Source organism: Cygnus atratus, chromosome 20 (assembly GCF_013377495.2).
Source record: "Cygnus atratus isolate AKBS03 ecotype Queensland, Australia chromosome 20, CAtr_DNAZoo_HiC_assembly, whole genome shotgun sequence".
NCBI classification, from domain to species: domain Eukaryota; kingdom Metazoa; phylum Chordata; class Aves; order Anseriformes; family Anatidae; genus Cygnus; species Cygnus atratus.
Window position 1 is genome coordinate 11577412 of NC_066381.1, and position 144179 is coordinate 11721590.

The following is a 144179-nucleotide window of genomic DNA, read 5'->3' on the forward strand; positions in this document are numbered from 1 at the left end:
AGAATCTTCAATTCAAATTTAATTAAAAACTGATGAACCGAAAGCCTTGCAGTGGCTCTGTGAATTCCTGTTCTTACAGCATAAGAACGTGGCACTGATAAGCAGCAAAGAGGAAAATAAACACGAAATTAAAAACTAAAACCCAAACAAAAATGGGCTGAACCAATCTGCACTGCAATCCAGTGGCAGCAGCCTGGCACCAGAGCAGTCTGCCCCACCACTTACACAGGAGTGGTGGAGGAATAGGAGGGAACCTCCCAGCATTGTAAAGGGCTGAAGCCCCACACAGACACCGCAACCCTGGGAAAACACAGCTCAAAACTTTGGCTCCTGGTCAATCGCTGTGGCAGTGGCTGCACTTACTATGAGTCAGTAGCACTCACACTCTGGCCCGTCTCTTCTATGTAAATGTACTGAAATAATACTTACAGGCTTCTACACTGTGTGCATAAGCAGACTTTTCTTCCCTCATTTTAACTTGTACTATGTTACTTCAAGCCAGGTGCTTCAGTTTTGCTCGTTCAGCTGAGATGTGCAACATCTAAAACACAGCAAAGTTTGCACTATGTTTGCTCTAGGTGACCCTGCTTGGCAGGGGGTGGAACAGGTGATCTCCAGAGGTCCCTTCTGACCTCAACCATTCTGTGATTCTGTTTATCGGGCATCAGTTTTGACAAAGGAACCTATTTTGCCTTCCTGCCTTTTACTTTGTCTTGCCTTACACAGGCACAAAGCACCAGTGCCCGTCCTGGCCATGCCTGGGCTGTGCTCAGCTGACACACTCAGAAGTCCATTTGAACCTGACTACAGATAGCGCAGCCCTGGCGCACTTGTACATGCACACTCACAAAGCAAGCCAAGCCTGTGTATTTATGCACAACTAGAGCGATTCTTGTCACCTACAGTATTAGAGAATGCTTATAAATAGCTAATAAAGCCACAAATGAATAACTACTGTGTCTAATGCTTCTTTGTAAGAGATGATTTGCCAAGTCTCCAGTGGTAACAACATACAGTGGGTACCTAAAACAACAAGCCAGGGCTGCTCTGTATTTCCAAATAAGAAATGGATATCTAATATCTTCATTTTCTGAAATTAATCAATTTCTGGAAACAAGTGTTAAAATCAAGAGCTAATTTATGTTTAAAGAATGAGCTGCCTCATGTTTGAAGAGGCCTATAAGATCCACCACAAATATGATAAGCTAATGCAAAAAAGCAATTCATTACACTGATAGGTTTCCCCTGGCAGGGCTTTTTTGTTTGTTTCTTCAGGAAATGACACCTTTCCACTCCTGCTTGAGTAGCTTCTTCACAGTATTTGGACTTGGAAATAAATTGCCCTTGGTTCTCTATTACTTTGTTGCTGACAGCTGTGAAGGTTCATGCAATGAAGAGCCTGGGTATCGAACACCATCATCTGCTCTCTCTGCGCTCCCCCCATGCCAAGGATGCACACGGATGTGCCCGATCTTCAAAGACTCTTCCCAGTCCACTCTCACTGCCTCTCGCACCCCTCTTTTACAAGTGGTGGCACAGAGCAAACCCATTTCCCCCAGCTACTGCATTTTTCTTTCCATGATTATCTCCTTTAAAAAGGCACAAGTTGAAAATGAGATGCAGAGCCAGCGGCCTCTTTTGAGCTATGGTTATTAGCTATGTCTAGGATGAAAGTGGTATGACTCCCTAGATAAATACATAGTTCATTAAAAGTGTCCTGGATCACTATATTCTACTGATCAAAAGCCTAAATCACGCAGTTAGTGACATTAAGGAACTGTATTATGATTTGAGCTATATCAGAACAAAACCCCGTGCGACAACAAGAAAGGAAGCGCAGGCGTTACTGCTGGGAAGCAGTTACTGGAACCAGGCACTGGCATGGGCTCTGACCACCGGCACACACCTCTGAAGGTTCAATTTGATTCTCAGTTTTTAACAGCCGAAGCAATTTACACTGCTTCAGAATGGCAGTCTGCGTGTAAGACTGCGTGTGAGACTGCGTGGCAGTACGTGGAGAGAGCTCACAGTTCCTTTGCAGCAATGCATTTTGTTAGGCTGTTCTCATTTGGGTTTTAAATAGGCATGAAACTTAACTAGCACCACGCGACTTCAAAAGCTTTGTAAAAACCACAGCTAGTACACATTTCAAGCAGTAGCTTTGTCCAATGCTGTGAATTGGGAAATACGCACAACTTTGTGTCATGAACCTTAAATGCTTCAAGTGCATTTGTGCTAAGAAACACGCAGGTTGGGAGGGGACAGCAGAGGAAACGGGAGCGAGGCAGCTGAGCAGCAGCCGCCACCGCTCGGCACAGGGCTGGTCCTGACCCACAGCGCGGCTCCGCACCGCAGCCTGCCTGCTCGCACCGGCCCGGAGCCGGCACCTCTGGCGGGGCAGCAGCCAGGAGCCTCTCCCTGCGCCCACCACCCTGCCCCGCTCTGCGCTGGCACCTGGCACCGCAGCCGCCCCTCGCTCCGTGCCCGGGCTCTGGCCCTCGCGGCAGCCCTGCGGGAGGCTCCGTCCGTCCCGTGGCGTGGCCAGACGCTGCTCCGCTGCCTTCCGCGGAGCTGCTCCCAGCTGGGTGCGCTGAGGCTGCGCTTCGGAGGGGTGCACTCTCAAGAAATAATTTCTCATAAAAGAAGTGCTTGATTTTATGGAACCGCTGATTGCCTGCTCTTGCTATTGAGTGCCCCACAGTCATATTTATTGCTGTAAAATGATGCCTCTCCTATTCACAGGATAACACAGCCTTTAAGTGCAACGGCTCTAGGGTTAAATCAATCAGCAGTATTTAAATTGTGCATGGTGAAATATTAATTCTGGAGAACAACTGCATGCTGATTTACTCAGAGCAACGAACATTGACTGAAGATGATTTTCCATCCTATCTTGTACCACATTTCCTTACAGTACACATGTTGTGGTTTAACCCAATCGGCAGCTAAACACCACAAAGCCGTTTGCTCACCCTCCCCCCTCCCTCTCTGGGATGGGGGAGAGAAACGGGAAAGTGAAGCCTGTGAGTTGAGATACAGACAGCTGATTAAGACAGGATAATAATAATAATAATGATAATGATAATGGTAATACTACTACTACTAATAATGTGTACAAAGAAGTGATGCACAATGCAACTGCTCACCACCCGCTGACCGATGCCCAGCCTATCCCCGAGCAGCCGCCCCCCCACCCCGGCTAGCCACCCCTATATATTGTTCAGCATGACGCCAGATGGTATGGAATACCCCTTTGGCCAGTTTGGGTCAGCTGTCCTGGGTCTGTCCCCTCCCAGCTCCTGCTGCACCCCCAGCCTGCCCGCTGGCAGGACAGAGCGAGAAGCTGAAAAGTCCTTGGCTTGGTGTAAGCATTGCTCTACAACAATTAAAACATCAGCATGTTATCAGCGCTCTTCTCATCCTAATCCAAAACATAGCACCCTGCCAGCTGCTAGGAGGAAAATTAACTCTGTCCTACCTGAAACCAGGACAACACAGCTTAATAGGGACCCAGAAATCAGACAACCATGGAACCTCCCATATGTCTGGAATGACTACTTAGGTTATCTTCAGTTGATCTCTGCAAAATCCCAGCCTGACCTCAGAAGTCTCTTCTAGAAATCTGCCATTTCCCATTTCCGATCATTTCAAATCTGGCTCAATAAAAGCCATCTAAGAACAAAGGACATGAATACTGATGACAAGTTTTGCATCTAAATTATGTCTTAATCAGTCACTTTTTAAAAGAGCACAAGTCTCTTATCCAGCTTCAGGCTCTTTGTAGGACAAGGTAAAGGTTCAGGCAACCGCCCCTCTGCAGCTCCCACCTCCCTGGAGTCTCAGAAGGGAGCGGGGAAGGTGCCAGTCCCGCCGCACCTCCCGGAGCTACCGCTCAGCATCTTGCCTCCTTGCGTGGCAGCACCCACCATGCTCAAGCAAGGGCTTGCTCGTCTCCTGCCTGGCCCCACATCGCTGCCCAGCAGCCGAGCCCAAGGGCTGGGGCAGGCAGGCAGCACGACCCTGCACCGCTGGGCACCGCTGGGCACCGCTGGGCACCGCAGCTCCCGCTGCCCGCTCAGCCCCTGCGCCAGGTGCTGCTCCTGTCCTGCGGGCTGCTGCCATGTCCAGAGGCGCCCACGGCAGCAAGGCCTTTCTGGAACGCACAGGAGCCACCAGGGGTGTGCAGCCTTGCTGTACAAGCACCGTGTAACCCCTGCTCCCCTCTACACCCAACCTCAGCAGATTGCACGTGGCAAGAAACTTGCAGCATCTGCCGGGAAGTGCTGGGAAGCACAGCTCCAGAGCGCCAAGCATCCTGTGCACCAACACCAACCGGAGCAGAATCAATCTGATGATACTGACTTATTTTTGAAAGGTCAAAGTAATCTTAAACACAATGTTATGGCACATGGCTCAGTTAATCTGGGACACTGCGGCTGACTTGTCACAGGGAGAAAGCGATGAAGATCAGCGCTTCCTCACAGCAGCACCGCGTCTCACTGGGGACGTACGTGTCCGACCTACGGCACTTGCATTGCATTAACACTGCAATTTGTTCTAGGACTTTCCGTGCTCATAGTTTTCTTGGGGATTGCATGATTGCATACTGAGAGGATCTGGAGGGATAAATGAGTGAAGTTTTCAGTAAGATTAATACAAAACAGTCCTGTTTGACTTTGAGCTGATTAGAACTTATGCATGCTACAGCCCTGCGATGAAGGCAAATGCTCTGTAACTACAGTGTTAGCAAAACTCTATAGTGTTAGGCACTGCTGACGCTGAAACTGGTTAAGTTTCCTGCACAAAAGGCAGCTGTGTTTCATACAGTTTTGCTAGCAAGGAGTGTACAGGCATTACCTGTGGGTGAAGTCTCACCTTCGTTGTCCAAGTCAGGGAACCAAGGCACAGAGAGGAGATCAGCTGAAATGCTAAATGAACACCCAGCACACCACCAGCAGACTGTCTGCCTCTAAGACCACTGGTTCCCTTCCAAGTACTTCATGGAGAAGGCAGAATGCTCAGCTGGCGCTCATGGCAAGTAACTCAGGGAGCGCACGGAGCCGGGCTGGGCACTGCAGCCGCGGGGCAAACACGGTGCATGGAGGGAAGCCCTGGGCAGTCTGCCGGCTGTACTGATGTGCCCCGGCTCCAGCCATCTCGGGGAGGAGGGACTGACCTTTTACTCCATGCTGCCTCCCTAGCCTTATCTCAGCATATCATCACCTGCTACCATTTACAAATGCGGCTCCACATGTGTCTGTGCTGGGGACCTGTCTGCGATGGAAGTGGAAGCCTGGAGCTGGCCCGGGGCAGCATGGCACCACTGCAGCTCCCGGCCTGGGGCAGGCGTGGAAGAGGCCCTGGCGCTGGCCTCCCCGCGAGGCTATGCGTGCCCGCTGACCCCAGCTCTTCCCCATGCCTACATGGGACAGCCCACAGCTGTAGGCACTGCTGCATTGAGGTGTGCTGCAATTAGCCAGCAGCTTTGCTAACCAGAAACAGGAGAGCGCTACTTGTAGGCTGTTTCTCCCTCCCCCCTTTCCTCTCCGGGAGTTCTTGTCTAGGCATTGATAAATTAAACTAGGCATCTCCTTTGACTAAGATGGATGGCAAGCTTAAATGATATCCACTGAACAAATGGCTGATTTGTGTATTCTTCCATTCAGGATTAGGCTAATAAGATGTTCATTTATGGATCTATTACTCAGTCATTTAACTGCTTGAAATAAGAGGAGCAGGCAAATTCCACCATCGAGGCATTGATTTCCATCTTTTTAGGCTATGTTTTAGTGGAGGCTTTGCTAAGGTAATTTAGTGAGATGTATCAAAATGTTCATTAAGCTGACACAGTACTTTAAAACACATTAGAAAAGCCAGAGGTGTTTGAAGGCTTATGGCAGCTGCATTCCTCCCCCCCCCTTTTTTTTTTCTTTTCAGTTGCTGAGTTGCTGCAAGCAAGCACAACTGCATTGTTTCAGACGGTGAAGGGAAAAATAAAACCAAAGCCAAAGTCATTGCCTGAGCACAAAGCAGTGGGACCGCTGCTGCGGGAGCCAATCAATGGAGACAGCAGAGCCCAGGACCCATCCTAAAAGCCAGCCCAGCGATGTGGGGTGCCAGCGGCCGCAACGTGCAAGACGTTGGCAAGAGGTGGGCACCTCTGGGTGCACTGGTTCCTGCATGGGGCTGGGTCCCTGGGGCGTCTGGAGAACAAGGAGGCAAAGCAGCCCAGGTTTCTGTGCACTGGCACCCTCTGATTCTCTCTGGGACTGCCAGCACCTCCGCCCCCCACCCAGACCCCGCTGCACTCACAAACCCTGCCACAGAGCCCCACCGTAAGCTGCCACGGCTGCCTGTGAGTGCCTAGGGGACACAGGGACTTACAGCAGCTGCTAAGGCACAACCAAAGGCAACAAGCCTTTTGCTTCAATGTTTGTGCCAAGCTTATCTTGTAGAGCCTTGGGCCATTTGTCTCCATTCTTCCCTTACTGTTTCCAACACGGAAATTTTTCACCCGGTTCCAAAGAGCCTGCAGCCAGGCAGCCAGAAGCACCCCAGCTATGGAGGTGACGTGCTGGGCACACCGTGCACAAGCACTGGCAGCAGTGGTGCGCAAAGGCAAGGGCTGCCAGGAACATTTCAATTGAAACCTTTTTCAATCAGGGTAATGGGTTTTCATCCACGACGTGCACTGGCAAGGTTTTCTGGACTCTGCCACAAGTGGAGTTCCCGGGGTCCCTCTGTGCTTGCACACTGCAGCCCTGCCTGGTGGTACTGGGGACAACGCCTTGCTCGTGTAGGAGTCAGAAGCTTCCCCTCAGACTGAAACTGTTCCGACAAGACCAGCATTTTCCATGAGGACCCGGGCTGTGCATAACACACAGACTGCACCCAATGGCAGCCGCTCCACAGTCCCTGAGCTGGGACCAGGTTTGACCCGGCAACCCCAAAATCCCATGTTGTCCCCTGGCAGCAGCCGGGACAGCCCCTCCTGGCTGCGGGGAACTGTGGGCACAGGGATCCCACAGCACGTGGAGTCGGAGGGCTGGAAGGATGCTCCTGTAACAGTGAAGGACACCCCTTCCACCTCCAACCCCCACCTCCACCACAAAACCGGTATTTCTCCTCACTGCGCTCCGGGCATTTTCCCTGGCGCTGTAGCAGGACGCACACGAATTGGGACCGCAGGTTACCCACAGTGTCCTCCCCAGCCTGGGCGCTGTGCTGAGGCACCCCTGAGCGCAGGGCGGCAGGTTCCTGCCCTGTCAGCCCCTGCGCCCGCTGCTCCCCGCTGCTCTGCCAGCCGAGCGAGCAGCCAGACGCGCCGCGCACCGCTCTCCTCCGTGCAAGTCTGGCTTTCTGCAAGCAGACACCTTCAGAGCCCTGTTTCATGTACCCCCAATTCATGTTCTCTTGTGTGTGCAACTTGTGCCGTTACCAGCATTTCTTCCCCGAACTGTGCTTTTCACATTTTAAGCACAAGCCTAGAGCACTTGTTTGCATGCAGCTGAAGTCTGGTCTGGCCTCCTTCTTACTGCTTTCCCTCCTCAGCACTCTGCATTTTTTTTTTGTCTTTATGTCTCGTTCGGGGCCCCCTACTATACTGACAACATTTAAAATTGGCACAGCATCCTCACACCAGACACTTTTCTTCTATCTAGCCATTGTAGACAGAGCTATATAGAAAATACACACACAGGTGTTATGGGGAGAGGGTGTCCCTGGGCAGGGTCGGTAACTGCCAAGGTGCTTTGTGATTGCTGTAAGGCTGCAATGCATAATCTTAATAACGTTTTAGGGGCAAGTCTGCATCTATTCCAGAGATGGAGAATACAAGGTCATTCGCATTTGATTTTTACTGAGGCATTAGCCTTCTTTACGCCTCTCTCATCAACAGAAGGGAAATTGTTTGTACATCCCATGTTCACAGCTGCTCATCTCAGTTATCCATCTGAATGAGTGCCACGGGTAAGCGGGCAGGGGCACGAGGCAGGTTTACTGACGTGGGGTGCTGGCACCCGGCACTAGCTCCCCACGGCTCTCTGAGTCAGAGGCACTCTTGGGGACAACAGGAAATTGCACAGCAGATCTCTTCTTAGAGTGAAGATTTGCAGTCGCTAATTACCCATAGATAGTATATGGAGGCTTTGTGTCCTGATAAACAAACAGGCACTCCAGCATCTGTGAGGACAGCCTGCTGTGCTAGCAGTTAATTCAGGGATGGGGGCAGGCTTTCTGCTTGAAGAAAAATAAAAAGCATCAGCTGTCTGGTTCTGCTAAATTAAACTAGGAAATAACTAAAGACACTGATATTGAAGTTGCTGTCATTAGGTTGCAGCATTAACAAGCAATTCTGCATGAGCTAGCTTTTTGCACCTCTCTTTCCTGCAGGACTTGCTCGCTGCGCACACCACAAGTGCTGCTCACGCTTTCACACCACTTGCGGCAGCACGACTCAGAGTCTCGCTGCTGCTTGGGCAGCAGCCCCTACACAGCAGGACCGTGTCTCAATGCACAGAGCCACGCTCAGGGAGCAATGGGTTTGTTCACAAGCGGGAGGGCAGGGATGACCTGAACTCATGGCCCTCCCAGCGTGGGGGTTCATGGCTTTATCCCGTAGCTGCCAAAAGTCAACAGAGACCTCCTCTTGGCCTTCAAGGCGCTAAGGACCAACCTTTCGCACGCTCCACACCGGTCACTCAGGGAATAGCTGGTTACCCAAGATTTTGATAACATGGCTGAGCACTAGAGGCAGGAATGAGATTAGCCTCCAACAGGTATTTCCCCAGCACTTTTGTCCTCTTGCCTGACTTTGAAGCGTAACAAGCTCTGAAAGCACTTTCCTGTTTAAGATCATTGTTACCTTCTGCAGACAGAGAACAGGAGGGTGTAGAAGAGGTCTTAATTTATACTTCATCTGCTGGGTCTTAGTTAATTTAACAGGTTCCTGTGTTCACAAAACAAATTATCCCTTGAGAAAACTGAGCTGGTGCCAGGACATAACTGTTTCATTTAATATACCCACTGCGTAATGAAAGCATCTCTCTTTATATATGCTGTCTTGGGCTTTACATTAACAGAGATTCTTATGCATATTGGTACTCTATTTCCTCTAAGTAATGTGTCATTTCAAGTAGACAGTTAAAACGTAAATACAAATGTAGCCTCGAGAAGTCTGCTTTTATCTAGGGAAATGCTTCCTCTCCTGCCTGCTCAGGGTAACGGGAGCAGACAGATTTGGCAAGGGGTCAGCTGTGCACGCCTCCCAGCGCTGAGCAGGGCCCTGCCAGCCCCGCAGCCGCTGGCAGCACGTTGTGCAAGCACCTGCAGCCCTGCCCAACCCTGCTCCCAGCTCCTTTGCAGCTTCCTGCAGCGGGGGCCAAAGCACCTGCGGCTGCGCGAGGCTGCACCGCGCGCGGCAGCAGGAGAGGCTGCGAGTGGGACATGCCACGGGATGCCCAAGTATGCCCAGGCTGCCCTGTACCAGGGGCACGGGTGGCAGGAAGGGGCGCAGGGATGTGCCCAAGCACTGCGAGCAGCTCCATGCTCCCGGGAGCTCAGATGTCTGTCCGTCCGTACGTCCGTATGCCTTCCTGCCCACCATCCCTGGCTCCTCACCTTGTCCCCGGGGCTTCTGGGCTAGCAGCTACACTGCCCAGAGCGATGGCCTTGCTGGAAAACCACTTCCATGGCGGTTTTGATCACTTCCATTCCATCCGCTTTCACAAATCAGTGCAGACCACTGAACTGTGACCAAGTAAAAAGCTCAGCCCTACATTAATTTTTCTCTTTTGCATAATGCATTTAGGAGTGTATCTATTTTTTATTGCGGAATAATATTCCTGTTTTATATACTGGCATCTTTTTGATGTACCGAGATTCTGTGCAAATTCACTATTCATCACAGGGAAAGCAAAATAAATAAATACCATTGTGGCTCTGCTTCACAGCCACAATTATAATCTTTTCCAGGTAGTTTTTGCTTCATTATCTGAGTGAACAGTTTTATCTTACCCACAAGGCAGACACTCCAAATTCACAGTTGGGCAGATATAACCTTGGTTATTTAACTCAGCCTAAATGATACTCTAATATTCCTCTTAACTGCTGCTCTTAAACAGTTTCCCCCTATAGTTGTTAATCACATTAAAAGGTATTGGATATATAATTTCCTTTAATTATATGAAAATATCGGTTGCTTCCTTTCTTTGGAGCGTTAAGCACTGAGCATTAGTGATTAATACCATCAGTTTCCAAAGGCAGTCAGAGAAAGCTCATAATTGTTGATTTATGCCTTAATTGGAAGACACCTGCTTTTTTTCTTTTGATTTTTACTTTGAGTCCAAAATTATTCTGCATGTGTCATCATTACATTAATCAATACATATTTTGTCTTCCACAAATCTGCCTAATTGCTTTTCTCATTTAGACAACCCTGGAGTCATTTGCTAATGAACATCGTCACACTAATATGGCATGGAGGATTTACATGTGGCACTCTAAGCAGATTTAGAAGGAGAAGGGGAAAGATACCGTGCTTGTCATCACAGGTGCTGGAGCCTTCCTGAGCCATTAGCATACAATTACTGCATAGCAGCCTGGAAATTAAAGACCGACTCCACTTCCCACCAACCCCGTGCTAATCACACCACGCAGAAGCTGCTGTTGCCTCCAAAGCAAGAGCACTGCTGTATCGAGGCAGCTTCTCAAGCCCAGCAGAGTGTCAGCAGTCCACTTGCAAGCTCAGCCGCAGGTCTGAGGTTCTGCAGATGCGGGCTGTGGCCAGGCAGCTGGATCCTTGCGACTGTTTAGGTGTGGGAAGAAGTTCTCCTTTTGGCTCAGGGCTGCGCACACACCTGTGGCCGTCCATGGGGGTGGGATGGGCTGGGAACACACGGGTCAAGAACCGGCATTCCTATGCGATGGGATGGCTTAGGCACAGGTCACCCCAATCCTTCCCTGCAAACAGTGATGCCACCTCCCCCCGACACCCGTGCCCAGCCTCCTCTCAAAGCAAGGTTCAGACACCCAGCAACATCCCCAGACCTCATCTGGGCACTGAGCCGCTCACCCAGGGCACACACCCTTCATCTCCTGCTTGTCTGCAACCTCCTTGTTCGGAGACAAATGCTTTCAGCTGGGGCTTTACAGCTATTTATCTCAGCAAGCAGTTCTCCCACAGCAGGGCTGAGTGCTGGTGGCATGCAGAGCTGGAGCACCAGATGTCCTGGCAATAGCTGCCAGCCACCAAGGCGAAGCTGGTGCTGCTCAAGTGGGGTCTGCTTCCCCCCGCTCAGCCGACGGCAGGAGGAAGCGTGTGTATTTGTCGGGCTCTGACCTGCCCTCGCAGGGAGCAGAGCTGCTGCTTCCCAGGGCTTCAGCAGCTTAAAGCCGCGGGGCACCAAGGCCTGCAGCCGCCCGGTCACCCAGCCCTGCGGGGCCCCGCACCAGGTCCAGCGCCTCCCAGGACGTAGGGCTGGGAGCAGGAGCAGCTCGAGCAGGGAAATCTCTCCCATGACAGGCTGAAGTGCTTGAGAGTGGCTCAGCGAAGACCAGGAAGGCTTCTGTACGTCCCCGTACCCACCCCTCATCCTGGTAGCAGCACTGAGCACCGGCGACCTTCTCCTTGCTGAAACCCCTGCAAGGAGATATGCTTTAATCAAAGCCTCACGGGGACAGAGAAATCGGTGACTGCTGAGACACGGACCTAACATCCCTTGGAAGCACACAGGGAGAGTGAGTAACCCCAGTGAGCCCACCAGGAAGGCAGCTCGGTGCCACACCGCCTCCACCAGAAGCAGCAAGACTGCCCAGGAGGAGACACAACACGCACCGGCATGCATCTTATCACCCGGCTATTTTTTAAAAGAAGGCAAGTCCAGATAAAAAAAACATCCACCTTAATTAAGAGAACCTCGCTGCAAGTGTTTCCTGCCAGCTGCAGCCTGGGGCTTTCATCTCGTAAGAAGCCCCTGCTCCTGGGAGAGCAGTGAGTTATCCTCCAGCCACACACCCACCAGAGCAGGGGTCAAGAGGGACAAGGGAAAGCTCTACTCCCTCTAAATCAGGCTTTCCGAGGGAAGATGAAAGCTGAGAATATTTAATCTCTTTCTGACTCTGGGCTTCTGTTCTCATATTGTCATAATACATCTAAAACTCTGCCAATCCTCTAGAATTTGTGAATATTCCACATCTTTCCTTCATGTCAGCAGGTCCCTTGGAGATCATTGCAACACATGTCAACCTTTACTAATATTTAGTATGATATACACAGTATAAAAGATTTCCCAAAAAATACAACTTCTGCGGGAAACTGAAATGCTTCCAGACTCCAAGCAGAGCACTCATTCTGCCCAAGTTCACGTCTCTAGCTTATAGGCTAAATTCAGGAGATGGCTGCCTTATTTGTCAATGAAAATCCCAGAGGCTCCAAGACAAGGTCTCATTCAAACTCATGTGCAAGGAGGGTGACATAAACTGGAGAGATGCAACAACAGCAAGTGCTGATAGAGGCTGCAGAACTTGCTGGCTCGGAGAAGGGCACTCACTCCTCCCACACAGTACATACACAGTTTATAGAGCTGCACAAGGGGCAAGTACATTCGGACACAGAAGAGCAGAAAAAACAATGCACAAGGTTCCACAGATACAAAGGACACCAATCACACCCATAAGTAAGCATGATTTAGGGCAAGCATTTTGGTTCCCCATCGGAGGGAGTTCAGGGCAAAATTAAAGGAAGCCCTCCTGCCCCCATGCAAAGGTCAGTGCTAAACAGAGTTCGGCGTGACCGTAGGCTCTGCCTCCATCCCTCTCTGAGCATGATACAATGAGCTGCAGACACGAAACCCACCTGCACCGGTCAGGAGCAGTGCCGCCCGGCTCCGCAGCGCCCAACCCAGCGCCGTGTCACTCGTGGTGCCCGTGCTGTGCTGCCCCGTGCCCGCCCCGGCTGCAGGACGGCCCCGCTGGGTGGGACGGAGCACAGCCGGCAGGGACACGGAGCGGCACCGCGCTTGCATAGCGGGGGGAAAAAAGAAAGCACAGCCATTCAAAAACAAATACTCTTAAATACAGCACTGAGATTTTCCATACCACATACATAAATGTGTGCTTGGGTCCAGAGACCTTACTTTTTTTGGAGGCCACAAATGATACCAAGCCCTACATGATACTGTAATAGGAAGTGCCTGAAACGATAAATTAATGGAAAGAGCATTTGTGACAGTGATAAAAGGAAAGTTTAAAGCTTGTATTTAGATAAATTGGCCGGAAAATTTGATCCACACAGTCTTTCAAATACGATTATACAAACATAATTTGCATAAATATTATAATTAAAATTCTTCCTATGGCATAAAAAAGGGAAAATAGTATTAAATGATCAAGGCAGCTGAATGTTTGAAATATCACTGTGTGATGTTTCATGCTATCCATTAAATAAGTAATTTATTGCAAAATCTATCAAAGCAAAAGGATATTAAGTCAGATAAGGCTGGCTTTTCATTTTGCAGTTTTATTTTGCAGAGGATATCATTACTTTCAGTGCACATTTGATTTTTTCCAAGGTACTAGCTCAGAGTAATTATACTATTGGATCTGGTTTAGCACTGTGACACTCCAGGTGCAATAACTGCAGCACATGCTAATTAGCAGCTCACGGTAATAATTGCCAATAATCGTCGTTCTCAGCTGCGAGCCGTGTCATCTCTGACCCCAAAACCAGGGGGACCTGGGGCCAGAGGCTCTGGGAAGGAGGGTCCCCTGCTGCCCCCTGCCAGGCTGGTGCCTGCCAAGCCCAGGCTGGAGGCAGAGCGATGCCCAGCGCATGAGGCGGTCGGAGGCAGGGGGGTGGAGCACAGAGGGGTTTAGCGCAGGTACTGAAATGCCTTGCACGATGCTTGGCTCAGCTCCTCAAACAGCCCCGCTCCGGGAGCGAACGGAGCACAGCACTAGCACTTCCCTCCAAAATCTGTTGAGCTTGCTATGGATGATTGTCTTTGGACGAAAGGGTTGATATCACCCCCAAAACACTCCCTCAAGACCAAAGTCGGTGAAACTGTACCAGCAGACACCATTCCTGGGTATAATCCATTTTATATCTCCACCAGCACCGCTTCCTACACTTGTAAAGTCCACGAGAAGGGCTCGGGCCTTGGAGCGAGGCCTGGCTCTACTTCGCAACTCCAAAGCAGTTCAGTCATCCCTGACACTCAGAGAGCAACTTGTCACACCCCTTTCTCCACTGCCTTTTTATTTATGCTAGCCATACCCGGCCCTTTGCTTTCCAGGTGACAACCTTCATTGAGCTGCACAGCCCACGAGGCCCCAGCTGGGCTGCGAGCAACGCTACCCCAGCTCGGGTGAGCTGCACCCAGCCCCGGGGGCGCGGGGCTTCTCACCGGCACAGCGCGGCCCAGCGCCCACGCACAGCGGACTGAGGCAGGCGGCTCTCTGGAGGGGGCTGCGGGTCCTGGGCCAGTGCAGGGATTTGGCTGCTGGACGCACTCGCTCCTGCGTCCCACCGCCTTCTGAAGCAAAGCTTCCAGCAGCGACAGCGTTTAGCCAGCAACTGCTGTACCTAAGTAACAACCCTCAGCATCACACGGAAGAGCTTCTGTATTGCTCCCGAGTTCTCCCAGGATCCTGCAGCCATATAAGAAAACAGGCAGAAACCTGTGGTATTTTAGCAAGCTGCTTCTAAATCCAGTCAGCGAACTGATCCATGGTAATCAGTTTGCAATTTAAAATCAAATACCTGAAATAGTGTACGTGATTAGAATGGATAAAAGCAAAAAGTGAAGGTGTATTGAGAGCTGTAGAGCCAAGTTCCTTGCCAGCAGGATCAGACTGAAATCAATAGGAGATGAGTTAAATTAATAGTTATAAATGTGGACAGAGATGACACTGCTCTACCCCGTTCAACCTGAGCTCCTCTTGATTACTGCTTTGTCTGGGGAAAATGACAGGCTACACAACAGCAGCAACTTCTCCATCACCGACAGCATGAGAAGATGCGCAGGTAAGCGGTAATTACACGCTTCTCTGAGGGTTTTCTGAGAACCTGAAGAATCTCTTGGTTGGGGAAAAGATGAAATGCAGTATCCATGCGAACATCAGATTTGGAAGAATAGCAAAGTAACTGATACACTGGATCTCCGGGATGATGTCTCAGTCTTATAACAGAGGTCACCAACAATAAGCAGGAAAGCGGCTTTCAGAGATGTCTCTCTTGACAGAGACAGGCAGGCTCTGGATGCTCGGCATCAGGAGGCCTACACCACGTGCGGTGTGGGCAGATGCCTCACAGGCCTTGTGACCAGCAGGACTGGGTGAGCTTCAGGAGGTCAGGGGGAAAGGCCCGTTTCCATCAAAACAAGGTGGCCCGAGCCACTGGGAGTCTGTCTTTTGGAGCAACCTATTCTTGTCTTCCTTGTACTTGGCTAAAAAACCAAGAAGATAGAAAATCTCAGAGGAGGGGGCCCAGGAGGGGCCCCACCCGGCCACCGTGCTGCGTGCAGAGCCGGAGGGCTGCTCGTGCGAGGCGTCAGCGCCCTGTCCCTGCAGATGTTTCTCCATGATGGAGCACGGTTATTTTTCAAGTGCCTTTTTTAGGCAGGTGCTCCTTGCCTTACTCTAACACATTTTTGTACAAACAACAGATTGTGTTGCTGTTAAGCTTTTCATTTGGAAGAAACAGCGATGGGATGCTGCTTCTCTCTCTTCAGCCCCATTTTCCTCTGTGCACGTTGACTCCCACTGCCTCTGGCCACCTGCAGGGCTCTCACCTCCCTGCCACAGCCCTTCCTCTGCAGAGTGCGGTAGCAGTGTCCTCGTGCTGCCATGCGGCACGTGCAGACTCTGGCTATGAGGGGTTAGCAAGTGACCGCTCCTGCATGTGATGCACAGGTACGATGTGGTCTGCGCGCCCATCCGGTCAGGCACAGAGGCGTTAAAAACGGTTTCAAGCTTCAGATCATACTGGTGAATAACTTAAGTGGCTGAACAAGCATGGATTTCTTCTTTATTCCCCATTTGTTGATGTCGGTCCATTACAAAAGCAATTCCTCCTGCATACATAATTAAAGCCACCACTCTGCCACCCTGGGCAGGGGCCACCCCGGCACAAACATCGGCAAACGCCCCCGTGCCTGGGCCAGGACCGAAGGGCAACGCTGCAGCTGCCTCAGCGCTCCTGCCAGCAGAGAGCAGACGCTTGCCCACGGCACAGACTGAGTTCAGAGAGCGCAAATCACACTGTTTGTCTATTCAGTCTTTTTCAACCTCACAGAGACCTCGGGATGAAAGGGTGACTAGAAAATGCACTTGGCAATGCATTGGGAAACAACCCTGCTCAACACCCACTGCTTCATCCCTGCCTCTGTAACGATCTCTTTAAGTAAACTAAAAAGAAAAATAAGATAATAAAGCAGAGAAAGCTTAAGAACGGTTTACCAAAGCATTTAAACTAAACTGCTGGGAGGTATGTTGACCCTTTGACAAAGCAGCCCCTATAAATCCCCTGCCTTTTCCACCTCCAGGCCTACAAACAATGCAGTCTCACTCCTAATGTCGTTTCCACTGCTGAAAATTTGTGACATCAATAAAATCCTGGTTTGTCAGTACAAATGGAATTTTAAATTGAATTCTTATCAAATTAGCCTTTCATCAAGGTCATGCAATATTGTGTGAATAACCTTTTCAGAAGCTGTGTACAGGGCTGCTGCCGGAGGTGAAAACGAGACAAATTCTAATGAGATTACTCAGCTGGAGCACTCAATAACATGTGGTGGAGTAGACGGGGTGACATTAGCTTTAGCGATAATTTAAGTAAATGGATATACCGATGCTTGAAGCACAATGCTCCCCCCCGCTCGACTGTAACCACATGCACTCCCAGCACCTGTCTCATGGTTATTCAGCAGCCAAGGAGAACTGTCACGTCTGCAGCTTGCTGGATCCAAACAGCATTTTCTGGAGGGAACTGAGATGAACTGTAAATGTATCCCCTCTGCTGGCTCCCTGGTGCAATAAAATTTCTCCTAATTTCAGACAAATAGTGTTTTGCAACATTAGCAGCTGGAGGGATTTTCCATCAACCTTGGGCCTAATCACCAAACCTGTGGGAAAAAAAGTAAATGCATTTCAGCATTATCAGCTCATCCCTGCCAGGAGCTGAGCATTAGCCCAAACGTGTAAAAGATGCAAACATACGCTTTGATGCAAGGGAGCAGCTTCTCCCACTGATCACGGGCTCAGCTCTCAGCAGAGCCCCGTGGGATGCTCGAGCCTGCCCTCCACCTGTCCCCTGGCAGCCGGCGCTCTGCGTGGCGACGCCTGCACGCCCCGGGGCTGTGCCGGGAGTGCTGCTCCACAGACACCGCTGGAGGAACCAAGGTACCTGCTCTTGCAAATGCAGCACTCCTGCACCACTGTGAGCCACCGCAGCTATCCTTCCAGCTAATGTCTTCTCGCAATCAAGTACGTAGATCAAATTGCATGATTGAGAAACAAAGTATACAGCTGTCTAAAAGAACCCTTCCCAAATAACAAAATAGACGTGTATTTGACAACTCCAAAAAATATTTCAGCAAACATAATAGAGAAGATAATGATAATTAGGCTAGCGTTTTATGCCATAATGCTCTTGAATGCTTACAAAAATACAATATTTTCAGCAAAAGATAATTGAAAAGATTATTTGGCTTATCTAAAATAAGTTTTTCCAAGCTTCAGCACATCTGTTACAAGAATTCATGCAGACATATGGTGTAATGTTGCAGACTCATCGAACTGTTTATCACTTTGAGAAAGAGGTGGATAAAAGCACAGATTAGTTTGTTTATGAGGGGGTCCCTTTGGCAGGAAATGGACATAACGGGTTTTTACAAGACCCACAGAAGAGCAGAATGGATTGGACAGGCCCAGGAAACCAGCAGTTACAGGAACTGGCCGCTAAAGGGGGCGCAGAAGACGGCCAACCCTGCCACACGTGCAGGAGGGCTCGGTGCTGGCAAGGCAGGGTATTTGCTCATGCAAGTATGAGCTGGTCTAAAGATCACAGTGACATTTCACTGCAAACACTTACAATTTGGTCTTTGTTGCTAAGTTACATGTTTATCTGGTTCCTAACTGGATGCCTTCAACACAGCATGCAAGGGTATTTTCTGCAGTCAGATACAGACTTCTTATATTCACTTTCAGTGACTACTCAAGCTGAGCATTTGTTTTTACTGCGTGTTCTTGCCATTAAGATCTGCTGATTGAGCCTTTGCAGGAACAACAGGTCTAATTGAAAGCCACTTTCTGTCTGCAGTGGGTGTTTTTAGAGAAAATCCAGGCTCAGACACAGGGGCACAGCTGATCCTGACTGCATCTGCAGGCAGAGCTAAGGGAAGGGCAGCATTGCTGCTGAGAATATTTAGAGATTTCAAAGTTCCGCATTTCAATTCAGAACAAAATCTGAAGGTCCCCAGACTCCCTGCCTTTATCCTTCCCTGCTTGTCTCCCTCCCCAGATGCTTCAGCTGCAGGAGAAGACCAAGAGGCACCTTTCCTTTCGGCCAGGTCCATCCTGCACTTACACTGACTGTCCCTCCAGCTGGCCAGGAAGGGGAGAAAGGTCCTTGCCTCTTGTTTTGGGGTCCCCTGCTTCGCTCTTGCTCATGGGTGCACCCTGCCACCCAAGGGCACCCCTGCTCTCCTGGGGCCACAGTCTCCCCCTGGTGAACATCCTCGGCTTTCAGGGATCTGGCATGCTCCATTTAAAGCTGCTTGGTGATACAGGGTGTTCCTTACATCTTGGCATTTCTAAAAATATTTTCCCCCATTAAACCAGTAATCGAGGCTGACAGAGCAGAATCTTGAAAAGAAAAGGGTTTTATGTTGGCCCTCAGTAGGTTTCATTGTCAGTGTTACTGTATGGTGCAGCTGCTTACAAACCAGAAGGGCTGTTAATATTGGCTTTATAAGACAGCTGAGCATGTACCTGAAGAAAAGTCAAAATTCCAGTCTTGCAGGCCTTCCTGACACGCAAAGTGAAATCTTATTATTCAAATGCAGGAGCCTAGAGCTGGTCCTCAGCAGGTGTTCACCCAGACGTTGCTCTCCTGGTAGTAACTGGACTTCTGGCATGGATCAGGCTTATCCAGGGTGCTAAAGGGCCAATCATTTGTGTTCAATATTCAAAATACACTAAGCACATTTGTGAAAATTGTCAAATGCAATAATATATTCTTGTGTTTAACTCCAGGCTACCCCTACACCAACCATGTTGAAAAGTGTAGGAACTGGACAAGATTTCCCAGGAGTAAAAGAAATCCATGTGTGTATGCTTATAAAGGCTGACGGGTGAACAAACTCTTCCACAGGGCAACTGCAGATGCTCTAAGTGACATTTTAAATTTTTAACATTTTTCCATTTGCAAATAAAAGTTGCCTTCCAAAATGACAAACAAGCGAAGCAGACTTCCCAGAAAATGGCAATTTCTGTCATCTTTTAATTCCTTTATTTTCTATAAGAAAATAGAATGATCAGTGGTCAGAGAGAAAAAAAAAAAAAGCCCTCTCAGAAATAGATTTTTGCATCTATCCCTTTTTAATCATTTATGGGAGATGAGTAATAGGCCAGATATGGCACTAATTTTTACTGTAAACTACTCTAGGAACATATTTTGCTCAACGACATTAACAGAGAAAGCAGATTAACTGGAAAAGCTAACGCTATAGTGCAGTATAAATATTTACATAAATGTTTGACTAAATCCTTTATTTACAGGTCAAATTTTCTCCACATTTTCCACCTCTTGTTATGAGACTTTTAATGGATTTATACCTTTCCAGGCTTTTAAACTTCTTTAAGGGAGGAGGAGACAGCCTCCCAGGGACCCTGACCCTTGATGCTGTGCTGCTGCCGTCGTGCTGGCACTTACAGGACAGGCGCGTGCTTCAGTTCCCAGGCTGCTGGGTGGGAAGCAAAGCCTTAGAGAGGAAAGGGAGAGGCAAAGGGGACTCCGCGTGGCTCCCTTGGCCTTCCCAGCCGTTGTCCCCAGTGTGTGCAGCACCGCTACCTCTGTAGCGGGTCCAGTCCCGGGGGCCCCTCGGCCACCACTGCCACTCGACCTGAGGCTGGATCGGGGCAGGGGCTGCCCCTTACCTGCACTCAGTTCTCCCCTCTAGCAGCACAATTTCTGCCTCCTTCTCCCTCCTCCCTTTTACTTCCTGTTTTTTCCCTACACAATGCTAAAGTTAATAATGATCATTAAACATGCCAAAGATCAATATCTTCCGAAAATCGTTGAAAATGTGTGTTTTAGGTCAAGAAACTGGAGGTTGCCCTGGGGTCCTGTTATAGTTTTACAGACTTGAATTTATTGGAGAGGATTTCAAATCAAACTGTACTCAGGCATTAGAGAATGCAGGTCTGGGCAAACTCTACACGTGAGCTGTATTGTGAGGTGAATACAGCATTCTGTCCAGATGCAGGCTTGAAAATGTGGTTTAGATGCATCAATTTCATCCATCTAGTAAAAGAAAGGTTACAGGAAATTGTAACCTAGGGTCATTCATGAATTTCCATTTAACAGGGCTTAGTTTAACATCCCCAACTGTCCCGGCATCCTGACTAGCGCAGCCAAATCTGCCAGCCACCCTGTACACAACCCTGAGAGCACGAGGACTGCGTGTGTGTGCACCAATTTTCTGGTTCCCTCCGATGCTGGAGCAGCGAGTGCTGCTGCCAGGGCGGGCAGCAGACACACAGCAGGGACCAGAACCAAACCCACATGAAGAAACAGCACGGTGAAAGGAGGTGGAAGCACCGAGAGTGCTCCAGCACCGACCACCTGCAAGGCGAGAGCAGCGACCAACGCACGGCCGCCCGCCCGCGCGGGAGGGAGCGCAAGGGCCGAGTTCCCCAGGTCTCTGCTGTGCTCCTGCAAGCATTTGCTGCTTCAACCAATTAAAAAGGAAATCATAAAACTATTATAACAAACTATAATAAATTCTCTACTTCTAATCTTTGTTGTACAAATTAGCCATCCTTACATTCTGTGAAGACAGAAATTCCTTACATTGCTCCCTTGCTGAATAATCATTAATTCTGCCTGATGCTAAAAGATGTCTTTGATATTTCATCCACGTTGGGATGATAATAGGTTAGGGCTCCAAACTCATTTGAAGGTCAGCAAGAAGATCACTAGTGCCTGAGATCTGTTTTATCTCCATCAGGGAATTTTTCCCCTCCATAATACCAATTTAAAAAGCTAATACAATGAAGTCTATCTTTCTGATTAACTGAATTACAGTTGGTCTTAATGCATACATTTTCGATGGGAACTTTAATGTCTAAAAGTCCATCAAACACATATACTAGGCTAGTAAGTCACATAGGTTTAGTTCCCCAGAAGATAGGCAAGTAAGGTAAACCCCTAAAAACTGATTCTGTAAAAAGAAAAGAAAAAAGAAAAAAAAAAAAGGTTGAGTATACCAGACAGCAAAAGTGTGAAGTATGGCGAAGTATATCTGCAAAAAAGACAGGCAGCTGCTTTCTGTCTTGAACAATGGGAGCAGGGTGAACAGTGCAGCCTGGAAAGGGAGAGATCTGTTGGAAAATGTCCTTATCAGCATCATTAGCGATGTTTAACCGTGGCAGCTCTGAGCTAAAGAAGATGCACAATAGCTTCTACCCTCTTCTGCACTAATCTGTCTTCAGATAGTAGACAGTGCTAGTTTTCAATGGACAGCAGAGGAACTCTGCTGATTTACCCAGCTACAGCTCTTACCCTGCAAATGCTGGAAGAGCCAATCTCATGGTTCTTCAGTCATGCAGATAATTTTGCTCTTAATTAAACAAATGCCACAATGACATCTGTGAATCGGCAGCTGCAGTTTGACGAAATACGTATGACACCTCCTTTAATTAAAAGAAAAACCCTCAAAATTTCCCTAATGAAATTTCTACTCTTATAACATGGAACAGCTATGAGTTTGCAAAACAAGAAATAACTAAGAAGTACAGCAATTCAGTCAATGCACTTTTCTTGCAGGAAAATACTTAAGCTAACAAGAAAAGATAAAGCTGTAGAAGTTGCAAAAAATCAACTTTCAAATTGATTTTCGTCTTGATTTTGTAGACTGTCACTCCTAAGTAATGAGTAGGAAAATGTAGAGCATCCAAATTACATACAGGAGCATGACACTAGAGGTATTGAACCTGCGTATGAAGTATGTTACAAAATATGTTTTATTTCACAAGGAGGAAGAGACTCTCAAAAGAGGATATTAAACAATCAGAGACTTAAATCTCTGGCTTTTTTTAATATCTTTTTTGCCAGCCTCAGCGGTACCCAACACGTCGAAGTTAAGTACATATTCTTACACACCAGATTTTCTCTCTTGATAGATAAAATATTTCACTCTATTTATAAAGACAAAGAAACTTTCTCTGGATACATTTCTAAATAACGTCATATATGTAAAGAGACTCCCACTGGAATAAAATTTCCTCTTACTCATTCGACTCAATGTTACCCCTCTTGACCCAGCCATTAAAATGCTTTCAATGTTGGGCAAGGGAGCATTGAGGGCTCTGCACCCACCTCTGCTAAGGCAGGATCTGCCCTCTGGGGCCACGGGACAGAGACAGAACGCAAACATCACGTACCTGCCATGGCACACCACCGCGACCATACATCCATTGTACACAAGCAGGAGTGTACCCCATTTTTCCCTTGCAAAATAATAATGTGATCAGACATGCCGTGACTACAAGCAAGTGGTTCAGAAAAACTATAGAAGCAGAAACCATTAGGAGCTCATGTAAAGAGCAGCCAGACAAAGCAATTATTTCAGTGTGGAGGGTGCTGCCATCTGAAACAGGGATTTTTCTCAACCATTCGTAGTCTTTGTGGAAATTATGACTTGCCTCCAGACAATCATTTCAAGATAAATTTGGAAGAGAATATGCACCATCTTTGATGACTTATGGACTCAGAGCCTTGCCATAGGAAGTAAATATACAAAAAGTGGAAACTAGGTCAGATTACTTAGCTATAAAACATAATACGAGTATACACGGACAAAATCCCAAACGCCGAGGCATCAGGGGAAATAAAAGCAACAGAAGAAATCAAGGCTCACCACAATCTTTCCAGCTGACCATTACAAAGAGAGAGCCTGGGTGGCTGAATTCATACCCATAAAAAGGGGACAACAGCTCTATCTCAAAAAGAGGCATTAGAGATAGGGTCGTATGGGATTATACTATAGACATTTGAGATTATCTGGGTATGCTGAACTTCTCCCCATGCTACTAAGAAACTTGCCCGAGACCATCGTGGAGCCACGTGCATGGCTGCTGGGGCGAGGAGCCAAGGGAAGGAAGCGTCAGCCTGGCCATGGGTGTCCTCTGGGGGCTGCCTCCAAACAGGTGTGAGGAGTGGGAAAATGATGTATTTTCCTAGCTTAGCTTGGGCACGTCGTTCTTTTTGAAAATCAGACTCTGAAGAAAATCATCATTACATCTTTATAACCTTCATTTTATTTTAGATGAGCAACGTATACAACCACCTTACATGGCTTCAGTGGAACACAAAGTTTTACTTTACTGGGCACTTACATGCCCAGACAAGCAGCCAGTGGGCCAGGTACTCAGCTGGTATAAACTGATTTAGGTCCACAAAATTTGACTGAATGCTGCAGATCATTGCAAAAAGCAATGGAAATACTGGCAAACCTCCTAGCCCATGTTGGTGTGGCAGATAATCAGATGTGATAAATATAGGATAGTGACAGTCAGTGTATGTTGACCCCATAGGTGTTTCCAAGAATGGGGATTACAGATGTTTCCAAAAGCAGGGACATATGGCCCTCCCTGTTTATTGCATGTAACTATATATTAACAATACCTGGATTGTGCAGTACCTGGGTTGTGCCAGGAAAAAAACCTTTGTTGTAATACCCTATTCCTCCCCAGTCCAGAAGGTTAGTGTGTTTGTTGCGTGTACATGCTCAGTACCCCATTTTGCCTGAGGTCTGCATTGTGACTTTTAGCATTAATTCAGCTCCCCAAGGCTCTGCTGTAAGACACAGTGCATGTTACTGTCCTCTTTAAAAAGCACTTGGAGATCTAGGGTAGCAAAGTGCTGTTGAATAACAGAATTGCCTTTCGAACATCAAAGCGCATGTTTAAAAAAAGATCAATAGTATTTTTGCATGGCCGAAATCAGAACTCCCCAACACTCAGCATCCTGGCTCTCACATACAGTTCACAACCCCTTTGTGTGCTCACCAAAGGAAAAGGCAGAAAAGAAGAGCCTGCAATCAAGCCTGCTCTTTGCAGAAAGGTCAGTCTCCCTTGCTGCTGGGATCTGAAAGGCTCAGGGGGTGCCACCCTCTGTGCCCTGCCTTTGCACCAAAAGGGGGCAAGTCCCATTAACAGGGATGGATTTTTTTTGAGAGCCAACCATTCTGGCATCAGTCTTTTCCAATAAATGACAAGGTTTGCATTGCAGTAACAAACACTGGGGTGGAGGGATGGGTTGCATTTGTCTGACTGCGTTTTGTTGGTAGCTAATAAATCATCTAAGCATTTTCCAGGGATGCATAAGGCTTAACTAGACGCATTAGAGGAGGTGAACTCTCCAAAAGGCCATTTGTAGCCTGTTTTCTCCAGAATTTCCTAGCTCAACACAAACAGTCACTCCCTGGGAAGGCAGGGGCCCCCTCCCCGCTGCAGCGCTGGCTATGCTGCCCATCATCTGCCATGGGGCTCCCAGAACCGGTAACGTTGCTCAGCTGGAATTTCATAAAGCAGAATTTGTAACCTACTCCCACCCCCCTTTTCTTTTCTCTCTGTTTATTCTTTCCTTTGTTTCAGCTGTTTGCTGTTTCAAAATGACCTACTTTTGCCCGTGGAGGAGCTGCAATTGTTCTTGCCTCTAATGTTATTTTCTTCCTTCCCTCTCGCCCAAGTTAACTAAACCTAGGACAACGGGCCCTCTCACGGCTTCGTTTTGATGTTGTTTACCTGCACTGTGATTAGTGCAACGAGCCTGTGGGACCTGATGAGATTCTCCAGATTTTACTGAGGCAAAACCAACCAACGGGAAGAACCGGAGCTGTGCGCGTGGGTGCTCCCAGCTGCGGTGCCCAGCCTCCCCACGCCTGCCGCAGCCTCCTCCTGACAGCACCCGCCGCGGGAAGCCCCTCGCCCCCGGGGATGGGGGGGCCGGGTCCCCCCTGGGCTGCAGCTCCGACCCGCTGGGGCTGCACTTGGCTGAGACCTTTGCCTAGAGGGGCCACACGAGTGCATCAGTAGACGTGCCCCCTTTGAGCCGAGCTCCTGGGGTCCCTGGGCAAACCCCCTGGGTCACTGCATTATTCTGAGCAGGTTTTTCTACCATATTTATTGCACGCTGGGTGTATTTCTGCATTGTTTTCAATGGATTGTAGAGAATCAAGATGATGTATTATTTATGAGAAATAAATATTAATCAATTTCAATAAATATTCATGCACACATAAAAAGAGAATGGCAATAGATAATGGCCAACAAGTGACAGAGTATGACCTTGCACTTGGGGAACTTGGCAAACGGTATAAATATATCAGCCAGACGTATACAAATATACTCTCTCTCTTGGGCCCAGCTATAACACCAAGTGTAAACACTCAAGCTAGAATCAGTTACGTGACAATGGTTTTTCAGAACCACAGTGAAATAAAACCTAGCGACTGAGAGGTTTGTTCAGGCAGCAGGATTTTCCACTTGCTCTGACAGCTAACAGGGGCAGGGTGCGGGGAACGCTGCTGGACCAACACCAGGGACACGTCCTTCGCAGTGGGACTGCCCGTAGGTCCGGCTGCGCTCGCCCGCAGGCAGGGCTGTGGGGCACCGCTGGGTCAGGGCTTTGGGGTCAGATCTCAGCCACTGTTTGTGAGAGGTCTGCGGTGCAGCTCCTCACCTGCTTTTCCCTGCTGGTGCAGCCCAGGTCTCACCCTCCTACAGAAAAATATTTACTTGTGTATAACCTCGTGGTCTTTGTTTGCTGCAAATCAAAATTATATGAGGAGCATCAGTACTCCCCGAGGAGCTGCTCCTCAGGCACAGCAGCTCTAGTCATCACTGCCCAATTACCGCGGATGGCTGCGAGTTCAGGGAGGGTTAGCACAACCTCTTTGCACCCTGGTACGGGTGACGTGCGCTGGGAGCAGCCCCTCCTGAACCTGGCCACGGCCCCTGGGCCGCCGCGGCACGACCCTTGCTGCTACGTGCTGGGGAGGGAGGCCAAGTGTTTTTCCTGGTAATTACCGAAGGGTTCTGTGAAACTTGCACAGTACAGCATCCAGATAAAATGCCACAGGGAACAAAGAAAAGCAGATTACAATTTTGTCCACCTATACCAAATCAATGAGCTAAACAAGTTCAGCCCTTTTACACTGAGTTGTCAACAATGCAATTTTCAAGCTCTTTACCAGCGTGAAGGAAGTGCTTCCAAAGTCCTGCCCTAGGTTCAAGTAATCTTTGATCCCCGTAACTGCCTGCTCTGGGCAAGCACAACCAGTTGCTCCGAGCTGTCCGGTCCATCGAGTGCAGGCACCCAGCGGCAGCAGCTGCGGCTCCCGCTCCCCACCACCCCAGCCCCCACGTTGCTGCCCACGGCCGCCCTGGCACCGCACTGGCTGCCTGTCCCCAAGCCCTCGGGGGCCGTCGCCGAAATTGCATCTGAGCAGTTTCAGGCTTGCTCTGGGCGGGCAGCACGGCGTTTCCAGCACACAGAACACCCGGCCCCACGCAGACAGGAGAAGAGAGGCTCAACCCCGAGCACCGTGGCACACGAGGGGCACAGGACAGCAAGGCTGTGCCGCCTTGCGCGTGGCAGCACCGCGACGTGCGTGGCAGATCCCCGGAGATGCTGGCAGCTCCCACAGTCCCGATGGAACCGACCGACCAGGACGGCAAGCGCAGGCTGCGACAAGTGCCTGCAGACCAACACATGCGGACTGGTGCAGGCATCTGCTGGAACACTCTTACGTGTTCTTCCAAAGCATGGAAGTGGTCATCCAATTAAACACATGCACTTTAACTTATTCTGACTACTAATTAAAACTATGTCCAAGGGTTACTTTCTGTTTTCCTTGCTTTCAAATGAATGGCCATGGCAGTACTTTAGGTTTACTACAGGGCACCAGCCCCCTCCACCCTTTGGTGATACCCTTGGTAGGACGTTTGCCTTTTGCACCTTCGAGCTTCCACCAGCTTTCCAAATTTAAGATTATTTTCACCATAATAAACAATACCTTTTCTCTATCATTTCTCTGTCATTGAACACCCTTCCGTTACTGGCTCCTGCAAAGCATCTGTCTATCCTGGAGAAGGCAGTAACCTAAACCTGTTCCTCACTTCTCACATCATCTCCCATCACCTGCTCCTTACCTAGAGCTATTTCCCTTGGTTCTGCATCCATCCCAGACGGCCACAAAAAAATCTCAGCTGATCAAATATATCTGCTTTCAGAATAACATTTACACCAGATCAGGACAAATAACTACAGACACAAGAAAAAAAAAGCCAGCAGCACATTGCTCACATTTGTTTTTGAGTGCATCACTTTTTAGACTATTAAAATATGAAAAGATATCTTATTGAGTGAAAATATTGACAAAAGGTGGATGTGAAGCAACATGCAATGGTATTTATGCAATGTTGTGTTGATTCCCTGCCACAAGAGATTTACTGAAGGATGGAAATGAAGGAATAACCAAGTTGAGAATACTTAGAAAAGCTGAAAGTCAGAGAGAAATTAGGGCTCACAACCACAGTAGGAGCCATTGGTAATCAGTATGTGCCACCATATGTTTTAACAATTTCAGATTTCTCACGTCTCCAGGGAGCCTCAGAGGGCTTTTCATGCTCTTCACTCAGTTTTCAAACTTATGGCTGTTCTCATCAATAAAATATTTGGTTTACTCACTGTGGCAACCATATAATGAAAAACAGGTGCAGCTATGTAATATTTCTCTTTAATTACTATTTGTGAGGTGAAAAAAATATTCTGCATTGTTAGAACAGGATGAGCCACCTACTAATTACAATCTTAATTTTAATTCAGGTGATGTTGCCCAACATTCTATTAATCCAAATAAATATTAACACTAGCTGTACTGATTTTTTTGTCTTCCCCCCTGCATGAAACATCCACCTCACGGGGATAGACACACCTAAGTTATAGCTTTTTCCTCTAGAACACCTAGTCCAGAGACATAAAACGTTTTTGCTCAGAATGAAAGTTTTGTGTTTTTTTTTTTTCTCCACTGAGCTATTTCTTTAGTATCAAGTTTGTTTTTATGACTTATGGGTGAATAGCGTGAATTCAAGGAAAACCTAGTCTTCCATTATTTATTCACACTATCCTTCAGAGTCAACCCACTTGAGAATTCACAAACATTTCTTCATTTTAAATGTATGTACATATGAATGGACACGTCTATTAAGTGCTATCCCTGCTAACAAGCTTCCTGATGGTCAATTTTTAATTCCTGGCAGGTCTGATGTCCAAATCTAACCAAAAAGAAGAAACACAGAGAAATCCCTATCCACAAAGGGGTTGTGTTAGCACTCGCTGAATGCAAGTTTGTGATGAGACGTGCAGAAGGCTCCAGTATTACTAAATTATGCATGGCTGTGCATTCAGCAGATCCTCCGCTTTATTTGCAAGAGTTTCACTTGCCAGAGCACTCAGGGGAAGAAGGGGGGGAGGCTCCTGTCAAAATGAATACAGTGAACTAAAAAGAGGCTTTCACCAATTAACCAATAAAGTTTCTTTATTTCCCCCCCACACACCCTTCCCCTTTTAAGCAGCCTTCCAGTTAACCGCGGGCTCAGCATGTGGATAGGAAGGACTTTGCACTGGGAAATGCAAGGCTGAACCTCTCCTCCTCACCCATGTCCCTGCAGCACATCCGTGAGCACTGACGGCACACGAGTTACACCTAAACGTGCACACCCCCAGTGCTGCCAAAAGCAGGGTACAAAGAGGAGACCAAGCACGGTGCCTCTCAGACCTTGAGGCCACAAAGTCAGCAACTGCTGCTTATCATTTAAGAAATGTGGAGTTCCTCTTGCACCGCACTAGGAAGGGCTGGGGCAGGAGGTCAGCAGCTCCAGGGCACAGGATTCACCAGGCACTGCTGCCCTACGTACCCCAAGACACGATGGCTACGTAGGGCTATGCCTGGCTCAAGGCCACCTGCAGAGCCAAGGTTTAAGCTGCAGCTGATGCCAGCAATGAAAGAAGGCAACTACAACTGATCAGAATGATGAACAATTTTCTGCTGGAAAATGTCATCTTACTGGAAACAAAAATCCATTGACATTACTAACACTGATAAAAAATTGCATTTTGAAAAAGAGTGGAAATAAAATCCTTGAATCTAATTGTTCTGCTTTGGCTTTATTGAAATGGAGAACTGAGGGGGCTTGGACTGGCCTTGAAGCAGTTTATTATTTTGAAGTTGATTATGCTGTTATTTATCATTCATATCATTAGAGAACACAAGATGGCACTGAACTGTACTGTGTTCTGGTCAGATATCAATATTCATGTAAAATACAGCAAAATACAATGAAGCACTGATTTTATTGAACAGAATGACTTGACTGCAGCAAAGCAAAATCATTTAAAAACATTAATAGCTCTGTAAATCTGATATTTCGTTTCTTTTGTTCTAGTTTGGAACAAAATTTCATGCTGCTAAGCCTCCACAAAACCAACTCTCTTTAGGTTGTTTGTTTAAACATTTTCTAAAAGTCAATTGAACTCCCAGTCACGTCCTGAAATTACTATCAATCAATCCCATCACTCCAGCATATTCATCAGCTATATGGGATACTAATGCAGGCTATTCAAGGAAATAACTAGCTGTTAAAAATCATTTGGTACAGGACTGTGGAGAGGTTTCCAATCTTCCCAATTATTAAGAACAGAGTCATAACCTGTCTGCCTCCTTCTGACATCAGTTAGCCTTGAGCATGCAAGAAGTCTGTTCTATCAGCTCAGAACATCTTGAAGACCTCCCAAAAGAGCTACCAGCGGATGCAGGCTGAAGGAACATGACTGCAGGTCGTTAACTTGGCACACCTGTGAAGAGCAGTTCACATGCAGTGCTCTGCTGCCATGATTTGTGTGCAACAGGGTTAACAAGGGACTGCCAGAGTCAAGGAATCTTGTGACACCAGAAACCAAGTCTCAGTCCCCAGCTCTGCCAAATACAGGCAGAAAAACTATGTTGCCCCATTTTTCACTCCCCCGTCTATTGCCACGCTAGATTCACAGCTGCTCTGCCTCTGTCCAAGCTGCAGTCACATCCAAAGAGGGGCTGCCTCCAGCAGATGTGTGATCTTAACCAGGATGTTGAGGAGCGGGGATAATCCTGCCATCCCAGGTTGATGGCCTTGCACTGGGATTTGCAGCTTTTCCCTCCCAGTCCCATTTCTTGGGCAACCCTACAGGACTCACTGTGTTCAACTGCCTACCGCTGCAGCGGACACGAGGAGTTTCTTATCGGCAGTCTGTAACACCAGCTCCAAGAAGCATGGGATGTCCCCATACTTCCCCCCCCCACACCCCCAAGAACACAGCTGCCGGGACTTCAGGCTCAGGGTCCCCCTGAGCCCAGCAGCCTACCTGCAGCCCTCGGAGTCTTTCCCCAGAGCCGTATCCCCACCCACTGACCAGGCCCCCCAGGCCCCCCCAGCTCAGTCCAAGGGGCTGGGGGCTGCTGCCAGAGACAAAGCCCCTTTGGCCCTGTAGCAGCCATCCTCCCGCCCAGCAGAGGAGCTCATTACGGCTATGACAAATGCCCGTATTTGTGGAAGTCTCCCAGGCACGCTGCCCACGGCAGTGCCAGCGAGATAAGATGCTTGTACAGGATGCGACGCAGCGTGTCCTGTCAGCGCTGCCAGCCCCTTGCTGGCGGTTCGGAAGACTGAACTAAAAACAATTAAAAACATAATGGAATGGCTCTTGTACCTGGGAATTGACCCAGAAAGGAGATTAGAGTAAGGAGACAGCAAAAAGCACAAGGCAGCTTACAGCTTCAGTGTTCTCCAGCTGAATGAAACATGGGGAACAGATGCTCAGCCTCAGACTGATCTCACCCCTCCAAGTGCCAAGCCCCAGGGAGCTGCCAACACCAGCAGCACAAACCCCCCAGGTACCAGAGCCAGTGCTCCACACCTCTGGTTTGTTACTTGCTCCCACCGCTGGAAGTTACTTTTCCAGAGGCCTGACCTCAGCCCCTGCGGCCCTGGAGAGAGAGCTTAAACTGCACCACTGTGTTGGGCAAGTTCCTGTCTGCACTGACAACCTTCCTTTCCCTCTAGTATATCCCTGCAGGATAAACTAGACAGAGAAAGCACAGATCTTACTTACAAGACAGGCACTTAGCTGCTTGGCTGTCAATATGATATATAGTCATTTTAGGAATCCTTTACCCCTCTTTTCAGTGGGCCAGAATGATGTAAAAAGTCCTTGTCATATATGGGAATTCAGTCTAGTGCTTTTATGAATGCCCAGCGCTAATATTTACATCTAGATAACATTTCTAATATTTATATCTGGATAACATTTATCCCAAACCAAGTAACAAACACACTCATCTACACAAAGCAATACAGAAGATGTAGTTGCTTGCCTTCGCCCCTCCCCACCAGCTGACAGCTTACAGGCACCGGATTACATCAAATGTAGACTTGTATGCAGCGATTGTTAGTCATACTGAGAAGCTAACAAACTGATGTCTGAAGGCACTTGATTACAAATCTGCAATAATCAACATGAAACTCTAATTATTTGTGTTGTTTGTACGTTTCTTATATAAAATAAGTCAAAACAAAACTAACCTTTTAACCTCTTAGTAACAGCATTTTATAGTGTTCTCTCCTATACATGCTTTAGATTTCTAAGATTAGATTTAGATTTTTAAGAGCTCTTGACACTCATCTTTAACACCCTTCCCTGCCTCTGTGGTTGGAGAAGCTGAAGTGAGCACAGACAGATCCAATGATTTCAGGGGGTCTAAGCCCAGATACCCCCTCAGAATAGTCAAGTAATGTCATAGCGCGCTGTAGCTAAACTTTGTATCATTCAGTGGGTCCTAGAAATACATTCATGATTCCACGGACAATTACCATGTTACTCCACCTAAGAAACCAGCCTTTTTCTGTATTTATCCATCATGCCATATCAGATTTGGGGTGGGAACAACAGTGGGATAGGGAAAGAAGTGACACAACTTTGGACCTTAAGTTAGCTAATACAGCATAATGTAGGGGTGTGGAAACAGACAGAAGGGGAAGTCATCAGCTATTTCTTTGCCATTATTTCTGTCCTTTACCTTGGTTTCTAATATAGATTTTTATGTATAAGGATCTCTAAGGAACACCAGTAAAGTGAAGGGAAAACCCAACTGCTTGCTCTGGTGGTTTGAAGCACAGTATAGATTAATTGCAGCTCTCCAGTGTTGAAAACTAACCCATGAATACATAATCATCATAGATAACTGCTGAACAAAACAGCTGTTCAGGCACCCTATTACACATATTTATAGTGGTGGCAATTTAGGAAAAAAAGATACAGCTTTACAAAGAGAGTTAAAAAGTGATGCAATTTGCAACACACTCACACACACACAAAACAACCATAAAGCTCCCCTGCTGCACTGGCACAGTATTGTAATATACGTTGGCGTTATGTCAGGAAAAGCAGTTTCCTAGATTCAGCCACATTAATGTTCATCCTAATGAACTCTCTGGAGGAACTGTCACAAATGACAGAATATCATAAAAGAGCTTGGCTTCCAATAAAGGCCAGAGATAGCATACACAATGATTATATTCAAGGGACAAGCTCTGATCTGTAATGTTTCGAGGCAAGGCAGTGATATTTCTGCTTTATCAGTTATTCATTGGGTTAAGCTTGTTCCTTTCATCTCTGCAGTAGCATTTGAAGTAGCAGTCAAGCTAAAGAACTTTAAAGATGTCCTCTAAAGTTATTAAAGATAATAATTGGAATAGTTCTTTCAGCTGACAATATAGTCAATGGCTAAAATTATTTAAGCTTTTAAAAATCAGATAATAAACAAAGTTTCTTCCTACTGGTAATCAGCTCATTTGGTTGCTAAGATCTTCTTAAATAAAGTCAGCTTGACTAACTCCAGACTAGTTATAGAATGTTGTTCAGTGTTGTGCAGGGTCTTGTTTGTTGTTTTTTTTTTGAGAATATTTACTTTTTTTTCTTGTGAGAATATTTACTGAACATTAAATGTGGCCTAAAACCCACGTAAAGAAAGACAAAAGAACACTCTTCAGTGATCTGGCTACAACCCCCCATGATGATAACCATGCCCACTGCATCCAGATGTTACACAGAAAGGAAAACTACAGCAGCATAAAGCAAACAACTGCTTTAAGTGCTAAAAAGCCAGTCTACCTCCTACATCTGCTTGCAGTGACACAAAATTATCTCAGCTTTGAGTGACATACAGCTAAGGGAGGTAGGTGGTTAGGTAGGGAAGAAAACTTCTGTAGTAACCACTCTGTCTTGCCAGAAATCCCAGATTTAGAGAATTTAATGGATTTCTAAGCTTTAAGGAAACTCTCAGGCAGTTCCCTGGGCTTGGCAAATACACTCTGGACCAGAATGTTAGTGGCTACTTGAGCCACAATTCAGGCGAGGTAGATGAGCACAGCTCCATGCAGCTGGATGACAGCAAACTGCATTAATTATAGAGCTGATCCTACACAATTCACGAGCTGTCAAAGTATTGCCAGATAGCAGCAAACAAATGAGTCAGCTTACCGCGACTGAATGTTGTGCATAACCAGGGAGATTACCTTAACCCAGAGCAACACACCCAACAGCCAGCTGGATGCTCTTGCGTTCATACTTATGTGGCTGAACACCAAAACAGCTCTGGTGGGCAAGTTCTTCAGCTGCAGTGGCCTGGGCACACTTTGGGAAGACCAGAACTGCCCCCATGGCCCCTACCAGAGGGCCTGTTCCCCCGTTTCTCCCCCCACCCCCAAATGAGGGCAGACCCATCTGAGGTACGGGTCTGGCAGAGACAGGTAAGTATGTCTGCTGCTGCTTTCACACCAGCCCCAGCACAGTGGAAGGTTCACCCTCTACCATCCCATGTAACACAGATCTTTCCCCTTCTGTTTCACTTCATTTCTTTGCTCTCTCCTTTCCTGCTTTAGCCTAGTTTGGCTCCCTTTGATATTTTCTGCCTCCCGCCCTCTGTCTCCCCAGCTGATAACAAATGGAGTGCACGTGATTCCAAGTCATGCTGTCACACCCAAGATATCTGAGTGACTCTGTAATTAGTCCAAACCAGTTCCATCATTTCTTTTTGAAAAGAGCAATTTTATATAAACTACGACTGCAATCTAGTTTCCAAAGAAACAGATACTCGAGTTTTGAATCCAGATTCCAGCCCCCGTGCTGTAGCTGCCTTCACCCTCTGTGCAGGATACAAACCCACATTGCAGAGTACAGGAAAAAAACACAAAATAACTTCTTCATCACTTCCATGTCCAGCAAGGAACAAGATGCTGGATGTGCTGTGCTTCACACACACCATATCTAATAATAGTCCTTTGAAACCAGCATATGCTGGGATGAATTAAATGTATCTTCTAACTCCTCTCTGACCAGCATTGTGACAACAGTGCAGCAAAAGCAAGGCTGTGATTCCCACCTTGCTTCCTGGACTGCGATGCAGCTTTTCAGGAAATCACACTCCCCCCTGCCCCAGTCTTCATCCCTGCTCTATCTTTCTTTGTTTTTTTCCCCTCTAACACCTACAAACGAACAGGCAAAATGAGCTAATATAGTCTCCTCTGAGTTCAAAGCAATTTAGCAAGTAGAAGTCCACATTTAATAATCTTACCACCTCCATCATCCTGACAGCATGCCTTCAGCAAGCCACTGAAGTCTAAAATTTAGTGTGGGATATGAGTTGGGAAGGCCTGTCCCAGTCACCAGTGAGCCAGTTTCACAGCTTACCTGTCAGCTGCAATCAGGCATCCAAAAATTCTTCTGCTGCAGATCTAAAAAAAAAAAAAAAAGAAAAAAAAATCAATCACCATCATTCTGATGTGAGAAAATCCCCAGTGCTCCAGATATGCCAGGTAATTCATCACTTCCTCATAACATATATCAGTCCCTTGCTCCTAATCAAAAATAAAACCACCAAGAATCAAACATATGGAAGGCAATGCTGTCTCTATGGAGCCCTCCAACCCCCACCCTGAGAAAACTAACAATAATTATAAAGCAGCCCCTCCTGAAGGCATCAAGTACATGTCAATACAAAGAAGTTTTAAAAGAAGGAATTCTTCCTCTAAGATTAAGAGCAAGAATGCTCGGGAGGCAGCCCAAGGCTGAACCTTTTAGGAGTCTTCAGAGGATCTCTAAATGGTATGAGACGGCCCCCACCACTGCAAAGCAGAAGCAGGTCAACAGCCAGAAGCTAGTTCTCACTTGTAGCTACTGAGCTCTGGGAAGTCAGCTACAGGAACCCAGGAGGTGCTGGGGCAAGGACAGCTCCTTCATTTCACCTTCTGCCTTCATTTCTACCTCCTTCACGCTCACCTTCATTTTATCCACCCGCTAAATCCATCATGCCCCCACATCTCCTCACCCCAAGTACCCTGCTGACCCTGGCAGTTCTAGAGGGCAACGGAGCCCACCTGAGCTCAGACTTGCCCCTGAGAGGTGCCTCGCGATTTCCTCTTACACAAGGAGCAACGTCACCAGCATCTGCCTTTGGGGGGCTGACGTTAGGTGGAAAGAACTTCCATAAAGGCTGTTATGGACTCAGCTGTGCACCAGGAGACATGTTAGCTCCCAGGCCACAACAGTTGCACGTGTGTTGTGCTGAAGGTTAATTAAATCATTTCATTGGCATCTGTGATTGAAAAGCAAAGCTGGGATTGAAGTCACCATTTGTGAAAAGCAGACTTTCATTTTTTAGGCTTCCTAAGCAGCAGGAAATACAAATGCTGGCAAAGAAAATGTAAATGCAGCCTTTCCTTCCTCGTGGCTTGTTCCCAAAAAATAAATCTGAGATTCCTTTAAAAAATGGTCTTGATCCATGTATTTCTAGCTTTTTACTCACTGCTTGAACAAATGACGTGCTCCCAGAATACCCTCCATCTGCTAAATGCTTACAGAAATTTTGGTTTGCTCTTCACTTATCATATTAATGAACTGCCCTGAAGCGTACCTTTCACTTCTCACCTCTTACTTGTTTAGCAACTCTGTCTTGCCACGTTTGCTAATTATTGCAGACATTTTTGTTTAAGGAAGATTTGCTCCTTTCCTGTGAACCTTCTTTTTCTACTTGACCTTCTGTAAAGTTGCTCATCAAAGTAACCACAATCTGCCTGGTTTGTATATGTAAGAACAAAGACAGCTAAGTGGTAAACAAATGAGCAATATTACAATACATGGTGTTCTTGCCTTGCAAGTTCTCTACCTTGACCTTACCAGGAGTGTTTAGTTACAGGAGGACGTTAAGGCCAGCTACCCCTTCACCAGCTGCCCTGTGTTGCACTGAACATAGTCATTTGTATGGGGGAGACCCTTACATGAAGCATCAGAGGTGGAATACGAGCACTGTTTATATAAAGTAGCAGATGGTGGAATTACATAATCTTAAATGTTATATACGCATATGTATATTTATATATCAACTTCAGCAAGGATATAGGAAATCAGATTGCAGGGACAATGCCTATTGCTAGTTACGGTGTGAGTCTATGAACTGTGCACCAAGTTAAATGTATTTCTGGATGCTCTCTCTCAAAAAGAAAAAAACAGGTGCAGATTTCGTTCTCGAACCTTATCTCAGTGGAAACTAAAGGGAAATAATTTGTGCTAAAGCTCATCAGAAGGAAAGCAAAGAAATTATCACTGCGTTTCACAAAGTTTTACAAGAGCGGCTGCAGGCCCACTTGTAATGCTTCGCAGCGGTTTTCCCAGTACCCGCACCTCTGGCTGGTGCCAGCCCTGCCCTAGAGAGGTGCGGGGAAGGGGCCAGGCACCACCGCCGCAGCCAGTCCCATGGCGCAGCTCTGGGTGCTGCAGCGCCAGGCCTGCAGCCGTGCAGGCGCCCGTGGGGCTGACCGCTGCCCAGCCTCCCCGGGACACAGTACCCACACCGCAGCCACGTCCCCGCCGCCAGAGGAGACGACGGCACGCGGCAGGAGGAGGCCCCGGAGAACACCCAGTAACTGTCTTAGGCGGCTCCATGGCTCTTAAACAGTCTGCGTAGTGCGAGAGCTACAAACCATGCGAGAGACAAACTTTCCAGTGTGGCCTCTGCTATTCTAATAAAAGTCTTTAACACAGTCGGTTAGGTCTAAATGCCACTCTGAGGAATTAACATGAAGAAAAGCTTTGTTTGACCTTCCTTTTGGAGCACATCAGGCTTTCAAGAAAGCAAGCGCTTGCCTTCCTTGCCTTTTATCCCTGCTGCTGAGATGAAGAGAAGAAATTCTACAGGACTTGGACACAAGCAGCTATTTAGAACAGATAAAGGAAGCTTACTCAGGAAACAATCTTGAAAGCCTTTAGGACAATCCTAGTGATGCACCGAGTGTTTGGCAGATTGGGCTATAAAACAGCATTTGCTTCATTTGTAAGTGTATAGCACACTTCAATGAGTAAATGTCTGGGGTCAGACATAAGGCATCACTGCAGAGTTGAGCTCTCTTGAAAGCAGCAATACATACAGCCAAATCTGTAAAAGAGTACAAAATACCAGGTATCCACTGCATGCAGAATGCCTTGGAAAATGTGGCCAAATCTGATGGACGTTGACGATGCTCTGAAAACCTAGCCTGAGGACCTGTAGCTGCAGTTCTGGGTAAGCTGTTAGGTACTGCCCGAGACGAGAGACGGGCACTGTTTGGAACCTGCTGTTGCGCGTTCGCCGCATCCATGGTGGCCAGGAGCAGAACCTGGATGCTGCTGCTGGCGTCTCTTGTCATATACTGCCAGTAAGAACAATAGGACTGTGGATCTTAGGTTCGTGCTGAAACCAACTTGGTACTCGGGGCATCCAGCTGGAAGCAACTGTCTTAATTCATATACGAAAAAAACAATGTTGACCTATGCTTTCAGAAAAAATGTTATACTTCAGTGCTGACGTTTGACCTGTTACCCAAAACAGAGCGAGCTGAGCATGTTCGCCAAAGCCACGTTATGTTATAATGCGTAGCAGTAGCTGAAGATTTGCCCAATAGCTGGATCACATCACTCAAAAGCCACACACCCAGAAGCTCCATGGCCCCAGGCAGCAACGAGCCTGTCGTGGCTTATTGACCACCCCACGACACGACTTGTTTGTTCACAAGGAGACATGAGTGTGCCGGGGGGCCGGCAGCTCCCTGCGCCCCGCAGGGCAGCAAATCAGGCACCACCGCGCTGGCGGAGAACATGTGCCACCCACAGCCTGCCAGCCTTGTCTGTGGGGAGCTGGAGGGGCTTGCACGCTGCCTTGGGAGCAGCCAGGCATGCACCAGGTGCATCCTCTTGCTAGCACGGTGAAGCAGCGATGAGCTTGCACAACAGGCTCTGGGAGCGCCTGTGGGGTCTCCAGGGCCAGCGGGCCCGTGGATAGCACCCCAGAGCACATGGCACCACAACTGTCACTGAAATGGGCTGAGACCTGTAAGGGCTGTGTCCGGCCTGGATCTTGACTTGTCTGAACAGTTTTCACACTAAAAATGTCATGTGTTATATCTATGTGCAGTTCGGCTGTATATGCATGTATTTATTCTGTCAGGTACATGTGTGCATACAAACATATAAACGTGTATATACAAAGGCCACTGTATAAGAGTGCCTTTGCTGGACCTGCTCACACCAAGGACGCAGTCCCATTGGTGTCCTACTAACAAGCTACCGGTGTTAGCAGCTAAAAGGCAGCTTCACGCGGGCAGCACCCCCGCGGCGCTGAGGGGGCACGGGTGCCGAAGGAGTGGGCCTCGCGCGCTGGGCGAGACAGGGCGGCGGGGCCCTGGGCCCGCAGAGCAGCCGTCTGTCTGTCCGTCTGGCTGCACGTCACAAATGGCACCAGAAGCTGCCCTTCCACTTGCTCTCTGTTTCAGCACGTGAATAGTTACTAGCACAGATCTTTTGAAGATAACTAGCCATTTTGGAAGAGGCTAATATGGATATCATCTCTGGAAGCTGATATTACGCTTGAAAATGGCTGTTGGCCTTTAAATGCAGAAAGAAACAAGAGAAGGCTTTGAGCACACATTAATTTAAAATGTAATTTTCATCCTCTGCCTAGGACTCACGTGGGATTTATGCTATTAAATATTAAATACCAAGACCTTTATGCAATGAGGCAGCTTTATTGAATAAAATTATATCAAACAATGAAATCAGAAGCTTTGCAGACATTAACCACGTAATAGGTTTCAGAAAATATTCCAGTTTAAGGACCCAGAGGAAAAACGTCTTTCAGCCAGTGAGGTGCTTGGAGAACTCCTCGTCCAGGGGAGAGGCGCTAACTGCCTGCTCAGCACACAGGCTGTGGGCAAGATGGCCCTTTCCTAGTTACTCTTAATTATGTTTATCACTCATTACGTACGCAAAACTATCATCGAAGACAGAGGTTTTTACTTCTCTGATACATCTAAAACTGAAATAAATGTTTTGTTCTTGTTATTCAGTAAAGAATTCACATAAAATAAGGTGTTTCTGAAATTCAGCTCATTTTCCAATTTGTGTAAAACCCAAGAGCAAATTACAACTTTTTTTTTCTTACATTGTACTCTTGGGAATTGTTCTGAATATTCCACATAAGAACAGTTATTACCTTGTTGAGACTGGCTGTCGAAGTGACATGGCGCTGCTTTCGTTCCATGTCTGGACAGGAATACAAGCACTTCTTGAGCGATTACCAAAATTGACTTCTAATTAACATTGGTGCCACTAAATCTCAATTCTCCAAGGCTTTCAAATAAACAAGAACAACAGAGCTCCAAACACAGACAAGACAAATGTGCTATACTACACAAATTTTCACCAATTTCACTTTTGTCTTTGGGTGGGAAGGGGAAATACATTCCGGGGCTGAACAGCTGAACTTCAAGGGATTCTGTTTCCCTTCTTTGTACTAGCCCTGGCTCTCAGCTTCTCAACACCGAAGCATTTCCAAATTCAGACTGAAGATGACTATATAGCAGAACACCACCAGTCTAAAAAAAGCAGGAGGGGGAAGCGGATACCCCCACAGGTAATAATCCTTTCCATCCATTTATGATACCACTCGACATTTGATTTTGACATATTCAGGAATAATTTAAAAACAGATGTAAATTATAATTTTGACACATTTTAAATATTTTATATGCTTTTTGAAGGAAGCAATTTTTCTTATGTAATTTCTATTTCAGTAAAAACTTCCAATTTTGATAGATGTCAAAAGCTGCTTTTGAAAGCACTTAATTACATAAAATAATAATAGTTTTATTTACAGTAAGACTGAAAAGTAAGCAACTGAAATTCCTTTCCACACCACTACCATCGATAGAAAGACATTAACTTTGATGAAAGCCCTCGAAAATCACAAGCATTTTGGCTGCTGCTCCAAAAAAATAATAGTATTGACATTTCATTTCATGCAAAGCAACATTCAATCGCTCCTGTCAGCCACGTGTCAGTTTGCCTTGCATGAGAAGCCAGAACCACTTGGAAGCGCTTAGCACAGTTCCAGGAAACTTCACCTAGCAGGTGTGATGCAGCGTTCACTATTTCCCGGGCGTGATCACTAGTTTCTGGTGTTGCAAAAGCAGCAGCAGCACTCTGGTGTGCCTTTCTGTCATGCTGCAAGTCCCTTTCCACTTTGTCTCTGTTCTTCTGGAATTGTCCAGACTTCTGACTTTCTGCACATCCAGTTGGACAGGTAAGGGGACACAACCATCTGTACGAGAAGTTATTATTAATGGCTGTTTTCGGTAACAGTCTCAGAGCAACCATGCACTGAAAATAACCTTTCAGACATTAGTTCTTTCTCTCCAGTCAACTGCAATGATGGAATCAATAAAGATAAGGTTCTTTCTTCAATCTGAATGTTCATTCTTAATATTGCAATATGCTTTTTCAATTGAGGTTTCCCAAATTTAATGAATATTTAGTAATGTGTTTTTCCCTTAGCTTCTCTTAGGACTTAAAGCAATGTGATATAATGGTTATTATCCTACTTCACAGCCTGACTGATATCCGGATGTAATAACAGTTAATTCACCTCTACAATTGTGGACAATCCAGGGACTAGTAAGGCTGATGAAAAGAACATCATTGATTTAAATTGACCATATCAGATAATACCCCTGATTTCGGGAAATGTGCTTAAATGTAGCCTGGAATACAGTTCAGCTTAAACACAGATTAAGTACCTATGTGATGTGACTTAAAATGGTACTTGTCATTATATCTGGAGTTCACGTGTTTAAATATTTTCCTAAAACAAAATGTTTAAGTTTCCTGTTACAAGAGTGTCATTTACTAGCACGTTTCCAAGGCACAGATAGGCAGTAGGTAAAAGCTCCTTGACACCAGAGCAAAAGAGACTGTTCCTATTGTTGACCAACCCATTTATATTCCAACTTTAACTGAGCTGTATTATGCTTCAACATATTTTGTGTAAATGTGTGGTTTGTATGAAAAACTGAGCATTTCCAGGTCCGCTTCCTGATTATTAACTTGGAATACTGCAAAGAGGGTACATAAAATAACTATTTCCTTCATGCACTTTTTCCTTATGCCAGCACGTGTGTTCCTTGGGACCCCAGGCAACTATACTCACTCCTTCCCAATGCCTGTACACAGTGAGCACATAAGGCCTTCCTACCCTCAAATCCCAGTGCTTTATTCTACATCCACCTGATTAAACCGCAGCCCCAAGAGCCTTGAAGGGACAGGCAGAAATTGCTCTTACCGCTTATAGGCATGTTGGGATTAGGACCGTGCTGAAGACTCATCCCCTCTGCTCCATCAGGAGGACCTGAAGGGTGGTTACTACAGCACAGCTGTTACTGCACTGTGCTTTAGCAAAGGACAGTTTTTCTTCCCTTCTAGCTTTTGTATTACAACACCCTCTCTAGCCAAATCAAATGTTTGTTATTTTCAGCTTTTGCTACTTCAAATAAATAAGTAAATAAAACCCAGCAGAATAAAAACATCCATGTGCAGAAACAAGGGTGTGAAGCATAACAGGCTTTGGCAACTGAAGCCTGTGAAGGGCGTTTCCTGAATGCAACCTGTGAGGTGAGAGAGAGACTGTATTAGAAGCGAGCAGGATTCCAGAATCCTTTCGTCATCTCAGCAATGCTCAGAGCCCCACTGCTCAGTCCCAGCAGCAGATGTGGAGCTACAGGACACGGAACGGGGCTGTCAGCCCCACAGCATCTGCACTGCCAGTCTCGGAAGTGCTGCCGGAGCGGTGTGACCCTGGGGACACCAGTGCCACCGCCTCACCTCGACAGCTTTCTCTGCTGAGACACTGAACGAAGTTGGTGGTGGCGTGGCTCAGCTCAGAGGGGCCACAGAGGCCCCTTCTGGTCAGTCTTTGCTTTTTAAAAAACACGACTTTTGTCTCCACTTCTGAAAGCAGTCTTAAGTTCGCAACACATTGCACGAAAGAGAAGGAAGAAGAAGCTGTTGCTGAATAACATTTTTTTCTGGCCACTCGGTGTGCCAATTTTCTCAGAAAAATGAGTAATTCTAATGGGCAGTGCAAAACAATAGATTGCACCAAGATAAGTAGTTTGACAGGAAAGCTTTGATTTGAATTCAAAGAGAAAAAAAGGTGGTAGAACCTAAGCGAGATGGCTAACCATGGAGTAGGCTTTGCTGTAAGTGAAGTGAAAAGGCTAATTCATCAGGCTGTAATGAGAATCTCATTGTCATTCGTCTTTTATGTGAACATTTGCAGGCAAGAGCCTGGACATCACGGGAAAGCCCTGTAATTAATTTATCTCTGTTGTGTAAAAGGTAACAGATCTGAATGATGGGTTCTGTCCCAGCACAGCTGCCTCAAATAAAAACCAAGCAGATTAGTTATAGGTCTCATTTCTACCTTCCTTCAAAGGAAAAAAAAAATAGCTGCAGAAAAATTGGAAGCATGAAAAATACATACTTCAGAAAAGCAGAGAGAGAAATTTACCTCCAAGAAATCACATCAGTGAGAACTAAAACTCTCTTCAAATCAGGAGGAGGGAGGTTGGGAAGCAGAATTTATTTGCAGTGGGACAATTTTATTGTCTACCTCAAGGTATCAAGTTAGGATTAAGACCAAATAATGGAGGCAGCGATCAAAGCAATTTACCATGGATAATTTGCCCTCAACTTCAGTCTTTGCATATTCAGAAGACAAAGTCATCCCCCTACAACTGCAAAGCCCTGGTTTACTCTCTGTTGCAATGGCTTTAATCAAGGTCCTTTTATCAAAAAAAAAAAAAAAAAGTGCTTGTATTAAGGTCCAGTCAAAGCACTGGAGAACCTGACTTCACACAATTCATACAGCTCCAAGCTTTGGGACATAAACTGACATCTAGCTGCAGGCCGTTAGTGAGGAGTTTCCCCTCTGCAAGGAGAGGCTCTGCTGCTGAGCTACGACTTCCCGCACTTCTTGGGATTCTGGGAGATGTGGACGGCTGGTTTCATCCATGGTAGCAGATGTAGTTGAGGATTTCAAAACACCAGTGCATTTCTAGCTTCAGCTGTCCCCTTGCACTTGCCAGAAAAGCTGCAGAATGGCCCTGAGCCTCTGCTGCCAGCAGCAGCCCCCAGTGCGGAGGCTCAGCACGGAGAACGGGTGCACCCAGAGCGTCCTGCAGTGACCACCCCCCCCGAGGAGCCGTGGGGCAGAGAAAGCTGGGAGGCATGGGACGGCCAGACACCCTGGCCTTTCTCGCAGCTCCCGGGGTTTAACACGATCCTTAGATGAGTCTTTTTAAGAGCGCAATTTGCCAGCAGACTGCAGCGCATCGCTCCACCAGAGAAGTGGGCCTGCGCATCCCCAGAGCCCCACGCATCCCGCGTGCCCACTGCCAGGGGCCTCTGCAGGCTGCGAGCTTCCTGCGCTGCAGCTTGAGGCGGCTCCGGTACCGCAGGGCGAGCTCTCCAGCTCACTTCATCATCATTTATCACTGCTGGACAAACACAGCGATCAGAGGATTAACAACAATCACATTAAGCTCAGCGAGTTAAACTTCTCACCCAGCAGGACGGTGAGCTTTCCAGTTCAGGTAACAACAGGCTCTTCTGTGACCGAGGATGCGATACGTTCAGTGCTGCTGCTGAGGCGGGGTGGTGGCTGCTTCAGCACTGCTTCGGCAGCGGTGTCAGCACTGAAGCAGGCACCACCCCGCCACCCGTTTCATCACCACCTATTTTAGCTGAGATGCTCCTCTTCTGACAGGAAGAATGATCTGTCCCCCTGCCTAAACAACCACATTTAATACACAGTCCCTTTAAAACCCCTCCAAGTGCCATGAGATAATTCCTTCCTCAGCTATCTAGTAGGATGCGCATGCTACAGTAGCCCTGCTCTGTATTCCAGCCCTGAGTAACTGAAGTTTGCCTCGAGGGTATCATTTCTCTGCAGCTGAAGTCAACAGCAAAATATTCATTGACTTCAGTGCTCCCAGACTATGCCTTGAAAAGAAACCATCCAAATGAAGTGAAACAAAAGAAATAAAAGGACACGGCCCAGAGTAAGTGGATTTAGACCCCCTGCCTCCTGCTGCAATTTCAATTTCAGAATTTTAAGATGTTAAAAAGAAATTAAAAAACAAAACAAATATTTCTGCAAGCTGTCCTCGCTTCTTTGGACCAGATGTTACAAACAGGATTAGGATTTGCAGTTAAGTACTGGCGCTCCACTGAGATCAGGTACCACCACAACTAACCACCTTAGGGTGGGAGGGGGCTTGGAGCATCTACTCATAACCTCACATCTGCTGTGCTAAAATATACATTGCATCTTTAAGGAAAAATTATAAATTAGATCTAGAAAATATGAGCTCCTGCTGTTGAGCTCACATCTCAACCTGGAGACATCAGATCAGAACAGGGCAACAACTTGGGAGCCAATGAGGTAATGAAGCAAAGCCTGTCACTGGTTGCTCAAAGGGAGAACATCCTCAACAACCTGAGAATGGATATGAAATGAGGCAAGCCCCCTGAATTCACAGTTGATGGCTGATTTCCACATGCTGTGGGACCTCGTTTCTGACCTAGGAGACAACACTGAGCACCCCAGCTAATGCCCACGCTGTGCCTGTATGGTATGAACAGGCTTAAAAACACTAGGGAAAAAAAAGTCATGTGAGATCTGTTGATGATCAGCACAAAACAGTCCTGAAATTGACAGCTGCCCATAAAGTTAATCAACAACATGATGGCATGAGAGAGAGAAGAGTTCAACATGATTTTATTTGTTTTAGCAGCAATAAATCTGAGTGAAAATTGCAGAGAACCTGCTGATCTCTGCATTCAAGCTGGGTCAGGGTTCCCAAGAAATGACTAAATGATGATCATATAAAAGTAATTCTGCAGGAGCATCAGAGGACTCAGAGGAATGGTGGAGAATTGCCTGAACTGCCCAAATACAGGCCACAGAGACGATTCATGCCCTTCAGCAGCTTCTCATCCAGAGATGTACTTGTTCTGGGTCCAGCTGAACATGTGCATTTAATAGCGAGCACATGAAGACTGCCCTGTTGTCAGAAGGCTTCCCACTTTGCAGCACCAAACCCCAGGTGGATAAACGAGCAAGTGAGTATAAAGACAAGGGAGCAGGACAGTCGGGTCTGCATAAATTAGTAGTCAGAGCAGATAACGTATCAATACGTAAAGAGAAGAAAGAGCAGACCGGGTCACTGTTTGTGGCCAACACATTAGGTGAGCTTATTAGAGAGACAAGAAGGAAATTACAGTCAGTGGAAAATGAGGTAGCTGATGTCTGGAAATGGAGAAACATCCTGTTGACCACGACAGACTCACCAGGCTTCTCCTGCTCTGCACAGGGATCACATGAGGCCGGAAGGTAGAACTGAATTTTAGAAAGAGGAAAGCACAGCAAGACAGAAACAGAAAAGGCACAGAAACACTGACAAGTCGTCCCCACGCCCCCCCCCAAAAAAAAAAAAAAGCTAAAGCAACTTGAGTATGTTCCTAGCTTCTAAGAGACGGTGATCTTACTTTTTCTACTTCACATCATCATGCAACTCTTCAGATTAAAAAAAACACAAACAGAATGCTAGCAAATACACTGATACAATCCACAAAGTTGCAGTTCTCTAGTGAATTTATATTTTCTTTTCCATTTGCTGGTGTGTTTGGAAGTCAGCCTGCAAAGATGTTCTTGCCAGCTGGGAAATCCCAGAGGACATGTTCCTTCCTCTGCTTTGCTGGCAACCATGAGAAAAATTATAATGAATGACCTCTTTTCTTTTTCCCTTCTGCACCAGCTGGCTCCAATACCCTTTCCCAACCTCTGCCTGCATCCTCTGCTAAAACAGAATCTTATTTCCTAGATAAACAGACTTCTTTGGGTTTCTCGAGATAATGCTTAATTAGGGAAAAAAAGTATAAAGGAAATTTTTGCATGGCCTTTCCTCTTTTAAATGCACTTAGTCCTTTGTTTTAAAAGCTATTGAAATAAACCATTTTCCTCTCTTCTGTTAATCCCATCTCTCTGCACATCCTTCTAAACTGGCCACACTGAATTCCATTAGATAACCTTCAAACAGGGGAAGTGGGGCTCTGTGGGATTTCTCTGATGAAAAATTTTTACCAGAATAAAAACACTGAATCAATCTTCTGAAAAACATACAGAGAAAAACAAAAAAACACACACACACACAAAAACACACACACACAAAAAAAAAAAAAAAAACCACAGCAGATTTTTAACTGTTTTTTCTTCATTCTCTATGTCAACTGAATTTTGACAGAGTTGAATTCAGCTTTTTCTGGACAGTGACCCACTTCTTTCACCTTGGCCCTCCAGGAGGAGGCATCCCTTGGGGAACGTTCACCTCCGCAGCCCCCAGGGCACCACGCCACACCACAGGCAGCGCCCCTGCCCGCTCCCCCCAGGGCTCCGAGCAGAGCCTGCAGCACAGCAGAAGGGAGCTGGGAGTTAAACGCTTCTGAAAGGAAAGCTGCCTGGACTGAGAAGTGTTTGACCTTTCAAGATTCAGATTCTTACTGGCTCACATCTCAAGCAGAAAAACCTTACACACATGCAGATGCAGAAGAATGAACTTCATGGGTTATATTTATTTTTCTTAACGATTACCTTTACAATGCCAAGTGGTAGGACATCTAAATAGCCACACAGCCAAGAACGAAGCTTTGCTGTAAACCTTGGCTGCAAGTCCTCCACGCCAGCACTGACCATGGCTGGCATGCAGCAAGGAGAGAATGTGGCTCATGGTTCTGTAGAGAGACATGGCTAAAAGACAAGAAAAACTTCAGAAGGAAGACCTCAGCTTTTAGAACAGCCAAGAGGATGATGGTTCTGCAAAAAATGGTACTGGATGGAAGATCTCCCCCTTTTCCTTCTTCATGAGTTTTCCCCCCCGCCCCGTTTTCAGGTGTTTTGGTTCAACTCCAGTTTGCTCTCTCAGGATGACAGGTTACTTAGCCACTGAAATTAAAGTTCAATTGTTGTATTAATATTGATGCTATCATTGTGTGAATCATGATTCTAGTAGAAGGAATAATTTCACTTTCTTTAAAATATTGATTTTGGAAAGATACCAAAGTGTAGGCATATGGGGCTCAATTCCTGCTGTCAGAGCAGCTCAGGAGAGCACCACTGGATATGCCAGGGCACAATGGAGATCAGAAAGAGCAGAGGGAAATTCTAGGCTAGTGTTCCAATACACCCACCCTCAGCTGAGTGCACAAATTCAGAATGGCACAAAAACGTTATTACATTTGAATGAGTTGATGCTCTCCTCCTGTGCACAGGAGCATTTGATGACAGAGCCCTATCAAGTTGTCACTTGCACTTATTGCTGTAACCCACTGGATAAATCAGCTCACCTTTCAACTTTCTGAATGTTGAAAGCATTTAGGAAATTAAGGCCCGATTTTCTTTTTCTACCTTTTTCCTCCTTTGCTAAAGCCTGTCACATTTCAGTTAAAATGTTTCAAATTTTCTTCTCCGCTTTCACAACCCTTTCCTGAACTAGTTCATTTAAGAAAGAAAGAAAAGAAAGAAGTCAAACACTTTTTGCATCAGCATTTCATTGTCACTAAACGCGTTTCTCTTGGAGCCCTCTTGGTTTCATTGAGACTAACTGAGGAGACACAAGCTCCCAGCACAATGAAAATATGATTTTGCTGTTTTGCAAAACTTCAGCCTAGGCCAACGGGCTTACACTGCCAGCCGTGCAGGAAAGGTTTTTAGTTAAGTCTTTGCTGGAACGATGCATCTCCCCCTCCCTGTATCTGCACCCATGGACAGAAGCCGTTGATGGGTACTAAACAAGTAGAAATTACCCAAGTCTCCCATGTTTACAGTTGGCAGTAGCAACTTCTTGTTTCTCTAGTTTTAAATGACACAATGGAATACACAATTTTTCTCTTGGCAGAAGAATTCTGCACATCCGCATCTGAAAACTGTCCCCTGATGCTTACTCCTCACAGGAGCGCAGCTGTTTGGAGGAGCTCACCTCATCTGGAGGTCAGCTCCCTTACACTGCACAGATAGCCATGGGAGACTTCCAAGGCTATGAACATGGGTGTCACAAACCCTGTCAGAAATTGTCAAGAATAAGGCCAGAAATGGAAAGTAGTCATGGACGTAGAGCCCTCTTCAAACAAAGACTGACTCAGAATACTTGCCACATAAAATGCAAGAAATAGGTTATATAAGTAACATTCTGTGAAAATTTCTTTAATGGTTGTGCTTTGACACATCTTTAAGATCATAAACGTCATTCTTTTTAATGTTTTTGGTAAGACTTGTAATGAAAAAAGACAATTCTGAAGTTCTGACATTAATAAGTCTATTGTAAAAAGGTCACCTTCCCCTAAGAATGTTTTATTATCAGTGGAGCAGAATAGCTCTGAATATGTAATGACTTTTATCTGATGATTGCCCTGTATTCTTTTCTAAAGAAAGACGACTTTAGATGTTGATAATTTACATATAAGCACTGAAGTGCTTGGCAGCAGAAAAACAAACCGGTTCAGATAAATTAATTATAGAACAGCTATAGAAGATGCATGAAAATTAACTTCTGATCTTCATATGTCTCTAAGAGATACTAAAAATCACCACAGGACTGACTGACCTCCAGGACTCAGCTGAAGTAAGAAATGTGCAGTAGAGATTCAGTTTCTGTATAAATAATTGCAAAACCTGTGTCTCATTTGCACGTTGTTTTTCCACTTTGGCGTAGAAACTCCACCATTCATATTTAGCAGTATATAAAGGATCAGGAGGTGCACAGAGAAAATATATTAATTTTAATGACACCAAGAACTCAGGCTAACAACTAAGACCAAAAACTATACATAAAACCAGAATAAACTGAAGGCCGCTGTCCCACTGACCTTACAGACTGGGAGCGACAGCTGGGAACCACATGGACAGGAGCAAAGCAGGGACACGGAGGGCACGTGAAGCCATCGAGCCATCTGTGAGCACGGCACTGAAGGGTTTACACGTCAGGGAGAGAATCAATCCTGCCTGGGAGCTGAAGCGACTTCGCAGTTCAGAAGTGCTCCTCCTGTCTCTGTCATGGCACAGTGGCAGCTCCCCTGAAAACGATGCACGTTTTGCCACTCTTTTCAAATTAGGTTTCCCCAGGAGAACTGTGTGTTCCTAAACAGCTATGCCAAAGCTTGTTTGTTGTTTTGAGTCATTAAATTACATTGCACCTAATTACTCCCAATCTACCACCAATGAAGATCTTTTCCAACAAATGCTGCCTCTGTTTAGAAACCGTTTTTATATACTAATGGTTTTTATCTCAAGAAAGCTTTTCAAAGACCGTTTAAACAACATCATGCTCCATTTGGCAGGGACACACATGGTGTAAGTATATTTTTAATTCATTTTTTCAAGAAAAAACGTTTTTGTAAGAGTGCTATCTAGGACAATAGCACAAAAGCTTCGCCTTGTGCAAAGGCCATTTATCTGGGGGCCATTTAAATGAATTTCATCAGTGAGACTTTGCCGTGTCAGTCCATCAGTATTTCAAAGCAAACTGTATAGATAGATTAACAAAGGCTGCTACTTGTTGCAAACCAGTAGCGCCTGACTCCACCCTAAAAGCCACTTCCCTATTCTACAGGTGGGGAGGAATACAGGTATGGGTGAACTGGGGGGTTGTTCCATTTCATCTTAGCACTTGGAAGCGACCAGGCTACCATTAGTGGCACCAGTTTAAGAAATTATCCTCTGTACATTTCTGTTAATCCCAGGCACATGCATTTCCAAGCAGGTTCAAAGACTGAGAGCCACGCAATGCAATTTGCTGCCCAGAGAGGTTATGGCATCTCCAAAAATCAGGGTCTTCAGGAAAGTGTACGCAAACATGCAGAAACAACTCAGTTTAACCAGCCCTGTGTAGGGAGGAGGGTGCGCGTTAGACAACCGATATTTCTCAGCAGTATGCCATCTTCCATCAAGATGTCCAGTTCTTTTTACATGCCAAGGTATCAGAGAACGAACAGGAACAGCTTTGAGGCATAAGTGAGAGTCTGAGAAAGGGGTGTGGAAAAGAAACAGAAAACCCTAAGGGCAGGACTGGCACATCATCTGCCTTATCAAAAAGTTGGTAGGATTTAAACTGCAAGGAGAAGCAAGGCTGAACTAGGAGAAGCGAAGACAAAGGCAATTCAGCCTGCAGTAAGAGCATGAGAATATGCAACTCTCCTGCAGTTCTTTATGAATCAGATTAGCTGAAGTTAGATTCTTAAGGTGCTTCCAAGCATGCCCTATGTCATTTGCACCAATTACAGGGCTGTCGTCCAGTCTGCCTTCCAGTTCGGAGCTTAATGTGAAACAGGAGGAGCCTTAACATCTTTGTACGAGGAAATGAGTATTTAACCTAATTTTTCCAAATCCTAATTGCATCCTTATTTTTCCTAATACTGAGCTAATAAATGGGGCATTTCAGATTTTACTGTGGAACTTCAGCACACCGTTAAAAAAACAACCTCACCACCACAACAGATTAAGCAACCATTAGGTATACTGCTCATTCTCAGCCAATGCAACTCAAAAGCCGTGTTTCACAGATGGGTTTAGCAATTGATGTTCCGCGTGGGCAGGAGCAGCAGGGTGGGCTGATTAAAACAGATTAACAACATCATTTGGGGCTGCTTTTTCCATTCCATTGTAATTTTGAGACAGTTTGTGCTTTCTCCTTTGTCACCAGTGCATCTTTTCAGATGGAAAACAATCCTTCTACAGCGACTGCATCCCCAGAACCCAGTTAACTCATGAATGAAGCAATGACATTTAAGGCCATGGGCACTGGGGTGTTTGTGTTAAACTGAGCTCCCTCATGTCTCCATTAAAGAATGAACCACTGACAGATTTAAACATTTTTATGGTTTCTATGAAACTTGCTTCATTTTTCATCCTGCCATGGATGAAACACTTTCTTAATGCCTTTTACATCAAAGAAATCATTTCTTTACGTGGTATCATCCCATCTGCTTTCCATTCCCAATCTTTGTTCCCTTAGAAGGCTTAGCATCAGTTGGTATTCAGTGAAGAAACTGTCATTACTTTTATTAATTATATCACATTGCTCAACACCCAAGATAAGGGGATTACTGTCCTCAGTACCAAACACAAGTAGATACAGTTCTCATCAGAAGAGAGAGACCGAGAGGAGTAGATAAACAAGACCAAGGGCTTTGCCAGTAAAAGATGCCTTTTTAATCAGCACTTCTATGCTCTGAACTCTGCTTAGAGCCCTGACAATAAAATAATACATTGCTACCAGCAGAAGCAATGCGTCTCCCCAGGCACTGCTCCTGTCCTGGCATTGCCATGCTGCATGTACGTCTGCAAGTATTCACTCACACTCATTTCTCCCTGCGATATCAGCGTACACAGCCATTGCTTTCCTGTCTCAAAATCTCCATTGAGTTTCAAAAATTCACAGATATGCACTTGCAAAGCTAATTTGTATGTTGTTGGCTGAATTTAGTCAAACCCCAGTAAGAATAGATAAAAGGTCACGCTCAGAGGCTGCTAAGGAGATACAGAAACCTGAATATGTCTGAGAAGAGATTGTCAAGCAGGCAGGTAGGACCCGCAGCATGTCTGGAGGAGCTAGAGGTGTCTTTGAGCCCCGATGCTGCTGCTGCACTGCCCAGAACACCCAAGGCAAATGCAGGTGTTCACCCGCCACATTCAGCGGGGGCCCTGGCAGCAAACAGCGACTGCCACACGTACACGCAGGAGGGAAGGTCCTTTTATTATGGTGACTTAGAGGAGAGCAGCAAGGGTGTAAGGCTTAAGCAGCTTTTCTAAAGCATGCAGCAGAGCTCAGAGTGGAACACGAGCACCTCAAATTCAAGTATTTGTTCATGTGTTGGACAGTCTTTTTTTTTTTTTTTAATGGTACCAGCCTGCAACAGCACAAATTTCCAGCTCTTCAGCATTTAATAAATAAATAAATCGGTACATCTTTTAATATCTGTTGACCTCTAGAACAAAATCCCTCTAACCAATGATTTTGCACTGCAACAGTAGAAGACTCCTGCTCAGCTTACTGAGGCTGCAATCTTCAGAATACAGCTAGCATAGCAAAAGCAACAAGACTTGGATGATAATTTGTTCTGTAAGTACCGTGATATCAGAGCTTCTCCCTGCAAATCTGCAAACTCCAGCAGCTGCAGTGGAGTGTGAGAAACCCCAGAATGCACCAGAACAAAATAAAAATTGAAGAGAGTAATACTGTCCTTCTGACATTGCAGCTAGTCACGTTTCAATTCCCACTATGTATTTCTAAAGAACCAGTAAAAAAAAAAAAAAGCCTATTCAATGAAATTTGATTTACCTCTACTCATTCGGTTCCCATATATCAAAGGCAGTACGATCTATGTAACCGACAGCTGGTCTGGGACCTTCTCTACAGCTTTGGGAAAGAAACAAGACAGAGATACCTACACCCTCACTTCACCTGGAGCTAGAAGTTTGCAAATCACAAGCACTGAATTTGGGAAGGATGGCTAACAGCGATACAGCCTTTAGACTGAGAAAACTGTACACGGAGAGAAAACTTGGGGGTGCTGCTGCTTCCTTTTGTCTCCCTCTTTTTTTTTTTTTGTGATGGTGTTTTTTTTGTTGATTTTATTTATTTAACAGGAATAGACCTGGAAAAGGACATACCTGTACAGCCCAATTCCCAATTGCACATTTCAGTTTTGAGCCCAGAGATGAACAGGCTGCAGCGGAGTGAATTGTTACAATAACACTGAAAATTCAAGAGAACTCATTATCCTAAATTTAATTGTTCCTTCCAAAAATTCCATCAGACTCATTATGTTGGTTCCTTTTTTGACAAGGTTTAAGCTCCTCCAGAGAGCAGCTGTACAATAGCAATAACAATGATAAAATTGCTGTCTAAAGCTCCACTGGACATCAGAAATAAGTAGACTAAATTCACACTTACAGCTACTTTTTAAAGAAAATTATCATTGTACCATAATGGTAGAGCTTATGATACATCCTTACAGAGTTAACTAAACACAAGCTTACTGTAAACGGAATGCTAGCCTTTCAAACACAGGCCTCTGAAGGGTCTGAATCACAGTGTTGATGAGAAAACTGACTACGAAGCTAAACAAAACTCATTATTTTGATAGATATAAACTATCTGAAAAAGAGCTACAAGAAAAAATGAAGTATTCACAAATTCACACTGAAGGGAAGAAATATATTTAGCCAAAAACATCAAGATGGGATTATTTTTTTGATAGTCATACAGCATAGCAAGTGTACAGAAGCTCTCTCTCATAACCATGGCCCACAATTTTTTCAGCACACGCGGCATTCCAAATGCTGAATGCTGTTAAATAAGAATTTACGTAGTGTCTAGGACCTGGCTGACTGCTCTCTCACCGTGAACTTCTTCCATGGGACCAGAGGGGCTGGAACCACTATAATTACCTTTGTGTCCTGGCATTTCTCAGTCCTGGAAGGCAGAAAACCACAGAAGCTGATCCGCACTGGGCAGACTATTCCCATGATGGACCTCATGTGCTCTGTTAGACAACAGATGGTTTAGCAAAGAAAATGAAAATCTTCAGGATACTCCACTTTTCTTACCGGAGGCCGTGTTTAGATAATATCCTAATCACCATGAAAAACATGGTCACCTTCCTGCGAAATCTCAGTTCATCCACCTCAAACACTGATCCACTGAAATTGTAGTCAGAGGCTGCTTTATGAAGTATATGGGTTATACAGTACTGTTTTATGCTTCATTTACCTGCTTGCCACTGTGTGACACGAACAAATGAACCATGAGGACTCTTTCATCAGGTAATGGCAGGGGGGAGGGAAATATATATATTATCATATACATAAATACACACTGGATAGAGCATATATATACACATGACACACACCTATCTGACCTGCACAGAAATTTTAGGGGCACATAGGACAAACAAGAAAGGAAATCCTAATCTACTGCTTTTCCTTTCTCATGCTGATCAAATAGTCATAACTGAGTATACAAGAACAGTATTTTGTTTGTATTAAAAGTTTAATAGGCTGGGGTGTTGGCAAATTCCCAAGTTTTCTTCAGGAACATAAAAACCTGAAATTTTATCCCAAAGTGTTACCGTCTCTAGTTTTGGAAACCGTCGGTTTCCTGTCCATCACACTGCTCCTGCCCAGTGGTGCAACGTGCCAGCCAGGCACACTCAGCCTACACCACCCCATGCAACCATCAAGGTCCAGAACTCAGTCCTGCAACACCAACAGATAGACCACAGAGAGCTGATCGCAGGTTCTCTGGAGGACAGACCTTCTATGCACAGAGTCTTTTCAAGCCACTGCAGGTTTCAGATAAGAGATAGAGGAATTTATTCACACTTCTTGCAAGTCATATTTGACTGGGATTCTTGTATTTCTCAGAGGATTGTACTGTCAGGTGATGCACAAATGTTATGCATTTAAACAGTCTGTTTTGCAGTATCGTACCCATTTAAGCTGGCTTTATTACACTTCCGTGTGTTGCACATACTCAGCTTGACTTTCTTCTCACAGAATTTCATAGATATAGAACCCAGTTATTGCATATCTTAATTCTATTGCCTGAAAGCTAGGCGGGAGCGGCCATCTTAGCAAGACTCCTCCAATACAGAGAAATACTCCTGATACAGAGATTCCTCTGATACAGAGAAATATTATTATTCCTTCACAAAAGCACTGAACGCAAAGAGTTGGACTCAATGATCCTCATGGGTCCCTTCCAACTCTGGATATTCCGCAATTCTGTGATCTGCAAAAACTAGGCATAGGTTTCATCTGAATCTCAGGCCTAACATGTGAGGGCACAATTCCCGCTGCACAGCTGACTTCTCGGTCAGGTCTAGCTCATCAGCACGCCCAGCTTCACCAGTCAAGGCCCTTGCTGCCCCTGTGCACACGTGGGTCTGCCTGTGCTTTTCAGCACATCGCTGCACCTCAGACCCATGCAGCCCTCCTTGCCTATGTCCCATGGATGGGACTAGCGCTAACCCCGTGAGATGGGCGCCTACAGCTCTGCCCGCGCACTGCAGAAGGGTTCAGAGGCTCCAGGGGCTGGGGACAGCAGTGCTCACTGTCACGCTTCAGGTCCCTGGGTACAAGGGCACCTGTCGATACCCGAAGGCCCACACATCTCCACTGCTGCTTTAGCCATAGCCAGAACCCAGCCTGCTGTCTCTTTTACAGTACATTTTGCTTTTCTGACTTTTGAGTAGACAACCAACAACACCAAAAAAAGGCACTGCACAAAACAAAGCGTCATACCCGCCATACACAATAATTCTACCGCTTGCTACCGGCTTTCATTTTATCAAGCAATGATAATCCTAGATAACAAAAAAAAATGGGAGGGGAGGGGTTCCAGGGAGCAGAGCCGTGCTTTGCATTGGAAGGGTGAGAGGACGATAAAGCATTGGTTCCCCCCCACACCCTGCAGTTAGAGCAGGGCAGGTTCAGCAGTCAGCACCTCGGGGGTACCCACAGACGTCAGCAGCATCACAGACAGGCAGGCACTGGGGTTTCCCACGGCAAGGCCGCCTAACGGTTTGGAAGCATCCATTTCTAGAAACACCTGCTCACTCCTCTCCTCTGCACTGCACGGCTCCCCTGCTAGGATCGGAGGCAGCCACTGACACGGGACAGCTGCGCAGGGCACCGCAGGCGGACCCCGGGGGCTGGGGGTCTCCAGCCTAGGCCCAGTGCCTCGCCCCCCGGCCCAAGCAGCCCCGGGCAGCACCACAGCCGCAGGCCCAGGCGGCGCGCACGGCGTCTGTCCCGCAAGCACAGTGCGGTGCCGCGCGGCTCAGCGTGGGTGAGGCAAAGCTGCCAGTTACCTCAGCGCAGCCCTTGCTGCGTGCTCTCACGTTAAAATATGGCCCTCGTGACCCAGTGAGGCCTAATCAAAACCAGTATCACCAAATTCCCAGTTCCCCTGGCCTGCTGGAAGCATAAGAAAACCAGGAGAAAATTCACTGCCACAGATGCAGGACACTGATGAGGTCAGTGTTCCCAAAGGAACTTGAAACAGCAGCAAAGCTTAGGACAGAAAACCAACTGCACAGGAGTTACACAGAAGGAATTAGAACCCTCGGGACTCACACACCTACCTTAAACCACGGCAGATTTTCTCGGTTAACACTTCTCTGGTCACGGGTACCCCCCGCTGCAGGCCCACGCAGAGGCAGGCCCCACGAGCACAGCGAGCGGCCGCGGCACAGCCCCGCAGCGGACGCCCCTCACCTGCCCGCCCGGGAGCCGCGCGCGCAGCCCCCCGGCCCCGCCGCCACCTCGCCGGCGGCGCGAAGCCTCCAGAAGCCCCCGGAGGGGGCGCGAGGCCCCCCGAAGGCAGAGGGGCGGCGGCGGCTCCAGCCGTACCTGCGGGGCTGGGCACGCCGGATCGGCCGTCAACACTTCCATCCTTTCTAATCTCACACGGTTACTACAGAAAAATCGCCATACGCAGAGGCCCGCGTTTAGGAAAACACCTTAAAAAGTACCTCAAGGCAACGCCTCTCCTCAGCGAAGGAACCCCCTGCGTGCTGAGACTGGCAAGACTTAGCGCATCGGAGTTTTCTTGAGGACAAGTAACATAAGCACAGGCTAACTTTCAGGGTGTGTGTTAAACAGAGCTATATGCAGGTGAATACCATCAACCGAATTTGTAATTAATACCAGCAACTCAGCAGCTGTAGGAGTGAAATCACTGGAGCTTCGCTAGTTTATGAGACCTATCGGCGTGTGTCCATTTATCTACCAAATCATGCCACAGGTTTGTTACGCAGTGTAATGACTACTGTAGAGATGCTGTTCACAAGCTGCAAAGAACCAGAACGACATTTTAACTGAAATTCCACTTCAGCACCCAGGAGTTAAGTGGGACGTAATATATAAAATCTGTACTAATTTCTCCTAAACTTTTCAGTATTTCCACCAGAGTCAGTAAAACTGCCTTTCAGCTGCCCTGATAGGTCATGGTGACAGAGCATAGAAACTTGAGTTGCATCTGGTCCACGCAACGCACTTGGTACTTTGAAGCGTGCTGGGTATGTCCCAGCATGCACCACTAAATAAACCAAAACCAAAGTGAAAAGTTACTTTGAATTATTATTAACAAGAACTGCACTATTTTAATTGGTCCCCTGATGAATTCTGGCCTAAGAGTGGGGACAATAAATTGCCTCACTGTGTGAAACTTCTGTTTTGACTTCAATGGTAAAAAAAGCCTCCAAAAGATACAAACAGCACCAACGTGCATAATATTCTCTCAGACCGCATGGGGAGAGCTGATAGTACACCAGGTCTGTTGAGAGCTCTTCAGACGTCCTGTCAACTACACTGACACAGAACTCGGGAAGCCCTCATAGCTCACACAGTGAAACAAAGTCGTCCATCATCTTGTGTTTGAAAGGAAGATCTTGAAGAGCAAGGTGTAATTAATTCAAGTGTTTCTGAGAGCTCCAGTTTAGATGAAAATGTTCAGCTTTGAATTTCACCCTCTGCCCCCCCTCCAAAAAAAAAGGAACAAAAAAAAAAAACATAAAAACAATGCTATTTAAATTCTGTGCCACCAAACCAGCAACGCTTATTTTCTAGCCAGGGTAAGTGAAAAGGGATTTATGCACTCCTGTGGTGGTTCCCCTTCCTCCTCAGGTGTCCTGATGCATCCGGAGCAGAGGCCAAGCTCTGGGAAAACCCAGGCTGATCTGTGCTCTGCATGGAAACCACACACATCAGCTGAGCTGCTCCTGCAAGCAGGGCAAAAGGTTTGTTTGCCAGGGCCGCCCTCATGTGCTAGGTGTCAGGGAGGAGAAGGGAAAGGGCACCTTCAAGGACAGAGGGGATGAATCCAGGGCATGCAACCAGGCCATTGGTTTGGAAAAAAAAACATCTGAAGTTTTCTGCAATCTACAGACTGAAAAAAAATAATTAAGTAAAAAGGCAACAGAACAATCAAAATGATTAGGGACAAAAATCTGTAAATGCAGCGATGCTGGGAGTCTGCTGTAGTCAGGAAGCATTGTACTGGAAGGTAGAGACAGAGAAAGAGCCACAACGCTATTAAAGAAAAAAATGCTACTCGAAATTGTGTAATCCTAGAGACTTTAACTTCCCCTATCTAAACTGGTGAAATTGCTACCAGTATTGGTACAGTCAAATCTCCCTGGATGCAATGGATAGCTGGAACTGAATCAGGATGAAGAGATGTTATTGGTTTTTTTTTTGAGTCAATTTTTGTGCATGCTATTTTGATGTGGACAAAATTGAATTTCATTCATTCAGTTTCCTATTTAGGTTAGGAAACAGAAGAAAAAAATGTTGCAATTGATGCCAAATATTTTTATTCCAACTTTGACCTGCAGCATAGGCTAATTCATATTTTTGAGCCTGAATGGAAGCTTTACATTAAACATAAGCCATTTACACTCCAGTAATGGGTTGTTTGGCAGCTGTCTGATATACGTGGCCTCATTCAGGCAACTCTGTGGCATTGGCATTACATTTATTTTAACCAGGTCTGTTTCTCCAGCAGAACCTGGCATTTGAGGGTGTTCCCTGGTGCTGCAGCAAGCCCAGGAACTAAGCAAACCCAATATGCTTATATGGAATAGTTTATACTGTAACGTGTCTTCCATGTGGATTGCTGTAATAGTCCCTGCCTTGCTGTTACTAGTTTGAGCAAGTTACATTAAGCTACTGCAGTTACACCTTGCTCAAGCTAAAATTGCTCACAGAACTGCTCAGAGTTCTTATGGTGAGAGAGTAACAAGTACAGGATAGCCTTGGCATGAGTCTTGTGTAGAGCTGTCCCAGTTTAACTGCATTTACAGCACCTGGCTTTGTGACGGCTCTGGTGTTCTGCACTCCATACTTTGCTCAACCAAAAAGCTACACTTCAGAGTAAACTATTAATGAAGAAGAAGAAGATTAAATTTGTCTAGAACAAAGTTCATGGGCATCATGTAAACAGATAAATCCTAGCAGAACCTTAGCTAATTGCTTTTACGGTGTAAAAACTGTAAGAAAAGAAATGTTGATGAATTATTTAGTTTCCTACTGTGGCCTGCATAGTTGAAAATCCATGCTCTAATAAGCTGTGACTGAATTGCAGCAGGACTAACTTAAATTTAAGCTTATGAGTTTAAGACATCAGTGGAAGTGAATATTATCAAAATGTATGATACCAGGATAATGACATAGTCCATCAAAGGTGCTTAATTTATACTAAAACCCACCATCTACTGATGCCATTTGTGTCAATGCCATGGATGATGAAACAGTCTGCATAGCAATGCAGGAATAACTCAACCTATGCTATGACAATCCATATCTGTATGGCAGCTCCTCATTAAGTTACAATATTATTAGCATCAATGACAATTTTGATGTCTGTAAGATTATGGGGTGTTTTTAATGTTATATGAGCCCCAGTTCTGCACACTAGTTCTACATCTTCCTCACATTTGATCTTCTGGAGCTGCATTCTTTGAGTTGTAGAAATATTTGAGAACAGACACAGTACATGTGCCTCTCTTACAAAAGGAAAATAACCATGGTGAAATCAAATGCTCTGAGATGCAGTATTTCCTATTGCTCTGATATGTTCTTCCCAACCTTGCTGATGGAGATGCCAGCTGACGATTCTGCATAGTCCAGGTGGAAAGTGACCCTGGTCATATGCACAGGTAGAGTGACTTTTCTTATGCAGGTGCATTAAAATTTTCCTCTGGATGGTGCATAATAATAATGCTGGTGCAGTTAGTGCAGGGTTATATTTTCTGTGCAATTTCATAAATGTGAGACAGAACTCCTGTTCCTCTGATCAGTGCTAAGGGGAGCTAATCTACCAGGTAAATCTGGTCCAGCTCTGAAATTCACAATTAATTGTAAAATGTAGAATATTTAGCAGAGGCACGGGGAGAACAGCATCCATACTTTAAAGTCAACCACGTGCCTAAATAGCACTGCTAACTGCCACACAGCAGGCAATCTCAACTGGCCTTATCACTCAAAAAAGCAGCAGTGATCAAGTATTAGAGCTCAAGACTAAAACAGTCCAGTTTTCATGCGAGTAGTTTTTGGAAATAGTATTACTTTAGCTTCTACATAGACCATTTCTTTGGCGGAGTGAAAGCATCGTGCAGGAAAGCACCAGACCACTTCAAGAAGTCTGCACAAAGAACAGGGATAGGTGGCTATCATGAACCAGAATAGACCCACCCCAGGCAGTGAATGGAGAGATGCTTGTTGGCCGCAGCAAGGGAACTGGCTCCATAATTGTAATCAAAACTGACCCTCATTTGGTTAATTTAAAATTGCACTGGCTTGTGTAGTAGCTGTTGCCCTCTCTCCCTGACAACTGGGTCAAAACTTGTGCTGCAGCTACATAAAGGAATATAACCACAAGTCATGTAAATATCTTTAGCCCAGTCAGCAGCACAAGGATGTACAGTGCATTTTTCATTTTAAGGACAAAGCACATTCCCAATTAGTGCTTAAAAGGAAGCTTGAGTCCTTGATTCATCAACTGAAACAAATTGGAGGACTTCTACAGAAAAAAAAAAATCATCCTAGAATAACATAATACCGAGGGTTAATAATGAAGAGAGGGGAAAGAGGATACAGGAGGGTGGGGTAGATTAATACAGCACAGTGCAGTTATGGTCCCAGTGGAACTGCATCTATTCTGAAAGTTAAGCATATACATAAAGATGTTCAGGAGGGTAATGAAGACACAGGGCAGTCATATCCCAGGAGCTTAACACGTGTAAGGACAACAAGATTCACTTCTTAATAAGGGCTTCTTTTTATTTTGAATTAGGAAATTGTTCTGCATAAGTCATTTATACTTTCACATCACACTTATTTTCAGGGGGAGACTTTTCAACTGCCTAATCACCATCTTGCTGCTCTCAGACAATCCTGTTGTGCTTTCTGTCTTTTTCTCCCTTTTAATTCTTTATTATTATTATTATTCCCTGTGTCCTTTCAGCACAGGGAATAAAATGCCCTGAGTTGCTCACCTGGTTTTGCACTAAACTGCTGCCTCAGGGACTGCAGGAGATGCCAGTGGAGATATCCCCTCATCCCGTCCAAATCTCCCCACTTATTTTCCTCATAGTTGTAACTCACGGTCTTTTAACCCAATACCTGTTAGGTAAAGTGACCTGACCCTGCTGCACCACAGGCAGAGGGTAGATGCTTTCCCTTTCAACATTTCCATCTTTTGCACAGAACTGGTCTTACAAACCACTGCACAAACTCTTTCCATTTCAAAAGTGGAAGCAAGCTTCACTCAGAGCTGAAAACTGTATCAAATTCTCACAGCTCCTCTATTGTGATCCCTTCTTTTAATTATTGGGTTGGCTGCAGCAATAATGCAGAAGTGTTTTTGTCTACAAAGGAAGTTTTTATGTGTTACTATAGCTACTCACAGGGCTATCACTGTCCACTGTACCATTGAAAATACTCACACCACAAATTTCTTGTTGCAATGCCAATATGTGCTATTCTATCTCTAGACACATTCAGACATGTTTCTGTTTGTGTATTTATTTGCAATATATGCTGGAAGATACCTTTCCAGGCAGTGTGTTCTAAAAATAAACATATTTCACTTGCTCTCCTACAGTGTAGAAGAGCTTCTAAAGGTTGGGTGGCTTGTAAATTGATTCTTGTCTTAGAAATGAGCTTATTTACCTCCATTATTTGATAAAAACTACCTTTACTTTCACTCCTTCCCAACAAAGACACCTATTTACACGGAGCTGTGTGCAAGCAGTGCTTCTTCCCAAATACACGGTTACGGGAGCGTATGGTCTGAGGACAGCCTTCACCAAGGACAAGCACCCACTGGGTGCATTCAGTCAGGGTTCCTCCAGGATTCTGCAGAGCTCCACTGGATGTATTGAAACCCGTGTGCTGGATCTAGGTTTTCTGGCATCACTTGCAAGAGAAAGCATCACAAAAGAGACAAGTCCTCCTAAAGAAAGCAAAAACTGAGCCAAATCAACCTCCAAGTAGGTTCCATCAGTGCTGTTGCCACCCAGCCCATTCATCGGGAACAATGAGTGCGGGCATTGAGATTCCACACTGGATTCATAAATAGAGTGCTGCCTTTTTAGTATGTCATATTTAGGCAAGAGAACAGATTCTGGCTGTAAAAAAGTACCCTTGGAACCTGTTTTTATAGTTCTTACTTGAAATATTTCTAAACAGTTTTCTCATCACGCACGTTAAACAACTCCAGCCTCAGGAGTATAATAACAAATAGCAAATATGCTGACTTTTGCAGAGCATAAATGCAAGGCTTACATGCAGGTCACAATTTAATGAGTTCACAGACAACACAGCCCCCAAATGAAATGGGAATCAATGCTAATTATGATGAGGAATCCCAATGTCTCTACTGCATCTGTAGTGACACTCACCTGCAACCACTGACTTCTCTCATATTGATTTTAAGGTTAACATCAGGCACAGTAGCTTGACATGAAATGTGTCCTTCTGCCCTCAGATTTGCACTGACAGGGATCAGACAGCCAATAATTGGTAGTGGGGAAACATCCCATACTCTCCATGCATAACTGGCACAAAAGAAAACACAGCTTCATGAATATTTAGCAAGTTCTCACACTCTTAGTCATGCCAGATGTATTTCAGATTTAAAAGAATGTCTCTTGTGCAATTAGAAAAGTCCCTGTTCCAGGAGCAGTTAGTTTTGCAGCTGAATCCCATACCCACTTCCTGAGTGAGGATTAGTTTGAGGTTAGAAATGCTCAGAGAGCAAAATGGTTTCTATACAGACATCTTTCGTCTGCAGACTTTTCAATTACATTTAAGCTTTTGATGTTGTTTGCATGTGCTACGTATCTGCCACAAGCTGAAGTATGAGACAATGCTACCATTATTTCTTTAACAGAAATACCAGGACAAAAGAATGATATGAACCAAAACATCAGCTAAGGAAGAAGCAGCTCAGTGTGCATGAGTGGAAGGTTACACACAGGGCGGCCCACTGATGTGCAGGTCAGTCCGTTACGGGTCAGAAACACACTGCAGAGCTAGCACAAAATCCTTCCTCGTGGCACAGTCAAAAGCACAAGTTCAAGGACGCATCAGAGGACAGGCGTGCCCAGCTGGCTAGAACAGAGAGTCGGGAACCTCTGCCCCCCGTGTCCTGGATGCCCTGCTCCGCAAGCAGCAAGCGCCAAGGTGACACCCAACGGCTCGGTGCAAGCCATGGACACCTCCTGTCCCTGGATGGGGTGAGGCAGGTGGACTCCAGGGCTCCTCTGCTGAGCCTTGTCCTGTCGCTGGTAACACGGGCTTTCCCAAGCATGCCTCTTCCCTCAGCCTGCCTCGCCAGGGACAGGGGCCTCACCGCTGCACCCACGCGGCTGCACCACGAACGCCTTTTCCTCAGGGAGTATGCCTGTACCCATCGCTTGGGAATATGCTGTTGGAGCTGCCAGAAAGATAGTACAAGGGGCGCAGAGGTATATAAAACGCTCCGTTAGTGAATTTAATGCCTAGTGATAAAACGTTTTATCCATTCTGGAGGACAATATTTAAACAGATGCTATTAGTGGTTGTATTTCAAAAGTCAACAGGCCTAAATAAATCTAACATTTATTTCTACTAAAAATGTTATGAGGCCAAGCTCTTTTTTTTTTTTTCCTTTAGGTGTTCTTAAGAAAAAAATACACAGATCTCCCACAGAATTTAAGACTGCCATCAACAGGAAAGCTTTTTGGTTAAACGTTCACCCCATCGTGTAAAGAACCAAATTGATTATTTTTAAATAATTTACATCCCAGAGGCAGTATTAAAAAATGTCCCAAATGGAACTAAAAGCATCGTAAATATAATTTCCTGTCAGGTTATATGAAATATTCTGATGACTGAACAGTTCCTAAAAGGACACTAAGTGTGAATTTGGAAAGTCTGGCTCCAGCTTTCCGAAAATGCCAGTTTTGAGGTGTGTGTCGTTTGATTTAATTTTTGCTTACCTTGAGCAAGCCCTTTGAGCTACATAGCTATGCGTGTTGTTTTCTTTTCTCTGATTGATTACATTGATGCTTATGTTTTGAATAGACTTATCTATCTGAGAAGCAAGGGGAAACTAGTCATCAACCCAGAATTTGGGGGAGGGAGAGGAGAGGAAATCATGACTCTGCTTACAGGCTGGATAAAGATCCTTCTGAGAGCATCACCAGCTTGCCAATGAATGCAAATGTCTTTTATTTTTCTTTCAGTGTGAGTATGTGTGGGAGGGGGAGGAGACAGAGGAGTCAGCGTTACCACCACTGCTGTAATGCTGAATTAAGACAACCACCTGTCCATCATCTACTTTCAAATTCTTTCTGCTTTTCAAAGACGACTGACATTTCACAGCCTCCTGTTGCCCATCTTGCTAAAATATTAATGCATCCAAAGGTTCAGATGGCTGCAACCATTCAGAACAGAGAATCAGAAATTAAAAGCAAACAGGCAGAACAAAAAAACAAAATCTGGGTTTGAACTTGCCATTAGAAGAGGAGGTGAGCATACATTCATCTTGAGATGTGAGTGATCCTGTTTTGCTGTTAATGCAATATTTATTAGCATTGACTCCTCTCCTTGTGATTTCCACTAGCTCTGTTTTCACACCATGTTCATCATCACAACTTTTGAGTTTCTCTGCCCAGCTATCACAGTGCCCATATGTTGCCCAACTTGTCCAGCCAGGTTTCTTGCCTGGCTCTTTCTGTGTCGTATAATCTCATTGTGTGAACAGCCCCTTTCTCTGGATGTTTTCAACTGTTAGACAAAAATAAGTAGTTTTCTCATCTCTCTCTTTTTTTTTTTTAACATTTCAAGGACATTGAATATTTGGTTTGTTTGACTGAGGATGTCAGCAAGCAACCCATGAGTAATATAGACTATGCTTTTTTTCCCCCCACTCAGCTGACCATGGTTAACATATTTGTGAAAAAAGGTAGCTGGGAAGTATGGACTATGAGCAGCTGCCTGAATACCTGCTCTGGAATAAATATTTATTAGTGTGGAAATATGAGTCAGTAATGCTGCCAAGGATACAGAGATCTATCTATTTGTCCCATCCTGTAATATAAAACCAGATGAGGATACCTAAATAATGATAATTATTATCGAGAATAATAATCTCAAAGGCAGATGCGGTGCTGCTCGGGGCATAAGCAAAGGCCACCTCTGCCTCAAGAATCATACTCCAGCCAGATCTGATAAAGAACCACAAAGGTCCAGTGTAGAAGGGTCTTGGGGACTTCACTGGGAGCTGAAGGGGACACAAGAAAATAGGCTTGGCTGAAGAACGATATATTCCACAGGAGGTCTACAAGGGGTTAATCACAGTCCACGGCATGGGTCAAGACAAAGTAAGCACTCCTTCCTCCAGCCAAATTCCCACCAAAGCACTACAGTAAGAGATGATATTTGCTGTAAGCATTTTCTATTCACATACACAGCTGTGAAAATTAAGATAAATTCAGTAAAGAGCCTGTGCTTTCACTTACCTCAGGAAATAATTCTGACAGATGTCTATAAATGTGTGAGTAATGCTTACTCCTGTAATACAGGAATATCTTCTGAAAGAATATTGATTTCTTGAATTATACCTGTTTTTAATTGTGTTATGGAACTGCATACTTGTTTTAGTTATTGGCATTTTTTTTTGATGTATACAGACTTTGTATAGTTTTGTTGTTTATCACAGTGAAAGTCCAAAAAAATAAAATTCAAAATGAATGAAAGGAAACTACCTAGGAAATGTTTCTTCTCCTGCAACATACTCTAGAAAATCTCATCTCTCATTTCACTTTACCTTCTTTGAGAGTCTCAAGCATATTTCACAAGCAGCACATTAGCAGAGTATCTTGTAAGAGGAGAACAGGAGAAAGGCAGGGCAACAAACAGAAAATAAACTCTGTTGCCCACCAACACTGTGGAAACCTGACCCACCACAATTCAGCCAAATACCAGAGCATCAAGCCCAGCATTTCCCAAGAGAGGCTGCCCTCCTGCAGGACTGATGAGGCATGATGCACAAGGCTCTCTTACACCTCCTCCCTGAAATAGTTCACAAAGAGCCAAGACAGCTCATGGCACTAAGAACATCTCACAGGTAGTCCCAAACCATGGTGGACATCCTTCTGGAACTACCTTGGTGCTCAGATTCACAAAGACATTTGAAGCCAGCATTATCTCCTATTCTCACAGTGGGCTGAACGTAGGAAGCTGGGCAACCCTGGTTCCAGCACTAAATTAGTCTACAGAGCACTAAAAAGGTGGGATATGGCTCAGAGATGTGTTCTCTGCACTATTAGCCATTTCTTCCGTTGCAGCTGTGAACATTTATAAGTGTTGGGGCAGCAGCCGTGAAATATAAAGCGACAGTCCACACCGAGTGTTATTAAGATGCTGTTGTTTCATTTTTTAAAGAGCTGGAGTTGGCACAAATAGAATGCAGCTCTTCAGGCACACTAAGTGTCTTTAGCACGATCGGTGGAACTGACCTCTGAGCCCAGTACGGAGCAGTGTTGTTTCAAACACAAGGGATGACCCAACACTTCACACCACTGCTGGCCAGCCAGTGACCTGGGTGCTGCTGCAGCCTGGGAGGGGGCTGTGCACCCGCTCTCAGGAGCCCGCGCAGATGCACAGCACTGACATTGGAATCGCTGCTGCCTGTGTGTCCTGGAGAGATGCGTGGCCCCGTATACAAGCAATGACCGTGGGCTCTTCCCCCGCCTCCCCAGAGCAACAGGCGCTGAATCTGCATGGAGAACCTGACCCATCCCCACCCTGCAAGGGATCACCCCCTCACAGCCGAGAGTCTGCAGTGACTGGGGCCCAAACACAATTGTCCTGGCATCCTACACCATATGATTGCATAGCTAACACCTCCATCACAGGGTGCTGTGGCACTGTGCAGGCCATCAGGATGCTTACAACCTGCTTTGCCTCTCTTTGAATTTGGCCAAGACAATTAGAGATTGTTCCACTAGCAGCATGGAGATAACTCACAACAATTTTCTTCTGCATGAAATGTGGCTGGATTCCTCACCTATTGCTCTGTGACATCCTGTTCTACAGGCTGGGCGGAAATTCAAAACAACGGCAACAGTCTTTGATGTTTTCAGAGGTACGAAGAATGCCATTTGGACAACTAAGGAACATTATAGCTTGTGGAACTATCATTAAAACATGAAAAACCTGTCTAAGCATGAAAATACCAAGCAGACCTCCTTGCTCCTCTGGTGATAAAAGTTTATATTTCATTAAACCCATGAACTCTGATTATTTAGCAGAGCCAGTTCTCCATCCCCAGCAATTTAATGGGTCTGAGAATTTGTGCCCTTCTGTGTGTGTACAATTTGGAAAGTTTGTAATTTCCTAACAAAGAGATCAGGATACCGGGATCATCTTCCTTGTTTTTATTACAGCATTATAATGTAAAAGTAATTTTGTGGAAGATGTCTGAGGATCAGTGCCATACAGGCTGCCCAGGGAGGTTGTGGAGTCTCCTTCTCTGGAGATATTCAAGGCCAGTCTGGGCGCTTACCTGGGCAACCTGCTCTAGGGAACCTGCTTTGGCAGGGGGGTTGGACCCGATGACCTCTTGAGGTCCCTTCCTACCCCTGCAATTCTGTGATTCTGTGAAAACTTAAGATTGGGTAGAAACTCATTACTAACAACAGTTCTCTACTGTGTCTTTGGGAATAACTGCAGAGGGTGACACACACTGGCTGTTCAGCTTCCCACTAGATCGAAGCCCTCGCACCACCTGTGATGGAGGTGCTTCGCAGGCAGGAACATGAAGATTGATGCCATGCCGACCATGAAGATTGATGCCATGCCGACCATTCGTGCCTGTGGAGGCTCACGTGTCGGTCTGCTGGCCTCCATCCACAACGTGGTGGCTTGCATGGACACGGCCCATGGGGCTGAGAGAGCTCTCCCTTCTAGGAGGCTAGGAGGGACCAGGGGGCTGCCAGCAGCCGCACAGCGACGTTTGGTGTCGGGGCAGTTAACCTTGCTGCCTGCTAGAGGTCTGCGACTGAACCCCCCCTTTCCAGGTGCACCCCCAGCAGGCCTGACTCGCAGTCGCGCTGGAAGCCCCCGGCGGGGCGGCGAGGAGCCCCGGTGCTGCACCAGGCCCCGAGCCGGAGCACGGGTGGGCAGCAGGGGCGCAGAGCAATCGGTGGTGCTGCAGGAGGAGGCAGCGCAGCGCCAGAGCTGGGAGACAGGCACTGAGCTGCTGTGGCACCGCGCCTGCCAGCCGCACCCAACCCTCATCTCCAAAGGGGAGGAAATGCATGGAAGAGGAAAACTGTGCTCAGCGAAGAGCAGAGGCAACACCAATGCAGACGTTATGGGAACTGCTCACAGTTTCCTTTCGCTCAGAGTGAAATTCAGGAATAACATCTAAACCCAAAGGAGAAGAGGATGAAAGGGCTTTGCTCCAAGGCATGTGACACTGCCCGCCTTTGTGGGACCAGATGTGAGGAAAGAGAACTGAGGAGAAAAGCAAAGCTGGAGCTGAAAGACTTTTTTTTTTTTTTTTTTAAAGAAAGAACAAAATGAAAATGATCCTGAAAGAACAACTGTTCCTTTCAAAGCCATTAGTTTAGGAAGCTCGCTGTAAAAGGGTACATTTCTGAAATGTGGCTGCCAGTTTCCAAGCAACAGCTGAGCCCTGGCTCCACTGCCAGCAGCCGCGCTCCTCCAAATCTGGGAGCCCGCACAGCAGGGAGAAAAGGGGGGGGCAAAGCAGGCAGCTCTGCCTCCCAATACTGGAAGCGGCCGTGGGGAGAGCAGGCTCAGGCATGCAGTGCCCAGTGCAGGGAGCCCATCTGAGCCCTCCCCAGGCAGCAGCAGCAGGCCAGCCTCCACGCAGGGAGGTAGAAGCAGAGTGAGGCACTGAAAGTACGGAGGATGGAAAACTGACCGATGCGTTGCATTTGACAGTCTGGCAGAGGAACAGGGGCAAAAGGAAAACCTGAAATACACCCTGTAACTGCAGCCGAAGAGCTCTAGTTTCTAGTGAGTGTAACTAAGAGCATAATTTGATGTGTACTACCAAAACCAACAACTTTGAATTAGAGTGAAGAGTTCTCACGTGTTGGATACACTGAAGCGTATCTTTCTTCAGGATTTCGTGGGCTCAGGGACCTAACAATGGAAAGAAGAAAGCAGATTCTCCTGGGACCTGTTTTTCAAGGCTGATTCTGTGAGCAGCTGAAAACATGCAGCTCCTGCTGGGTCCAGTGCTTCATGCTGTTTCATCCCAGTAACTCCAGAGAAGGAAATCATTACAGTTACCTAATCCACTAGCTGTTTTGTTACCTCCATTACTATTCCAAATGACAATAGGCACAACATGTGCTTAATTTTAGAGCTCGAATTGAATTAAGCTGGCAAAAATCTAAGCTCATGTTCAAGCTACACAAAGAGCTGAGGGGTTTTATATCCATGCATTTGGTGACAAAAATTGTCCCCCAGACTCCACAGCCTCACACTGCCCCAAGCATCTTCCTGGCAACATGCATCCCCAACACTCCAAGTGGTCTGGAGCTGACATCTGGGTTCAAGCATCTTAGCCTGAAGCATTAGCAAAAGAACGGTGATTGAATGTCCGATGAGATGACTGAGGATGCCAATACCAAAAAATGCCCATCTACATCCACTCTGCTCATTACATAAAAAAATGATGAATGGGGACATAACTGAGGTGTCCAGGATTCAGCATCCTACTACCACTGATGCTAATTAGTTGCAGGTACTTTGTGAGGTCCAGGAAAATTGTGTTGTGGATAACTGGGAAAAGAAAGGCTTTGCTGCACCCCCCTAAGTAGCGCTCTTCTATTTCATTGTTAACTGTTAGTAATGGGGTTGTTATTATTTCCTTACATAGATCCATTGCACTCTCTCTGCAAAGTGCTATGCAAACAGCTCTTTAACAGTCTGGAAACCCACTTTGAGCATCACTGAACACCTGCTTGTTCTGATGTTACAGAAGAAATGAACTAAGCACCTCCAGCTCACTATTCCTTTTTCATTCATCTTCCTACACTTCTCTGTGATCCTGCCCCTTGTCCTTCCTCTGTGATCCCCAACTCTTTGGATTTATCTCTGATGGTTTGCCATAGCTGCTGTTTGTGATGCACTTAAAACTGAAGGGAGGGATCAGCTTTTGCCACCGAAAACCTAATTGGCCAACTCAATAGTGCTGCCAGACGACAACCTAATTCATGGGCACCAAAGACAGCAGACTAATTGCAATGACTCAACTATTTCTCTTTTCAGAGCTGTAAAAAGGGGGTGAGTGTTAACTGCAAAGCCAGTTTGCAAAGAGCACCATACAGTATCCTGACTTTCATTTAAAGTCTGAATCAGTGTGATGGTTGCACTGGGCATTCAGGGCTCTCTAATTGTTGCTGTCAGTTCCTGGTAATGAATGATTGAGTCAACATGGGTCAAAACCCCCTGATCTAATGCTATAACAATCTCACTTTTCTCTATAGACTCTGTAAAGGGAGGCTATGAAGGTTTCTGAGACGTGCTGATGCTGTTATTTTATGATACGGCCAGATATTTGGGACATTCAAATGTTTATTACTCAGGTGACTTTCTATATACTCAAGTTTATTATCGTCCACTAAAAATAAAGAACAAGACATTATTTACACTTGTCAAAAAGACCAAGCCCTCAGGCAGAAAATAAAAACAGGCTTATTTGATTGAAGGCTTTAGCTGCTGTTGCTTTTGTGATTACCACAGTGTAAGGTCTTATCCGCATTATTCCTTCACACAGTCTGGCTGAACAGCTCCAATATAGCCCCCCTTGAAATCCAGCTCTGGGTCTGAGTGGGAGACGGGAAGCAACACCTCCAGAGCATGGTGGCAGTGCAGGACCTACTGCGCACCTAGCTAAGACAGCAATGATGCAAGGCTCCTGGTGAAACTGCAGGTACCTTGGCCTTTCTTCTTTTCAACAAACAGCTGCATTTAAAAGATAATACAGGTCAAGACCATCAAAAGGAACCACTCAAGAAAATTTCAGTACTTTAAGCTAAATGTTTTTTTCTGAGGCTGGAAACCTCTCAAATAGCAAGGACAGACAAAGACAGTACGCTGATTTGGGCAGCGACTGTCCATCTCCCTTGAGCCTAGCACAAAGGGAACCTTTAGTTAGACACACAATACCAGGAAGAAATATACATTCATGGTTTTCTTCTAGTCCATGTGTGGTCACAAACGTGGGTGTTTACCCATCCGAGACCAGGACTCCCAGCGAGCCGAGCCCTGCATTTTGCCTCAGCTCCCCAGCTCTGCTCCTTGGCCCACAGTGGGATGACCTGGGCTGAGCACAGAGCCGAGGCATGGTCAGGACCTCGGCACACACTGCAGAGCAGCAGTGGGATCCTGCTGGGCTCAGGCATGGCTGGTGCTGCTGGCCCCGGTGCAGAGATGCTGCAATACAGGAGGGGGCTCGCAGCCCCTGTGCATCCCAGCTGCCCTGACACATGGCCACCCTACCAGGTTAAAGTACTTCTGCTGAGGCAAGGAGAGGTGGACATCATGAACCACCAGAAATATGTGGGCAGAACAGAGAAGACTAGAGGAGGTGTAACCAGAAGTGTGGCACAGATTTTGAGGCCCAGAAGAATGATGACCACCTATTCTGGCTTCCTGTATGATACAGACCATTAAATCCAGTAACTTGCTTCATAGTTTGCACTTTGGTTGTGCTACACCAGAGACAATCTCTTATGATTAAGATTGTTAGCCCCAAAATCACATTCAAATCACCTCAAAGATTATGGGTTCATAAAAACATATGTTTTCCAAGCACATATTGCAAAGTCCAATAGATTACCAAAACTGAAGTATTCTTTGGGTCTGAATCTTTGAGCAGTGCTATTAGCAAATTTACTTTTTACAGCCACTTAAAAATAATTCCTTTGCATCACCATCATCTCTTAAAGGTCAGTTCAAGTGATTCCCTCTACCTAGCTGCTTTTGCATGAAGCTGCAAGCATGAAGACCAGCAGAGATCGGCTAAATGTTGATTTTTACTGCAAAGCTAACAGTAAGTCCTATCCCAGAAATCACCTTCATGTGGCTATCTGCTCCAAACTGCACCTGCAGCTGATTCCCTTGAATCCTCTCCTCTCCACCGACAACACCTAGCTGTCTTGTTCCTTGTCAATGCTGCAGAAAAGCCACGTAGTCATCTCATTTTTGTTCCACCAGTTGTATTTCTCTTCCCAGGGATGCTAACCACACCACCATCGCTTCCTTGTGCAGCCGTATGTGCAATTGCCATCTGTGTAGCTGGCACTTCATCAAAAAATATTTAAATATCTGTGGAACTTATAAGAGTGTAAATGAAACATGACAAAAACCGTAACACAACATAATGTACGCCTGAAGTAAGAGAACATCAACCAGTTCACAAGTGCAACACAATCCCCCTCTCCTAATTTTCAAAAGCTTGCCACCAGCATGCTACAATTGCCTCACATCCACTTGCTTCAAAGCAAATTTGTTCCTAAACCATATACACAAGTAGCTGCTTTCTACAAATCTTTCCCCTTTTCAGTTGAACGAAACCAGTTCCACATTTCTGTGCTAGTGTTAGATGATGATCATTGAGGCAGTAAGGAGTTGCACAGCTTAACCATACGCAAAGAACCACCACCACTTTTTGTTTATTTTGAAGCTTCCTCTTGCTATTTTATGGTATGTCCTTTTAAAGCTGTGAAACAAAACAATAATGACCTTTAGTCCTGCAACATCCTGACAAAAATCATCATGTTTTCCTGTTTGTTTTTATTTTTCACGGCATACTTCAGTCTTTCAATGGACATTGAGCAGCAATAGGAACAGCTGTATTTGCAGCAATCCTCACTGATCCTGAAAGTCTACTTTCACCTTTCAAATCCCTTCAGAATTTGGAAATTAACTTGACTATTCCTTATTACATCTCTTCTATTTGCAATGTTATTTCACCTCCACTTAGACACTAGGAACACATTCAAAACCCTTGTCTTATCCTTTTTGTTCTGTTCATTGCAACAGGTGTGAGGAGTGCAAGATGTATGAGGAGCAGCTGAAGTCACTTTTTTTGTTCAGCCTAGAGAAAAGACTGAGGGGAGACCTTGTCATGGTCTACAGCCTCCTCACGAGGGGGAGCAGAGGGGCAGACACAGATCTCTGCTCTCTGGTGACCAGTGATAGGAGCCACGGGAATGGCTTGAAGCTGTGACAGGGGAGGTTCAGCTCGGATATTAGGAAAAGGTTCTTCTCCAAAACGGTAGTTGGGCACTGGAACAGGCTCCATGGGGCAGTAGTCATGGCACCGAGCCTGCCGGAGTTCAAGAAATGTTTGGACAACACTCTCAAACACATTGTCTGATTTTTCGTGTGGTCCTTCAGGGACCCAACAGTCAGACTTGATGATCTTTCTGGATCCCTTCCAACTCAGGATATTCCATGTTTCTATGATTCATGTATCTGTTAAGGGATCACTCCTTCCAGCACTTGTTATTGGGCACAGCATCTGTCCTTTCAGACCCCAAATATTGGAGCTGCTTCCAAAACTGCGACCCACCTGAGCAGCATGGATAGCAGGCAAGAGGAAACTCTGGAGCTGGAGGCTCCTGACCCAGATGGGCAGATTTGTGCTGCATCTTCCAGTAGCTGCCACCATTCTGAACCACACTGCATCATGACCTCAGTCAGATGCAACCGAATAACATCCTATGCTACAGCTTTGCACGTTATAACCATACAGTATTGCTATACAGATTAGCACCATTTTAGCATCTGCCTTTCTCTTCACATCTAAAACACATTCTGAGGGATATCTTAGGAAAGTAAGATTCTTCACTGATCTGCACAGTCTTCAACAAATACTTTGCACGACTGTTGTCATATCAATTGCTCCAAAATCTTTGGGAAGTTTGCCAATAATTTTATTAAACCTGATAGTTTTCCCTATACTATGCATAATAATGCATTTGTATTATGAAACCAACTATTCTGGAAAAAGAATTACATTGTCAACCACTGCAATAAATGGCTGTTTTGCTTAGTCATTTCATGAAATAACTGAAAATTCTATGTAGGCATTACATGGAATACCTAATCGCTGAGCATTTATGATTATTAAATAAAAAGGACAGGAAAACTATTTTTCACATTATATTAATTTACGAAACCACACAGAGTTTTAGATCATTTCTTGAAATGACACCAACAAAACGTGTGTCTTCCCTGAACTGATCCTTACTTGAACAGTTGAGACTGTTTTCTGAAGTGACTGAAAGTTTGAGTCATTTAGCACAAGAACTGCTTCCACAACAGGATTCTAAAAGTAATGTCACTTGTTTCACAATTTCTGTGCTGTATTTTGTGTAACAATGAAGCAGAGCCATCAAGCAGAGAAGCAAAGTGCTCAGGATTTTATTCAGCCACAGAATGCCTCCAACTTCTCATTCCATCAAATGACTGATTTTACAGCGTGACCGTAACAGATATATGCTTTATTTTCCCAGTTTTTGCTCCTTTTCTCTTAGCATTGTTAAACATTTTTTTCCCATGTGTGCATCCTGCTCAGCTTTTTAAATTTCCTTTTCACACTACTTTTCCCTTATAAAACATCAGATTGTGTTTTGAATTTATGATCCAATCCATTTCCCTCTTAATTTAACAAGAGCCGCAACAGGCATTTGCATGGGTACAACTTTTCTATAGACAATGGGATGACAGGGATGAGAAAATAGTGAGTAACACAAGAACAATGCACTGTAAATCTGAGCCTGAAAACATGTGAAACAATCTTACACATCATTCTTCATAATAAACACTATACATGCCTTTTCTCATTTAGTACATCATATTTTTAAGCTCTTCTGAACAGTATGTATTCCCAGCAGTCCTATTTGACTGAGCAGAGGGTGGTAATACACCAGAGCTAATGCAGATGGATGCTGAAGGCCCATTATTCACAATCACCTTAAAGCCTGGCGTGCTATTCAGTGCTCACTCTTCAGAGCGATGAGTTTGCATTGCCATACTCAAGACTGTGTTAGCACAGAAGAGATATTTCCCTTTAAGGCATTTAAATAGTACTTGTAAACAAAATGTTAAAACTACCAATCCCTCCAGTCGCAATGGATTACCCAGCTGCAGTAAAACAGAGGTGATCACCTCTGCAACTCTTGAGGCAGAACACGTCACAAGATTTGTCTTTGCTCCTTGAAAGCACAAAAAAAATCCCCAGGAATGAGAGAAAAGCAGTATTATTAACCAGATGAGAAAACAGGAAGTGGAGAGATTATGACTACGACTGTAAAAGGTATTTAGGCTTCCCTCTCTCTTTGAAATCTGTAAAAGATGCTAGAAGTCATTTAGACTCCTTATCATAAGGATCACATAATGAGTTTGTGGTCAAGCTAAGATCTGAACCTGGGTCCCTCAAGTTACTGGTAGCATCTCAGACAAAATGCTGTGTTTCTTTTTCACCCATGTTTGAGAGTATAATTTAGTATAACCAACAGCAGAAACAGGCTCATCTCAGCCAGTCACCTCATAAAAATTCAAATGCTTTTCCTGGTTCCTGCAGAGGTCTTCCACAGTAATTCTTCCCTGTTAGAGCTCTATTCCCAGCCCCGGAAAGTCCTCTCTTACCTTTTATTGAAGCCGTGAGAAATAAAGATTTAGGCTACATGTGCAAGAAGGATAAGAAGCCAAAAACAGTACCTTCTCTTAGGATTTAACTGAAATTCAGATGTTGGTGACTTTGTATCCTGCATAATTGGGGTTAGGAAAACCTAAGTGCTGTTGATGAGTTTACAAAAGACTTTCAATTCCTAAGACCACCTCTAGTTTTCACTCTGTAGTTGATTGGCTCAGCTTCCTTTCCATCTACCAAAAAAGACAGCGTTTTCCCATTACATTTAACCTTATGATTTTTTATTTTTTTCAAACAGCTTCATGTTTTTCATCATCCACCTCCACATTCCTGAATTCACCAGCCTGCTCTCATACACAAAGGTGCAGATCTGGAGTGGTTCCCACCACCTTTATAGAAATCACTTCAGATTTACTTCAGAGCATAGAAAAAAAAGCACAGAATTCTGTCCTGCTCTTTTCTCAACTGGAATGTTCTATTGATTAGTATTTTTTCCATATAATAGCATATTAATAACAAAACAGAGCTGACATGAGCAATGTGGAATGAAAGATAATTGCGGCTTACAGAAAACATGAAGTACCAACACATCAAAGGGTAGAGGAAACCTTGCAAATTCAATATATAGATGTTTTGTGCAAGATGCAAAGCATTCTTGCTAAAATGGCCTCCCCAAAGCTGCCATGGATTTAATCTGTATTCGTTACCCGTGTACAAAAAGAGAGTAGAATTAATGTCATTTGCCAGGCAGATTACTGACAGATTTGTTAACTATCTGCTCACAAAATAGCAACTCTATGTAAAAAAAAGACAAACAACCAAAACCAAAACAAGAGAGAGTGTTGTCCGATGTAATGCAGGTCTTCCCAGTGCTGAGGACGGTGATAGGAAAGCACTTCACAGTGGCATCTAATCTGGTGGCCTTGTAAGAAAAGCATACACTGGTTCAATTCAGATGGCTTAATTAACCTTTTGCAAGCCCGATGTAGACAACCTTACTTTAAGTTATGAATGCCTTGTTTTGTTTAACTGAAACTACTTTATAATTTCTATCTTCACAGAACTGAGATTTCAAGGCTCCCACTGACAATCAACATCACCCATTCCAAAGAGTTTACCAACTGCTTGTCTAGCCTCAACAGGTAAGCTACACTGAAACAATAAAATAAGCTTTGAAATTGTCTTTTGCACATGTAACTAAATTCAATTAACCAAGGAACCTGTGTACAGAAAGCCCCTGCACACACAGGGCACCATGCCTGAGCGGTGCGAGCAGTGTGGCTGAGCCCATCCCTAAGCCACCTCCCAGAGCACTGCCTATGCCTCTTCCTATCGGGCCGTGTGGTAGCATCACAAACCTTTGGAAAGGCTGCAGAAATTAGCTGTGACCAGGTCAAATATTTTAGGAAAAAAAAAAGAAAAAAAAGTGGATGCTATTAAGGTGTGGCTGTATGAGTCTTGTGTAAGCAGCATTTGGGGTGGGTGCAAAGCAGAATCCACAGCTCCGGGCCTGCAGAACATTGCATGCAAGACAGCTCTCGACTACAAGGGGGAAAATATTTACACTGAAAAGCAAGTCTGCTGAAAAAAAAAAAATATATTAATTTTCCCAAAATTATGCTGTGGGAGCCATTTGCCAAATGGAAACCTACCCAAGGCTGCACTTGAATGACAGAGCAACAAGGGTCCTGCTGGGGAGCTCGGGGAAAGCACCGGGAAAGCATTTTGCTGTTTAGTTCACAGGATATTGCTGTGGGTGGCGTGGTGCAACACCAACAGGGGCACAGAACACTCCCTGACGCTCCACTGCAGTGACTCCAGGGGAGACGAGTGTTACCACCTGCCCTGGGTTACAGCCCTACCTCCATTGGCTTTCCTAGAAGATCCTAAAACAATAGTGCTGGTTTGGGTCTCAAACAAACTAGCACAGCACTGCTGTATGCAGCTCAAGGTCAGCTCAATGCCACTGCCTCGAGGCACGTGTCATGCTGCTGATACTCCATAGTGCAAATCTGGGGTTTGGAACATTTTTGGCATCGTTTCATTTGTACTGATCATGTTGAACTTCATTTCCTGCCATTGCTTCACCTGGGCAGGTTCCTGTAGTCCTATTGATTTAGGCGTCAACCCAACATAACATTTAAAAATATTATTACATTAAGCATTTGATTGATTTTATTTCTGTAAAATTAAATTAATTTCAGACTTTTGCAACCTTAAAGCTATATACACAACTTAAAGGTTGGATGGGTTGCAGTGTTACATTGCTAAATCCCAGGGTTCTCTGTTATTCATAATTCAAAAAAAAAAATCACTGTACAATTGAAGTCCTATCAACATATTAAGTCCCAGAAAATGTTTGCTAAGAGCAAAACTATTTTAGCTATTCATTTTCACATCTTATCAAGTCTGAAGGATCATCAGATTTATGTGAATGCTGTAACAGCTTGAAACTCTTTATATTTCCTTCCTGAATTTCTGTATATGACAACTATTTGCAACTACTGCAAATTTGTTCACAGAAGGATCTTCTGTCAGCAACTGGTATTTTTTCTCCATAGGCAAAGACAGGCATAGCTTGTGGCCAAACGTATTCGCAGTTACCATTAGCATCTTACACTGTTAAATTCTGTCGTGAGCCCCACTGCAGGCGGGCACACGAGGGGCACGCAGGGCAGGGCCGCGTGCGCGGTGCGAGGCACCGTGCGGCTTCCCAGGGTCTGCTGGCGCCTTGTAGGCAGAGCTGGGAAGAGACCCCCGCGGCCCGGGTGTGCCCGAGGCACTGGTCCCTGCCTCACCGCTCCCCTCGCTGCCCAGGAGGAATGGGAATAGCGCCGAGGCACGAAGCGCCTCGCTCGCTGTGTGAAGAGGCAATGCGGGACAGCGGCAGCACCTGGTGCTGGGCCCACGGCAGCAGCTGGGGCTCTGCTCCTGCTGCCGGGCGCGGGCTCTGGCGCTACCCCAGCTGAGTGACTGCCACCTGGTCCTACGCCACGTCCAGAAGGGATTTCTGTATTTCTGTGGGCGTCACAGATCTGACCCTCAAAAAAAAAAAGCAGCACATCAGAAGTGCAAATTCCTTCATCCACTACAACTGTAGATTATTTTCCCACATTCTGTAGCCAGCAATAGAAGTTCCTGCATTTGTTTGCTTTTAAAGGAAAATAAGACAAGACATCCTTCAAAAAAGGAAGGAAAGAAAAGTAATCTGACCAACTCCACCAGCCACTGGTCACTGAAATCCTCAGGCTGGTAGGACAGGTAAGTACTGTGCAGCATGCAGATGTGAAACAGCAGCGGCCCCCACAAGGCATCTGAACTCCCTCTTCCCTCTCAGATCCCAACAAAGCAGAGTGCCGGCAATCAGCGTGACACGACCGACCTAACCACAGGAAGTAAACCATGGTCCAGATAACTGCATCCGAATTTAGCCTGGAGACACGTATCTCCACAGGTCTGATTTAAATATACAAAGACTATGAGGTGCTTCAAAAACCACATGCAGTTATAAGTGCGCAGCCTACTGCCGTTTAAGTGCAGACGCTTTAAAAATAATTATAAAACGACAGATCTTCATGCGAACCAGTAGCAAAAAAGAGTCCGTCCTTGCAGTGAACGCAGCAGATGAGCCAGTCCTACGGACAGCGAGCAAAGCGCCGCTCTGCTCTCACGCTTATGAACCATTCGCATCTCTCCACCTGCGCCCAGCCTAACGACCCGCTGCCTGAGGCCCCCAGCCGGGGCCGGGAGCTGCCGGGACGGGTTGCCCGGCCCCCCCGGCCTGGGGGAAGGGGTCTGAGCTCAGAGGAGCGGCCCCGGCAGGGGCTGCCCCTAGCGGGAAGAGGCACGGAGGAACAAAACCAGCTCAGATCCGTTCGGCGGCTCGTATTCGGTCCACGCTGCCGCCGCTCAGCTATCTGCCTATGCAGCCATCCGCGCATTCAGACAGACGCACGGACGGATTTTGCGGGTAGAGCCGCAAGCGCCCGTAGCGGCCAAAGCCTGCAAAGCTCCTCTGCGAAGCAGGCGTAGGAGAGAGGCTGCTTCCCGAAGAGGGAAGGAAGGCAGCCTTACGAAACGCCAGGGGCCGGCTGCGGCTGGCGGCCCCGACCCGGCCCGGCCGCGGGGGAGCCCCCGGGAGCCCCGAGCCCGGCGGGGCCGCGGCCGCGGGGCAGGAGCGGGGCCGGGCTCGGCGCGGAGCCGGGCTTAGCCGCCTCCCAGACATGCGTCCCGGCTCCTTGTGATATTCCACCGGATCGGCCGGGACTTTGCCTCACCACACCGGGAGTTCCTTGACCGCAAAAGAAAGGTGAGGCTTTTTTTTCCCTCTTTTTCTTACCCAGTTGCGTTATCTGCTCCTGCGAGCCGTTTGTCTGCTGGCCTCGATGCGAGTAATAACCGGACAACTTTTCGCAGACGCTGGGGTATTAACGTACGTTGCAGTCTGAATGGCTGCCTGATCTGTTACATTTACCCGTGCCATCTAAGAACACGAGGCTTAGCTGCGTTATTTATAAAGGTTGCAGTTTACTGTCGAGATGCCCTTTTCTGAGCATCCACAAAATATTGGACTTGAAAAGTAGGAATGGATGATGCAAGTGTGTGTTTGTGTCACAGAGCCTGGTGAAGCAGACTAGAAGGCTGTTTCTCTAAACAGTTTCTGAAGCATCATTGTGCTAAATAGACTAAGGATTTTTAGTGGGTGGATGTTGCAGGGATTTGGGGTTGAGGGTTTTATGAAAGACACTTCCTAAATACCTATGTTCTAGTTACAGATCTACATGTTATTTTAATTTCAATAGATTACCTTGCCCACAGGATAAGATCTCTAGCTATGATGGGATAAGGCAAAAATCAATACACAGTATATTTTTTACAACAAGCTCTTGGAAAACTTCAACCTATAGCCACAGAACCATATTGTCTGTTTGTTGTTGTTGTTTGTTTTTAATTGTGCACACAGCATCATCTGCTGGGTGTTTGAGTTCTTAATATCAAAGGAATGTACATTATACATGTATGGTTTATCATTGTTCAAAATACATTCTAGGTTCAAGAATACTGTTTGCTGATCAGGCTCAGATTGTCAGTGAATGATTACAGTAGACTGCATGTGCTTGCGGTTATCTTTTGAGTACACATCCCTCTATGTACAAAATACATACACACATGTGTACGTACATACAAATAAAATGCAAGCTTGTATATATGTATATTTGCATCTTTTCCATACAGGCATAGAATCACTCCTCCTGATTTATTATTTTATTGTTGAGCTAGGTAAAAGTATTAGACTCTCAGAAAAAATACCATATCGCCGTGATGTGCTTTCTGTTACAAGCTGTCACTGGAGTACTTTCCAAGTCAGTGCTGTCTCACAACAAATGTTCCTGGACCAGCTGCCTCCTGCAGGCCCTTCTGCATCCCTCTCCATAGGCTACAGTGTTCATCAATGTTATTTTCTAGATTTACACCTAGATACGCTAGCAAATTGGTCTTGAACAAGTGGCGTATCTAGTAAAAGAGATGCGGTGACCAAATTTGCACAAGTTAGCACTGACAACCCAGCACACTCAGGCTGCAGCTCTGTTCTGTGGTATCACCTTTCATTTCCAAAGCTGAATTATCTATCAGCTGTAGAACACCTCCTATATTGTACAGGCTGCTGTGTGCAGTGGATACTATGTTGGTGCGTATATTTTCAACATGATTTGACTATGGTTTACGAACTACACAATTTTTCGCCATCTCCCTGCCATTTCTGCATAAATATTTTTTTCTGCTTGATCACAGCCATCATTATTTAACAGTTTTAACACCGTATCAGCATCAAAGTCAACTCTGCAATCTGATAAATCGTGTAGCAAGCACATGTGTAGGAAAAGAGGACAGGTGAGGGAGGAAAGAGTAAACTTGCTAGAAAGCCCTCTCAAGCTGCAATGTTTGCCACTACACCCTGTGGAGAAACTGTGGTGCTTCTTCCTTGCTTCCAGTTTGTTGACAGCCCTTATGTTGTGCTTGAAGTAACGCTCAAGAAGCATTGCGTCTACAGAGAGTTGGTCACAACAGGGGCATGTGGATACAGGGTCAGCATGGATCCACCCTCCAGCAAGTAAAACTTCCTAGGTTGGAAGAAGCTCTTACTGCTTCTGAAAGCCCAGATATCAAGGCCAGATCTCTTGTTAGGGAAGGTGTCATGATGCATGAGAGCCTCAGTGGTCAGCACAGGCTGAATGTCCCTTCACCTATGTTCTTGTATTTGTGGTTTCTTTGTTTATTTTTAATAAAAGGAGTTAAATTCCTTTAAAATATGATATGCTGCCTGAAAGTTAACATGAAAAACCTCATTGGTCGCCTCATTACTTTACTGAAAATCCCAAGAGGATGAGCTTCATTTTGATGGGAAAGGGTGGGAGGGGTAGTATGTAGAAATATTTAAAAGCCAAATTATGCTCTAAATCAGACAATTGGCGGTGACTTGGGAAGAGACGTGGAAGAAACCCTTTCACTGCGCTTCATACAAGCCCTCAGCAAGTCCCGCAGAGGCAGAACCGAATGACTTGGCGGGTTTCACATGAACGGCGATGCAGGATGTGCATCGGCCCTGACTCATCCTCTGCCTCACATGTCTGAGATGGCCTGCCTTGGAACAAAAGAAAAAAAGCTGCCCCAGTTTCCCAGCTGTATGGGCAGGAGGGCAAGAACAAGAAGAGTGAGGAGCAGCCACAGTGGGGTGAGTGGGGTGCATGGGAGCGGTGTCACGGTGCCTGCACGCTACCATGTGGGACGGGGACGCATCCTCAGCGGTCACTGGCCAGGTACCGTGCATTTGGCCTGGCAGAAGTGCCTGGCCAGGAGTCCAGCCTCACGGGAGCAAGGCCAAGGCACAGCACCCTCCGCTCTGCACAGTGCCTGTCCCTTTCCACAGCAGCACTGTGGTGTCCTCTCCTTTGCACGGCTCTAATGACCCTGAAAGGGGTTGTTCCCATGCTGCTGGGCAGGTATATCCCTAAACTGCAATTTTTGAGTTAAAGAAGCATCCTCAAGATTCAGCTTGTTTTCCTTCAACATGATTGTGCAAGATTGGACCCAACCCTAGAGCCCAGTCAGCCACACGTCCTCTGTGAGCAGTTCAGCCCACAACCCTGCTCCCACGGCAGCTGGTGGCCAAGCTTCCTCTGGCCATGGCGCAGAGGCATGAGGCTGGGCAGCCAGGCCATGGTTTCCCTGGGCCGGTGGCAAGCATCCCCTGCGTGGCCCTGTGGAGCTGGGACAGGTGTGCCCGCCTGTACTAGGGCTGGGGCGTTGCTGCCTCTTTGTCTAAAGCCACAGGGCGGATTACTGGATTCTGGATGATGCTGATCTGAGCAAGGCATTGTAACTGCCAGAAAGATCAATGATCAGGTTATGTACTCCACAGACCTTATCTCACAGAAAAGAATGTTTTTAAGTTGGCAAAGGAAAAAAATAATATTACAGTAACTTTTCATTGAAAGAATTCTTTTTTTTTTCATGAAAGAATAACTTTAGAAGGGTGACGGAATTCAGAAATTACCTGTTTTTCTTTCACTTGCGTAAGTTTCTAAGTTACATTGTTAAGTTAGTGAGATGATGCATGACACTTCCTAAAGGAGCTAGAAAAAGTAACAATGGACCTGAGCCAAAATCCATCAACATCAAAGTATATCTTGATCTGAGTGTATTTTGGCTTAATACGGTAGAGTACCAGGACATGTCTCCTCAGCCTTACTTTCAACATGTGCTGCTTTACACACAGCTTAATTTTGCTCTCATACCTTGTGATTTGGAAACTGGGATAACGTGTCATTTCTCTGCTGAGACCATTCAAGGTACAGGGTGTAGACTGTAGATAGCTCACCTTTGGCTTCTTTTCTAACCGCTTCCCCAGAACTTGAGATGGCGTTGGCCATGCACAGAAGCACAGCTGCGATACGCAGTTGCAGCCAGCCTGCTGGGGACCAGCACTGGCAGGCACTGAGAGTGCCTTTAACTTTAGGAATAATGAAAACTGCAAATTTTTGACAGGATCCCAACTTTTAAGTCGTGTTTTCTTGAACATTTTTCTTCCTGCCCCACATACGTGCATTTGTGCAGTATGATGTTGGCCTTGACTTTCCAAACAGAGCCTCCAGAAAATGGCATGCAAAGTCACCAGACGAGGGTGAATGTCCAGAGCGGTCTGCAATGAGTAGTGGACACAGCCACCTCCCTTCTGCCTCCCTGGTAACCATCAGATTTAGAGGAATCTTTCTGTTAAGTTGTTGGCTGTCCCAGAGACAGTGAAAGGAGTCAGAGCATTGCCCGTATTAGGAAACGGATCAGAACAAATACATACTTTGAGATTCTGGAATTTGGGGTAAGAGGCATCTTTTAGCTCTGCATTTAGCCCTGCTGGTAAACACAGCATTGCAAGGTTTCCTCACAGGGTATTTCTAGCTGCGCCATAAACAAAAATACTAGAGGTCTCACAGAAAAACATAAATGCTATTCTTTCTAATGATGTTTTCAGGCAAAAATTTCCAGGCACAAATAGCTAAAACCCACCGTTCAGACAAATGAATGGTTATCTGACTTCCAAGCGGTTAAAAATTCACCTGTGGCTAGTAAGTGAATAAATTCATATTTTATAAAATAAGATCACTCAATGCTTCTCTGAACTCCATCAGTTTCTTGCCCTCAATAATTTATGGAAGTGAGCTACCGCAAGTAATTATCCATTTCACAAACAGGCATCACCTCATTGTGAGCCACGCCACTTCATTAGTGGCGCAGGGGACCCTTCCCTCACTACAGGCAGAACACCCAAAATACCTTCCGAAGCAGCGCTCACCACCTCCACAGCCGAACCACCAACCCTTGCCACAGCTCACTATTTTCCATTTTCTCCTGTTGCAGTGTTAACCCTTTCATTTCTCTCTTCACCTACAGGTCTTTTCTGCTGTAAAACAGTTCTCATTACCCAGCTCAAAGTCCTTCCTATAATCATTTCATTATTTTACTGACTTTAACTTAACTGTCAATTAATAAGGTCCTCAAAAACCCTTTGGCTATGAGAACTGATAAATAGGATTAGAAGACTCTACTTCTCTTCCATTTTACTTCATTCATTTTACGTGAAACTTGTATAAAGAAGAAATATGATACATTTTCTATAACCAGATACTACTTCATGTCCTCCTTACTCTTTCCTTTTTAATCTCATCATCAAAAGTGATGCACTTGAATTCTTTCAGGCATACTCTGATGATACTGCAGTACGTAGTTTATGGAAAAATCAAATTACTTTTTTTTTTTTTAAATGTCAGCAGCACTCTTTGATATTTCACCACTAAAAAGCAACATTTAATTTTTGAGTTGTACATTTGCAGCAGTTGCTGTGGGTGGAGACTCTGCTTATTTATTTCGTTGGTTTTTACTACAATGTACTGTCATGGCAACTGTAGTGAGGGCGAATGCATCTGGAGGTAATTTATATATGTCATATTGACTGCAGTAAAATTGGCTTGTACCATTTAAACTTTTTCAACCACTGGGCAAGGGCAAAGTTAGCCTTTTGAGACCCAGAGGCAGTTTCTCCTTAGAAAGTAAATAAATAAATAACCCTTCCTTTCAGGCAGATCAGCAGGAGCTACGCCAAACATTTCTTGGTGCCTGGATACAGAACTTGCTTCATGCTTTAGTGAGGTCCGACACCCCGGACAGTCACCTAGCGATGCTGATGCGCAGCGGGACGCCAGCCCCACGGTCACACAAGGCGGTGTCACACCCGCGCTGTTGGGGTGGCGTTGGCCGGGTCCTGCCTGGGCACCGGGATGCAGCGCCCCAACGGCAGCGCCACATCCTGCCCCCGCAAAGCAAATCCCCTCCTGAAGGGGACGATGCAGCTTCAAGCTGCTTCAGCTGTGCATCATTGTGAACATGGAGAAACTGGACTAGAATCAGCTGAAAGACTGGAGTGCACAGTGGCTATAAAAGGGTCTAAATCAGGCTGCTGATGCAGTTTCAGGCATAACACTGCCACCTCTACTGCACAGCTCTGATGGTCCTTCTCCAGCCAAGCTGCAGTTCTTAGACAAAATCTGCCCTGCTGCTACAGCACTTCCTTTCTAATGCAAATGACTTAGGCACACTTGGGAACTTCGGCTGTAAGCATTTCTTGATGTTGTAACTTGATCACTTTATGAGTAAACCAGAAGAGCTAAGACATATGGAATTACAATTGGGCAAAGATGATTGAAACTCTGTTAACTTTATTCACCCTCATCTTGCTGCTAGGGGGAAAAAAAAAAACCTTCTGAATATCTGCGTGACTGCAGCCATCATTATCTCCCAATGAAACTTTGCAGCAACATTTGATTAAGAGGCACCATACTTCTGCATTGTAGATGGCAAAATGAGAAGAGTGTGCTCAGCTGCCAGCCACCAAGGCATGCAGCTGCCTCCTCCACTGGCCAAGCCTTACTTCAAAACGCTGTATGCTTCCAGGAACATCATAATTTCCCATCAGAATCTCAAATGGCTGATACACGCACCCATCTTTCTTTTAGATTAGACAGGCTCTATTGGGAGTAGCTCTGAAGTTTCCAGTAGCCCTGTGTTAGGAGCAACTAGTGAATCAGATGGTACCTGTGCTGATAGATACTACTTCTTCAGATAAATTAGCACGGTAACTATCTGCAGTGTCTAATTATAGCTAATTTTCTGTTCATCTGTCTAAGTACTCCTGACCCTTTTACTGTAATTCCTGAGCACTCACAACGTTGATCAGAGATTTTCAATAATTTAAATCTAAGGGTCAGCTCTTCAGCTGGTGTAAATCAATTCATTTTCTTTGGCTTTGGAGCTGATCAGAAGGGAGCTGTGGTAACTTTTACAGTGGAGAAAATGATCTTAATTTATTAAAGCACACTACTGCCACATAGCCTTTGGTACTGCCTCTTTCCTAGAGTTTATCGGCTGCTGATAGATCCACAGGTATGGTGGATGGAGAATAAGTCCTTGTCAGACCGAGCTCTTGGAGAAAGTGTAGAAACAGAGATAAAGACATCAAATATTTTTTGATACTACATTTGAGACCAGTATAAATCAACAGCAACAACAACAAAAGGAACCTCAATCAGGTCCTTAAGACCACCCGAACTGCAAACTGCCTTGTGCCAACTCCGCTTAGCAATCAATGCTGAAAGGTCACACAAAAGGAATTCAGGCTCAACTGACAAAAGATTCAGCTGGGCTTTAATGTATTTTTGGTCTAGAAGTTTCTGAGCTTTGTTTCTGATTGCTGCTTAAGAGAGAAAGAAATGGCACATCTAAATGAAAAAGGAAATGAGTGCAGACTTTTAATCGGTGCCATCTATTTAAGAAAGAGGTATAAGTGAATATCCACAAAAAATTAAATCAGACATGGAAACAAGGAATACAGAGAACAAATATTTCTTTGCCAGGACTGGGAATTTCAAGAGTGTGTCCCAGTTGCAAGTTAAGCAAAAGCCATAATATTTTCTTTTCTGGAAAACATTGCATCTTTTCTCAATGCTTGCCTAGCTCCACAGAGAAGTGATTGACTGGGAAAATGGGAACTTATGGGGAGATGCCAGCTTGTATTTGTTACAGGAGGTTAAAGGTTCCCTAGAGCACAAAGGATCTTTTCTTGCCCAGACAATCCCATCATGGTATACATCAGCAGAACTAAAGCCTGCAAAGCTCAGAAACAGCCAGGACTATTTGGTGATACTTGAATTATTATTTTTTTTTCCAGACATTCACTGGTTTTTTTTTTTCTATGCACATCTACATGTCAATATTTGTTAATAGAAATTACTTTAAACATAGCAGAATCTCTGTGGTTTCTTTTAAAGTGATGTACACAGTACCTCACACAGGTCTGCACGCAAATGCAGAACCTCAGATAGCCTTCCAACACAATGACTGACTTTACTGTGCTGCAAAGAGATTAATAATTATCTTATCTATTGTGAGTTGATGCAATTGCCCTCCCCTTCCTTCTGTTCTGCATTTGTAGCCTAGCTACTGTTCAGCTGAAAGGAAAGAATTTGATAATACTTTCCTAAAAAGATGCCTATACTGTGGCTGCCTGTTCCAGTCACTGACAAAGAATGGAGATGTCGGCAATTGACAAAAGAAAATAAAGAACTTTTTTCCAAACCCCCAAGAGAAATAACCTCATTCTAAAGGTATTTCTTGCACATTTCTAGTTTAAAAAAAAAAAGTAATGCTGAAGAGCTGAAGCTACCTTCTGCTTAATCACTTATTCTCACAGGATTATTGTCATTAAAGTGCACAATTATAAACAGCAGATGGAGAAATGCTCAGCTGAAGAAAAAGGCGCAGGGGGAAGGAAGTCGCCCTGAAGACCAGCATTTTCTGTGCGGCTCTGAACCTCTTCCCCTTGATGTTGCAGGTGCGGGCGCCAGCCGCGGGCAGCTTGGCGATGGCACCAGCCCGGGGCTGTGCCCAGCCTGTCGGCTGCCTGGGAGCCTGATGGCCACAAGGGTCCGGCCACGGGCGGCCGGAGAGAAGACCGCACAGCGGGAGACGGCACCGAAGTGATGGGCTGAACTTATGGGAGGAACCAGCACCTATCCAGGCAGGGGTCTGGGGACCCACTGGGAAGCGTGAAGGGCCCATTTCAGTAAGGGCATGGCCAAAGCTTTCTTCAGGCTACAGAAGTTTCTTCGGCGGACCCAATTTCTGCTCTTTTTCCTGACAGCTGCTTACCTAATGGCTGGCAGCCTCCTGCTGCTGCAGCGGACCCGCCTGGTGGTCCAGCAGGGGTCACGCGGGACCTCCGCCGGGCAGGCCCTGCTGGTGCCGGAGGCGATGCTGGGCGCTGGGCTGGCAGACCCCCGGGCGGCACAGAGCCCCCATCCCAGGCTGCTGGCGGGCATGGCCACGCTGCAGGAGCTGGCGCCGGCCCAGCGGCACGGCCCGCACTGGCTCACGTCCCGCAACTCGGAGTTGAGGCAGCTGAGAAGAAGGTGGTTCCACAGGTTCATCAGCGATCAGGAGCCCATGCAAACAGCAGGACTCAAAGCGATGAAGCATACTGCTGAACACAAAGGTAAGGGATTTGCCCTCTGGCTCACTTTCTGGCGTGCATGTAAACCACCCCCTTCCAGGTCTGTTCCAGGCACAGACTAATGAGCATCACAAAGTCTGCCTGTGGAAATGCCTTCCTTCTGGGTCAGCACCACTTTCAAACTAATTCTAAAACGCATACACAGTCCAGAGTAGTGTTCTGATGTCCCTAGTCATGCTGAGCTGTAACTTCCTCCAAAACTATATTTCTGTTGATTGAATGGATGCCTAGACAGTGGAATTTGCTTCCTTGATTTAAATGATTTCCTCTTCAAGCAGGCAGAGATGAATGCTGTTTAACACTGATTATCTTTCTCAGAACAGAGAAAATTTTAAAAGTGAATTTTTTGTTTTTTGTTTTTTAAATTACCTGTCCAAAAACATGCAAAAGGCATGTTCTTTACTTGTGCAAAAAGCATGCCTGGAGGCAAAGAACCAGGACTGCAAAGCTGGGGTGTCTCAGAGAACCCTGCTGCATTTCCTAGCTTGCCCTGAGCACACCACCAGGGTGCTCAGAGTCCGATGGCAGCACAAAAGCAAGGCGCAGCCACCCCAAACTGACACGAGTGATGGCACCAATCCAAGCCCAGGGTGGGGGCATAGGAAGCTGTGGGGAGCCCGGTGCTGCTCCCATTGGGATACCTGACCGTGCACCACTGGCACAGCCTCGCCCCCAGCAGATGCACCTGGTGCTGGCCACCACCTACTTTAAGGGACCCTTCACAGCCCTTCAAGGCTGTGCAATGACAGTGTGCCCGGTTCTCTTCTCACTGCCTGTGGCTGCTCTCATCCCCCTTGGGGCTCGGATTATTTTTTCTGTGGTCAATGTAACAGTAAATAAAAAGTAGAGAAACACAGTGTGTGTTTATGAGCTACTCTAATACGAGGCAGAGCATGAACCTGTTCTTCCACAGATTTCATGAATGACTTTCAAAGCTTCAATTAAAAACAAAATGATTAATTTTCAAAATTATCCATAAAATTAGTTAAGGCTAGTGCCCATATCAGTCATTAAGCTAGTGCCTTGCTCTAGTTCTAATTGCTGACTGAAGGGGAGCCAGAAGGACTATTTATTACTACAAGCCATTGAGTTATGTTGATTCAAATATGCATCATTTGAATATCTGACTGAACATGAAGTGACATTATTAATAACGGTATTGTTAACAAGCATTGGAAAGCCTTTGGAAATTAGGATCAATTATAATTTTAACTTCCTACATAGAGCATGTTATCTTCCTCCCCTCACTTCTCCCAGTAAACTTACAGGCTTGTTATTTCATTATGGATCCCTTCCAAGATATAATGAACTCCTCTGCGACTGTAATGCTTGTTGAAGTTCCAGCATTGCCCTACGATTCACGCCCTGCAAGGCAGCGCGGTGAGCAAGGCAGTGCTTACGATGGAAGTTGTGCTTGGGCACTGCTCCTCAGCACTGTGCCCGCAGCGCGGGGCTCCCAGCGCAGCACACCAGCATGCCACTTCCACACGGGTACAGCGGCCAGCCCTGGGCACAGACCCTTAACCCGAAACAGAAACGACGACATCTGCTCCAGCACTCTGTGATCACCTCCAGTTCCCTTTGCCTTGCCCCGTGCTCACCCAGCATCCAGTGACCTCGAGCGAGAAAATTCAACTTTTTATTTATTTTCTTCACTTTAAGCTATTTTGCTTGCTTACTTCACAAATAGCTTAGGGCAGGGATCACATTTTACCCTGCCAGGGCGACTGGCAAATACAGTGGCAAATAGCAGTGCAACAAGTAACAGTAAAACAACTAAAAGTAGTACTTCATTAGGTAAAAAATGAATAATTCTGTTAAGAATGGTCCAGCTAGTGGGGCATTTTATATCGTTTCTCCTGACCTGGTTAGAAGCAGCTATGCCATTGCAGAGGATGGCAGAGGTGGCAGAACCACCGGTTCTGGTCACGGAACCACTGATGTGATGTTCGGCTCTAAGACTGTGAGCTGACAGCAGCGGGCGAGGGATGCAGGCAGAGGAAGGATGTCCTGTGCCAGCTGGTGTGCCCCTGCCCCTGGGTCAGGCACCCTGGCCCCGTGCACTGAGTTTTCACCTGCTGCTGGTCTGAATCAGCATCCCCAAACCACAAGTCTCCAGTAAAGTGCAGAACATCCTTATTGCAGGTGTGTAACTCCCATCTTGTTAACAGAGTACTGTGGGTGTATATTCACAGCTTCTGAATTTTCTAATTGCATGTTTGCAAATTACCAATGTGCTGTTCTTTGAATCCTCTGTTGTGCTTGTGATGTTTAAATGTCTGGGTTTTGTTTTTTCTTTTTTTTTCTAGCTGCAAAATCTCTCTTAGAATGGCTTGAATTTTCTTTTTCTTGTGGATTATTTTATTCTTAATATAATGCTCTTTTTAATTTCAGTTTTCATTGTATATTCTCTTTCTGCCCACAGCTCACGTTATTTAATTTCCCAGCATTGTTACTTTAATACTGCTACTTCCAAAATCAAATTTCCCTTTTCCTTCATATTTTAACGATAACGTGCACTTATATACACAAAATTGCTGTATAACAGTGGGCTGCCACATTGTCCTTCCAATCATATACTAAAAAAAAAAAAAGCTAGGTTTTTATTGTGTTTTGTTCAAGACAAAAAAAAAAAAAAAGAGGCTTAACATGGATGCAGTCTAACAGAAATACTTATCTTTCATATGCTAACTAAAGCAAGACATATTCTAAAATATTCACTTGCACCAGAGAGAAAGAGATAGTTTAATGTGATAGCTAGACAGTGCTGCCTAGTTAAGGATGAAGTTACCTTTCCATTATAGCTTTAATATAACTCTACATACCCAAAGGAAATTGATTTTCTTAACAATTTTCTTGAACTATCTTATTCTCAACTTGAGATTTTCAAGAAAACCTGGGAGAAACACATCAAGATTACCCAAAGTTTCTTTTTAAAAGATTGCCTGCCCTGTCCCTGCACAAATAGGCCATTTTTCACCCCCAGAGGGAGGGAGCCTAGCAGGTGGCAGCTGCCCGCGGGCACCAGGGCCAGTGAAGGCTTCCCAGCATGCTGGCAGCACCTAGCCTGGGGAGAAGCCTGGCTTCCTGGCCCTTCCTTTCCATCGCTCATCCCAGCTTGCCCTTCTCCAGCACATACACATATTCAGTACCAGCAGACAGGTCAACAGAGCAGTCAGGGCTCCAGACAGGTTGCAACTCGATCAAACACAGCCTTGTTTGCGATTTATGGCTGTGAATCACCAACAGAAGTCTCCCCTCTCCTGTAGCCTGTGCACGTTTCCAGACTCTGGTCTTGCATGCACACAGGTACCTACATGGGATGCTTCAGTGATGATTCGAGGGAGAGGACACTGAAGGGTGCTGTGTTTTATGACTTAAGAAAAATGACAGTATCTCACTGTCAGGAAGCTTGTGCTGAGAGGTGAGTGATATCTTTTTACTGCAACTTTTCTCTTTTCTGCCACTAAGCAAGGCTGAATTTGAAATGGAAATGCGTGCATATATTAAACATCCAGCATCTGTGAAAACTGTGATTATCTCGTACCTTCAGGCATGGAGCAGCTCTGCTACCTTGCTTCAAGTAGACTGTTTCACTGCTGCCTATCTATTGCTCTTTATTTTAGTGTGACTATTTAAATGTATTTTCTGCTGTTCTGGTCAAAAATTGGTGTTTTGTTAGACAGTTGTTAGCTATTGCCCCTTGGCCCCTGGACTGAACCATAACCCCATGAGCAGCGCAGCATTCCCAAGAGCAGGACTGCACAGTGGAGCAGGCTCACGGCTGCAAGTGTGGCCACCCCCGGCAGTGGGGCTCACCAGGGAGGAGCCCATCGGCCACGGACCCACACTGGTGCTCAGGGCACAGCCACCTGAATACTCGCATGAAAGTGTCTTCCTATCACTGCCAAGCATGAGAGAAAGCAGAAGTAGCAACACAGTTCTGAGCTATTTCTGTGACCATTCCCTCCCTCCTTCTGCAAGGCAATGCAGTGTCCGTGCAGCCTGCTGCTCCGGGGGGCTTCACTGCAGCTTCACACCCCCGCCTCCCCCCCCAGCCTTGGGTCTCCCCATGCCAGCCCCTCAGCAGCAGCTGCCCGGAGCTGTCCTGCGGTGCTGGGGGCAGGCCCCAGCCGACCCCCGCACGGAGCAGGGGGTGGCGGTGGCGGGCAGCAGCTGCTAGCTGGGGTCAGGGCGGGTGGGAGGCAGCCCACGGCCTGACCACCCCAAGAGAGGCAGTGAGCCCCACGCCGTGCCTTCACTTTCAGCACTTGAAAATAGCCCAACGTATCCAAAGTGCCCAAATTCAAATGCCAGTTAATGGAACCTCTGAAATGGGCCTTTCTTCTCTGCCACTCTAAACGGTCCTAAATATTTCTGGCAAAAGCCCCAAGCGGTGGCTTGGGGTAGGGCTGGCTGTCACCTCTGCAGCACCAACTTGTCACTGCCACAGGAGCCAGGGCTGCCACGTGGATGCCCACGCCACCCGGCTAAACCGAGGATGAGGCCACCGCAGAGCACGGGCTGGCTCCGTTTGACCACCGTTGCTCCCTGCCCATCACTTGTGGCACGGGCTCCTTGCTGCTGGTCCCCAGCGGCTGGCTGCACCTCTGGAGCAGTGGCAGGCAGAGCACAGGGACAGGATCTCACATTTGTTAGGTAGGAGCCTGGGGACAGCCCAGGGCACCCATGCTGACTGTGTCTCATTCTGCCACCCACAGGGCTTACACCTACGCGGGCCTGGCATACGGAGCAGAGTGCTACTGCGGGAACAAGCTCCCAGTCACTGCCTCCAGGCCTGAGGAGTGCAACAGCGAGTGCAAGGGCGAGAAGGGCTCCATCTGTGGCGGGGTGAACCGGCTGTCTGTCTACAGGGTGGAGGAGCTGTGGGCAGCGGCACCACGACGTAAGTGGGCGGTGGGTGAGGCTGCTCTTGGGTGGTGATGCTGGCACTGCAGCTGGAGTGAGCGTGATGTCCTGGGCTCATCTCGTTCCACTTGCCACCAGCGCTGGAAGCAGCAGAGGATGAAGTGCCTGCTGGGCACGGTGCCTGCTTGCTGTTGGCCCGGTCCCTGGCTCCCTCCCCAAAATAGCAGTGCTGCTCAGCACCTGGGAGCATCCACCTCAGAAAGCTAGTGGCACTAGGGGAGGAAGGGCAGCGCAGTGACTGCGAGAGCAGCAGAATTTCAGCTGAGGAAAAACTGCTTCCTTCTGCACCTGTTGCAAAGGCACAAAACCACGTGTTTAAGAAGCAGCCCTAGAAGGGGGTGCCTCGTAACAGAAGGGCAGAAAATCACACCCACCAATATCATCCTTAGCTCAGACATGATCCTAAGCAAAGTAAATACTATGTGAATGCAGCGGGAGAATAAATAGAGGCCAGAGAGAGAAGTGCACGGGTACCTCTCTTAAGGGACAGGAACAAGACCACAGAGTTCTGCTTCTCCAAGGACTTCTTTCAGGCAGCAGCTGAATTTTTTGTTTCATCTTTAGATGACAATACTTGTCATCTACTCTCTACGATAGTCATCTGCTCTCTGGTTGTCATTCAATTAGCTGTCATGGGAGACACAATAGATAAACCTTTGGGCCAACACAAGGCATATAAAATACCCAAACAGCTGAGCAGTCTTTTGGCAGGCTCACAAGACCCTTCGGCTGTTATTTGCTGAGAACAAGCACCAAGACCTTAGGTTGTGCCAGTATTGATGGTACTTCACATCTTAAAGACAAGTCAAGGTTTGTACAATCACCTACCCAGCTACATATAAATTATATATCAAAGGCACACAGACCTAAATTGCAAGTGTCAGACTGACAGGCACATTGGCAAGTTTCCCAGGACATGCATCACTGTTTAAATCTTCAGTGTAAAAATACATACATATATTTTACAGGAGTAAATGGCATTTATTTTTTTAAAGTATTAATGAATAAGTCACCAAATTAGTCTAGCCTGGAGCTAGATTTGTATTTTGTTTGCCCTTAGTAATAATACCTGATATTTGACTGTTTGAAGAATCCTACTGACACAAGTTAGCTGAGGGGCCAACAAAAGTGTTAATCACGATGACTAATTGTGAAAATATATTGGAAAATAACTCTGAAACTGATACCATCCGTGATTTACAACAGGCAATACAGAAAACAGTTCCGGCACAAGGATGCTCCTAATGCAGAGCAGATGCAGTGGTGCCCCCGTTCAAACCTCCTGCAGACAGGGGCTTTGCTGGCTCCTGCCCCACCCGGCCCCATGAGCTGCACTGCCTCTGTGCTGCAGGACTCGTGCTCCACCTCACCCTAAATACAATAGAGTTCCAAGTCTGCAGCCAGGGAGTGGCTGCAGCTCCCAGGGACAATCCCTGGGGGCAGGACACGGCCGTCCTCACCACCAGAAAGTGGGAGATGACACAAATGCAGCCGCTTCCAGCGTGAGCCATGTGTTCCCTGGGAGCCCTGCTCCCTCTTGCATGTTGACAGGGGCAGGTCAAGTCACCTGCCTGACCAACTGATATCACTCTATGCTCATAAAACAAATATGTCCAAAATTAAATATTAGTGTGAGTTTTAGCAGGAAGTCTTTCAACAGCATCCTGCAAAACTGAAAAACTGCTCTTTTATTCCTTGATGCCATGCTTGCAATAACCTGATTGATCTCAGGGAGATTCCTGTTCCTTCCCCAACTTGCATTAAATTGTTTTATTTGCACATCTTCTGAGTGATCCCAATATATAATACTGCTTCTAGTAACTGCTTTGAACAGTTATTACAACAGTTATTGGACAGCTTCTCCATAGATTTGCTCTTGGTGCATGCTAGAGAACCTGTGCCCTTCTGCCTGAAAATTCACACACAAACAAATTTTCCCCTCAAAACTGTACTACATCTCTCCTGTCATCCACCACAATACATTCCTGCATCAGTTCTGGTGAGTGTTATTTAGGGCAGCCAGTGGGCATGGACCAGGATTTGGAAAACCCAAATTCATTTCCAAATTGACCTTTCTTCCTGTTAAGTCTTGTTAGGTAAATTATGTCAATAGAGTTGAGTTGGTAGAAAGACATTTTCCACCTTTGTAAACCGCACAGAATCCAATGAATTACAGAAATGTGTGCATGCAGACATTTTTCGTTTTCTAACCCAGCCACACAATGTTATTTTCTTCATTATCATTAGTTCATCTGTGCAAATGCATTGCCTCACCTGAGATAGTGATAGCTTTGGGTTTTTGTTTGGTTCCCTTAGGGGACATTTCTCTCTTAAGAGGAGGGAAAACTGTATTACTGCTTGTAAAAAGTATTTGGGCCAAATCCTGAGTTCATTCACAGCGATGCAAAAAAAAAAATGGAGCAGTTCTGCCAAGCTCTGTGGCATTTATACAGGAGCAGGTCAGATCAGAGGCTGATGCTAAAGACTTCAAGAAAGCTATTCTCCCTGAACAGCTTGCAAAAGCCTAGTTCAGATTCTGAAGACTGCATCAAACTCCCTTGCCCTGAAAAGAGAGCGAGTGAGTGGAAGAGGAGAGGGATATCAGCAACTGAGCACATGTGCAGGAAGGTGAGTCCCTGTGGGGGCTTTCAGGATTCATTTAAATTCCTCTCCTTTCCTGGTGCAGATGATGTGAAGCTTTGTAGCTTTTTATCAGGGCTTTTAAGTCTTTCAGGGAAAAGCATGTCTTCAAAAGAAAGCTGGCAGCTGCAAACAATAGCAATGCCCTCCACTGGTGGAATTTAATTTAAACTCTGCTGCAGCCCTACTTTCAGTGGTTAGTACAAAGCTAAAGGCATGTGCTCCTTTCAATACCACAGGATTTGCAACACATTTTTCTAGTGTATATCATGGTTTCTCTTATTTCTAAAGCATTTGGGATATAAAATTTATTTCATTATTCTTTAGCTTCTGAACCTAATATTGTTCTTTGTGATAGAGACAGGATACTATGGACATTGTTTTCTCAAGAGAAACCTATTTCATATCCCTGCAGGGAGGAATGTTATCTATCGAGGATGTTTTAGAGCTCCAGAAAATTTAACAGACACCTTTCCAGCCTCTTTGATACAGCCCAATTTGACGGTGGAGATGTGCTCTGAATTTTGCTCCAAGAAAGTAAGAACAGTTCTCATTTCACATCCTTTCTTCTTTTTGTTATTTTAAGTTTTGATCTACTGAGAGAATAGCAAAGATTAGTGCCTTAGAGCTCCGAATTTGTGAATGAATTTCTTAAGGACAAAGCTCACAATGGTAAATACCCAGTGATGCATCTGGTCCGACCATTCCGGAGTGGGGCAGGTGGGAGGGCAAGCTACAGAGCCATGCCACTCTGTATCATGCACAGAGAAGCCATTCCAAGTGACAATTTTCAACCCCAAGGAAACTGGTACCATTTCCGTGTCCCATTCAAACCACACCCAGAGCAGGATGTGGCCCCAGAGAGGCTTTGGCAACTGTGGTTCGCATGGGAGATACGTTGCCAGGGGACGGACGTGGACCAGCAGCACCTGAAACATGGCTCCAGTGCTCTGGGGGGGCTCACCAGGCACACGTGCAAGGCAGGCAGGACACCCGCTGTGTCCCCAGTGGGAGTCTAGCCCCATTTGCTCCCTTATGAGGACAAACCAAGGATTTTAGTTTTGAGGTATCAGCACACAGTATTTTATAGCAGTGTAACTGTGTCACCTAGGAAAATGATACAATCTTAATTAAAAAAAAAAAAGCTGCCAGAGGAGGGGAAAAAAAGCAGATAAGCTAAGAGCAGGTGGGCTTTCCAGGTACTTTAATACACACATCTCTTTCCTCACAAAAAGAATTTATGCCACTTTCACTGTAACCCAAAGAATTTAAATCTAATTTATTTTAACTTAAAAAGGAGTCATTTTAGAACTTCTTCATTCCAAGATACAAGACCACCAGAAAGCAACTAATGAGTTCAGTTGTGTGCTTATTGGCTTTTGGACAGAAGGTGTGAATGGACATGCTAGCATCTGCCCTTGTGCACGCCCTGGGGTTGCAGCATCACCTTTGTTTGTGCTCCCATTTATCAGTGTTATACCATGGACGTGAAAACAGAAGAAGTTTGGTGAACTTGGGCATCCCTGTGGGAAGAAACGTTTGGCCCATGACTATCTCTGCTCCGTGGCTATTGCTGTGGTTGGGTTCCCTCCCCCTCTCCCCTAACTCCCATTGGGCTTGTTTGTATGTGCAGAGGAGTGTTTGCTCAGTGGTCAGATTTAGCCCGCAGCCACGTGCAGCCTTAGTACTAAGCTGAGCATTCAATTATTTTGTCTTCTAGCATCACAAAATTGATTAAAACTATTACGGCAAGAACAAAAATTCTTCTTAATTACTACGTAATTTTAGTTGCTTTTATACCATGGTGCAGAGTGGGAAAGCTTTTCCCAGTCAACCTATCCTCTATAAAAGCTCATCAGTACAGTGTTTTGAGAATGCATCACGGAATTAATTCTGTGCAGTGAGCTGCAGTTAATCACCTTTATATCCTACACGCAGTGCCTCACAAACATGCATACACACACACTCACACCCTCCATATGCATAAACATGTAGTAAAGCAGGACTTTGTGACCAATTCTTTCCAAGATCTGCCACTGATGTATTCCTTAACTGCAGGGGAAAAAACACTGAATCTTTCTGTATTGAAGTTTACCCACAGGTAACATTTTATTAATATTTATTGATGAGGTGCAATTACTGCTTCTTTACCTAGGAAAGTGTACGAAAACTCAGGATGAGTTTTTCTAGATGTGCTTATACACAAGGTCAGTAATTTTTAAGCATAGTCATAATATTGTGGTTTTGGGAGAAGGCTTTTCTGAAGAAGTGGATTTTCAGAAGTTTATGTTCCTTCAAAGTTTTCTGGCCCAAAAGTGGAAGCATCTGAAATTCCTGCTGGCTGAGAAGTGTAGGAAAAAGACCTACACCAAATGTCCCTTGTTAGCTTAGCAATTGAACAGGACCAGGAGAGCAGCAGGAGACTATTCATCTCCAAGCAAAACACTACACAACACAACAAAAAAAAAAAAAAAAAAAAAAGAATTACACTTTTGGTGAAGGAACACGAAAAACCAGTACCAGCTTTAAATGCTACCAAAGCAAGTCCTATTATGACAGTGGAAACATTCATCCCAACTTTGGTTCCTTTCCTTTGAAAATAAGTTGGACAACTTCCTAGCTGTTATAGGCCTTCTATGGAATTAGGAAAGCACTGTCATTTCTGTCTTTTTAGTCTAAGCTATTATGCTGTAAAGAATAATCCCACCAAATCCTATGCAACCTGAAAACCTACTGGGCTTTTTAATAGGACTAGTTTGATGCCTAAATTTAAATACATAAATAAGTCTTTTGCTATTTGGGACTCAGAAGAAAAGCAAACAGACATACCATATCGATTTGTGAGCCTTAGAAATGGCTTTGTGCAGATGAAATGGTAGCTCCATCCTTTGGAAGCATATGAGATATGAATTTGAGGAAACAACTCTAGATGATACCTGCTAAATAGCCTTAATTATCTATTTCTTTCTTAACTAACAGAATGATGACATGTCTTAACTGCAACCAATTATTGCCCTGTAACAGAGCCATGAATGTGTTTCTTTGCCAGGTCCCTCGGCCAGAAGTCATAATTTTCATATATGTTATTTTATAAGCCAACATGCATAATAAATAAGCCATCCCCACTTGAATTTATATTTTTAAATAACCATTCCTTTTAACTCTCAGATGCTGTATATAGTTATATATGATCAAAAAAAAATCTGAAAGTACACTAAGTCTTGAAGAGAGAACCCCACCATCTCAATGCATCCAAAAGCCATGGCAGCGAATTTGCAAACATGACCACCTCCAAAGTGTTTCTTCTGGTTTTTCATTTGTTTTGCTTTCCAAGAACACACAAAAATTCTAATTTCAAAAATAGACATGCTATTTTGGTTTCCAGATGTAGCTACATTCTGTTATCTACTCATAAAAAAAAAAAAAAAGACTCCTGGGATTTTGATTAAAATCCCATTATAGAATTCATATAGAATATTTCCATACCCTCATTCAGATTTATTTATTTATTTTAATAAAGACAATAAAATGGGTAAGTGGGCCAGAACCTCAAATGGCACAGATAACTACAGCCCCAGTGACTTTATTCCAGCACTGAGAGAGGAGTATTTCAGATCAGGGTCACACTGGGTATAGCAGGGCATTGATGTATTGTCCCCTGGCCCTAATGGATTACAACATAAAACAAGTCAGCATTTTTACTCAAGCGGTGATTTGCTCCCTGGTGTTTTATTCCTTGCTCTTGGAATATCCAGGTCAATGAAAACTCGATGAACGACTTCTAGGCTCATTGTAAAGTGAACATGCCGTTTTTAAAGTAAACCAAACCCATCATTTTTTCTTAGGAGAGAAATTTTCATCCATGATTAGCCCCCATTCTCTTATTCTTTTCTGTAGATTGAGAGAAATAAAAATAACTATCAGACAGAAGAGTTAGCAAAGGAAGTTGGAAAGGAGTTGAATTTAGCAAAGTAATCAGAGTGAATCCAGTTGTGTATTTTTAACCTATTCATAAGTCTTAATTTGAAAACAATCTAATAAAAACAATCAGTATCTGAATCACCACAGTATCTGTGTTGCTCTTGGAGAATGACAGTTTAAGTGCTGTAAGGAAATTTATCTAACATTCAACGTCCTGTTAGATGTTATCTGACATCAACTCCCACTGTGCTACAGCTTGAAGGATGGACACCCTAGCCTGTCAGTGCATGCTCTAAAGCTCCATCCAGAAAAATGTCTCTTCATGGACCCACAGATTTCCCTCGCATTGCACGTGTTTAACTGAAGTGACGCATCGCGGATTTGTGCACTGAACCTGAGAAGGCCTAGTCCTGCACTTAGAAGTGTGGTTGGTTAAAGCAGTAACCACAACTTGGGGCTGAGTGCGGTTGATGACTTGTAGCTGCTGATTGAACACAGACAGGAAGACAAGGCTGAATATACTGTTTTACAATCATTCAGTGCGCTGCTTCAGTTAGATGCAGAGTATGAATATTGAGTTGCTGAATACAATGCTTTGCACTGATGCTGTGGGTCCAGGTACGATCCCCCCAAATACCATAACACTTCTTCCATCATGCCCTACGATCTGAGACCTGCTACTCATCAGGCCAGCTCCCAGCTTCTCCCCTTTCCCCAACCACATGCTGAAGCTCAGAGAGAAGGCACCTGTGTGGTTAATTTTTATGTAAATAAATGTAAATGTCCATTACTGAACCAAGAAAGGCTCTCTTTTTCAGGGCCAAATCATGCTGCTGAAACCTTAGTGTCATAAATAAAGCAACTTTATCATCTGAAATTTTCCAGTCACTTTATAAACGTACAGATATGTCAGTTTAAAATACTTGATGAAACAAAACAATTCAAATTGCTGAAGGTAAGATCATCATCCTTTGATTTAAAAATTGCTATCATATTAAAGCTAGCAGAACTGAAGGAGTAGGGAAAGAGAGGTGAAAGAAGCAACTCTGTTGTTGTTGGTTGCTGTTTGCAGTTGGCAAATATACAAGGATTTGACATTTTAATGGAAAAAGGCACTGTGTGTCCTAAGTCTAAATTAGTGACCAAAATGTTCTTCTTACCCTAAGCAATGACATTTTATGTTGCTGGAGAAAAAAATTCCTGAAATGCGCTAACAGCATGATTTTTCCTTTCAAGACAATTTTCAGACTTTCCTTGGGTCTGAAAGGCCACCTAACACCACAGAAACAGGAGGGAGATAGACTGAACTCTTCCAGTTTATCGGTAATAGGTTTTGCTAGTGCCTGTGTTTGCATGTTAGGGTCATACTGCCTATGCTAAATTTACATCAGGGTGCTTAAACACTCACAATTAGCAAGGTATCCACAAAGAAGTGTCAGAGGTGGCATCAGGTGTGAGATCGCGTCAGCACTTCCAGCTGTGTGGGACTGCACACTCAAGCAGCAGGAGATATAAGAAACATCCGCCACCACTTGTATTGCAGCCAGCTCCATTAGGTCACAAATACATGACAGAGGCAAATACATCCTTCTCTCTTGGTTAATCTGTGCTCGTAAGGAGAGAGAGCCCTTCACCCTCTGCCAGCCAGGTACCAGGACACTCATTTGTTTGAGGTCTTTTCCAATTCCTCTTCCTGAAGGTTGATTTAAATGAGGGATACAAGTAGGAGACACCCATGTTTTTCTTTCCCCATCCCAGAAATAACTCTTTGCTAGATGCTTCATATGCTATATAGCACCAGGATTACCAGACTTTGAAGTTAGGCGCTGATAAGAAGAAACAGTGGAGGCAAGAGGCGTAGCATCAGTAGTAAGGCTACAGGAGACAGCAGGAGCTGAATCCAGATAAAGGTCAATGCTACTGTTTATGGCCAAAACAAGAGCCCTGCTTCAGGAAAGCTTGGGAAAGACATTGAAAGACCCGCACAAAGAAACACAAAATAGAAAAACAGCAAGAGATTGCTCTCATAATACTGCCTGACCAGCAGAGAGGCTTCACACGCGGGGGATTAGCCTGGCCACTCCTGTCCTCTACAAGGGCCAAACACTAGCCCCGAATCTCTCTTCCCTGAACTACATTTAGTCACAAACAGTGTTGCAGAGTGATTGCAAAACAGTACTATATCGTCCCAGGCTTTTTTGCCTTCACAAAAATGATTGCACAAAGATGCAGAAGTATAGAGATGCACATGCTTAAGTCTCGTCAAAAATCTCCAACCTTCCAGAAGAGTAAATCCTTTGCAGGTGCCACTTGGCATGAGGTAAAAGGCCCATTGTTATTCTAGGCTGTGCTTGAGGGCCAGGACATTTATTAATTTCTCCAATGGAGAGACACTGCTTCAAAATAAAGGGAAAAATGTTTGGAGGCAGACACAGAACTCTTGCCCTTGGATCAAATCTGTAAATAGTTTTTGACAATGTCATATCTCATTCACTAAGCAAATGTTGGCTGTTTGGGCACAGATGGCACACGTGTTGTATTTGACTCCTTATCAGAGAATGAACACGTGGGGAAGAGCAAGAGATAAGCTGCTCAGCAGTCCTGGCATGTGCTTTCGGAGGCCAGAAGACTTTTAAAAGGCAAAAAGTGTTGGTAGGGTATAGGTGGAATTGAATGCTCTGTGCTTGAATAACCTGACCTTCCTTCAGCCACTGTCATCGAGGCTGGGCCCTTCCCTGCATGCTGATGTGCAGCATGTCACCCAGCAAGCTGTCTGGGAGGCTTCGGAAGTCTGTGAAAACGCAAGCCCAGTCTTCCTAGTAAAGAGGAGGAAGACTGAATTTTAGGGCAGATTTTTGCCAACTGATGAATGAATTTTTTATATGGAGCATGTAAACACTTCCAAATTTCTTCAGCAAGCAACTAGCACATATTTCCCTCTAAAAGTGGTAGTTACTTGGCATAAAAGTTACTTGGCAGTTTGAGTAATTTTTCCAAAATATGTACACAGTAGCACTCAAGCCCTACACCAGCCCCTCTATACACAGTAGTGTTTTTCAGACTGTGAAGGTGTCACAGTAAGATGCATACTTCATGGCTTTATTTTACTTTTATTTTAAACATGACTGCAGTAGTTACAGGGTCTAAGTTCCTTTTTCCTCTTAATTTTTTAAGGTCAGGTTTCTTCTGTACAAACTCCGGTAAAGTCAACTGAATGTGTCAAACCTTTCAGCAGATGACTCCTCAGTTTGGAGGACTATAAATGGAAGTTTAGAACATGATACAATTCAAAACGCTCATTTTGGGTGTAAACACCTTTTCCCATACTGAAGTTTCAGGTGGAGTTACATACTAAGACTGCAGGAATATTATCAAATGATATATTTAAGAATAATGAAAAGATAATATCGTGACTTTTCAAATTTTACAAGATCTGTCTGAAATCTATTTTTAAAGAAATTACCATTTTAAAGGCAGTAGTATATAAGAAGCGAGATTTACAATGATACATCAAACACTGCTTTGATCTTGACAGTGCCCTCGTAAAGATTTATTTTTCTTTTGCATAACAGGAGTATTCCCCACAGGCTGTTGATGCCGTGGCATTTACACACTGATCTATTTTCTCTCCTTTATAGGAATTTCCCTTGGCAGTCATCCGAGGGCGGGAGTGCTACTGCGGCTACCCCACTGGGCGCTTCTCGCTGCACAGCGGCGCAGACAGGCAGCTCTGCAGCGGGATGCTCAACGTCAGCACTGCTGCCAGGGGGAAGTACTGCCTGGTCTACCAGACGCCAGTGCAAGGTACAGCTCCAGCCCTGCCATGCCAGGACTGGACCCCCTACTGCGGGAAAGAACCCCCCGCACCCCCTCTGCCTCTCCCTCCTGCAGCGGGTTGGAATCATTCAGTTTACAGCAGTCTTATCCTCTATGACTAATATCACAACAGGAATTTAGAAGGCACCCCTAATCTAAATTCCCTTCTTGCAGTCACGTTCATAAACATGCATCTTTCCAGGTATTATTTCCAATCATTCTCTTGTTAAACAGTACATCCTCCCCATTGGAAAAATGATTTTGCAGATGGAGAGAGAAGGTAGAGCCTGGGAAGCCAAACCCCGAGACACCTGGGGACAAGGACCCTGTAGTCTGGTTTGAGTCCTGTTCATTGAGCGCACACCCAGCCCCCTGTTAAGCAGGGGCATCAAGACAGCTCTGCAAACTCTAATTTTTCTCTGCCCACCTTCCTCCAAAATATTAATCTTCATGTGTGTCAAAGCCAGAAAACAGAGCAGACAGTGAGGCCCTAATCCTGTAAACTATCAAGGCAGAACCTGTAGCTTTTTCCATGCAGTGATTTGCACCAAGTTCAGCAAAACTATTCACAAATTTAAAATTAAATTCTGTGCTAGGTTGACACAGTTTTTTTCCCCGCAACACCTTTTTTTTTCCCCCCTTCATCTTTCAATTCAGAGGTATACTGCAGGTAACAGCATGTCAAAAGGTCATTCAAGAACACTCACTTTCATGAAATTGCTAGCATCTACCACATCTGTGTAGATCAGGAGTAGCACAAGACAACTTTTTCTGGACTATGCTGCACTTTCAGGCCATGGATCCATCTGTAGGCTACTTTGAAGAACAAAAAAGGAGCGATTTCTAATTATTTCCTGGCTTCTTTTTGTACCGACACAGAGGGCTGGGATTGCTTCTCACCCCCTACCCCTACTTTTACTGGCATGTTAAGCAATACAGTTAGTATTCACAAAAACGTGTAGGAGCTAGGTTCTAGCCCCACCAGAGATCAGTGCAGCACAGGCACCTTAACAGCCTCACGCCCTTTTCTGGAGAAGAATCATAGTCTGGATGCTTAACTGAGTGCCAGCTCTTTTCAGTAGGAGGGGTTTTTCCTGTGCTATAAAATTTGCAGTTTTCAGGTATAATGGCACATTCAGGGTTTCACTGGAAAGCCAGCCTGCCAGGCAAACAGCAATTAACAGACAGACATCAAGGGACTTTCATCAGAACTTGCTTGCAAGTAAAATGGTTTGCTGTAGCTCTAACAAAAATGCACTGCCTAACACAAAACCAGTGAAAACCTTTTCTGAGGATAATCTCTTCAGCCTCTTATGGATGAATTAATTTTGGGAAGTAGCTGACTCACAACTGGACTCAAATTGATATCCTATATTTGAAAGGGAGAAAAACAATAAACCCTGTAATCAAGGGCTGCCATTGGAATTACTAAAAAGCCACAATGCTAACAATGAAATATCTTCTATACTTGCAGACACCCGCTGCACAGACAGAAAATTCTTAACCACTAAATCCAAAGTATTTGTTGCTTTGTCAAGTTTTCCTGGAGCTGGCAATACATGGGCTCGCCATTTGATAGAGCATGCTACGGGCTACTACACGGGCAGCTATTACTTCGATGGAGCCCTCTACAACAAAGGTACTGCTTCAGGGGATGGGACACACAAAGCGCTTCAAGGCACAGGGTTTTACTTGCGTGCTCCAGCATCCTTCTGCTTGGAGCTTTTACTTGCATGCTCCAGCATCCTTCTGCTTGGAGCCAACAAGGGCTTCACTGTCATCATATCTGGTCCAATTTAAACATGTGCCTAGAACAAGTGGTCCCTTGTGGTGCAGGCAGCAGCAGGGACTGCTCCAGCAGCGTGCTCAGTGGGCAGATACTGGCATGAACAGCAGTCAGGCTCGTGTTTTGTTGCTGTGTACTTGCAAGCATGCCGCTCCCATTTAAAAGAATGGTCCAAAAGACAAAGTTGACTAAACCCTGAGGTTAAGACACTTCAGTAGCACATGAAACAAGAGGTTTTTTTTTTTTGTTTTTTTTTTTAAATGTCACTAATTCTTCTGGGAGGCCAGTACCTTGAGGAGGGTAACCCTGATGTTTATCATGCACCGAGCACTGGCTTCACAGAGAGCAGCCCTTTTGTCACGAGTACCTGCTAATTCCTCCTGAGCAGAGGAACGCCTGGCTTCCAGCACACAGTCCAGCTCAGGTGGCCTAAGCAGCTGAGCTCCAGCCAGCCAGAGACAGGGTCCTGCTTACAGCAGCTGTGGAGGAGCTCACAAGGTGGCTCCAGCCCATGTAAAGTTAATTAGCCATGCAGGTGGCCAGCCCTGGTCTCAGGTACTGGGTGGCAGGTTTAATTGACTGGTGTTTTCACAACAGTTTTACACCACTGCAGGGATTGGTTTAAGAACATGAAAAGGCACAGATATATGATCGTGTGGGGAAAACAAAAACAAAAAATATCATGTCTTGTAAAACAGGTTTTAAAGGAGAAAAAGACCACTGGAGAAGTAGAAGGACCATCTGCGTGAAAACTCATGAAAGCGGCAAGACAGAGATTGAAATGTTTGACTCTGCCATCCTGTTGATAAGGAACCCGTACAAGTCGCTCATGGCTGAGTTCAACAGGAAATTCGCTGGGCACCTAGGCTATGCCACGGACCGCAACTGGAAGAGCAAAGGTAGTGTGTCAGGGCACTCAGCGCTGCTGTGGACAGGGCTTGAAGCCAACTGCTGTGGCATTCTGTGACGGGGTAACACCATGACAGGATACCGAAACCGCAAAGAGCACTGCAAATGCTCAGTGGGACTTGAGTCCCACCACAGCACAGGACTGGCCCAAAAGTGCTCACACCTGCACTCTGGGAGTGGACACTGTTGGGCCATACCTCTGCTGCTGCAGAGAGGAGGGCAGCATGGCAGCAGCACTGTGGCTGCAGGCAGCAGCAATATTGCTACCAAAGTACCGGGTGGCAGAGGAAACGCATCCAGGCACAAGAGCCCGCTGTGCAGCCCATTCACCAGGCTACATGCCGCGAAGAAAGTTTGCCCCTGCAGCACGTAATAACCCAGAGAAATCTAATTTAAGATTTAGAGGATTTGATGGAGCGTGACTTTCCTGAAGGAAGTTTTACAGCACTGCACAGGTGCTACTGAACTGCAGATAAATAAGGATAATAGCAATAAGGAGACTTCAGATTCAGCATTCCTTGAACACATGAAAGGACTTCAGAGTATGACTGCCACACTTCATGCCTCTGACTAGCAAGCTGGATATCAGGACTGATTTCCCTGCTGCATACAGACTCTGCAGCACAGAAAGGATTCAGCACACATTTGTCCTCTTGTATGTTTTAGACATAACAGATATGGCTTGGCAAACCACATAGAACAGGGCTCTGGGGGTGGCAGGGAAGTGTCCTTTGTCACAGCATGTTTCTTTCCCAAGTTCATCAGTCACAACTCAAGACTGATTCATCAAAAAGCAGGCAAAATAGCCCATAGAAAAGAGAAAATAAAGACTGGAGGGAATGGCTTTCCTGTGCTACAAACTACAAACTGTTATATTTCAGCCACAATTGCTCTTTGTCCAACCCAAAACCTTCAGCTCAGACTATCCTGAGCCTCAGAAAATTATCACAACCACCCAGAAGAGATTAAGGCATCACCCAAGCCAATAGCGGGAAAGTAATTCAGTAAATTTTGTCCTGGTGATCCTGGTAAGTGACCATAAATCCCTCCCATGTGCCAGGAACCCAAGAATCTTCCCAATTAATCCTATATTCTTATCCAATCTCCCCAGAAGCAATCAAAATGATATATTATTCAACAAATCTGGAAGTGAGTGAGGAACACCTCAGGCCCCAGCGAGGATCAGGGTTTTGACGCTGCATGTGTGTGTATTTTTATATACACATATATGTAAATATAGAATTGCCCTGTCTCTTTCTCAAACAACATTTGAAATAGAGGTTAAAGGGCAGAAGACTACAGAGGCAAAAGAATCTTCTTGAAGTTATATGGCAAAGCACTGCTCAAACCAGTGTCCAAGCAGGACCTGCTCAGTGCCCCTTCACTGCTTTCCTCCAGTCACTTCTCCCTTCTCTTTTTGCCCTTCCCCAGCCCCTGCACAAAGCTGCCTGCTTGCGTGCTCAGAGGAGAGCTCAAGCCCTAAACGCAAGACACATTAAAGATGCAAAGTTGCAGCTCTGCCTGGCCTTGTCCTGACCCTCCCAAGGGGCTTCCCATACAGCTGAGTTTCTCCCAGCACTGTTAATGCCCCAAACCTGCACAGTCCGGGTGACTGACGGGCAGCAGGGTTAGGCATCCACATTTGGGAACGCTACACCATCACCACTTTGAACAGGGGAAGAACAGCATCTGCCTCCATACCCAAAGCTGGAAGCAGAGCTGCTGTACCTCTGCAGCTGGCCACACTGCCTTCTCCAGCGCACACCCACCCACCAATGTCATTCCATGGCCAGCACCTCTACTCCTGTACCAAGGTAAAATTTAGAAAACTGGGGAAATCGTGGCTAACATTGTCTTATTTCTCTGCTTTTCCCATCATCTAGAGTGGCCTGATTTCGTGAACAGCTATGCCTCCTGGTGGGCCTCCCATGTCCTGGACTGGCTGAAGTATGGAAAACGCCTCCTTGTCATCCACTATGAGGACTTGAAACAGAGCCTCATCCCCAAGCTGAAGGAGATGGTGGAGTTCCTCAACATGACAGTGACAGAGGACCGGCTGCTCTGCGTTGAGAACAATAGGGATGGGAATTTCAAGCGGTCTGGTGCTAAGCAGAAGAATTTTGAGCCATTCACCCAGGAAATGAAAGATCTTATCAACAGATACATCCTGACAGTGGATGAAGCCCTGAGGGGAAGAAACTTCACAGGGCTACCCAGAGAGTATGTGCCAAGATGATAGTGTGGTAGCACTCAGCTATGTTTAGAAATATATATTTTTTTTCATAAAAAAAAGACCTGTATAGCAGCTAAAGCAAAGATACTTGTGGAATCTGCTGAGTAGTGCAAATTCTCTCTACTCTTGGATGTTCTTCAGGGCACTAAGAGCTCCAAAAGACAAAACAAAGGATAGAAACCAAGGCAAAGCTACCAGCGTCTGCCTGCGTGTGCCCCTCTGTGCACAAACGGCCAGAACTCCGCAGCAAAGTGATGCTGCTCCTGCAGCAGGCATCCGCCACCAGGGTTGCTGGGGATTTCACAGCTACCGAGTTGGAATGGGTATATGTAAAGGGAGAAAAAAAGTCTTAACACTGACAAATGATTTTCAACGGAGCACTTAAGACAATAAATTCTGTTCTCAGCATGGTCCATGGCTTCCCTCTTCGGGTTTGCTGGCCAGGGCGGGCTCAAGGCTCCCTGTGGGAGCTGAAGCAAGCCCTTACCAGGCAGGGTGAGGGGATCAGGCCCCCCAGGGAGCACCGAGGTGGTCTTGACAGATGCTGAAGGCTGCACCACCACTCTCCAGAGCCAGCCAGCAAGGTGCTCGCCCCAGCTACTGCCGCTTGCTCCGCTTTGTGCCAGGGAGTACCCGGTGCTCAACAGCCACCAGCATGGAAGCCTATGAACGGCACAGCCTAAGGGACTGCAAGATGCTTCTGTTCATGTGAAATAAAGGATTTGTTGAAAACCTGCCCGAAAACAGTAGTTTTAATAAAATAAGGAGTTTGTATAAAGGGAGCTGGGCTTCCTCTGCGTGTGTCATTTGTGCTTTAAAATAAGTAAATAGTCCCGTTCCATACACAGCTCCCTGTTTGTGCTTGGGGCACTTCCCCCCAGCCTCTCCCCTCAGGTCTCCCCCAGCAACCAAACTACCTTGACAGTGGTGCAGTTACAGACAACTGAGCAGATTTACAACGAAAGCCAAAAATCTTCTGCCATTTACATGACAAACACAGCCAGAAGAAAATCAGCTTGATTCTGATGCTGAAAATCCACGTAAAGGCAAATGGGGAAGAATTAAAAACAAAACACACACAAAACAGAACAAAGGAGGTTGTGGCAAATGATTTAGAAAGCTTTATTCAGCTTCCGTTACCTGAACCCCACTTAATATTAATACCCAACGTTTTACTTTTTCACATAAGCTGCACTATATAATGGTTGTCACTAAAACGTTAACAGAAAAGATAATAGTAGGCAACCTTGACGAATGTCACTCCAAGTAGTTGTAAAACATCACTAAGAGTCAGACAACTGACAGAAAAGTAGAATCCCTAAAATCCAACAAGAGGAAAGCACTTTCTTTAAATAGCGAATAAGCATTCATATTCCTAAAGTAACACGCACACCGCACTGCACAATGCCTTCACATCAGCAAATACAAATTTCATCCAGCTTGAGACTTCCTTGCTCTCACTGACTGGGGAGCAGCGTCTGGGCACCCCCAGCACTCAGGCACCGGGACACGTGGTGGTGGCGTGAGGGCTTCCCACTGGCACCTTCTGCCTGGGGCTGCTGGCCCGCCACACGCGCGGGTCCGTGCCTTCAGAGTTCTCCCTGCCAGCCCCCTTGTAGTGGAGAACAAGCAACAAAGTGGGTAAATCTGGAAGCTGCAAAATAGGTCTATCACCACCGTTACTGTGACTTAAAAAAGAACAGATTATTTTTTGACATAGGCATTAAAATGCTTTGAAGACCTGTTTGGGCACCAATTCCTGTCAGTGGATTTGGGCCATGTCCCATGGAATTTGAGCCCAGGCCTAGGCCAGTTGTGCAAATTCTTCACACGAGACCACAGGCCAGAACTGTGGGTCCACCACAAAACATGAGGATTGTGAGAAAGACATTACATTGCCATTACATAGCTTGGTCTAAATTTATGGAATCATTTAAGTACATATATAGGTCATTTCACCACTGTAACTGGTGAGGATACAGACAGCTTGCAAACTCTCAAAAAGACTTTGTAATTATGTGCATGTCCTGTATTGAAGGCTCCAGGTGGCTAAAATTAGAACTGTAGAACATGAATATTCATAAACTCTGTGCAGGCCAAAAATCAGCTCATTGTAGCTAACCAATACTCAATAAATGAGGTACAGAGGCTGCCTCTTTATCTACATTCTGTATGTAACATACACACTCACTTTATATACATAGGTATACAAACACATACATATGTATTAGTTTGTTATACTATCTTAAATTAATACTCACAGAACGTAAGAGTAGACAAGGACTTCTTGGGCCATTGCACACAATCCCTGCTGCTGCCTGCACCACTGCATGTAAGTTATACTCACAAATATACTGACTTCTAACTTAAAAAGAATTGCAGTATTTTTCAACCCTTTCTCTCCTACGAAGGCTGCAGAATTTTTGTCATCTAATGGTTAGGAGTCATCTACAAACTGAGAACTTAATACATATTTGTAACTCATGCTTCTCTTTTTTTCTTCTTTCCCCAGCATTATCTGTCAGTTTAAGTTGCCCTTCTTATTTATCCCCAGGTGTGCTCACAGACACTGATCACATAGCCTCTCAGGCTCCGTACTGCAGGTGTAAATAATCTGTGTTGCTTTTGCCTGTTATCCCAAGTCAGCAGCTCAACAGCATTTGGCAAGACAGAGATCTTTACCACCGCTGACCTCAGCACTGCAGCAAGTTTGCACAGCAAACACTGATGCTCACATGCTGCACTGCACCATAAGAATTTTACACAAGTATTATGCCAATCCACGCAATATGAAAATATGCATTTATTACAAAAACAGTGTGCAAGTTTCACTTAGTCACTGATAGATGCACGGACTCTGGTCCAGAAGGAGAAAGCGAAGCACCACGTGTGTCTAGTGCTGTCCAGGTCATAGAGAAAGGTTTTTTTTCCTTCCCGAAGAGACCACCTACCACTGATCACAAAGGACTTCTGACAGATAAAGACTTGCAAAACTCGACACAAAAAGACATTTTCCTCATTCTTTCCACAACTTGATTTAGAGATTGCTCATCCTTTCCACTTCCCAAGGGATTACCTGTAAATAGAGAATATCCCAGAGTAACAGAATGTTTTAGATCCTCGTACACTGCAAGTTGCCCAGGTGGACCTCTTCATGTATTCAGACAGAGGAAGCTGTGGTCTGAGTCCCGAACCCACCAGATTCGAGAGGACAGAAGGCCCCAAAGAAGCAAGCTTCTACAGCCAGTGCAGACTTCAGATTGCATTTTACTGGGACCCCCCTGCTTTATGCCAGGTCAGGGAATGACACTAGCAACAAATCTACTGTAATCAGTCTAATTCATTTGCAACTAGGTCTGTCACAAATAGAAGCCTAGTAGTGAAAGTTAGGTTTTATTGATTTGTTTCTCCTCCTGCATCTGTTTTAATGACACACAGGAGCAGATGAAGAAAACCACACACACACAAGCAATTTCCCTGCTAGGCAGATTTTCCTACACTCGGCAAGCTCTATGCTTATCATACTAAGCTTTAATTAACCAGGATATTTTGATCAGAAAAAATAAGCTATCATGCCATTAAAAGCCATGTTGATGTTCACTCCACATACATTTTTATTTTGTACTCAATAGTAGCATATTAGAAATAGAAACATGCATGCAATTCCCCCAAGCTTTCAGCTTTCTTCAGGAAGTTAAAGCTATGAGTCATAAGCAGGCAGCTAGAACAAAGCCGAGATGCTACATTTGAAGCAATTGTTTTGTTTTGTTTTTAAAAGGAGTTTAATACTTGAACTTTTCAAGCAAACCACTGTCATGATACACAAGCCGGAATCAAGACTCTCCATCAACTTGCAGCTACATTTTGTCTCACTGCCCACCAGGGTTCAGGTTACCCCCAGAGCAGCCCCCTTGGATCCTGACTGCTCTCATGCTCAGGCTATTGACTTGGGAGCTCAACATCAACCTCCAGCTGTCCCACTGGGCTCAACCTACTTCTCTGAATACAGAAGTTACTGACGCTCTGCATTCCCCCTCTCCTTCCAGAATAGCCAGTGCTGGAACCCACAGGACAAGACATCTGCAGACACTCACCCACCGCTGCAACCTGTGCAAGGTTCATTATGTCAGTGAGCAATGTTCCCTGGGTGCTCAAGCTAAAAGCCCCAAAGATGATAGGCATATGGCCATGTTCCCTAACAAACAGACCCGACATAAAACATCCATACGAGCAAAAGCTTACCACAAACACACTGTAACAGCACAAAAACATTAATAACTTTGGGAAGGCTTAACTTGAAAACACAAGCAATGAATGCCCCACCATCCTTCATCAAAGCCAAGATCCTGGAAAACTTTTACATGGAGGTGGGAGATAATCCCTCTAGAGAGAGGAATTTTGTGGGTATCTGTTTAAGATCTGCTTACCTCTCAAGTGCACTTGCACTCTTCTAGAGAGAGGGAGGGAAAGAAAGAAAAAAAAAAGGTAAACCTGCCCAGGAAAAGAGGACACAATAGGAGAGAGAGAAATGGCTTTGCTTCCTGGAAACCAGCTGCAAGGTAAAACCTTTAAAGCAACACTTAAAATCATGAACATCATCACCAGCCTTCAAATGTAATTCAGCCATTCTGCATTGCTTTATTAATTTTCCATTAAAACCATTTCTGCTGAAACCTATTATTCACTGCTAAGACCAAGCTACTACTCTACTACAGCAACGTTAACCTCCATAAAATAATTAAAGGATGGGTTTTCAGCATGAGACCTTATGCATCACCTCTCTGGAACTTAATGTGCCTTTCAATGGCCTTGAATATAATGAGATGTTCAAATATAGAAGGTTGAGTTACTGCTTTTTTCAGTTGTGACATTTATGCAGCCAGAAATATCCAGCTTTTCAACTGTGTTACTTATAATTTACTTTTGACCCTTGTTAGTTGAGAGTAATCTTTAAGAAAGCTTCCCTTTTAATCTGATTTTTATATTAGCATTTAATTACTCTAACAAATTTGCAGATGTACAAATTAGAAAGGACCATAAGTCAGCTCTTGCCCTTTGAACCACAATGTCTTACAGAAAGGCATTTTTTTTTTCAGCCTTCTTTATACTCAGACAAGCAAACATCTTTTTCCCAGCATTTGTTTTTCCTTATAACATCTCTATTCTCAATTAACAGTCCTTAGCTCAGAAGTTTTTCTTATTGCAATACTCAGTCCGCCACTTGTACACCACTGTTTGGTTCCAATCCACCAGGTTCTCAAAAGGTGACATAACGTGCACCTTCTCACAAATACAGCAACTCACACGCATGCTCAAGAAAATGCAAGAATCTTATCAGAAATTACATAATTTCCACACATGGGGCATAAGCACTGTAAATGGATCCAGTATGGACCAAGCCATCTGTAACAGCAGCAAAGAAAAAAAAAGAAAGCCTGCTCTTAGTCACATAAAATGGTGTCAAACACTCCCGTAAATCAAAAGAAATATGATTAAAGTACATTATTAAAATGAAATGTTTTATGCAACAGTTAAAATGCTGTGATAGGCCTAAAGATTTTCAAATGAAATTAATTCTCATTAATGCTCTCCCATTTCATCAGGCCAGACTTCCTCCCCCCTCCATTCCCTGCAGAGCTTCGTCTCAGCCCCATTTTTGGAGCCTGCTCCTTGGACCACGGCCCAGCACAGGCCCCATATCCCTTTCTGTGCCCTGCGCCAGGACCAGCCATGGAAACAGCACAGGAAGCAGCCCTCACCTGGGGACCGAGCCCTCAGCACCTCCAGAAAGGCAGAGCCAGCTGCAGAGCCAGCATGGAGATGACCAGCACGGGGCTCCCACAGGAAGGGGCCATGAATCTCAGAGTTACTGCTGCCCCAGGCAGAGGACAGATCCTTGGAACTAGCCAGTGGCAGGAGAGGCCAATATTTAACCTACTTTTAAAGCATAAGGACATGCCAGTGGAGTGCATCAAGCCTGCTCATTCCTGCCAGTGAAGCTAACTTCGCTTCACAGACAGCAGAGCAGGGGCCTGCTGAGGCAGTGCTGCACTGTTATGAGTGGGTTGGCAATAGATCTGGGGAACCTCAGCCAGCCGCAAGTCGCTGCAGGGACGGCCTCCTTGCTACCCAAGTGCCTCCCGTATGACCAAGTTGCATGTTGAGGGCATTTGCCAAGAAATCCTACAGCCCCATTCCCTGGAGAAAGCCAGGGCTGGAGTAGGTGGCATCACTTAGCCCAGCCAGAAACCATCTCCTGCCCACCCTGGGGATGCTATTCAGTATTTTGCTGAGGTTCAAGGCTCACCCAAGCCTTGGCCAGTGATCCTTCAAGTCCTGCCCTTGTGCAGCGAGTAACATCTGGCTGCCCACCTGGCTACTGCTGCAGCCTTTCAGTGGTGCCAAGTGTGGAACATCGATATTTTCAGACTGGAGATGCTATGCAATCACAAGCTCTTAAAATTATCGAAAAGGAGAATGATTTCCTCATGTGGACCATAGTGGAGAGATTTTTCAAGGTCAGCTCTGTATCAGTGGGGTGTGTCAGAAGAAATACTGCGTAAATAGAGCACTTCCTGCAGATATGCATTGACTGGATTACAAGCAATTATCATAAAACCACTGCAGAGGCAGAACAAACGATCATAGCCTTTGTTTTTGTAAGAATGGTTGAAAGTCTGCATTAACCTGTAATGCTTCTAAAATAAAGCACTTAGCACTGCCTTAGCAAAATTACACAGCTCATTTCATAGAAGAAAATTCATGTCACAATGGATAAAAAATACAGATAGGGGAATGATTTAAAAGAAACACCTCGCTAATGACAAGAACATTTCTTTGACGAGTGGGCTTATAAAGGAGCAGTCTGAAGTAAAACTGCATCCTTCATGAAGCATCAAATATGCTGGAAAATAAGCCAAATCTTCCATGCTGACATACTCTATTAAAATGATGCTGTGGAAAATTGTTATACACATGCAGGTATGTGTGCACATAGCCACATGCACCATCGGGGTCCTGTCCTTCAGACAGGGACCAGGAGGTTTGGCCTTGCCTCTGGTCCCCTCGATGGAGAAGCCAGTGTGGGGCCACCGCACTGCCTTGGGGTGTGCAGGGCTGGGACCCAGCCCCAGGGCAGCCCCATGCCCCTCCACGCACTGGAGCAGTACCTGCACTGAGCAGCCTCCCAAGGGACCCAGGTACTTCTGCGTTTTAGCAACTGCATTCCACCTTTTTTTTGTTGTTGTTAAACGATTGTGCAGAACACTTGTTTTCTTCGAAACTGTATTTCTTTTGCAGCCACTCTGTTAAACGGATTCCACTGTGCCTGTTTTATGCCTCTCTTCATTCCAGCAGAGACTAAATTAAGCTTTGAAGTTTAGTGAGAAATCCCAATGGCATAAGACTTCAATGTTATTTCCTGAATCTTGGAGAATTAAAAAAGGTAAAGTACAAAAGGAAAAAAAAAAACACTCTTCTGTTGTTTTCTACAGCTTGATTCTGAAATGACTGGCTTTGAAAATAACCTTAGTGCCTAACTTTATGCATTATTCATATATATATTAAAACATGTAAATACAGTTTTCAAAGGTTAAATAAAACTCCTTGCCTATACAGGTCACAATTATTTAACATTTTGATACAGCAACTTACATCATAAATATTAAATAGCAGGGAAATAGAATAGAAGGGAAAAAAGGTGACCCCAAACAAACATGTATTTTTCTCCTCAATATTGAACACGTACATATCACTCAGAAATCTGCCAGACTACAAACATAGAATCATAAAAGTTGGAAAAGACCTCCAAGATCATCTAGCCCAACCTTCTTCGTACCACCAATATTACCCACAACATGCATCAGGTTTTCAAAAAAAAAAAAAAAAAGTTAAGCGTTTTAATTTTGCCTAACACTGTGTAGCTGCAGGTTTGTCATTGACTAAGGATGCAGTCTGCCAAAATGTCTACTTGCAAGTATTTTTCTGGCATAGTAGTAGTCTGAGAGGATCAAATAGGAGTATCATTTTAGTTTTTAGAAATAATGATGACAATTTAATCCCAATTAGAAAACAGCAAATTAAGTGCCTCTGTTTTATTACTATAACAATAAACATGATGCACCTGGAGCGGACCTATTATGCATTAGTCTGGACTAACTTAAGGCTGTGTCCTCCTATATTGCTGACCTGATGTACCATACAAAAATCTGGAGATACCGTGAAGTTCAGACAAAATTGTCTCAAGGAGCAGATCAGGTGATGATTAAAGTAATTTTTTTTTTTGTTGTTTTGTTTTTTAAACCATCCCCATCTGGTGGACCTGGGCTCCTGCTGCAGCCAGGCTGGGATGTTGCTGTAGGTTACGCTGCTGGCATGCCCCTTGAAACAGAGCTACTGAAAGGTTCCATAGAGCAAACAACATGGTCAAGCAGGCACAGCCCTTATTACCCAAAGTGCTTGTCTTACAGGATATATTGCTGGAACCTGTTCCGCCAGCAGTGGCTGGAGGCATGGAAACTAGGTGAGCATCCCCACAGTCTGCAGCAAGCATAGTAACTGATACAGCACCAGTGTGCATGGCTTGCTTGAAGGAGAGATTGCACCTCAAGCTGAGAGAGACATAGCAAGCACAAACATTCCTTGCCTAAAGGGCCTTTTCCAAAAAAGTGATAGTCTTATGTATTTGCTTATTTTAATGGCTGCTGTAAGAGGCTCCAGTAAGCCTCTCGTCTTTAAACTAAAAGTTCCTGTAGCAACTCACATAGCAAAAAAAACATGGAATATTGGTAGTGACACACACAGGAGGAAGAGATTTCTGTGAAGGTGTTCACTTGTAATTGCCTCAACTAGAAGAGCTTACTGGGAGATTACATGACATTAAAATTAAGCATGACTAATTTTCAGCTTCCACTATGAAATTTGATGGCCATTTTCTAACCCTTTCTATCTACAGCAACATAGTTCTCACCAGTGATCTCTAACATGTGTAAGAGAGAAGCATGCAAGAGGAACACTAATGGCTTGCTATTAAAATCTCTATCGTCTGCAAGGGAGAATACGTACATAAACACTGAACGTGAGAGTCCATGTTTCCTACTGTACACAAGCAAGCCAGGAACACAGTAGAAAAGCAGAGTAGTAATGGCAGGCTGCACAACATACTAGGTCCCTGAAGTCCCTGGAGTGCGCGGAGTAGTTCCCAATGCTAAATACCTATACAGTGGAGAAAAGAGACTTTAAAGTTTCATAGAAACTAAAATAAGTTGCTTTCTCAAATGTGATTGTAACAAACAAACAAACAAAAAAAACCAAATTACTCATCAGGGTAAGTCTTCCTCATGCTGTGACACACCAACTAGACAAATATTCTAAATACCTAACGCCTCTGCAAATTCTGTGTTCTTTGGTCGAAGATACCATTTCACCCACTGCTGTCATTACTAAACTTCTGTATCAAAGGCAGAAACAGGCCTGGGCTTTCAGCATGCATTCATTTCTTCTTAGGCTCATTCAGAAAGGAGAGAGGCAAGTTCTGCCTTTGACAACTCTTTACCAGGGGTGAACAGGATTAATCTTAATTGCCAGGGACAGAAATCCTGTTAGGCTATCCAGTCCAGCAATTTGATAGCACTGGATATTCCCCCAGGCTCCTAGTGCTTTGTTCAGGCTGTCTTTGAGTTTTGTGTTGATGCCCATAACTAATACGTAGCACCTCAAGCTAATTGCATTGCTAAGGAATGTCAATACATCTCACGGACCCTCTGGCTCCCTGGCGCAGGTCACTGAGGCACACCGGGCAGCGGTGTGGTGCCTCACATCAGAAGCTGACAAGAACATTTCTGGCTGCATACTCCTCCTGCCTTGTCAAAAGCTGCTTATGGAAAAGGACAACGTGCAAAGTGTGCCAAATTAAGAAAGTAGACTGGGGGGGAGAGAGACAGGGAATGCAACTGCTAAGTAGCATTTATAAAAAAAAAAAAGCTTTGTTTTAGTTCAAAGTATGTTAAGTTTACAATTTCAGCTTATGGTTGTTTTAGAAATGACTGAAGGTGAAGCAACATCTTACCAGCCTCTTTTCTTGCTCAGACTAATTACTTTCATGCACACACAAATTGTCCTTTCATCTCTCGTTTAAAGTAACAGCAATATGAGAAAATGAAGAAGTATAAACAAATTGAAACCTCGTATTTATTCTGGGACAGCAAACTAAGTTTTCCACTCAGATCCATGACAGCTATAAGTTCTGATTTTTTTTTTTTAACATTACAAACCCTTACAGAAATTCTATTTAGTCTCCAGATACAGTAGGTATAACAAAAATATTTTCCAAGTATCTTCTGCATTATTTTACCAGGGATTGTTGACAATGTTTTATTTGTTATTACCATAAATGTGTGTCCAGTCATCGGTAGAACAGAATGTTTAACTAGTAGTGTAAAACTACTTTGTTAACCTCCTTACAGGAATTCAGGAGACCAAACAACTTAGAAAGCTTCAGAGAAGCTCTGCTGTGCCCCTGTCAAACTCATCTTCAAAATGCAGAACAAGTTCTCATCAGCTATAAAAGTATTTCAGGCTGTTTTAGGTAGAGGACTTAAACCAGAGGACTGATTTTAAAAGCATACATTTAATTAGGGCAAGTAACAATCCTGTTTGTTAAGTTTGAGACTATCTCTGTGGAAAAAATTGATAACCCAGATACCTAAAGTTCAGTAAACATCACATGGCACAAGACAGGACAGAGGCATTTGCTTTTTGTTCAATGAAATCTAGCTACCAGGGATTGATGCCTGCAGCCTGGAGCTGCAAATATTGGGAAGGCATCACAAGAAACCTCATTTCCACTGAGCCTCTACAAGAAGCTGTTTGATTATGGATGACTTGAACTAGAGCAACCAGAATTGTTCCTCTATATATCAGAACATAAAAGTCTCGTCTATCCCATCATTATCAGTGCTGGAAGCATAGTAAATTTTTAATTTTAAGTAGAATGAAAAATCAGAATGTTTTCTATTTAACTAATCTGAGAATTAATTAAAATAAAGATTAACTGTCAGTTGTGAGCATCAACAAACACATTATACTAATAACAGCTTATTACATTATTTTTCTGCTAGAATGCAATATTGATTAGAAATCCTTGGAATGGAACAAATTGAATATTTGAGCAAATTTAGTAACAACTGTTTTCTTATAAATGCAGGTGCTTATTGTTTAATTTGAAGGGAGCATGTGGGTGAGATCCAGGTGTGGGGGCCCAGTGCAGCCACAGCACTGCTGAGCAGCTGCCACCAGCCCCAGCATCCTTCCCCATACCTGATGCCCAAGCTCACCCCAGAAGCCACATGTTGAGCCCAAATGCAGGACCAGCTCCTGGCTCACCCAGGGCTGCCACCAGCATTGCACGTCCATCGAGACGCACAGACAGCTCTCTATGTGCGGGGACTGATCCCACGAGAACATCGATGGTGCTGAGCCAATACCAAGAAAATGTGCAGAAGTAACAACAGCATCCAGAGATTAGTCACCCTCTACCGCAGACATTGAATTCACTGTACCTTGCACTTAAATTTCTGGATACCACAGCTACAACTTAATCAGTGCTGAGATCTTGGAGTAATTAGCTTATCCTAACTCAGTAACACAGTTTCCAAACAGCTTGCTGAAAAATCATACCCAGCAAGAGAGGTAAATTCCACTTGTTTTGCCGTGTGTAGTAAAAAATGTCTCTGTGCTGACCATGAAGAACTCTCCTGTGCCACAACAGCATGATTTGGGCTAGATGCCCGTTTCGATCAGCATTGTTAACAGCACAGAACAGCCATCCTCTTCCAGTGGGTCTGGCTCTGGGTCTTAAAACAGTCAGTGCATACATTTAAATTAGGAACAATAGTACACACATGCTCTATAAATAATTTTCAGTGTATCACCAACATACAGAAAACTCAGAAGGCAGATGAAGACTTTGATAGCATCCATGTTTCAAACCATTCCAACTTTCTTCATTTTTAATTTCTGTATTATTTATGCTGATTTAAAATTTACTAATACTACTAATCCGGTTGCAGACTCTTAAATTAAGTACCTGTAAGGGCGAATGGGGATGAACACTAATAGAACTATACTACCAAATACCAGATCGGCTTATTCTGCTTGAGCTATGTGTAAAATACACATTTTGTTTCAAATGCACCACAAAGACCTTAAGAACACCTTTTTTGGATCCAGTCCCAAAGCTGACACATGCTGAAAATCTCCTGCTTTCAGCCTGGTGACTGCACCAGGCCCCAGAGCCCCGCAGGGTTGCAGCCCTGCTCTGCCATGCACAGTGAGAGCACGGCCCCAGCACCACAACCCAGGGCTGCTGCGGGTCAGCCCCTGCCCACATGCACCACTGCCCTGCCCAGGGTTACAGAGGGTACCAGTGCAAAGAGGAAATCTGAGGAGAGACTGCGAGAAGAGGCAGTCTAGGGACGCTGAAAGCACCTGCTTTCAAGTTACAGAAAAAAACATTAATGCACTCACTTGAAAGCTGGGCCACTGAGTCGCATCCGCTAAGCTTAAATTCCCTTTTGTACCTACCACGGCCAAGTTTACAAACAGCAGTTCTGCTGTGTTACTGAGTACTTGCTCTTACAGGAAGTCAAGAAAAAAGAGCAAGCAGGTTTTTAGTAATTTGTCTCAATGTAGGCTTTAAACCCTCAATTTATCTCTGTCATTGCCAACATTTAGTTTAATCTGTTGCTCTGTTTCTTTCTCACTGCTAAGAATCCCAGAAGGAACTAATATACATAAAGAACTGAATTTCAATTAATGCAGGCTCTTGCTAATTTTTCCGGCACATAACTAAGAAACATTTTAACTCACTATTTTCTCATTGCTGAGCCTCTAGAGAAAACGCTTCCACACTTTTATTTTTATGCAAGTTGGTATTTATCACCCAACGTGGCAATGGCATTGCTTGCAAACCAAACCTTCATGGTATCGACTCTATCTTCTACCTTCCCAGAAGTAAATATTTCAATTAAAATGAGAAGTAATTTAAATATTAGCATGAGGTTTCCAAACCAATTTAAATAATGCCCCAGCTGCACATTGCCCAGTTCTCGTCTGGTTCAAGAGTTTTAAAGGAGAATATACAATATTAACCAAACACATTTCATATTCCTTCAATACAACACCACTAACATGACTAACACCAAGGCAAACATGAAAAATACAGGTATTTGTGTTCACCAGAGGAGGAAGAAACAATGTCTATGGTACATTTAAACAGACTTGTCGCATTCTTCTGTAAAGATAGACCAAGCCTGTAGCGTCAGGGCACGTCACAGGGGAAGGGGCCATGCAGAACATGCGGCTGGAACCCAGCTCGGATGGCAGCCTCAGCTTTCTCAAGGAGGGTAACACCGAGTACATGGGTGTTATGAGCAGGGCCGAGCACCTCACCAGCCTGGTGGCTATGCTCAACAGCCAGGAAGCCATCTGACACAGCACATGCATTAAGGTAAATGCAATTCCCCCAAAGACAGCTGGATTCCTAAACAGTACATTTTCACTTTTTGATAAAGCCATTAAAAAACTCAGTATGCTCCCCCTACTGAATCTTAACCTCTTCCCCAACTGAAACCTTTACCAGAGCTCGAAACAGAACAAATGAGAACATTTTACTTACCAAGAAAAACGGATGTTTGATAAACCTGTAAGACTGGGCAGGCCTGCAGCTGTTGAGCGTTCCCATCTAGTCAGGGATTTCCTCTATTGCCATTCAGCCTCAGTACAGGCCGACAGAGCGCAGCAGAAGCACTGCTGAGAGCCCCTCTGCCCCCAGGCCACCAGCCCGGACTCCCTCCTGACAGGGGAGCCAGGCTCCGAGCCCACCACTTCACCCACCTCTCCAGCACGGCAGGACACAACTAGCGCCTCACTGAGGAGAGGAGACTCTGCCCACCCCCGGGAACACCCCCCTCACCAGCCCCTTATTACCATGTCTGAGACACAGCTGACGTGCCAGCAGGCAGGTGAAGCCTTTCTAAACTAAGCTGGTTAACCCTGGTGGGAAAGGGAAGAGAAAAGACTACTTCCTTCGATGACTGCCGAACAGTAGAGAGCATGAACTTTTTGGTGTGTTGTTGACAAGAGTAGCTCATGCTGATGCTGCTTTGTTAAGGCTACATGGCCCTTTTGGGAAGGACACCAAGTTTGGTTGTGATACTAAGGATGATGAGCCTTGGGGCCAAAGAAAAGCCCTTGGCTACATCATACTCACCCAAAGCACAGTGGCCAAGTCTGTTAACTTCTCAGCAAAAAGCCAAAGCGCACTAACATCAGCTGGGAGGTGATGCCATATACTCTCATGATGGTTACAGATCAGGCACTTTTATTGCTGCATTTAATTTTTTAGCCGTGACACATCCCGCCAAGTTGCGAGCAAATGCCCTTTGGGACATACCCAACTGTGCTGACTGCCGGGGGACAGGGTGCAGCTGGTGGGGAGCAGAGCTGCCAGGCAACAGCCACGGAACTGCAGAGCCTGCCAGCACCCCGAGGGGCTGAGAGAAACAGCCCCACCACCGGCATGGGTGCACACACACCAAAATCATTGCAAACCAGGGGACTCAAAGCCAAAACACAGCTCGTAGTGTTAGCCTGCTTTCAACAGCAACATAAACAAAATACAGCCCCAGCCTAAGGAAAGAAAACATACCAATTTAGGTAATAAGGCCAGGTAGAGCTTTCTCATATTGCCTCATTTTCTGCCAAATTAAAAAGAACCTTCTGAATATTTTCTTTAGTGAACAATGTTTTCTTTCTAACAACTCAGTCTAGAAATAACTGCACTGCTATCTGATGAGCTGACAGATAAGGGACCATTCAGTCTCTTTCCAGCACTGGTACACGCTTTGCATTTCTCCTTTGTGCTGCTAATTGACAAATCTCCTATATCTGCACTCCAGTCAGATTTCTTCCTCGCTGTTTTCCTCATAAAGTAGTGCTGTGTATCTTCTGAATGTCTGTTTATTACCCAAAATAAACAAGACTGTACAAAAAAGGTCACACGTCCTCTTCAACTTCCAAAATTAATCATGTTTATCTTTAAAATGTAATTTAAACCACAGTTGAGAAAGCTGCTTTAAAATATTACATTCTTCCCTTATGAAATCTTTGAGAACTCTTAATTTCATGTTAATGTGCAACAAGTTTCTTCACCATTTCGCAGTTTTAGGGGAACGTGGTATTTTCTTTTCGCAAGAATTGGGCCTAAAACTGTGCATGTGCTTGCTGCAGAATGGATGGAGATGTCACCACTGCAAGCTACTGCCTCGGGTGGCTGAGAGCACTTGCTGTACCTGGTAGTGCTGGGACAGGGTGTGGGGCTGTCTCCTGACACAAATCAGCAGATTTTTATCTCCTTTGCTTTCCTGCTAAATCTTCATCTCCCTGTAATGTGTATATTCACAGGAGAGCTAATGGACCATGTTTAGCAGTGTGAAAGTTACATACATGTGAATATTTGCAGGATGTTTTTCATTACCATAGTGCCTATTATTCCCTATCCATACAGTGCTTAGATTTCTGGTAATACAGCCAGGAATCATCCTGTCAACCCCTGAATGAAATAACTTTTAATGAAACCCATAAATGGTTTTTAAAAGTCACAAGTGTCTCCAGCAATCGATAAAGCAAGCTTGTTGGAACTGTGGAAAGACTCCAAACACACAAGATGATCAGGCTGGATTTCCTACAAGTCAGGCACGTGCACTTTGAATATCCTGTGGTCCATAAATAGATTTTGGAAAGAAGCCAGAAAGCTTACAAAATGGTGACTCCATTAGTCCAAAGGTGCCATGGAACTCCATTTTCACCACGGTAAGTGCAAGGGTGCAGCCAGTGATCGTTAAAGGGTAGAAGGAGCATTTGGAAACACATTTGAAGAATACTCCTCGGAAAGAAATCTCCAGCTGGAGAGCTGCACCAAGTCATTATTGGAACTAAACTAATGGAACAGCCATTAATAGGCAACATCAAAGAAGCAAAAACACAATCTGACCTTCCCAGGACCAAAAACGGTCTCTTCGGTTTTCTCTGAAATTGACTAAACTAAAAGCCTACTGTTAGTTCTCCTTTATCTTCTGTAGGCTTTTTGTTCTGCAGATTCTGCACCTGACAGTTTTAAATTTTGTCCAGCTTTACCTTACAACCTAGCACAGTTTCCACAATGAATCCTAACAGCAACTTTGAAAGCCTGATACAGAAGACAAAAGGCTGCAGAACTTGGGCTGGAGTCTCACCTTCTGAGAGAGGCAGGCATTTCCCCGTGAGGTTAATTGTAAGGATGCATTGTAAAGGATGCCTGGCTGGCCAGGAACACTTGGCTGCAGCTCCAAAGTCACTTGAGAACACCTGCAGCAGCACCAAGCTCCAGGGCAGCACAGGGAGGGAAGGGAGCAAGGTGGTAGCTGGGGGCACAGGCAGGGCCCCCGCTGCCACTCTCCTTTGGGAAGCTTATGCAGAGTTGTCGGTGACAGCAGGACAGTCAGTCATCAAAATTGCCTGAGATGAACCAGGTTCAAGGCAAAGATGCTCAGCAAGAATTTTACTGCCAGCCCCAGCAGCAGCAGAAGAGAATCTCGTCCACAGCAACATGTCATGGATTTGGCAGTACTTTACTTTTGCTGAAAGAGAGCTGTTGCCTCTGCAAAACACAGGGAATCCCTCAAGGAGCAGAGCATACCAGGGATTACTCAGAAGACTTTGCAAGTCCAAGCCATTTCCCCTTCCCCCCCGCCCCCTTTTTTTTTTACACCTTTCTTTAGGAGTGAATCTCAGTACACCTGGTGGGCACAGTTATCACCTCTTGGGAAAAAAATTACGCAGTAGCTGTCTTAACCTCTGAAATGGGACTGAATTCAGATGAGTCTGCCATCACATTACATGGCTCTGAAGTCAGTGAACCTACTTTTCAAGGGCTGTTAAATGTCATTTCTTGAGTTGCAAAGCATCAGGCCTTGGAGACCTCAGGTGCTACAGGGGAAGCCATGGCTCTCATGGCTGTGCATCTCACCTGCAGCCCAGGGGACACAGCCTCCACTTGTGGCCATGCTGGCTGTTAACGTACTTGGCTCGAGCGCAAAGGGGGGACCATGGCCCCTGAACCACAGGAGGATATCTGCATCACTTTGTCACCCCATGATATAGCATGCAAAAGCAGTCAGCAGACTCAAGTCCTTAAGACCCAAAATTCATTTGCATTTCTGGTCTTGGCATGCCTTTTTTTTTTTAAAAAAAAAAAAAAAAAAGAAGGCATTGGCCTCCATCTTCAAGGCACATAATGATCATGACCCAGGCTAACTCCAAGACTCTCTGAAGCTCTCAGCAGTCACATACATCCAAGTCATAGCAAAGGTCCCACAGGAAAACATTTTTACTTTTACCTTGCATCAGGGATCCTCAGGAGGTTTGCCCAAGTCTCAGCACGCTCCTGAATTATCTAAGCAGCACAGGAGCACTCGTTGCTACCACGACATGCAAGCTGTGCAGCATCCTCAGGCTTGTCATCCCTGATCCATTTTAATGGTAGAAATAAACCACACAATGAATATTAATATTGCTGCATAAGCATTGGCACCCTGAAAAATTCTAGTAATCATTACTAGTGACATAATGCCATGTTGCTGGAGAAAGAAAACAGTCAGACACACACAAGTGGTTTTCTAATCTGCAACCCACTCGTGTTAATTAGACACACTGGTCTGATTGAAAAAGTGGGGTTGTGCACTTTTTTCATTGTTACTAAGCTGAAACTATAGTTTTCCAATTAGCAACAACAACCCTTGCATTTCAACCTTACGAAACAAGCACACATGGTCTTGTTCACATGTGTATATATAAAGGAGAGAAATAAACCTATAATAAATGAATGGATAATTTTGTTCATATATTAGTTTTTACATTTCCAGATAAACCTAAGAGCCTGTAGAGTTTCTGCCACATTCCCAAAAATAAATAAAAAAAAGAAATCTTCCTTTCAATTCTACTTTCTCAATTTTTCCAGGAAAAATCTCTTGTTTTTTCCAGAAACATTTTGTTTATCAGTTCTTCAGTTTGTGCCTAATTTAATGAGGTTTAAGCACAGTTTACTCTTTTTCTGAAGATGATGACATATAGCACCCAAGAAAAGCATTGTCAGTCACTGAAGTGTAATAAGTAAACAGCAGTTGCCAGGTATAAATCCACAAGACATTCCATTTTCTTCTAAAAACACTGTGTTGTTTTTTTTCTTTTCCAAAGTTGTATTTTCAAAAAAATCTATGAGTTGGAACTTCTAGAGCTCCCGTTACCTTTGGCTCAGCCACTTGCATGGGCTGCACATTGCAGGAGCCAGGGAGTCCTCCCCAGAGCCGTGGCCACCTGCTGCCCCCCAACTGCATGCAGCAACGCCAGGGCAGGCAGCGCTGCCCACGCCCGCACTCCTCATCCTCAGCACAGCCAGCCACAGCACTGTCCCGTTAGTCAGGGACGGTCACCACTGCATGCATTAACTCAGACATTCAGTGGAAATACACTTATGATGTTTTCTACTAGAAATTATTTATTCACCTTGGGTAAAAGGCCAGAGTCAAATTTTTAAGTTTGTTTCAATTTTGTTTCAGCTACAACTGATTTATCAACAGTTTTGCATTTTGTAAGACTCTGGAATTTTTGCATTATTCAAAGGCAATCCTCTCTGTAGTCATTCTTTATAACAAATAGGGAGCATATGAGATTACCTTTAACAAGAAAAACGTATATGTGCAATAGCTGATGTGCCCAATAGAACACATGCCCCATTAGGGCCATGAAATGCTTGCAGTCACTGGAGATGCAGCCAAGTTTTTTGAGCCTATGCTCATTATCTCACTAATATCTGTATCAGATTGATTTAAGGCATTAGAAGAATTAGCAAACATAATAGGAAACAGTCAGAATTAGTAGCCTCTGAGGAAATCTCTTCCAAATGGCTTGTGGTGGAAGGTAAGACGAGCGAGATAAGGGGAGAATAACCAAGAGTTTCTTGGATAAAATAAATTTAAGGAGAGGCTTTGGGAACACTGAGCTACTTTCCTTCTGGACTGGTTTCCACTCTCATTTCCCAAGCTGAGAAGAAAGCAGAGAGGGAGGCTTCCCCATGGGCTCCCAGCAGGAAGCTCCATCCAGGAGGAGACATCTACCAGTGGCTGTCCCCCATCCTGTACAGAGTCTGATTACTTCCTCGTCTCTTTCCACAGAACCTGGAAGTTAAAATCACCTCTGGGAAGAATATGCAAGTAAAAAACAGGTTCAATTGCTAGTGTCTCAAGAACTGCAGAGCCAGACTAGAAGTCCTGCAGGTCCCAGCACGGGGCATTGAGCCATTCCTCCTTGGAGGAGGCTTGATCCAAGAGCAGTGTCTTTTTCAGGGCACAATGGAATATCTCCCACGCTCCAGCTTGAAAAAATGCTGTTAAAATAGGTGGCATTCAACCTCATGCTTAAAGAGAAACACATGAATAAGTGTTCCACATGCTGTATTTAACAATAATCCAATTATGTTAGGTGTTTTCATCAAATTATAAATGTATTCAAAACTCCTTTGCTATTTATAATTGATGCAAATGATGAAAGGCAGTCAGTATGAATATATTTTTTCCTATTTAAGAGTCGAAATCAGTTTTTGGTTTTCCAAAAGGATGAAAAATTCCCTTCACAGAAGAGATGGCTTAATATGGTCATGTAAATAATGTAAAATTGCAAATTGAATTTTTTTACATAGCCAAAGAGCATGCTAGAAGAAAATCAGAATCATCAATGAATAAACAAAATATTATTGAGCCACAATGCTCTCTTGTAGTCATTTAGGTCTTCTCAAAAGCATTGCAAGAGACATTTTCATCTGGTGAATTTAGTTTTCTTGTCTGTGACAGAGGAAGTTTGAAGGAAGCAAGGAAGGAAGAGGAAGTTACTCTTAGAAATTGTATTGTCAGTGATCTTCTGGATCACTAATTTATTCATGGGGCCACAGCTTAGTTTTTATTTACCTGTGCATTATGCTAGCATCTGGGCCATGGGATGAAGGGGCAGACTCTGCCCCAAAACTCTGCGAACTAGAAGAGGCTGCTCTGCCCAACGCATCTGGGGTGCTGCCAGCTGAGGTGCCACCACAGAGCAGTGGCTGTGTCAACAGGATGTGCCCATCAACAGAGATTCAAACATAAATGAGGTTTGAACATAAAGGTTTTTCTGAGCCCACAAAACAGGCAGGAAGATCCCTTGGTGGGATTTTGGTACTTTTGCTCATAACCTCCCGGAGCACCCCCGGCGCGACATCTGGGGAGGAGGGGGCTCACCCGGTCCCCTCCCTGAGGCAGGAGCCCATCCCAGCCTGACTGCTCACCTGCACTGGGGCAGCCCCACTCCCCGACAGCCTGGAGGGGCCTTGCGGGGAATGCGAGTGGCATTTGCAGATTCCCAAACGTCCCAGAACTGTTAAAGGCAACTACAGTACAAATAAGAACAAAGTATTTGAGACTGGAATTAAAGAGCAAGAGAAATTTACTTAAACCAATGAAACTTCTCTTAAATTCGGTCCTTTCTCAGGTCTGTAAATTACAATATTTATGGGGGAGGGTGGGGGGGTGGGGAGAATAAAAGCTATTAAAAAAAATTGTTTCAGTGAGTAGCAGCTTCTGACTTCTCGCAACCTGATGAAAAGGAAAAACCAGGGGCTTATCTTTCCACTGACCTCCAGAAGTGTAATTCCTGTGCACGGTCCCATTGACATTTCACATCAATACAACTCTCAACTTACTTCCCTCAGTGAGGGGGGGAAAAAAAAAACAAACAACTTATTTTTGTTTTGGCACAGAAGAGTCGGAGCTGTTGTCCAGCAATCAGTCCCCAATTTCTTCTGCCCTGTAAACGTACAAATATCAGATGAGACGCTTAATTAGGTGAAATGGCAGTGACTCATGAGTCGTCAGGAATGCAATCAGTACGGAAAGAGCAACCCAGTATCTATCATTTTACTCTATTGAGAACACTTTGCCTTACACTTCTTCCATACAATTAAATTTACTATGGGGAATTAGAGTGCAATATTGCCCTCTTCATATGCATTGTTGTTAAATTAGCCTACAATTAGCAGTAACATATCATACTTATAACATTTACTATACTTGATGGTTCCATCAACATAACCTTATTGTTATCTATAGCAGCAAGGATAAAAAATTAAAATGGTATTATTCACTTTTAAGGAGCCACTGACAAGTTCTATCCACATTTACAAGCATCTCTTCCATCACATTTAGCCACATTCATAAACTTTGTTTATATTTCCATACAGCCTTTTTGTCCTGTTTTTCCTGGGAAGACAGAGAAGCAGAAAAACCTTCCTGCCCTGCCTGGTGGGACAGGGAGGCAGAGGAGCAATGGCTGGTACCCAGCTCCCACGAGACAGAGACCAGGTCTGCCTGGAATGGTTGGGGGGACTACTTCTGCCAACAGCACCATCAGTTCTGGAGCTACCCTGTGCCACTCAGTGGGATTTGGCCCCCAAGTCCTTCTGCACGTCAGAGCTTTTTGCGCACAAGGATGCGCTGTGTGCTGGGCGCAGAGAGCTCTGGGGCAGGCACCTCCTGCACAGACGCAGCAACTTCCTCTGCTGCAGCCATGTATGGCTACCGTGACCTGTAAACCAAGCACAAATGCTCTTCAGTGCTCTTTTTTCTTTAAGAAAAATGCAAATTGTGTCATGCTTGATAATCTGCAAGCTGAATTTGGCCACTGAGGATTCAAAGTGAGCTGTAATACTTGGTAAACCTGTCAGCATTTAAAGCCCATTCCATTAAAACCCACCATAAGATAATTGTAATGTTAGCATTTCCCCAAGACATCAGAAACAGCAGCACAGAAGATGCATGTGCAGTGGTGAACAGCTGGCATATGAGCTTTTGTGTTGTGCCTGGCCAGATGTATATATCAGGAGGGCAGAATGACAGGCTCTGATAAATGATAAAAAGGTGGATTAAGGTTTGTAAAAGCATTTATTCCTGGCATTTTTGCATTTCCAATGAAGTTAAGCCTGAGATCTTGCAGGGAGAAAAAAAAAAAAAAGTCTCCTTTGGTCAAAATGGAAGTTAGGAGAGATGTCTTAGGAGTCCCTGGGATGACAATGTTATGCAACAAACATCTTAGACCAGAGCACATGCCAGAGAGATGCAGAGCTCCAATTGCTCCCAGCAGCTATCACAGCCAAAGAGGGTTTTATCCACTAAGAGTCAAGCTCCTAAATAAATTAATACGTAGCCTATGTAATCTGAGTCACAATTTCAGATCCCTCTACTTTTTCAGTACCCAGCTGGAGATGCTGTACCAGGGATTGTTTGGTACTGTTCCACCATTCAGTTCCTGAGAATGCCCCCCTTTTAAAGTTGACAGAAGTTAGGTACCGCAAATCACCAGCAGTTTTGGAAATGGAATCAGCAGGAGTATTCTGGTGAGTTCTGACCACTGAGCCTGTTCTGTTACTTACTGGAAAAGAGTGTGAATTAAAAAGATGGATGTCAAAGAAGAAAATTTCTGTGCTCTGAGTGCAAGAAGCATTTTACTGTAGCTAGCCAATAATTAAGATTTGAAATTATGCCTTTGAAGAAATTACATATAACCACTTCCATTGTAAATGGACATCGGGTTCCTTGAAGTACTATGAAAACATTCGCAGATGGCACCAGTGCCCAGATGAGCATGTTGTAATGAGTTGTCACATTTACTGAATTCAGGGGGTTAAAAAACACAGAAAAGTCACGTGACACTTTCTTGGGTTCACAGTAGTCTCAAAAGAGTCTAGAGAAGATGCAAAACAGAAGTCAGCTAGGTTTCTTCTCCTCTGAAGAAAGGCTGAGAGAGCCAGGGATGTTCAGCCTGGAGAAGAGAAAGGTCCAGGGAGACTTCACAGCAGCCTTTTAATACTGAAGGAAGGCTTATAAAAAATGGAGAGCAACTTTTTGCTCAGACAGGTAATGATAGAACAATAGGGAAAGGTTTTAAACTAAAAGAGAGGAGAATTAGATTAGAGGTTAGGAGGAAGTTCTTCACTGTAAGGGTGGTGAGGCACTGGAACAGGTTGCCCAGAGAAGTTGTGGATGCCCCATCCCCAGAGGTGTTCAAGGCCAGACTGGACAAGGCCCTGGGGAACATGGTCTAGTGGGTGGCATCATTGCCTGCGGTGGGGTGGAACTAGATGATCTTTAAGGTCCTTTCCAACCCAAGCCATTCTGTGATCAACCCAAGCCTTCCATAAACACCAAGAATCATCCTTTCTTCCCACATGTAAGTGTTCAAGCATGCAAGATAGCAGGGGGGAAATTTGTTTCAACAGTCATATATTAGCTGCACAGAGCAGTGCATGCCTCAAACAACTGCAAAAGATGATTTTGCACCTCCTAGGGCCCAACAAAGAAAGACAAAATTCCTCTTCGAAATATATCTATTCACATGGACCTATCCCAGTGCACAGTCTTAAAGCCAGGGCCAAGATTTAGCCCTTGGTTAGAGAGAATATTTATACTTCTACTTCATACAAGCTGAGTGCAGAATCCACCATAAATAGGTAACAACACTAAAATTACTTTAGAAATGAAGTCTTCCATTTTTCATATGGAAAAGGAAATACATTTGAATACTAATAGCATTCATCTTTCCCTTACAAGCAGTGTTTCAGATTTGCAGTCTGGTACAGAAGAGCAGCATGGGGAGGAGGGGTATATGTGACCACAGTAGTGACAGTTACATAATTTTGCAGTTCAAAAGTTATTGGAACATTTCAAAGTATAATGCCCAACAATTTGCATTCCAGATACCTTCCATACAAACTGAAGGACTCCTAAAGGTTACATACCTCCACTTTAATGCTTGTGCCCTTTTCTCAAATTAGTGATACAGTCAAACTCTTATGAGATCGTATCTTTGACACAGAGCAAAATTATGGTAATATTCATGTGCAGTTTTATCCAGTATAACTCCTATTTCCATGGGATTAGAAGGGGAAAGAATGTCCCATTAAACTATATTAAAGAAGGTGATATTCACCTTCCAGCTATAGGAATACATTTGAGGACTACATATAACATTATGTGGGGAAAAAAATAGAAAATGAAAATTCAAAAGCAGCAACAAGGATCTAAGCTATTGTGTAATACAATTCCAGCCACAATTTAGTGCTGATTATAATTCTAGGTTTCTAGACATAAGTGAAGGAAACCAGATGAAGTTTGGGGGACTGTTTCTACATGTATAATTTAAAAGGGTGCCTGTGCCAGCTGAGGATCCAGCCTTGTCTGTGAGAGGCAGGGTTTGAAAGTGTACTTTGCCTATGATTTGGCAATGTCCAGAATGCATTCAAATACCCTCACACTTCCCTGATGAAAAAGAAAATTAACAATAACAGCAGACATGCTCTGCACAGATGGTAAATCTTCCTCCCCATGGAGGACGGAGCAGTACAAGGCTCCTGTCAAGCACAGTTGTGGCACACAGGAGCAGCAGGGCAGGCAAACTGCCACACCTCTCCTGGAGGGCTTCTGTGTCCCAGGGCAGTGCAGGTCTGCAGGAACAGCTGCCATCAGGGCCAGTACAACCGCAGGGCATGAGCCCAGACGGTTAAAGATGGGCTTCGCCCAAAGTATGCATCCTCACAGCTGTGGGCAGGGAGGGAGGAGCTGCTGACCCTGGAATGGCCACAGTCCTGTCAGCAGAGGCCTGTGGTCAGCAGCATGCTGCAAGGGATGTGCTGAGCTGGGTAGACCCTGCCCACCTTCCAGCACCCAGATGCTCAAGCACCAGCCAAGCCTTTCACACTTGCTGCCAAGACACCTGGTGACTTTAGCAGCATTAGAGTAGTGGAGGCAGCATGACAGAGGTTGTGCTGTGACCAGGACCCAGTCCCATGTCAGCTTTTTGTTTCAATACTAGACAGCCCTGAAAAGGTCAAAAAGCACCAAGCAAAAAGAGCTGGAGCTTCAAATAGCAGGTGTGAATTAAGGGCTAGGACACACATCTGCCTGAACATCTCTGATAACAGAGAATACTAGGCCCTTCTTAGGGGTCTAAGGAGTAAAATAAGTTGTGCCCAGTTATTTACCCAGCTCTTCACCCTGAACCCTTGAAGTCTGGTTCCTGTCCCACGAGAGCACTGAGGTATGATGCAGAACAACTCAGGTGTGCTGGGGCACCCCAGGCAGGTGCCACAGGGCCCCCTGCCAGCATGGTAAGGAGCAGTGCCTACCCAACCCCTGAGCCGTGCAGCCCAAAAAACATATGGCCATTGTTCAGCACCTCCACCCCTTGGATGATGAAACTTCTGCACATGGAGCTCAGTAGCTGAACAGGTCCTGCAGGCCAGGGCAGGCCCCCAGCCTCAATTCATTAAGCCTGATACCACCCATTTTAATGATATCGGAAGCCAGTACCTACCTGCAGCATCGCCTTACTCTTCAGTGAGGTTTTTCCCTACTCCTGTGGCTGCTGCACAGTGCCCACAGACCTACCAGCTCTGCTTCTACATGCAGGGCTTAATGAAGCTGCTTTACCATTTAATCAGGCTGCAGATGTAGTGCTTGGATTGACACAGGAGGAATAAGAGTACTTGAGGTCATGCCACATCTGAAGTGCGGTTTATTAGTTAACAGAAGTACTTAACTGCAATAAAACAAGGCAGCTTTTGTCCCATCACTTTCCTGAGCCTAGAGCCCCTGGGAGTTTAAAACACCCTGAATTAATGCAAGCAAAGCCATAAGCATTATCTATGCCCTTCACAAAACAGTCATTGCACAGGTCTATCTTCCTCATCCAATTAATTCATGGCAACAGACTATTCCATACCAAATAATGGGAGGACTCACACATTACTCCCCACATACCTTCTAGGTGAGCAAGCAGCATAGTTCCCAAAAGCTTCTGCAAACTCTGCGCAACTAGTAACAGACTAGAAAACACCTATAGGATGGCTGGAAACCATGGCATAATACAGCCATCAGTTATTGCTCTTTACCTAGACCTACTGGGTCATCCACCTCTAACACAGACCTCTCTTGCTAGCCTCCTTGGCTCTTGCTTTAAGCATCAAAAAAAACCAATCCCACAGGAAGTAAAAAGTAGAATGATGTGCCATCCAGAAAGCCCTCAAGAGTACATGTCTGTGATACCAGAAACAGAGAGGTGACCCACCATGCTGACCCCAGCCTTGTTAAGAGGGTACCAGGACAGACACCCTCCAACTTTCCACAGCTCTACAAACCAGCTGATGTTAGATCCTGCTGGCTTTTATAACAGCCAGGTGCTGATCACGCCACTGATTGATCTCTAATAGGCCTGAGATCCCTCTTCAATGGCTACTCAGCCAAAACCAAACCAAACCCCAAACCAAAACCAAACAAATAAACAAACAACAACAAACATGCATAAGAAGTGTTATTTTTAATCTCTGTTTCTGTAAAATAAGGCTAGAACTATTTTTATCTAATTCTATGCCTGTTTTGAAGATTTGTCAAGGAATTTCTACATGTAGTTTTAAGAAGCTCAAATGAAAGACAGTAGAAATAAGTAAAAACTTATTATTCCCAGAATGCAGCAAAACATGATTAACAAACTAAAGCCTACTGAAAGTCCTGGATTTCTGCTTTTAAGTCACATAGGCACTTTTGTGGACCATAATCTCTGTCTCCATCAGATTCCCAGATAAAAAAGAGGTTTTTGAAAGGACTTAACACATTACTTCAGTTCGACTGCCAAGCAAGCAGACAACAAGAAAGCTAGAAGAAAACTTCTCACTTGATACTGTGGGGCAAACCCAGTGCACAAGCACTTGCAGAAAAACTCTAGGTTCTTCCTGAGAAAGTTGTCACAAAATACAGTTGAATAAGAAAACTTTTCTTTGTCCAGGAGGGAAGCAGATGAAGAAGCTCCGGGGTGTTTCTCCTCACTGTTCCTCGATAGAGTGGACAAGGTGGAGTGACCAGGGCGAGGACACCATTTTGGCATCAGACAGGTGACACGATGGCTCCAAAACTGGGGGAGCTCTGCCAGGTCCTGCTGGTTGAGATTTGGCTGCTGCTGCCTGCTGTGAAGGTGGATGAGCAACCCTGCAGAGCAGCTGCAAGCTCTCTGCTGTATGGCAGCCCCAACGCGCATTCCGTGACTGCTCCCGAAATCCCAGGCTGTGCTGGGAGAGAAAATGCTGAGTGATGGAAAGCTTTCCTCATCACCACCCAGTGAAACCCTCTTACCATTCAAAATCTCTGCAGGCGGAAAGCATGTAATTTCCCATTTGTTTTGCATAAAACCGGGAGGCAGGCTTTCCCAATCCCCTGCATCATTGCTATTAGCCTGCTGTTCTCACACAGACCCTCTGCACGCCAAATGATTCAGGCTGTGCATTCCTCATGCCCAGATCCTAACTGCCACACAATAATTGCAGGGTTGGGAATGAAAACATTACTCTGCTCACCATAATTGATGCCTCTCTGTGAATAGACAAAAGGCAAGCCAAGCACCCTCAGCTTGCACATTCAGACATGCAGATGGTTCCTACCTTAATGATTCTATGATAAACAAGGTGATCTTGTCTTTGAAGAGCCTAAGTTTAAGCTAAGAGTAGTTGGTGGCCAGAGGTGTTTAGAAGGACTCTGCTCCCTTGGGCAGAGTCCTTGACGAGCAGTGCTGAAAAAAATCTGCTCTGACATTTGCATAGGGATTGCTGGGAAGGGAACAACTGAACAAATGTGAAATGTAACTTGAACACAGGCATACAAAAGGAAAGATTTAGGACTGTAACTGAACAGACACAAAAATTTATAGCCAACCTACCCTACAATGTAAACTAGCATATAGCTAACTCAGGGAAACACAAGGTCCATACATTTTGATACCATATGAATATATGTCTCAGTTATAAATCTAAAATCACTCCCCCACTTGTACTCCATCTCCATTGACTTATTTATGTGAATTCATGCTCAAGTGGAGGGTAACTTACTCCCAAGTGTGAGAGTTTCACCAAACTGTATTGAGAAGCCTGTATTAACTTTATTAAGTGAAACCTAAAACCTGAACTCTGCCATACAGTTCTTTGTAAATCCATAGTGGCATGTTCTGAGTGTCTGAGGCAAATTTAATTACCACATCTGGAAAAACAAGGTAGTGTACACACATGCATACAAACACATGGCATGGGCATACAAGACTTGATCAAATTTCTGGAAAACTTGGGACAAAAAAAATAACCCCATGCACTTTTGGGAGAAAACACCAAGAAATCCCATAAGGCTTTACACATGAGTACCCTGGAGCATCGGTTTGATCTGGTGTCTGGGAGGGAGGCCAGAAAAAAATGGAGAGGAACCAAATCCTTACTGAATATGACTATAAATACATGATTGTGTATGACTGCACTTAGCCAGTCTAAAATACGCCCCTTTTTGTCGGTGCTTGTAACATGCTAGACCGTCCTTGTTCTCTCTAAATCAAAGTTGTATAATGCCTGTTGTACCACACGATTAAGGGTCTGAGCTCTGTGCCAAGGGAAGGCTTGAACTACATGGCTAAAAATTAGATAGCATCACAGGGTGGCTGCTGCCTCACTGTCCTTGCAGTTGAGAGGTTGAAAAGTGCAGGAGATAGCCAGGAAAAATATTAGAAGTATGTACACCTCACCAGGGGTTAGGAAATAAAGATTAGGATTTGATTTATGCTATTAATAAACAATAGTTTCCAGAATTTCACAGCGTGCACAGTACCAGGTGGATTTAGAAACGTAGGACTTCAGCTGTGATATGTTTGCGGTTGGTAGAAAAGAGAACAAACTCATAACTCAAACAAACCTAAATATTAAATTACAACTCCACTTAATGCTATCTCAGAAAAATATATGGATGCAGGGGAAGGAGTTCTGCAAAGCATGCACATCCTTCTGACAAAGCTGGGCTGTCTTAACACAGCAGGAGTTGTATATTAACCTACCAACTTTTTAAATCTTTCCACTTGAGGGTTCCAATTTTTTCAGGGCTGTGAATGGACATGGGCTTGGTGCTCCCAGACCTCAGGGTCATCAGCTCCATCCCCATGCTGCAGGATGGTGTTGGGGGTCAGGACAGCACTGTGGCGGTCCCCTGTGGGTGGCAGCTGCCAGGAGCACCCGTGGGTGCTGCAGGAGCTGTTCCAGGCAGGGTGGAACTTCATGCAGCCGTAAACCACATCTTTGTGAAGTGTCCCACCCTGCTGAGCAGGCACCTGGGAACCTGCTGGCTTCTTGTCCTTGGCCACCACTGGTGTCCCACAGGGGACACTGGCACCACACCAATGGTGGGTTTGGATCCAGAGCAATTAAAGGGTTTGCATGAAGTGCTGGGCTAAATCCTCCTCCTCTGTGTCGGTTTGATTAAGGGGCCCTGAAAGTGGCCAATTATATTCCATACGGTTCTGCTGCTAGACTTTTATCCTTTTTTCCCCCAGTACTTGCTTTTGTTAGATATACGTCTTGATGAGGCCCTGATTCAGCAAACTCTGCAAGATTAAGCATACAAACAATCTTAATGGCTGATGTTAAAATCAAGCACATATTGCTGGGGAGCAGGGACAGATTTACTTGTAGGGTGCCAGTAAGGGGAAGACTGGGCCCCTTGTCACAGGGTGTTAAATTGGTTCAATAAAAGTGGAGCCATTAGCCCATATATTGCACTGCTCAGTGTCAGCCCTCATTGATCCTTGGCTGCTTGCAAGGTTGAAGTTTTACATAGTCAGTTACCAGGGGAGAGCATTTAAACAAAAGCTGGAAATAGAGTAAGGGCAAAAAAACTGCTGAGTATGTCAAATCAGGGTTGATCCAAAAACCACACACTATATACATTCCCAGATGTTTACTATACATTTATATAGGTAGCACTTAAATATGAAAAGTTGCACTCCATTTCGAAAACAGCCACCAAAAGCTCGTAAGTTTCATAACCTGTCATTTTGAGCAAAAGGATATATATATCTCCAGTCTGAAAGAAGTTAGACTAGTTGAGAAGCATATCTAGACACTGAGAACAACAATTTTCATTCATTACTTACTATTGCAAATGTGTGCCCTTTCTTGGAGGGCAGGCTAATTTAAGCCTTATTCTTTCACTGCTTGCCTGTATTATCAGAAATCATTTTGCCCAGCATTAAGTACTGAAGTTTTCTTTCTAAACCATACCCAGTGGGCAAAATGCTTTAAATGTGTACATTTAAAAATGGGAAGAAAGGAAGACAGAGAAACATTGGGTATGTATTGTTGTAAGAAGTAACTGCAAGGAGAATCACAAACAGGCAAATTCTTTTTATTTCTAGACAGCAAGCCCTGAAGCAATAAAGAAGAAAACACTTCCATTAATTTCTGGTTGAAGAGATCAATACCACTGACACCAAGTAAAACAGACACTTTTTTCTCATGATTCATTGCAGGGTTGAACAAAACTCCCAGCGCTGTACACAGAGCTGTACAGAGCTCCAGCCCCTCTGAGACTGGTTTCTTTTCTGGAGAAGAGATACGGCTGCTGCGGGGCTGCTGTGTGGGAGCTGCCCGCACCATGGCAGCCCCTGCTGTGGATCAGCAGTGTGGGTGTGGAAAGAAACACAGGAGTGTGTTTCTATACTAGGAGTCAGTTTGGCCCCGGTTGTGCAAAATTTAACTTTATTATTATTATTATTATTATTAAATCAGAACAGAAAAAAATCTTCTCTTTCTGAACTCATTGCCTTCAAGTTCCAGTTTTGCTCATTCCACATTAAAAAATTACACTTGTTTGCTGAGCATGGCTTGCAGTCATTTGACAGATTAAGCTCTATCCCACTCTGGCTAGTTGTGGACACCTTCCACGGCAATGGCAGAGACACTCGCATACGTCCAGCTCTTTGTCATGCTTAATACATTAATTGGAACTGATGCAGAAGAGGTTGCAGGAAGTGAATTCATCACTCTCTGCATGAAGGTGGCTGCTCAAAGAACTGATCTGCTTTCAAAATGTCTTGCTTTAATGTGGCTAGTGATGTTTTGTTAAAGAAAGAGACATCACGTATTTAATGTTCTTCATCTTTCAAAAGTGAGCAAATACTTGTAATTAAGTTAATTATGATAATCATGCAGGAATCTCATGTGTGCTGTAAGTTGGATTTTGATTTTCAAGACATTGCCTACTAAAAGAGTATATTCCTTTGTTCTGTACGGCTTTTGACTGGAAGGACAGTGAATAGTTACTTACAGCAATATTGCAGACCTGCTAATTGCTCTAAGAAAATGACAGGTTCTCCCTATGGCTCCCTTTCTGTTACTCCTGGACAGCTGGGACTGGCCTGGGCAAACCTCTGAGGCAGGTGGCTCCACTATTTTGAAGATGGAAGTGGGAATGGTTTCATTAGTGAAGTGATCTTAAACCATGCAAGAAAAGCCAAGCAGAGCTACTTATCAGTGCACCTTTGCCTCATGGGTGAGAACTGCAAATTCCATTGCAAAAGTATTTCCACAATTTTAATGTAGGTTCTTCCAATTAAGAACAAAACATTATGTTTTCCTTTGAATTGAACTTAGGCAAATTGAAGACATTCTTCGCAGCTCTTACTGTGTAGTGGACGCTACACATCCATCATATATTAATGTATCCTATGTACATCTGTGAAAGGCAAGGCATAAAAGCTTTCTCTACTCACCTCTCTTAGTGCAGACACTTTCTGGATTTCTGCAAACAGGACACTCACACTGCTTGTTGTTTTTTCTTTAATGAGAATTTTATCTAAACCATGACAGCTGCTTGAGGCTCCACCCAGGGAGAACTTCAAGAGTGGCTAAAATACTAAGGAACACGAAGTAGGGTTATGTGCAGATACTACCAGAAATAAAACCAGAGAAGACAGTGCTGAACCTGTTAACCCCTGGTAGCATGATAGAGGATGCTTTTCGAAGCCTTTTAGAATGGATTGTTAGAGCAAGGTAACTGGAAAATAGTTAAAATGCTAACACACTACCTTTGGGAAGACGAGACAATTTGAAATTATGTTTGAATGGGTCTTTCTTCAGCTGCTTTGCTTGTAGCCCTTGAAAACTCTTGACAGGCTTGCCCAGCTTCCCCGCTGTGGCAGGGCTGTGCCCGCTGTCCCAGGAGCAGGACATGGGGCTTCCACAAGTGCCAGCTCCCCAGGAGGAGGAGCAGTGTAAGAAAGAAGGCTAGCCATGCTGGAGGAGCTCCTGTAGAGTTTCTGCCTCCTTTTCCTAAAAATTTGTAGATCAAAGTTGCATAAATAGCTTGAGGAAGTAGGAGAAACAATAAAATGGACTCTCAGTTAAAACATCCCAGATCTGACACAATTACTGAACTGCAAAAGAAAATAAATGGCCTTTAATTGATGTTGGAATTACAGTGTCCTCACATCGCTCAGCTTTAATTTCCAAATTAAGAAGTCTCTCTTCTTAATAGTCACTCACAATGGTAAACTGTTACCTCTGCTAGTCCCACAAGGTGCCCAATAGCCAAATTATCACTTTATTCTTCAGTAATAGCTAGACTCTTTCAAAGAAAGATCTCATTTCAGGGGAATCTCATGAAGTTTAACGGTACATTAAATAATGCTGAATTACATCTGAATTTGCATGGATTTGCATTTTTACATTTATATTAATGCCAGATGAGTTCATTATGATTCATCTAACAATAATGAATGCTGAAGGAATAAGTAATGATCATGATATTACAACTGTGCCGTAATCCTGTCCCTGTAATTTTGGTCTCTTTTGTATTTTCTACAAAAGCGAAGAATTAGTTACTACCACTGGCAATGTGACATTGCTCTCATATTACCATCCTGACTGAGGTCTAACTTTTATGAGACCTTCATGGCTTTTCTGTGAACATACAGCTTAAAGCCTTTGTCGATTAACATCTTTTCAGAAATCAAAACAGCTGAAAAATCATGCCAGGTCCTTTTTCATTTGTCGATTTTGCTGTCTTTCCTCTTTCTTCCAGAGGATTGTTACTGGCTCTCATAAGCTCAACCAGCACATGAGCATGTTCTTCTTGTCCCTTCTGAAGTCTTAGATCTGTAATGAGTGTCAACAAAACCAGCCAACAGACAAAGGCAGATTTGGAGAAGAGGGAGAGGAGAGAAGTGCTTGTCTTTGCTGATCACAAGCCTGCCTCTGCTCCTGCAACTCCTCACTGTTTCTCTCCAGACAGATAGCTCTCATCTATACCACCATCTAGGCATGGTCCCAAGGCAAAACTTAGATGTAAACATTGCTGGAGGAGGTGATCAGGTTTTATCTGTGGCACTGTATCTCCCCAAGCTCCCCAAAGAGCCGGGTGCTGCCAGCGTGGAGTGAGCGGGATGCCCCACCGCTAACGCGAGGCTGCTGGAGAGAGTTGCTGACTGCTGCTCCTACACACCCACTGAGCCTGGGATGAGAAGGAACCATCCTCTTTCCAAACCTGCCCCCTTAGGGGTCCCTTGCTCTGTACTGGAGCACATCAGCCAGATTCATGTGTGTTCACTCACTGAAATTAACAGCAGTCTCATAAAATAAAAGATAGGCAACCAAAAATGACTAATACACATTTCCTACGCAAGCTTGTGAATAAAAACACTGTGTTAAGCATACCTGAAAACTGCAAAACTAGAGTCACTTCTGAGACCACCCAGTCAAATCCCAGCTTGCCAGGCCCTCATAAAGAAGTGTTTAAAAGAGAAACATGTTGAGGATCATCCCAAGCCCTTGAGCACCACTGATGGGTTCATCAAGACAAGGATTTGCTGTAAGGAGGGGCATTTGCTTGGCATACCCTGCTGTCCCTGTACTACTACAGGGTTCCAAGGATCAAGTGTAAGACAAGACAAGAAGGTATCAGCAGGGAAATGAAAGAGATCCATAAAATGTAGGTAGGTGCCAAAATGGTCCATGAAGGAATAAATTCTACGATTTTCTTAAAAAGAGAACTTTTCTACACAAAGTATCTCCTTAGCACTGCTACAGAATATGGCTAAAAAGTCACAAAATAAAGAGTTATTGTTCTTTATCAAAGTCTATACATCTTTAGAGCTCTTTCCACCTGCCCATGTTACAGTCTGTAGAACTGTGTTGACTTGACCCCTCTAAGTTTACCATCACTAAAGTGAAAGGTCTTGCTCTTTGAACCTCGGGCTTCTGTAAGGTAGAGAAAATAGATAGGAAGAACACCAACCTTCTG

The 144179-nt window shown here is 45.0% G+C and overlaps 1 protein-coding gene across 2 annotated transcripts; it reads left to right on the forward strand.

Moving 5' to 3' along the window:
- The first annotated feature begins 80733 nt into the window (after positions 1 to 80733).
- On the forward strand, positions 80734 to 110688 carry WSCD1 (WSC domain containing 1). Of its 2 annotated transcripts, XM_035561073.1 has the most exons (9): positions 80734 to 80863; positions 88997 to 89656; positions 92984 to 93098; positions 94396 to 94580; positions 97659 to 97780; positions 104803 to 104968; positions 106455 to 106619; positions 107465 to 107665; positions 109559 to 110688. In XM_035561073.1, exons 2-9 carry the CDS (start codon positions 89236 to 89238, stop codon positions 109909 to 109911), a joined length of 1728 nt encoding a protein of 575 aa, XP_035416966.1. In that variant the 5' UTR covers positions 80734 to 80863; positions 88997 to 89235; the 3' UTR covers positions 109912 to 110688. The 2 variants fall into 2 exon arrangements, with proteins under 2 accessions (XP_035416966.1, XP_035416967.1); XM_035561074.1 differs by lacking the exons at positions 97659 to 97780; positions 104803 to 104968 and having other exon boundaries at positions 109559 to 110599.
- The last annotated feature ends 33491 nt before the right edge of the window (positions 110689 to 144179 follow it).

What these genes read in the sequence shown, in the direction of transcription:
- WSCD1 (XM_035561073.1), top strand. Translation starts at nt 89,236, where the DNA reads ATGGCCAAAGCTTTCTTCAGGCTACAGAAGTTTCTTCGGCGGACCCAA. An exon ending in CTGAATTTTGCTCCAAGAAA is followed by an intron (nt 97,781 to 104,802) that starts GTAAGAACAGTT and finishes TCTCCTTTATAG; the next exon opens with GAATTTCCCTTGGCAGTCAT. An exon ending in CCGCAACTGGAAGAGCAAAG is followed by an intron (nt 107,666 to 109,558) that starts GTAGTGTGTCAG and finishes CCCATCATCTAG; the next exon opens with AGTGGCCTGATTTCGTGAAC.